The 144,179-nt window shown below is 34.1% G+C and overlaps 3 protein-coding genes and 22 non-coding genes across 25 annotated transcripts; 23 read left to right on the plus strand and 2 right to left on the minus strand.

Moving 5' to 3' along the window:
• Positions 1–3,770: 3,770 nt before the first annotated feature.
• Positions 3,771–33,944, minus strand: LOC133194269 (NACHT domain- and WD repeat-containing protein 1-like). Its single transcript, XM_061330259.1, is given in 29 exon segments — positions 3,771–3,922; positions 4,035–4,167; positions 4,949–5,115; positions 5,365–5,526; positions 8,531–8,765; positions 9,046–9,167; positions 10,151–10,319; positions 10,418–10,538; positions 10,802–11,063; positions 11,676–11,897; positions 14,886–15,236; positions 15,597–15,774; positions 18,067–18,223; positions 20,211–20,424; positions 20,771–20,920; positions 21,071–21,223; positions 22,095–22,422; positions 23,832–24,050; positions 25,042–25,073; positions 25,076–25,143; positions 25,562–25,704; positions 26,316–26,530; positions 27,802–27,927; positions 29,542–29,667; positions 30,074–30,285; positions 30,618–30,733; positions 31,187–31,389; positions 31,952–32,343; positions 33,883–33,944. Coding segments are annotated over 29 exon segments (5,190 nt in total).
• A 2,217-nt stretch (positions 33,945–36,161) lies between these two features.
• On the minus strand, positions 36,162–68,506 carry LOC133194270 (NACHT and WD repeat domain-containing protein 2-like). Its single transcript, XM_061330260.1, has 28 exons — positions 68,445–68,506; positions 67,276–67,706; positions 66,901–67,103; positions 66,427–66,542; positions 65,849–66,060; positions 61,901–62,026; positions 58,431–58,556; positions 56,760–56,974; positions 56,107–56,249; positions 55,561–55,663; positions 54,868–55,086; positions 53,896–54,223; positions 53,614–53,766; positions 53,299–53,448; positions 52,322–52,535; positions 51,122–51,278; positions 49,671–49,848; positions 46,835–47,188; positions 46,262–46,483; positions 44,059–44,320; positions 43,683–43,803; positions 41,965–42,133; positions 40,768–40,889; positions 40,241–40,478; positions 39,903–40,064; positions 39,064–39,230; positions 36,510–36,642; positions 36,162–36,316 (listed from the first exon to the last, which is right to left on the minus strand). Exons 1-28 carry the CDS (start codon positions 68,504–68,506, stop codon positions 36,189–36,191), a joined length of 5,214 nt encoding a protein of 1,737 aa, XP_061186244.1. The 3' UTR covers positions 36,162–36,188.
• A 1,788-nt stretch (positions 68,507–70,294) lies between these two features.
• LOC133195989 (U1 spliceosomal RNA) lies at positions 70,295–70,458 on the plus strand. Its single transcript, XR_009722261.1, has one exon. It is a non-coding gene; the product is annotated as a U1 spliceosomal RNA (small nuclear RNA).
• A 1,211-nt stretch (positions 70,459–71,669) lies between these two features.
• On the plus strand, positions 71,670–71,778 carry LOC133195997 (U6 spliceosomal RNA). Its single transcript, XR_009722268.1, has one exon. It is a non-coding gene; the product is annotated as a U6 spliceosomal RNA (small nuclear RNA).
• A 658-nt stretch (positions 71,779–72,436) lies between these two features.
• LOC133196001 (U1 spliceosomal RNA) lies at positions 72,437–72,600 on the plus strand. The gene has a single exon (XR_009722272.1). It is a non-coding gene; the product is annotated as a U1 spliceosomal RNA (small nuclear RNA).
• A 1,211-nt stretch (positions 72,601–73,811) lies between these two features.
• LOC133195998 (U6 spliceosomal RNA) lies at positions 73,812–73,920 on the plus strand. Its single transcript, XR_009722269.1, has one exon. It is a non-coding gene; the product is annotated as a U6 spliceosomal RNA (small nuclear RNA).
• A 658-nt stretch (positions 73,921–74,578) lies between these two features.
• LOC133196010 (U1 spliceosomal RNA) lies at positions 74,579–74,742 on the plus strand. Its single transcript, XR_009722280.1, has one exon. It is a non-coding gene; the product is annotated as a U1 spliceosomal RNA (small nuclear RNA).
• Positions 74,743–75,953: 1,211 nt separating this feature from the next.
• Positions 75,954–76,062, plus strand: LOC133195999 (U6 spliceosomal RNA). The gene has a single exon (XR_009722270.1). It is a non-coding gene; the product is annotated as a U6 spliceosomal RNA (small nuclear RNA).
• A 658-nt stretch (positions 76,063–76,720) lies between these two features.
• LOC133196011 (U1 spliceosomal RNA) lies at positions 76,721–76,884 on the plus strand. Its single transcript, XR_009722281.1, has one exon. It is a non-coding gene; the product is annotated as a U1 spliceosomal RNA (small nuclear RNA).
• Positions 76,885–78,095: 1,211 nt separating this feature from the next.
• LOC133196000 (U6 spliceosomal RNA) lies at positions 78,096–78,204 on the plus strand. The gene has a single exon (XR_009722271.1). It is a non-coding gene; the product is annotated as a U6 spliceosomal RNA (small nuclear RNA).
• A 658-nt stretch (positions 78,205–78,862) lies between these two features.
• Positions 78,863–79,026, plus strand: LOC133196012 (U1 spliceosomal RNA). Its single transcript, XR_009722282.1, has one exon. It is a non-coding gene; the product is annotated as a U1 spliceosomal RNA (small nuclear RNA).
• A 1,211-nt stretch (positions 79,027–80,237) lies between these two features.
• LOC133196002 (U6 spliceosomal RNA) lies at positions 80,238–80,346 on the plus strand. Its single transcript, XR_009722273.1, has one exon. It is a non-coding gene; the product is annotated as a U6 spliceosomal RNA (small nuclear RNA).
• Positions 80,347–81,004: 658 nt separating this feature from the next.
• Positions 81,005–81,168, plus strand: LOC133195991 (U1 spliceosomal RNA). Its single transcript, XR_009722262.1, has one exon. It is a non-coding gene; the product is annotated as a U1 spliceosomal RNA (small nuclear RNA).
• Positions 81,169–82,379: 1,211 nt separating this feature from the next.
• On the plus strand, positions 82,380–82,488 carry LOC133196003 (U6 spliceosomal RNA). Its single transcript, XR_009722274.1, has one exon. It is a non-coding gene; the product is annotated as a U6 spliceosomal RNA (small nuclear RNA).
• A 658-nt stretch (positions 82,489–83,146) lies between these two features.
• Positions 83,147–83,310, plus strand: LOC133195992 (U1 spliceosomal RNA). Its single transcript, XR_009722263.1, has one exon. It is a non-coding gene; the product is annotated as a U1 spliceosomal RNA (small nuclear RNA).
• A 1,211-nt stretch (positions 83,311–84,521) lies between these two features.
• LOC133196004 (U6 spliceosomal RNA) lies at positions 84,522–84,630 on the plus strand. Its single transcript, XR_009722275.1, has one exon. It is a non-coding gene; the product is annotated as a U6 spliceosomal RNA (small nuclear RNA).
• Positions 84,631–85,288: 658 nt separating this feature from the next.
• On the plus strand, positions 85,289–85,452 carry LOC133195993 (U1 spliceosomal RNA). The gene has a single exon (XR_009722264.1). It is a non-coding gene; the product is annotated as a U1 spliceosomal RNA (small nuclear RNA).
• Positions 85,453–86,663: 1,211 nt separating this feature from the next.
• LOC133196005 (U6 spliceosomal RNA) lies at positions 86,664–86,772 on the plus strand. Its single transcript, XR_009722276.1, has one exon. It is a non-coding gene; the product is annotated as a U6 spliceosomal RNA (small nuclear RNA).
• A 658-nt stretch (positions 86,773–87,430) lies between these two features.
• LOC133195994 (U1 spliceosomal RNA) lies at positions 87,431–87,594 on the plus strand. Its single transcript, XR_009722265.1, has one exon. It is a non-coding gene; the product is annotated as a U1 spliceosomal RNA (small nuclear RNA).
• A 1,211-nt stretch (positions 87,595–88,805) lies between these two features.
• LOC133196007 (U6 spliceosomal RNA) lies at positions 88,806–88,914 on the plus strand. Its single transcript, XR_009722277.1, has one exon. It is a non-coding gene; the product is annotated as a U6 spliceosomal RNA (small nuclear RNA).
• Positions 88,915–89,572: 658 nt separating this feature from the next.
• On the plus strand, positions 89,573–89,736 carry LOC133195995 (U1 spliceosomal RNA). Its single transcript, XR_009722266.1, has one exon. It is a non-coding gene; the product is annotated as a U1 spliceosomal RNA (small nuclear RNA).
• A 1,211-nt stretch (positions 89,737–90,947) lies between these two features.
• Positions 90,948–91,056, plus strand: LOC133196008 (U6 spliceosomal RNA). Its single transcript, XR_009722278.1, has one exon. It is a non-coding gene; the product is annotated as a U6 spliceosomal RNA (small nuclear RNA).
• A 658-nt stretch (positions 91,057–91,714) lies between these two features.
• LOC133195996 (U1 spliceosomal RNA) lies at positions 91,715–91,878 on the plus strand. Its single transcript, XR_009722267.1, has one exon. It is a non-coding gene; the product is annotated as a U1 spliceosomal RNA (small nuclear RNA).
• A 1,211-nt stretch (positions 91,879–93,089) lies between these two features.
• LOC133196009 (U6 spliceosomal RNA) lies at positions 93,090–93,200 on the plus strand. The gene has a single exon (XR_009722279.1). It is a non-coding gene; the product is annotated as a U6 spliceosomal RNA (small nuclear RNA).
• A 45,587-nt stretch (positions 93,201–138,787) lies between these two features.
• Positions 138,788–142,230, plus strand: LOC133194271 (ATP-dependent DNA helicase PIF1-like). Its single transcript, XM_061330261.1, has 2 exons — positions 138,788–139,813; positions 139,982–142,230. The coding sequence occupies exon 2, from the start codon at positions 140,695–140,697 to the stop codon at positions 142,228–142,230; it is 1,536 nt and encodes a 511-aa protein (XP_061186245.1). The 5' UTR covers positions 138,788–139,813; positions 139,982–140,694.
• Positions 142,231–144,179: the final 1,949 nt, after the last annotated feature.

The raw sequence follows: 144,179 nt of genomic DNA on the forward strand, positions 1-144,179 counted from the left end.
ACTGCGTTTCTTTCGAAATAATTGGCAAAAAGTGCATTCCTTCTTCGTAGCCGGACATTGTTATTCTGAAAATTGAATAATCAATCTCATATCTCATAGGAAAAAGCCCGTTAAGTTAATTAAAATTTAAATTATGACTTTGTTAACAACTTATAGTTCTTACTGCATAACGACTTATGGATTTATGCAATAGAAAAATGAGAGAACCACTTATATAGGGAATATATTCAGGCAATAAAAGGTTTCAAAGGACAAAACGCACGCACGTCCTTACTTTTCTCCTGCTAGAATTTGTCCATAAGTTTATATGTTTGGATTTCTTGACTTTTGGAAGAATAAAATATTGCATTATTATATATAGAAATATATTATGTATAATGTTTTCATTAAGAAGAAAATATAGATAAGAAAACTTAAACAAATCAAAAGTTAGCCTTTTCATTAATCACTGGCTTCACTATAAAAATTGGATATATTATTGAAAATATAAGGAATTTAGAACCGTGTACCACATGTCTTTCATAACATAAACTAGTTTACTTTAGAATACCTATCGATTCCTATAAAGTTCATACTAACTATTTCTTTTATATATATTTTTTTTTACTATGACAACGATATTTTACATCGAATTAATCTGAAAATTTGACTTTTTACTATCGGGGCACTTTGATATGCTACGAAACATTGATACATATCTGAAGTTACAGAACTAACAGAAAAAGATCGTTAAATATGCACAAAAATATTTCTCGATTGGAAAATAATACTTCAATATGCGACTGAAAATGCCTTTAAATATTAAATTAAAAATAAATTGAGAGTTTTATCTGAAACTTACTTGGAAATGCATTACTAATTCACAAAATTCTAAAAGTTATGGAAATCAGCACCCATTATTAACTTTTAAATTCAATAATTTTTGTTAGGGTGTAAATTTTCGTTGTTTTCGTGGTAGGAAGAGACTCACAAAGTCAAGTCCTTTTCTAAATATAATTTCAATTATGACAACTCAGCACTTCTTAACCCCAAAATCAAGTCCTCTTAAATTAATAATTTTCTTCAAACCACAACAATTTGAACCCATGAAAAAATGTAATATTTCGGTAATTTTGACATGATAATATAGATAATAAAGTATGAGTGCACTTTAGAGTGTCATTTGGAGCCTTTTCGGCCACCCATTTTAAGCCTTAAATTAGACTATATTGCTAAATTAATCTATGATTATTGTGCATACATATGCGTTTGATATTTATACTTCGAATTTTTTGTTAAACATATTGCTATAATTCCACACAACGTCATTGAAAAGAACATGTATAAGCCTTAAATTCCGGAAATTTGAACTGGACCACTTTCGAATTTAAGGTACCCGCAAATGGGCAGAGATATTTAAATCGCATGGAAGTGGAATGTAAACATTTGCACATTATTTCCAGATTGATTCTACAATATTAATTTAAATGGAGGAGATAAAGATTGTGTAGTTTCATGATTCACACAAATAATAAATGATTCAGGGCCATACATATTGATCATTTTCATGATTCGTAACCATATGTTTGATGCCTAGATCACCGAATTAGATCAATCTTAAGTTTTCGTACATGATAAAAATACCTCCTCTTTTTTCTTTAGCTTTATCATTTTTCGTTTTATATGCTGAATGCTTTTCAATTCAAAGAATGAATGTATGTTTTAAGAAAAATTCACATGTACATGGCTTCGATGTCATACTACATTTAATCGTAATTCACTGTACATGAAGTACGTAGAGTTATACAAACGTGTAGTGAAACAAATTATACATGTATGTAGTACTCACGGTGATACATATTTTATTATATGCCTGTATAGATAAATAACTTTCGGAAATGAAATATAAAATTTTAACTTCAGATTTGAGTCGCTAGGTTAACATGAAAACTCCAAGAAATACAAACTATCTGTAATTTAAATTAACATAAATTTATTGACGGAACAAGTATAAACATGGTCAACAAAAATTCTACAACGTTACTATATCGATAATCACTCGCTTATATCTTCAATATCTCTTTCATTTCGGCAATCCAAATATTGTCAGGTGTGATACTAGTGTTTAGGGATGTGTCTGTAGACCATAATACAGAGGCGACATGAGCTAACACAGCTACATACTAATCGTGCACTTGATTTGCACTGGCAATACCAGAATTTCCTTCAAAATACCAAACGAAAAAACACAATTTAGTGAAAGAAGACAAGGTAAACTTTAAGACCCTAATAAAATTTTCGCAAAATTCTTCATTATTTTGAAGTTGTTCAGGCCGGTATAAACGGTGAGATTTGTAGTTCCTGTATAATACAAGTATTATATTTGTATTGTAATACTTTCCTGTACACACGTTTACACAGTTTATTAGATTGTTAATAGACTTTAGGGATTTCTACGTGTTTCCCTCGCAATATTTCTCCCTCTCTCTCTCTCTCTATCTCTCTCTCAATAATGGAAAACGAGGTTCTGTTAGCAGTATCTGTTATCGTATTATGCATCGCATTAAAACTGAAAAAAAAAACCATCGTAATGGAAACAGCGGCGGAACACTCGTATATGTATGCATCGCTAGATGAGGTGCAAAGGGAAGACCCCAGTAGTTATAAAAACTTTTTTAGAATAGATAACGCTGCATTTGAGCAACTTTTACAATTACATGTAGGTATTCCTTTTGATCTTCTTCCCATAAAACAACGAGTTTTTCGATATTTTTACTGCTAAAGTCGACCATTATTTACCACGTGCTTTTTTTTTTTTGTTATGATAAAAATAGGATGACCACAATGTGAGTACTTTTGATTGTTTTAAAAATGAAAGGTAAGTTAAGACTTGTCTTAAGAAATAGAGCATTGTCCTATTCTTAATACAATTTTATAATATTCGAAAAAAAAATTGGATTCTCCGTATTAAAAGTCTATACATAGTCAGATTTTGTACTTAAATACATATCCGTGTGTACAGCCCTGAAGTCCATTGATAGACACAATGAAAGCATATCGAACAGTGGAATGTCACTTGAGTAAAGTGATTATAATATCAAACAGGTCAAAATAGGTTGACACTCGGTGACCTGTTAATTTAGTAGCTAACCCGTCCGTAGTTTGGAGAATTTTTAAAAAAAAATTACATATGAGCCGCAAATTGTCCAACATTGCTCTTTGGATATGTATAAGTTTAAATCAAAATACACATTCTGTGCAAATGAGAAGAATGGACAAGTTGCGGCTCGATGTAAACAAAGTCTTTGAAAACTGGTATGCATATGAATAACAATAGAAATGTGACAAAACTGCTAGACCCCTGTCGCAAAAACCAGTGTCGCTCGGCATTATTTAATATTTTTATGTGATATAATATATCAAACCCTGCTTTTAAGATATTGTTTAATAATTCTGTTTCAAAAAGTTTATAAATTTCGGAAATTTATTATTAGCAAAGCACCGGGATCCAACTCTCATAGCTTAAGTGCACTGATCCTTTTACTGAGAATTTTCCATTATTCATAAACGTCTTTGTCGATGTCGTCGATCTTTAAAGAAAATTCCTGCATCAGTTATGACGTTTATCCTTCTTGCAATATTATAGTGCTTTTATAGAGTGCCCCCATGCAAAAAGTAAATTTAAGAGTTTTTTTCTACAATTATCAACGTTAATGTAATTTATTAGATAGTAACTATCATACAACATTATTATTAACATTATTACTACATGTACATTTTGTATGTATTGTTTAGTCATCTTTGGATTCATCATTATTATCATCATCGTCGTCTTCAATATCATCGTCGTCGACATCGTCAGGTTCTTCATCCTCTTGATCTGGGTCATCAGGAGATATTATTTTGTCATTTTCACCCAACACTTGTAATTTAAAGTCAGTATCTACAAACAGGTTTCAAATTGTAATATATGAGAAACAACATCAGAGAACATTATTTGCAAAATTCATATCTTAAAAAAATATTAATTAGTCAAACAAAATCAAATTTCAAACCATCGCTTTGGATCTTCAATTCCTGTTTCTCAAGTTCTTTTTTATCGAAATCATTCAGAGTGAAGTGCACAATATTGTTGTCCAATTCAGCAAGAAAGCTTCTCCCATCGCTTACAGGCGCCATTCGACGGAACTACATTTATATAAAAAAAAAGTTCTTTTTTTTCTTAACAAATTGTCAAAGTGATATGGTTGAATTTTGCTGAATTTCAAGTATTTTGTTGGCCATTTGTTGTTGATAAAGAACCTTCTAGATATTTATGAAAATACATTGTATTTACCGATATTTTAATGTCTGTACATTTCTTTTCTCTAAAGATATTTTGTAATTTCATTCTGTGTGACAAAATGCCAGACCCGAAATATTTGAAGATTTTAAGCTGAATTCAGATTTTTTGGCTCACAAAATTTTTAAGAATATTACTACCTTAAGAGAGAATTCACTCTTTTTTTTCCTTAGAAACACAAAGAATCCAATTCCCGTTTATATAATGGATTCTCTTTGTTGAAGAAATATATCCGATATATCCAGAACGTATATTTATTGTCGCCTATTTAATTAATTTAAGTATTATAAGTATCAAACTGTAGGTATTGTATCGATCTTGATTTTAAGAATACATCACATTCTATATGTGCTTAAACAAAGAATTGAACAATTTTTATTAAAAACATATTGGAACCTACATATTTTTCAAGGAGGGATGATGAAATTTGCTGTTATGTAGCATGTATTAACTGAAAATAGCATAATTCACAATTAAAAATGAAAATTCTATTATTTTACTAATGTTTAAACTTTTGCATAATTATTTTTACCATCAATCTAGCAGATATAATCGATTATTATAGTTCAAGAATACGTATCCCAAGCTTTTATTGCATAAACGAAGATTTGCTTTAAAAGAACGTACAAAGGCTTCAGGTCTGTAGCTTGCCAGACATTCCCAGCTGTTGATATCCCATATTCTCATCAGATTAGTTTCTTCCATGTCACAGTATGACATCATGTACGGTCCATAGGGGTTTCCATAAATGTCCACTATGTCTGTGTGCCCACTTAACTTCATATGAACAGTTCCTGAATAGAAATGGTTATTTAAAATGTGTCTCAAATGCCTTCAATGCAACGATAAGGGAAACATTTAAAAAACTAACTTTTGATTTATATAAAGACAATCTGTCTTTTTTTTTTAATGATCGATAAATGTCAATATTGATGATTCATGATAATCTCAGATTATCCATGATCAATGTTCATTCCAAATCTTAGATATGTTTTTTATAATACATGTACAGAAATGACAGTTTCTGTTCAGCTGTCACTTGCCTTGTGCCACATCCCACAGTCTTATCACACCGTCTTGGTATCCTACTGCTAAGAGTTCATCTTTGACGAACACCAAGTTATTCATGTCAAGACCATTCAAATCTTTACCCTGATCTGTGTATGCTTTGAATTCTTTCTCATCAAAGAGTATCGTGAATTCATCTGTAAAATATGGTTATATTGTATTTGTGTGTGTTTTGAATTCCAACATTTTAATCCGCCGCTTTCAAGAAAGCGTAAACGTTAAATCTTATTTCTCTGTCCGTTCGTTTCTCTGTCACAAAGAAATTAAATTTTGTCAAAACTTTTGAATGAGAGAAGATGGGGCTTTCACATTTCAATTCAGCATTATTATAGCTATGACGAACCTTCAAAATGCACTATTAGGGAGCGGATATTTGAAGAAAAAAAATCACGAAGTGAGACAAGACTTGACACGAAGGTTCCTTGTTGAGTGCCTAAATAGGAAATATCGTTGGCCATTCATGTTTCGGCCATTTTTAAAATGGCCGCTAAAATTTATCAAATGGTTTTAGTTTTTATATTATATATCAGGTATTTTCAAATGTTATTTGCCTTACTTTAAAAATATTTGAAATATTTAATCAGAATTCGGTCAATCATACGGTCAGAGACGTCACATATATGTGCAATGAGCGTGCGCTAAAGTACAGGTTACTGTCGTTTTGCAGTACTCAAAAGGTAATTGTTACCTTACTCAAACAAGTACACAGATTTGTATATTATTCTCAAAAAGAACAGCTCTTGAGAGAAATGCCGCTAATTAGGGGAAAAGATACCATGACGAGCGATATTTATTAATAGTCCTGCTGGACCTGTCGTACATGACTTAATGGAATTTGTTCCTTGTGGAACATAGGGCTGCTTTCCTCTATCCGATCCTCTTTTTAGCTGTTTTCCTTACCTCGTTCCAATTTGTTCACATTTAATCTTAAGTATTTTTTCATCCTTGTTCTACAGCTATTTCATGGACGACCTCTTTTTTGGTGACCCTGGGGATTCATTTTTTTTATTTTTTGAAATGTTATTATTGACATGTTTTTAGAGTGTGAACTATCCCTTGCCATGTTCTTCTTTTAAGCTGTTTCACTGCTGGATCTTGGTTGGTTTCATTATATTTTTGGTCCTAGGCCACCAAATTCTGCATATGTATCGTAGGTACTTGTTCATGGTATACGAAGGTTTTCTTCCATAGGCTCTTAGTAACATGTAATCTCTGGGTGTCTACACAATAGAAATGACTTGTATCACGATAGTTTTGAATATTCAAATTTTGGTGTTCTGTGATAATGATGTTGACTTCTATGCTGGCCGTAGCTTTACAAAAGCCTGCATTGCCTTTTCTGGCTTAAATATTTTCGTCAGTACCCCTGTTTTGACTTCTTTATTGACTTCCTCTTCATCTTTGTCTTCAACTGTTATAGTTCTTCCATTTCTGGCATGACCCTTCATTTTCTTGGCATAGATCTTAAGTTTTTGTTTCATCTGTTTGTCTCGTCTCTCATGTCTTACAGTAAAATGTAGAAGTGCAAGGTTGTCTGCAATATTTTGATTGTGTATAAATCTTCTAACAAAGGACCACTGAATTCCTCTTGCACTTGTATCAAAAGTGATGATTGCCATTATACTTATTGCTCTATAATATTACTAGTACTTAGTGATCGATATAAATCAGGCTTGTTCGCTTATCAATACTTTGCCTGTTGGCTTTTTTCTTCTATCCTAGATGAAACTGTTTAGAAACTTGCTTGCAACACATAGCAGTGCCTCTTTATTTCTGCAAAGATTATCATCTTTCTTCTGTGGTACATGTAGTTTCCATTCAGTAATTTCTTCCACTCACTAGGATTTGTCTGTATCCTATTCATTTTCCGTGGTCTTCTGTGATATTTACAAACTTAAATTTCCATTCTCAACACTCAATGCTCGGTCTTCTCTTTCGTCTTTTTTTTTCAGTTTTAACAATCTTTTGTACAATATACCAATGAGAAGATGGTGGTTTGAGTTTATGTCTTCGTTTTACACTTTTACAACTGTTGTCTGAGCATTTGAATCGAACTTATCATAATCTGGTTTTTCGAAAACCCATCTGGTGACTACCAATGTTGTTAATAGATATTTTGTGTGTTAACGTGGAGCTTTTGATTACAAAGTGTGTTTCGTTTCTCAAATTTTAGCCTGAAGTTCTCCAAACAAGTTGCTTTCATGTCCCCAGATGCGCCATGTCTTCCCATTATTTTCTCTCTACTTTCGTTGACCAATCTTGCATTCTTATCACGCATTCATATTTTGATATGCGCTTTGGAATTCCTTCCCACTATTGTAATGCATGTAATCACACTTTATTGATTAACAATTAGATGAAGAAACATTGCGGAATTGAATTCCGTTAAAGGTAAGCTATTTGCTTTTAGTTTAAAGCAAACTGATTAAGATATCATGTACAAATTTAAAGCATAGTTTTGCCACAATACATCACAAACGCCCCAAAGATGGTTAACATAACAGTAAGTCGATCGTATATGAGGCCAAGTAATATAGAAATGTCACCATTTTATTCAACGGCAGCCATCTTGAAAATGGGGGAAATTACGATGATCAACGATGATTTGGAAACAGTATTATCTGATTTACATTGAAACCCAATTTTATGCTTGTATCCACAAGTATTTTGGTGAAACTATGCTAGCTGCTACAGTATATAATGTTTAAACTCATAAATAAAAAAAATTAATAAACTTTTCAATGAGAGAGAAAAGAGCTTTTATTTTTTTTTCACATATGCATAACCTTTCCGAATGTTCTAAAATGTTTAACTACATGACCAAGACCTGGAAGGTTGACCTTCAAATTTTTTTGATTTTGGTCTTTTGCACTTAAACATCTTAGTTAAAAAATACATAATTTTTTAGCATAAATACCCGACATGGGTTACAATACGCCATAGATCATTGCACTCTTACTAATTAATAAGATCCCAGTTCTCTAAATTTCCTTGTTATTTCAATTTTAAACATGCTGATTTTAAGTTTTTAGCAGGCAAAAAATATTGCAAGCAAAATTTAGAAAAAAGATATCATTCCTTTTACTTATAAATTATTATAGATAAAAGAAAATAATTGTTGGAGGAAACTTTTGAATTTACCATCTTCTTTTTTCCAGACAAATGGTGTAGTAAGCATCTCTTTTCTTTTATACTGCAGTGATCCAATGACGTAGTTTCCGCGACTAGAAACTGCAACATCTAGACCAGTTTCACTAGCGTGCGGTCCAAGGTCTTGTTTGGTTATTGTTTTTATCACCTTTTTCTTTTCTGCATCACAAATAAGAAATCTCTCATCTTCTGTTACACAAGTTATGATATGATCATCTCGGGAAGTCTGAAAAATTCAAACACAGTCCACTATATTACTTATTTTGTAATTTTTTTATCATGCTTGTTAAGTCCTAGGTACAATAAGATGGTCATTATATATATATATATATATATATATATATATATATATATATATATATATATATATATATATATATATATATATATATATTTAAAATGATTTTTCACTTGACTCTGCTGAGATTATTATAAAGAATGGTTTATCATAAAATACAACACAAGGTAGGAAAATTAAAATTAAACCAGATTAAGGATTTTTATACCTCTATAATATCAATAAGGCATGGGTTTTCTTCAGTTGAACAAGGGATGATTTTTGTAACTTTTCCAGATTTTACATCATAGCATTTCAAATTTTTCCTTCCTCGAGTTTGTACTACGAGTTCTAAAAAAACAAAAAGTCATGGTAATTCTTCTGAAATAAAGCAAACATTCTGAATGACACGGTGAAAGCGGACATCTATGGAAGTAAATTCCTACGTTTTTTCTAATATTTTCTTTCTTCAGTTTTGTATTTTGTTATTCAGGAAATTCAATATTTTACTTAAATTTTCATAGTGAATGGAGACTTTCAAACCAGATTTACGATATTATCCCAGAGCTTGTCGTATCCATGTTTATACTCGACTAAGCATATCTACATTCAAATAGTCAATATCGATCAGTTCACGATAACTAATTCAGATCTATACATCCCCAATATAGTGCTATAAAATAAAATGTTTCCGGTTCTGTTTATCGTAGATTATAGTACAACCAAATTAAAGCATTTTTCGTTTGCAAGCAAAGAAATTTAAGAAAATTAATGTTTTTAAGCCATCATAAAATACCATACACGATTTATGTATTATATAGCAGTTGATAAATATGTTTCCTCATTCATGTATATGCAAAACTAATATTTATACTTAAGCGGAAGGTTTATTAAACAAAATTCACAAAAACTTATTTAGCAAAATGTTTATATCGTTCACATCAATTAAATGTCAAAAATACAATTTATTTATAAATGTATAATGGACTTTTGAGCTTGAATACTGTTCGTTATCTCCATATATTTCATTTATAACTCTGTTTCCTCTCATATACTGTACCGTTACTGGTTTACTTTCAGTTAGGTGTATTATACTCATATAATACTTATTATAATTAGTGTTATACTCATGTGTGCTCATATATTAAATGGTGGAAATTAAAACTGATAAGACTCATTCTATAACTGAAATATCAGAATACCTCTTGTATAAGTAACAAAACAGGTATGAGAAAATTCAAAAGAAACTGAGTAGTGATTGAGGACTTTTGGCCAAACAAACAAGAGTGAATATAAATCATTTTAAAGTATACATATGTACACGTTTTCCTTACCTTTGCCACCATTAAAAAGGCGCAAGTCCATAATCCCTGCAGGAATTACTCCTTCAAATGCAGTAGAAACTGATTCTAGGTCAAGGGAAATCTTTATGATCTTATGATTTGAGTTGACCAGCAAGAGAGTACTGTCATCCAGCAGAATCATTTCTCTAATTGAGCAGTCCTGAGAGACAGTATAAAATAATTGAGCAATACATCCGGGGACTTTTACACTTAGTAAGTACAAGCATGCGCACAAAAAATAGCTACCATGCTACTTACCAGGGTAAAAGATTTTACGACCTTGTGTTTTTGAATGTCATAAATTTCCAGAAGGCTTGGTCCATCCTTAATATTGCGATGTACGACTGTGTAGCGCGTATTCTTCATTGGAATAATATGGCTGAAAAAAGTGTTTTACAAATTAAAGAAATATAAAAGGTACTTTGCAAATCTTTTATATATGTATGAGAACGTTCTACTTACACTTTTTTCATGAAATTACTAGAATAAACCATAATAAACTTCATTAATTGAAGTTTTGTCTCTAAAGTGGTGGTAATGTAAACGTACAATATATTGATATTTCGAGGCTAACTGAATCTTAAAAACATTGAATCCATTATTTACATAGCCAAACATTTAAAAAGAACATTTCAACAATACTTAAGCTTATTTGCTTGTTCTGGGAGTTTGATCTGCACGTCCTTCTTCTCTAAATCCCATACTCTGATTATGTTATCGGCCGTCATGGTGACAAATATCTTCATATCACATGTCTTCACGTCCTCTAGAGAAACTGTATGATGGAAATGCGATGATACATCACTTCCCGATTTGTCTGATATAAGCACGAATGAATTGTCACAGGTCAGAATGGTGTCATCATGCCAGTACATGGAATTCAATAAACCATAATCTTCGAACGCTGTAAAACATAGATAGACAGTGAACATTTTAAGCTGCTATACTGCTATTCATTTTTTTTTTCAATTTTGATAGAGCATCGATGTCACATCATTTATAAAATTTGTCTTAACACTACAATTAGAGGGCACTTTGTAACTCGATATTAACATGTATATATGATATCTACTGCATTAACATGTTTTATGTTCTTCTCCAAACACTTCATCAGTATAAGGTCTCAAAAAATACTACTGGTGACATTTTCATTTTGGTACAGAAATAATAAATAAGTAAATGCACATTACTACAAAACATTATATTCCTTTATTCCTTTAATTCATACCTTCATTTTTTTTCAGAATCACAGAACCAGTTTTAAATCTAAAAATTCATGAGTTGAAAACAAGTTCTTTCAAATCATGGACTGCACATGTGCCTCTTTTCCAAGCGAGATAATCATGAAATAGTATAAATTGGTAAGTCCATTGGGTATGACCTTTGTGTAATTTTTTTTCTTTAATTTTTTGTGGAAACTATGAGTATATAAAACAAGAAGGTTGAAATGCCCAATTATAACATCCTACTAATAAAAATACTATGTCCCCTTTTGCATTAATATAACACACCTTACCTTTACTTGTACGCAAAAGTTGAAGTGTGGAAATTTCGAAAATTGCCAATTCATTTATTCCTCTTCCGGTCACAATCTGGGTCTCATCAGAAGATATGGCCATTGTATTTATGTCTTTATCCTCCCCCATGTCGACAGCAGGGGAGAAGGAATCATCTTTAATGTTATAAACACTTAGTTTTTCCATCAGATTGCTGGTAAAAGCCAAATAATTTTCTGATCCTGAAGGAAGAAAAGCATTCTATAATAGTAAAATCAACTTTCAATTAATTTCCGTGATTACATTTACATTTAGGAATATATCTAGTAATAAACATGTAGTTTTGATCCATTGTTGAGGTCCTCATTTAAAAAGGTATGGTTTTAACAAATCTAATGTTAATTATTTTATTGATTGATAATGACTTTATAAATTTTAGATCTGGTGTTCATGAAAAAAGTCTATTTTATCTGTGTTAATCTTTTTATCCCTAGTATAGCAACAATCAGATTCCAGATGCTATCACTCACACAAAACTGTACCTACATAATATAAAAATGATTGAAATGAAATTGATAATCGAAGCTGACTTTTTTGTCTACATACCAACCTTATGCCACCCTGTCGGTTGGGGGAGGGGAGGGGCAGTTAAATGACTCAGATTTTGATTTTAACATGAAAGCATTAAATGGGATTTCAGTATGTGATGTGTTCACCTTTTAATACGTCTGTAGCAACCGCTAAATGATAAAACGTCACTTAATGATAAAAATATCATAGGTTTCTCCAGGTCGTTGAAATTCAGTCGGGTCCCTCCCAATTCCCTCTCCAAAGGCCAAGGTATGGTAACAACAGAATTTAGCCCCTTATTTGATATAAAAATGGAAACAGTTAAAATTGAGATAGTAGCAGTAAAGAATTTTAAATTTTGCTTGTTTCAAAACCAGTGCTTATTTTGATTCAAAGCGTACATGGGGATCCAAAAGATAAAAAGGCAAGTTTGTGCTATGTATTTTCTTTAACAAATTGCTGTAAAATTGATGAAAATTTACGTAAGAAGGAGAAAATTTGGACATTGTAATATTTTGTGATTTTCTTGTGACCTTTAGGAATCCCATAACCTAGAATTAATTCTCATTTTGTATCATTGTCATTTTGGTTTGACAACATGTTTTTAAAAATGAACTGTTGCATCATTCTTAGAGACATCTTAAACCAGGTGCCAAAACTGGTCCTACCATACCTTGTCCTTTGACATCGAATGATGACCAGAACAAATTTAGGCTCAATGAAAGCTTCTAATCCGATTTATTGTGAATTCCGCTCCTTATTTAATTTTTGTTTTACTGCGGTTTTTTTATTTTCTTTACACTGTGTATTCAAACAGCTTGTCTATTCCGACACAAATTTTGTCTCCCAGTGCATATCAGGTTGGACAGGTTTCATTATACTATTGTTAGATGGATGGAAGGCAAGGTTGATATGTGTTTCTCTTAAAGATAAGCAACAATTTTTAATTTTTAATCATTAAAGGGTGCAAATGCTACGCTTAATGATACATTACATGTAGTTTGTATCATTAGCTTTCGATCATGTAGATATTTTGCTTGTTTCATTAAGCGTTTGAGCTGTTCTGTATTTGTGACGCTTCTTGATATAAATCTATCATCAAGCGTCGATTTAGCACTAGCAGTTGAGAATGTTAACTATGAATGCAACAATTCATGGCATTAAGTGTTGCAATTGCAACGCTTAATGATATTTATATCATTAAGCGGCGTTTTATCATTAACGGTTGCTACATACGTCCCAAAACAAGTTAATTGCATTATTTCTGATATTTTTTCCCTGGCATATCAGATCATTTTAGATGAACACCAGACCTAAAATTGATTAAACTTAACGTTTTGGAAATTGTATGTGTGTAGAAATCGTCATCAAAATTTATATTGAAGCATTTTAATAAGTGTAGCTGAAAGTTTATAATAATCTTAGCCTACAGCGACTAGGAATGAAGAGACAAAGGGATTCCATGTGTCATGAAATAAAAAAATAAATAACTGTTTTTTCTTTTACTTCAGATATAAATTGATAAATTCTCAGTCAAATATTTTCGTGCAGTTCACATTTAAGGTCTGCTCATTTTATTGTCCTTTTGGGCAGCGCAAGAATTTTTAATCCGCTACTCTCCTCTCCATCCATTGGCATGCACATGCAGATGCTATTAATTCTCACGGAATCGTAATAAATATCAATGAGTGAAACAACAATATTACAATGTATGCTAATGAAAATACAATTCTTGTTTCGGGAGATAGTATTGTTGAAATCTTATATTAAATAATGTTTTCTTTACTTTGAAAAAAATAAAAAGATATATATTTACGTATAGTAACTTATAAGTATAGGGAAGACGATAGTTTTTACATAAATGAAGGGAAAAAATATCTAGGTATTATTAAATTCTTCAAAAATGCCCTGATCAATAGAATCGATAACCCCTAAAATATCTTTTCTTTAAGGATATCCGATCCTCAGCCAGAAAGGACAACTCTTTAATTTATTATTTAATACAAAATGTTTCAAAATGAAGCTTAAATATGAAATCTTTTCGTGCAACAATTTTCATTATATGCTCCTCAATGTGATTCAAGGTTCTTTGAAGTTTTAGAAACAGTCTTTTAAAACGTTGATTTTTTTTTACCCCATATAGGTATGTTAAAAACACAGATTGAAGAAATCGACTTTTCCTTTATTTTAGACTTAGATACCAATTATTATTAGCATGATATGAAATCAGAAATGATATATGGTGTTTTGCAATGATAGGAAACACTTTAAAAACTATGCATTATAAAATAATTGAAGTACACAGAAGAAAACTTATTAATAAGTACTGTATTAATATAAAAATCGTGCAATTTTCTTCAAATGCCTGGATACCTATAGTTTTTTTTTTATCCTAAAACGTTTTGATGATCAATTTCCAATTAGAAAATGCATAGTAGGTGTCTTTATTCGCATTTCCTGAATTTTTTTTTTTTTTTTTTTTTTTGATTTTTCCTATATAGTATGATTGACTTTAATGATGGAGTTTGAGCAATGAGCGATTGGGTAAACTCACATTACTTGGAGAATTCAGAGACATTTTTTGAGAGCACTTTCAATTATTCAATGGCTGACTTTCAGAACCTGAGGATCGGACTACCTTAACTCTAAAAAAATTCTACCTCGGAGATGTTCCATCAGATGACCTTCAATTTTAGATGGTATTGTTCTACGTCTAATTTCCTCCCCAGTCATAACGTCCCATAGGATAAGCTCGTTTGTGTCAATGGCAGCAATGGTATTTTTATTTTTTCCCACAAAAGTTACTCCTACGTTGTCTTTTATGTCAAGCGTGTACTTTAATTCCCAATGGGAGCTGCAGGATATAATCGCTTTTTTATACGTCTGCACAATAATTTGACCATCTGCTGCAAAAGCTGCACTGTATAAATCCTGCTTCATTGTTGACCTTGACTTTATTTCTTTTCCTGTGTGGACGTCCCAAGTTTTCAAGATATTGTCAGATGAACTCCCTGAAAATGGGTATTCCTAAGTATATTCTCTCAATTTGTGATTGAGGAATTGATGTTGTAACAAAATCTTACATAAATTGGTCCTTTTTACTGTATATTGGTATTATCATGTGGTTTTACTTTATAAACTTATTCATTATTTCTTCAGTAGTTATATATCCAAACTGAACAACACTAAATTAAATAAATGTAATATAAAATATCATTAATTACTTTCTCTTGTTTTGATAAAACAAACTTAATAGTTAAAAATCCTAAAAGAAACGACATTCAATAAAAAGATTTTTTCCATCGATTACCTTTTCAAAATGTCAAGTATTATATATTTTATTGCCCTCAGGAGTAGAAGAAAATCGTTACCACTAAGTGCTACAAGTTGTCCTGATGGATACAAATGTAGATCCAGGCTGGTCACTGCTGATGTATGTCCAGTAAGTGTTCTGACCAATTGACCCCCGGGCTTCTTGAGGAGAGAATGCGAGCACACAATGTAAGGGTATCTGCTTTGCTGGCATAGCGCTAGTAAGTCTTTATGGCACTATTAAATAAGAACCATAGTTTATTTTCTTATCATATCTATCAACAACCCTAAAACTGTTCTACGAGGAAGGTTTTATTAAAATTGCAGGTTTACTGGTTTGTATCCAAATTCCGTGGAGAAGGTTTTAAACAATTGTTCAAATAAACGGGAGCGAGAAATATAAAATAACGGCTGCCTAAATAGAATGATCGTCACATGAGAGCGATACCACCTCGTATATTATATCAGATGAAATAAGCGGGTCTATTGGGTTTCATGATGCAGAATTTAAGGAAGGATGGGATTTACTATAATTATAATGGTTTATATTGATCTTGTTAGCAAATAGAACCTATCATTGGGTCGTATTTTGGTTGACGCGTTTCATACCAATTGTTAAGCCTATGTTTTTATACATAATTTGACTACGGGATATTCTGTCTACCTCTGTCTGTCTACCTCTATAAAATTGTGCTTACGGCGGCTGTGACCGGTCAAAAGGGAATGCTTACTCATCCTAGGCATCTGATCCCATCCTGGAATTTGCGGGGTCCATGTTTTATGCCCTGTTTACGGATTTGTATTGTTTGTTTATTTTTTGAGATCGATCAGTGTTCGTTACCTTCTCCTTTTTCATATCCATAATCCATATTCTATGAAATGATTGAATTAATTTCTTTTATCTCTATTAAAAAAAAGTAAACAAACCAGCAAAAGTTTTGCTCTACAATTTATATTCCGATAAATATTGATAAAATGAGAATTGCAAGGTCTTTGCTGCACGATCAAGCACGATTAAAACCGCATACGACTGAACCCGATTCTCGCCAGATTTCTCACGTTACACGAACGATCACTCACGTTACGTGGACGATTCTACAGGATCGGTGTCAACAATAACATTGCGGCCACTGAACCCTGAAGTCCTTCCTCTCTAGCGGATTAAAATCTAAGTCCTCAAATACAATATTTCATTCTAAATAGATTGAAATTGTAAAAAAAAAAAAAAAAAAAAAAAAAAAAAAAAAAAAAAGCTGTGTTTTTAAGTATTTTACATGTATATACTTTTTTTTCTATCAGTGCCTAAGCAATACAAAGAATTATTGATATTTTTGAACATGGACTGAACTGTCTTCTCTTCTCATTAAACCAAAACACGATGAACACCATTTTTAAATAATTAAACAGATTATTCATTTTTAATTTCTATTCAACAGAATTACTTATACTAGGAATTAATTATACTAACTATAGCAAAAAGTATGATCTCCTGTTTTGGAAGTTATAAAGCGGATTTTAAAAGCACTGGCACCAAAAATTTGTTGAAAAGTATTGTGAAAACAAGATGTGTTTGTGAAACACTAATGCCCCCGTATGACAGCTTATGGCGAAAGTTAAAGTTTCTCAAATGCAAGTCAAAATCCAGGCCAAAAGATAAAAACTGTTAAATTTGAAAGCCCTACCTGCAACTGTTCAAAAGTTATGGCGAAGGTTAAAGTTTTTTAAATGTAAGTGAAACATCAAGGTCAAGGTCAAAGTTGTTGGTATCCAAAGGAAGGTCTTGTCACAAGGATTACATATGTGAAGTATGAAAGCACTAGCTCTTACCGTTCAAAAGTTATGGCCAGGGTTAAAGTTTTTCAAAAGTAGGTCAAACTCCTAGGTCAAGGTCAAAGGGTCAAAGAAGTTGATATCCAAAGGAAGGTCTTGTCACAAGGAATACACATGCGAGATTTGAAACCCCAGGCACCAACTGTTCAGAAGTTATGGCCAAGGTTAAAGTCTCATAAAATTTTGCAAAAGTAGGTCAAACGCCAAGGTCAAGGTCAAAAGGTCAAATATGATGGTACCCAAAGAAAGGTCTTGTCACAAGGAATACACATGTGAAATATGAAAGTCATAGCTCCAACCAATAAAAAGTTATGGGCAAGGTTAAAGTTGACAACAGACAGACAGACAAACAGATAAACAGACAAACAGACAGACAGGACAAAAACAATATACCCCCGGGATCTTTCGATCCGGACGCATAAAAATACAGACGAACAGTAAGAGAGGCAGATAGACGACATCAGCACTTACCAAATAATCAGTACGAATAAAACTTAATTTTATTTTACGACATACTATCAAAGCCTTTGCTTTCTTAAATCTCTATTTAAATAATTTTAAACTGGAACATTCGTATTTTAAATGTTTCAAGCAGAAGAATATTCATTAAGAGCAGTCAGGTTCATCACGCTAAACAATAGAAAGAGGGAATGAAATAACTGTATCTTGTGTAAACTTTTCGAAAGGTACATAACAAACCTCCGAGTTTTCAAGTCGGTCCAACAGATGTGATGGAAGCTGTCGGGGATCATGTGATAAAGCAGCAGACGACAAATTGATTGCCTGAGATAGCATTTCCAAATCTTTCTCAAATGGGAACAGGACACAAGCCAATGCAAAGTCGTCAAGTAAGTCTCTGTGTAAACATAACTTTGAAATCACACCTTATTGCCTCAGAGTAACCAAAAATACTTATATGAGTCTTTTGACATCACTCTGTAACTCATTAAATCGAGTAAATAAAATAAAGCTCTGAACAAATTACGATATACATATAAAACGGAATCAGATATACCTATCATGCTAGTTTTGAAATGTTTATAAGATGTTATGTTTTTACTCTATCACATCAAATTAATGTTAAATCTTTGTGTAATTTTAAGTCAGTACTATATAAGTATAAATCTATCAGAAATATCATATCTTGAATCATATCTAATAATTTCAGTTTAACTGAGATCACTAGATTTGATATATTTATATCATATCCTACAACTTCAGTATACTCATGAGTATTGATACATGTATCTTGCCCAATAACCTCACTATAATAGAAAACTAGTATTATTCTATGATATCATGTACTATTATTCAACTCAGTAAAACCAAGATTAAACACTAACTGTATAAGTATATAAACAGGCAAAAGAGTTTATAACGTTTAACCAAAGCTTCCATTTTCGTAGTAATAAATTCCATCAATGAAAATGTGTTCAGCATTTAACAGGCTTAATATTGATAAACTTTGTTCAGAGGCCATTCATATCTTATTATTTTTATACAAACTTCTTAGAAGCATTTGATAGAATTGTTAAGAAATCCTTATAATTCAAGATTTTCATGTTTGATCGAGATTTTTTATTAATTAAGCCTTGCATTAATCACGTAAAAGTAATAAATTAGTTATTGCCATTAATTACAAAAACAACTTAAATATTAAAAGCGTCGCATCCCTAATTTTGAGATTTTTTTCCTTTCTTTATTTATTTTTTTTTGGGGGGGGGGGGGGTTCTTGTTTGTTTACGTTTTTGGTTTTGTTTAGTATTTCCTCTGTCCCCCTTATTGAAGATCGCCTTGTTTATTGCTATGTTTATATAATGTTAGTCATTTTTTCTTTTATTAAGTTGTTTGTTTATGCTTACATCTCTCATTTTTAGCTTTGTTTCTGACTTTCTGTTTTAAAGTATGTCTCCACTGCCTCTGGTTATATTAAGGATTTTTTCAGAAATATAATTTTGGATATCTACTTATATCAAATGTGGAAAGAAAAGTGGGGGTCAGTGTGTATATTACTGAGCAATGCTCCAGTAAACTTGAATTTTTTGCACTTTTAATCACTTTAACCTCTGTCAAATTTTATCGGATGTAATCATGGCAATCTTATTTTATGTAAAATAGTTTATTTACAATAGATTATTGAAAAAAAATTGCCAATTAATGTCTGTATTTATTGTGTGACCTTTTTGCACTAACGAGATATATAATTTTGAGGTATTAAAAAATCTAAGCATGAAATAAAACACCATTTTCTATCAAGCTTTTTATGAATTTAGTTTAGATTAAATTAATTTAATCTAAAGTATTGGATAATTTAAAAAAAATAAAATAAAAAGCTGAAGCCAATGATGTAAATTTTGAAATAAAGGTTAATTTCAGCAAATTTCAGGCTAAAAAGCGAGATTAATTTTACCTTGACTATTTCAATATATCTGCAATTTTTGGCAAAGTGTGTTGAAAAAAACGTACGAAATTAGTTATAAAAACTATTATTCAACATTCCTAGCACATAATAACATGAAAATATATTAAATAAAACAAAGCTGTAGATTTAAAACATTTTTTTGAATATCTTTTAACCAGAAGAAATAGTCCCTTATTAACCTTATCTCTAGGCGATATTGTTAGCATTTTTTTTTTCACTAAACATCGTGCAATTTGCATTGTTTAACAGAAATATATATTATTGAAATGCGATTGTAATTGATATTTTTTATATTAGAGATTCTTACAACACTTTTCTCAAATAATCTAACGAGTGCTATACCTTGATCCCTTCATTTATTTATTGTTTTTGTCTTTTAAATACTGTAAATATAGTTTATTTTAGTTCACTTTGATCTTACTCAGTTGGAAGGCTTAGCAGTTTGTGAATAAGGAAGTCGAAGTTTAGAAGACAATGTTTCTTCAGATCTTTCAGGTTCTTTGATTTTGCTAGATGATAAGGAAGGTTTTTCATTTTTCTCTCGTTGATTTGATTCCCAAGTTGTATGGGCTGACTTGCAACATATCGAATTTCCTCTGCTTTTCCATTTCTATCATTAAATGGTTTGGGAGTGTCTGAAAAAGGAAATCTTGTGATTTCCAAAACTTTTCAAACTCTATATTTTTCAGCAAAGAAATATTCACACTTAAACCTTACAGACAATTAAAGAGAAACATTACAACATGAAAAGCACAGAGTCCATTATCTTTTCACCTTCGTTGTGTGGAAAACATTTTTTCTTTTCATAATAAATATTTTATTAGCATTAAAGATTATCAAACTTGGGTATTCCCAATCTAATTAAAATTAGATCTTCCATTCGCTCCCCGATTTTTTTTATTCCTCGCGACATATAAAAGATCGGGGAGCGAATGGGAGATCTAATTTTAATTAGATTAGGGTATTCCTATCATTACTTACTTCCAGCCCATCTTCCTAAGAAATAATCCGCTAGACCAGTGTGAAGCTGAAGCCTTGTTGATTCATCTTTGGTGTATCGATTTTCTGCTGCCTCCCAGAACTGACGGTGGTACCAACTTAAAATCTGGATTCCTGAATCTCCTCGATTCACTACAAAATCATTATAGAATTTAACTATGCTTTGGTTTTTAATAAATAGATAAAATGGGAAAACTGCAAAAAGAGCAAAGAAATTAAAGAAAAAATGTTAAAATTATTGTCATTTATTGATATATGGAGAGTAGTTTCTCTTTAACATACCAAGATACCGACGTAGATCATAGCGTAGGCGTACTATCAAGAGTGGCGGAAGCCTTCTGATTGGTGGAGTCCAAAATTGATACACGTCATTTAACACGTCATCATCACAGGATAAGATGTCTTCCAATTCAAATTCTGACAAACCGTGCTTTGCTTAGAAGAGAAAATGAATTCTTAAGTAAGAATTTCTGCTGATAAATTATAATGGTTTTCGAAGGAATAATTTTTGGAGACCAGGTCCTCCAACAATCTGTCGGAATTCCTAAGGGCACTATTTCTACCCTTTATTAGCAGACCTGTTTTCGTACTCTTATGAAGGAGAATTTATCAGGAAAAAAGAAGTCTCTTGCTGTGGCCTTCAATTGGACATTTAGATATATCGACGATGTTTTATCAATTAACAGTACTCAGTTTGGTTTCTATTCAATTTGATTAGATTGGTACTATTGAACTCGAGAAAAGTCACCACAATCTCTGTCAAATCTACATCATATTTTAATATTTTACAAGAGAAAGACATTGATCGCAAATCAACAGCTACACTTTATGATAAACGTTATGATTTAAACTTTTTTTCTAGTCAACTTTCCTTATTTAAGTAGCAATATACCATTATCACCTGCATATGGAGATTATATCTTCCTGTTGATCTGATACGCATTTTCTAAATACGAACAATTTCTAAAACGAGGCAGATTATTGACAAATAAGTTGATGATAGATTGAACCATCTTTCTTAAAATGAACTTTTTGCATATTTTATGGTCCATAAAATTACTTCAGTTTTGTTTGTAAATAAAATCTTTCATAGGTCGATTGCTGACTGAAGTCTTTTCTGAAAATTGTTAGGCCAGTATTTTCATCCTGTATTGCCTACGGATTTTTTTTTTGTTTAACGATCCTGACAAGAGACACAAGGAATAATTCTTCTTCGTTACCATCACATTTAATTCTCAAACTGAGCCTGTGAAGTCTATCAATAATTTTAGAAATATTGCTTTTGAAGTATTACATGTAAGCATACCTGCCGTGATGTATCCAAGAGCCCTAGAAACAAATATACGACCATGTTTTGTTTCCATTTTTTGAAATAACTGATCTATGCTTCCTCGAATAGTGTCCTGCAGACGGCACTCTTCAATAGGTCTAAATGATGTCCATTCAATTGCCTCCCGGAATGAAAGTTTGATGAACAGAGGGAGCGGACACTTCTCAAACATTTCTAAAACATACGTGCGTTGTGCATCAGTAAGAGTTCGGTTACTTGTCTGAAAAAAATGGTCCAGGATATCTTCCCGGTCTGATGATGTCAGCAAGGGGACGCGAAGAAAATTTTCCTCTGCAGTAAATGTCTGAAAAGATATGATCTCAAAATCATTCTACTCTTTTTGCTGCCCATATATATTTGGTCATATATTGATTATGCAGTGGCAATAAAATTGCGGAAAAATTCGAAGCAAGATTGTTGAAGAAGCTTCAAATATATACCTATTCCAAACTTGTCCAAAATATTCTTACAGGGTTACCTTTTTAATGGTTTTGAACTAAACAGAATCTAAACAAGGACACTTTTAATTTTTGAGTCTGTCTAAGGACTACATACCATAAACGCGTATGTTCTATGTCGTGTCTGTTCACTCTTGACGGTAGTCTCTACTCTATTTTAGAAATTTTTACCTTAAGTAGGGTTGAAATTTCTCAAGTGTGCATTTATACATTTTTTTTAAATTAATAATTTTCTTAGATCATTTCAGTTACATTAAAAATCAACTGAAAAGTTTGAGTTTTATTTTTAAGGCATTTGTTTTGACTATATACAACTTAAGTATCGACACAAGAGGTCTATGAATAAGCTCTGCGGTGATTATTTGTAAGGACATGAATTACTGCGTAGCCAGAAATTATTTTCACTAGATCTAATTAAAAAATATCATAGCTTGTAAGTTGCATTTCATGTCAATACACAAAGACACGTAAAAATAATAAAACAAGTAGCTCTATTTTATTTTCCAGTTGTTCCCAAGAAATACCAGTATGTCCCAAAGTTCTGAGAAATATTAGTAATTTCCGGCTTTTTGCTCAGCTTGTTGATAAAACAGTCAACCCTTCTTATCTCAAAATCTCTGAGGCTGATAAAAGACTTTAATATATCAGAATATTTGAGAATGAGACTAAAATATATACAGAAAAAGTTATGGAAATTTCAAATTCCTTAGACATAACTCTTTTATTTACCGGTACTAATCTTCTTCTTTTTGATCTCGGCCGCGACTGACCTAAGTCGATAAAAAAAAGGTTGCAACTGTTACTTCGCCATGCACTCGGCACTTCGAAGTGAAATTTGCTGGTCCTTCGGATGAGACCTTAAAAACCGAGACCCCGTTTCACGACAAGCGTTGGCACGATAAAGATCCCTCACTGCTCAATGGCCCTGAGTGCCGAGTAAAGCTCAAAATTTGAAGCCCTTCACCGGTATATGGTCACGTCTCTATATGAGTGAAAAATTCTCGAATGGGACGTAAAACAACATACAATCAATCAATCTTCTTTTTGCATTGTACATTTGTTGGTTGTACATCACGTGTTTACATGTGTATGTATATGTCATTCTGTTTGTGTTGAAGAGGACAATCTAAATTGGTATAACTTGTGTCCAATCTCATTGATTATGTTTCAATAAAATATGTTTAAATAAAATCAAATAAACTATTTTACTGGATATTTAAACTATAGAATTTTCACAATTTAATTATTATTTCACCTTTATGTCTGGGAAGACTCCAAACTCTGGTTGATCGAGGGTGGAGATAATAATCTTTGTATCTTTTATCAGATTCTTCGGAATCCAGGAACTGACCACTCGTCCATTATGAGCTGATTCAAGCTGGTCGATGGAGTCGATGAAGAGGATGACCTTTTTCTTTTTTAAAATGAAGAAATGCAAACAAGTCCGAAACTGCTTGATGAGAACTTGTAAATCCTTTGAAAAAAAAGAAAATTTCGATTCAGAATAAACTGTTGCTCCTATAATATGTCAAAATTGACAGAATTAAAAGGCATGCAAAGAAATTTAACTTTGAATTTATAGATAAGTCTACTTGTTTAAAAAGACATTCAAATGAAATGTCTTGAATTCTTTAGATTTAACAGGTTTTAATGCTTCAGTATTCTTGTAATTTAGTGCAAAAAATATTCCAAAAGTGAATGAAATCATTGTATTTTGCAAAACCCATCTGCTATAGATATTTTAGACCCATTTTGAATTATCAAACAGATATGACTGTTCACGGTAGCTCAGTCGGTAGAGCGCTCGCTCTGTGATCGGGAGGTCGTCAGTTCGAATCTGGACCGCGACTGACGTAAGTCGATAAAAAATGGGTAGCAACTGTTACTTCGCCATGCACTCGGCACTTTGAAGTGAAAGCGGGTCCTTCGGATGAGACCTTAAAAACCGAGGCCCCGTTTCACAACAGGCGTTGGCACGATAAAGATCCCTCACTGCTCAATGGTCCTGAGTGCCGAGTAAAGCTCAAAATTTGAAGCCCTATTTTTTGACTTTATAGTGCAATTTTTGGCCACGAAAACTTTTCCTCAAAAAGCACAATTTAGATTTGCCTCAGCTAAAATTTAGTCAAGATGTTTTTCTGTTGGAAGAATTTGACACTTCTTGAAAAATGACTTTGCCTAAGAGCGCATGGTGAGCTCAATTAAAGGACATTCCAGTACCTGCCTCAGGTAAAATTCATTGGTCCTCTGGTAAGAGGAATACTCTTACTGGGATTAAAAACTGTATTAATCCCTTCAAAATTATCAGAAGAGGATTCTTGACTTTTTCTGCACCGTTAGTTGTTGAAATGTCAGTTATTATGTATATAAGTGAAATGAAGAATGATGAGCTTTAAAACTTTTTTATCTTACCCATTTAGTTTAGCTACAAATGAGAAAAAAAATTATCGTGATATGTAGTGTACCTGGGACTTAACTTCCGGTAATTTGAAGTATGGTGAATCTGGGATATCATGGATTGAAGAAGAGTTAGGAGATTGGAGCTCTCCTGTGTCGATCCTAGAAATCTGTATAATAATAATATGATCAATTAAATAAAAAAAGAAAGCCACACCTCCTATTTGAATGTGAAGTTTTCCAAAACATTTAACAACAGACGAGTTACTTGGTAACAACAAAGGGAAAAATTGCGAAAGTTTTTACAAAAAACTCCATTTTGAGGAAGATTGTGACCTTAGATAAAGAAGAATGGATTGAATGAACATGTTGACAACAACATACAACATTAACAATAAAAGATATATCATTGACAAGCAGTCAGTCATGAAATTATACAAGTCATTCTGCAAGGGACTACTAGATGGAGGTACAATTTGTGATTGCAAATTTCATTTCTCTCTCTCTCTCTCTCTCTCTCATTTGCATAGTTAGAAGAAATAAATCTGGCACAAATAACCAAATTGTATAGAGTGTATTCAGCCGTACCTCATGAGTACCATCCCTTTGCCATGTATCCATTGGAATGCCTGCTTGGCAGCTAGTGCCATGATGGAGGTCTTCCCACATCCAGACTCGCCGTGAACAATAAGTGTTTCCTTACTGTTTCCAAGCACATAATCTTTGATTTTCTTAGAAAACATAAAAGAAAATGTTCTGTTTCAATTTCAAGTAAACTTGTGTTTAAACTTCATGTGAACTCTTCTTTTAAAATGCGTATACAGCAATTATGTGTATTTCGCTAATTATCCTCGTATCCGAATCTAGTCACTTTTTTCTTGTTTAGAGTCCACGGTTTTCTTTGCCTTTTATTCACAAAAGATCACTTATTTCACAACTGTAATTAATTATAAGTGCTTTTCTTAAGGTTTCATATTTTGGCCTTCACAAAGCGAAAACAAAGCTGTCAACAGTATATTTATTTTCAGAGAAAAAGAAGTTATAAAGCAGAGATATGCCTACATTGTTTAACTAAAACAAACGCTGCCTGGGTATTTTCTTTATGGTAGATATTTTTATTTTATATTTCTTTTGCTTTTTCTCTTTCATTTGATAAATAACAAACAAAGAGTGCTTGATGAATATTTCAATTCATATCTGCTGTATTATACATGAATATAATATGTACATGTATAAATTTCAGATTTTACTTTTCAGATAAACACATTTGAGATATGAGATACTTCTTTTCTTCGAAAAAATGTCTTGAAGTTGCTTAATTGCAACTCCTTTGACCTTTTACCTTAATAATTTCGTCACGACCTCTAATTCCCGAGGATTTTTCTTCAACGAGCGCAGCATGTCTCATAAACTCTTCATGTTCAGGTTTCAGTGACAATTTTTTGTTGCTTTCTCTCTCCTTAATTGCTTCGTCTATTGAGACTATCATCTGTGTCTGGAAGTCCTCGGTAATCTGTTCTAGATATTCAGCATGTTCTTTGTTGTTTGGGTCAATCCCTAAAAGACATAGTGGGCTTTTTTTCAAAATCCTTCCAAAAGGTAGAATTAACAAGAAATTTCTTATCGTCTCCATTTCAAGCCCAGAAAAACAATTAAAACAGCAGTGGGGAATACTTGGTAGTGGAAGTAAACTAATTTGATGACAAACATTTTGTGGACCTTATATTTACGGATACACTGTATGAGTTGAATTTTTAACGAGACGTAAATTTAGCGATAAAGCCCTAAAAATTGGTATATAATTTTAGCGAGAAGTAGTTTAAACTATTTGACAATATCTTACAAGATAGTCTGACCTCCTTAGTGCTGAATGAATTGCTAGCAATATCCAATTTTAGCGAATCTCAACACCCTCGCTTATAATAACAAAATTGAGTCCTCGGTTAAAAATTCTGATTATACGGTAACTCTTAAATTGCATGTAGCTTTTTGTGCATATACATGTAATAATAAACTCTTTTATTGCAAAAAATTGTAGCTTTTCGGACCTCCGTCCTAATATTTTCAGATCCCATTGACCTATGGACAGACAGCTATGTTACATGATGTTTCTAAAACAGAATGTTTCTTCGAAATAGGCTTTTTATTCTCAAACAATTCGATAATCCAAAAACATTAGAATTCTCTGCATATCATTCTTCTTAAAAATGTCCCTTTGTTTTTTGAACAGAAAGATGCATACCAGGTAGTCTGTTTTGAATGATTTTTTCACGCATATTTAGAATTTGTGAAGTTTATCGATAAAAATGACTTTTACATACGTACATTATGCACGGAAAACCCAAAGAGACAAAATGTTAAAAGTATTTTTGTCTTGCAACAATCAACATGTACAAATATTGTACACATTATTTCCTTTCATTTTGTTTACTTATAATACCTTTGGCTGTTTTATTTCTCTTATACACGTACATCTGGATGTCCCATTTAAGTTACATTCATATATCTATTGATCATAAGTCTTCGAATTTTTAAATCAAAATTTTAAGTTCATATTTTTCCGATTTATGATATTTTCAATGTTAATTTATAATATAATAAAAAGGTCTCTATTGGTATGATATAAAACGTCTCTACTGGTATGATATGACAATGTATCTATTGGTATGATATAAAACGTCTGTATTGAGATGATCCTCCCTCTATAACTTAATTACGGGGTCACATAAAAACATTAACTTTGACTTGTTCTGCAATACAGTACCTAAAAAATCAATTAAGTAAGTGGATCACTATATTCAAACTCTGCAGCCAACGTAAAGATGTACCTTTTTCTGTCCAGTTGAGTTCGTAAGTGTAAATATTATCTAGTTTTATCTTCTCCTCCATTTGTTTTTGTAGGGCTTTGTTCTTTTCCCTAGCTGTTTTCCATGCTTCTTCGTCTCCCAAACATTCTGTATTTGAGAAAACTGATTTTATACAATCAAGAATCCGAAATGATGATTTAACACATGATATTCACCTCGTACACTGCAAACATTAAACCAATTACGAGTTTTCTGAGTTCTAAAAAATGATTATCCTTAAAAATGTGACGTGACTTATTCATCTAGAAAACATTGCATTTATCAATAATGTGTATTTGAATCATATAAGACTGAGTGACATCACCCCTTTTTAACAGGTTATATGACGTATTAAAACTGTTGATATCATTCGATAACAATGAATGCTAAATCAATACCTAGTATACCCTTGACCTTAGATACATTATGCATAAAAACAATTATAATTAAATGTTATTGCTTAATTGATAAGTATTAGTATAACACTAACATTTCATTGATATTCCACAATTCACCATCGTGAAAGACAATCACGTCACTTGACTTGTCTTATTAGTATGTTCAATTTGTGTTAGCATGTAAATTTTTATCTGACTTAATGCAAAGTTACTTTCTGAGAACCGAACGACATCTTGAAATCTTAATGTGTCCTTCGGAGAAAAAAGGAACAGTCAAGATTTTATCCTAGTTAAAGGAAGCCTTGCAATCGTACCCATTATAAGCTTTAAGAGACTTTGTGTGCTTTTAAACAAGACTTAGTATTTATGTTTTAAATTCCTTCAGATAGAAGTCCTTTTAAAATAAAGTTATGCGTGTCATTTGTCTCAAAACATCACCCACCTACCAACTTTTAAAAGAAATAAAATGTTTAATAGTAAAACTTTGTTTCAAGAGAATTGACATATTTGAAAGATATTTACTTTTAAACAAGTATTTGTTTCATATTTTAAGTTGGTTTAGATAAAAGGCGTTTTAAATAAAGTTCTGCATGTCATTCGTCTTAAAAACCATCCACCTATAAAGGAATATTATCTTCTAGTGAAACATGTTTCAAGAGAATTGACATTTTTAAAAGTAAAACATATCCGGATAGAGTCAAGGGAACTGTCAGGGGTATTCTGATTGTAAAATATACATGTACACCTCTATGTATTTGGGTGGTGACGAGAAAAACCATGCAATGTATAAGACAGATATCTGCTTCATAGGAAAATACCATAATTTTATGGATACTAACAAAAAAAATTAATAAAGGTATATTACAACAGAACATAAACAGTCTAAATAGAATTGAAATATTACACTGGATAGTTTCAAGAGTAATCGATGTACGTACATAACGGACAGACACGCGTATACGAATGAGATGTGTAGAATGTCGAGAGATAAGAGAACATAGATACATTTGACAATGATACATATTTCAAAGTGTGTATACATTTTACATTCCAGAATAAGAGGTTTAATAAGTGAACATTCTATTGTGCATGCATACGTCTTTCTAAATTTAATTCGAAGGTATGATTTCTTTGAAAATTCTGATCGAGTTGAACTGTATTATCTTGAGGAAATGAGCTTTAAATGCGGTAAACTTTTGATGTACAGTCTATAGGTAGTCTATATCTGTACTGGATTTAGTTGGTATAATTAATGTCTAAGAACACATAAAAATCACATCATAAAGCATGAAATATACATAAATAACTCCTAGACAAATCTTACCGATGTATCTAGATAGTGTATAACTGGGTTCCTGATTCTCAATATTCCGGAACTTTTTCCGGAACCAGAAGCACTTTTTATTGACGACCCGTTCTTTTAACCCAGTTTCCGTTTCCATTTCTGTCACTAAAAATAACATTAAAATATATAAACCACAACATCTTTATTTGTCGTTTCTAATATATTTATTTTAATTGACATCAACAAAGAATGATGTGGTTGAATTATTTTTGATTAATGGATTAAACGGATTCTGTTGGTATTTAAAGCCATTTAATGCTATTACTACAAATACTGACATTCTAAATATTTTTTAAACATTAATAAGAAATAGCTAGCACATGTCTTTGCTATAGATTACAATTACGGCGTAATTGCCAATACACAGTACAATTGCTATTTAGAGAATGAACCTGATAAGAATAGAAAAAATAGTCAAGCTCAAATAGGTTTATCACTTAAAATATGATAACATGACAAAACGATCTGTTAAAATTCAATTTACAAGTGTTAAAACCAACATGATACAAACCTGACATTTTATACTTTGTTGCCTCTTTCTCGTCGAGGCCTAACGTGGCCCCACGGACAAAGATTTCCAGAAGCTTTTCGCTCTCGTTCCAGAATTGGGTTTTCGCAGCTTTCTGTTTTTCAAAGTCTTTTGACAAAAAATCTGGAATATTTCTGCTAATGGGTTTTAACACAAAAACTTCTGGAACCGCGTTCCTGTCCTTTTCATACCATCTATATAAGAATGCATAAGAATAACTCACTGAAGAATAAGGCGTGAATTCATGGTAATTTTTTACAAAGTGTTGGGAGGGAAAGTCTATTTAACCAGTCCCAAAGCCTCTGCAATCTTTCAGTGGGTTTTTTTTTCAATTAATATATAAATTACCATTTCCAAAGCAAAGAAATCCAAATTTTATACTATAGTTCTTAAAATATGATCATGAGATTCTTTTCTTTACTACGATGTGACATTCATGTACATGGACATATGAGTCTGTCTTTGTTTAAATGTCATGTATTTTTTAAAATATTTTTTTGTAAATTCAGTGCAATTAAATGCGAACCTTGTCATGAGTTCTAAATCTGCTGGATCTTTTATCTCTGAACGGATCTTCAAAAACTCCTCTGCATCAATAACCCTTGATAAGGTTCGGTAGCCATATTTGTGGGCAAAGAGAGACTGTCAAAGAGTTCATTTATAATATAAGCATTGTTTGTTTTCATAATAGATAGATTTGAATGCATTGTTTTAAAATAATACATGTATTAATCATTGAAAATTATTTTCTTTAAGTTTCATTTTTTTTACTGCTTGGTGTTAAAGTTTAAGCAGTTATTATGTATATGCATGTACGTTTGATTTATTCCTTTTACATACTAGAAATAAACTCTCCAGCAACTCCACTCACAAGTTATAAAAAAAAATGAAGCATGATTTTGTAGAAGCCATTAGATTTGGTTCTGAATTTCCAACTTCCATGAAAAAATTGGCATTTAAAATGTTTACATGTACAGCAGCAAGCAAAATTGCCTCTTTTTAAAATTTTTAGTCGAATGGGGAATGAGATACTACTTCAGAATGACCTGTTAAAATTGCAATAACTATGAAAGCTCAAAAATGTGCATTCCTTACTATAAAACTTGGTCCTTTTGAAATCTGCTGACATTGATGCAGTTCATGCATACAAAGTTCAGTGGTCATGTGATCATCTGTTGCTTGGTGACGGATGCCCCATCTCATGTCCACCACCTGAAACTCATAACCCTTCTTGAAACAGTGTTCCTTTATTTTCGGGTAGGCTCTGGCCATCCAGCAATTTCTTTCGTATTTTGTATCTGTTTGAAAAAAAATAAGCACTTCACACTTTTTTTTTATCTTTTAAAACAATACTGTATGAATTGTTAGGTCTTAGGATACCAAAATCCCGAGAAAGTGGGAATTTTATCATACCTTTTTTTGTTCTTGCCATTTTAGGACCAAGTTATTATGTTTCATGGTAAAATTAGAGTAAATTTGTATTTTTTTTAAGATTATGCAGTTTTTCATTATTTGGCTTTTCTTTTCAATAAAATAAGTAGATCCCGTGAGAATGAAAACATAAGACTCTTTTGATAAGGAAATTTCTTTCTAAATAATAATTAAGCCCAGACAAACTGTTTACAGACTTCTATAAGATATCTATTTGAGTATCCTACGTCCTTAAACAGAATTTGACTGTTTGATATTTTTTTTAAGTTTAAAAATGATTTTTTAAAAAAAATTGTTTGCTGCATACATGTACAAGTATACAAGAGCTATGTAAAAAAAACATATGCAAATAACCATTCCACCTTACAGAAGACTGTCAAGTAAAACAGAAAAACGCATTAAAACGCATGATTTATCGCCTAAATATACCTGTAAATGTGCTGCTTGTAAAAATACGTATGGTTTTCGTCGTGTTAGGAAATTTGGCAAAGAAATTTCCACAAATAATCGCGTCTTGAAACGGAAAGGCCTTGAAAATCATCATCTCAGTTTGGTTAGCCATTTCCAAAAGTTTATCTAATTCCCTCTTTTGACGTTCAATAAATTCCTTTCTTTTCGTCTCTTCCTCTGCAGTGAGCTGCTTTTTTGCTGGTGTAGCGGTGCTTGGACCCGGATTTTGTGCGTCATTTTGAGGTGGAGATGCACTCTGGGACACTAGATTGCCTTGATTTTCAGCTCTACTTTGGGCCTGAGATCCGGGGTTTCGAATGTTAGTATTTTGGGGAGAGTCAACATTTTCTGTTTCTTCGCTGGCAGGTGCACTATTATTAAGAGAAAAAATAATAATGTAAAAATGTTGAGTATGATTATAACTGGTTGATTTAAAAGGGACCTAGGGAACAACCTCTTAACAATATCAAAATTTATTAGGTTATAATTGGGGAGGGGGGGTTCATGATATTAAAAAAAGGTTATTAAAATACTCTGAAGTAAATAAATTCATTTAAAACAAGATTTGAACATCTTGCAAAATTCGAGTGGATTAACATAATTGCAAAAAAAAAAAAAAATAGTATCGAAATGGTTTCTTTAAAGTTGATTATCACAATACATACCGGCGCTCGCCTTCTAGTGACTAAAGCAAGAGATTTTATAACTAAAGATGCCCAATGTCTTAAAAAAAATTTTAAACTTCCAAATGACAATCAATAACTTCGAATTAAGACACTTTTAATTTGGTTATATAATGTTTTAGGTATTCTTTTACACTATAGTACATAATGTATCTCTTCCTAATTTTCAATTGCAATTTTTGGCCTAACATTTCCTTAAAATATTATCCATTGATATTTTTTTAGACATTTTCTATTGATTTTTACAAAAAATAAACAAGGCAGATGTCTTCACACAAAAAGTGAGAGGAGGGAGAATCAAAGCCAAGAAGTGCCATGGACAGGCTCAATTCACAAGTATTTTACGAGCAAAAAGCTTAACAAGCAAGAAGGAGATATAAGAATTTGAAAATTGATGTTAAAACCAATAGCACTTGTTTCTGTAAAATTTACCTCCGAGTTAAAATTATATCGTTATGTATCCAAGTACGATTGCATTGTCATTTTAACGAGGTTGGATCCTGATATTTAAAGTCTTAAACTTTTTTTGTCAAGTATATTTTTAGTTTCTACACACATAGCTTAATTGAAAATCAAAACAAAGAATGGGGGTCAATATGCTTCTTTTGGCGCTACAGTTCATTTAATATGACCTTTTTGCACTGAAATTTGTGTCTTAATCAGAAATCACATCTTCGACGTTTTCCCTCCAATGTTTTTATCCAAATAAATCATGGGACAAATTAAACTATTAGTCTATTTAAATAAAGGTCCAGACCAGAATCTGCTCGAAAGCTCAGGATCGAACCTTCTTAAGTGTGTACCATTTTAATTTCTTCTACAATAATTTATTTACAAAACCATTCTGACGCGCTTGATTTTGTTGTTTTCTTTCTGAGGAACACTGCTCTCCGACTTGAAAATTTGTTTTACACGATAATGCGCAAATTTATAGGCTAATCACCACTTAATCCAATCTTCAAACGCACAACTGAAACCGGTAAATAAACATTGCACGTAGATCCACAATGATTTCAGTAACTCCGTGATATACTATTTAATTATAGCTTTGGATCCTTTCATCAAAAAGTTCGTAGAAGTCATGTATATAATGAGCCATTATAAGAATAACTTCTTAATTAACCCTGTTGAATCCGCCACCTCTAGGGCAAATTCTTTGATCATACTTTGTTCATACATGAATAACACAGTGGGACAAAATGAAAATCTTTAATCCACAATATTTACCTGCTTTGCGATGCCAGTACATTCTCCCGATCTACGACTTCTTGCAGATATTTCCTATACATGGCGAGATCAGCTACTTAATAATAGAGTCCATGTTTTTAGTTAGACACCATGCTTTTTCGCCATATTTGTTTATATTCGTTATGGATACGGGTCAATTATTTACCCTCTCTGCATCGATGATCTTCAGCCTTGGACATTTAATATTTAAGTACGTCTTGTTACTGTTGATTTAAAATATCTCTTTTTAATTGCATTTGTTTAATTTTGTTATAGTTACGGTAAAATAAAATTATAACCTTATGGTAATTAATAATAAGTATTCTACATGTAAATTTTACTAGTACTTTGTTTCTCTATGAAACCCGGAGTCTGGAGTCTGGAGTAATAATACATACGATCCAGACAGCAAGAGCTATAACTCATTGAAAATCATGAATTAAATCTTGAGTTTTATTTGATAAAATTACAAAAACAATGACAAAATTAATTAGGTTTTTTTTTTACCTGTGAAAGGTATAGCATGTACCTTCGAATATGTATAACCTTAAATAATTTAAAATAATTTTGGTTCTAACGCGTCATTTGATTATATAAAAAATAGTTTATATCGTATAACCTGTGTTGCCTGCGTCACAATGACATGTCAGAAACGTATCAACCACTTGCCGTTACTTTTAAATTATGTTCAATTTGACGGCATTTTGAGGGAGACATTTTCTTATTTTGCACACTTCATGATGAAAAAATTAAGTTATCAAGAATAAATTTAATAGCTACCCAAGTTATACTAGTATAAACTAGGTTGGAACAGTTCACGCTTTTTTGATAAACCGCTTCACGGTTAATAAAATGTAAACGGCCCTATCCCAAGTTATACAGTATAACTTGTTCCTTAAGTAAAAAAAAGAAAGAATATCAAATAACATGCAATATTTATTAATTTACTCATTTATTTATTTTATTTTTATTTATTATCTTTTTTATTAGGTCATATGTATGCAAAAATTGGGAAGACCAAAGAACTTCTTCCCGACTGGTATTTTTAAGGGGGTCAAACTGGGATTTTCGTTGCGCAATACTTCGCGCAGCATATTAAAATCAAGCGTATTTATTCCTTTAACTATTGTCCCATATTTATCAAAATTAAGAAATCACAGGTTAAAAAATCTAATTCATTAAAGAACTTATTTTTAACCAATTTTTAACTGATAAGTAGATGGACGTCATAATTACGTGTTTGTGACGTTATGAATAACTGAAGTTCTTAAAGAGGGGACCATAAAAATGTTGTTAAAGAAAAAGAATGAAACATATGCTCTTGAAATTCTAAACACAAAAATTTGAAAATATCAAAATTATTTTCTGAGTTTTTTTTTATATACATGTAATCATTAGTACCTGTCATAATCTGTAGAACTCCATAAAAACAGGAAATTTTCGTAAATTTTTACATTTTGAGATGCCCCTCTGGAAACCAAACGATGCGATTTTGTGTGTTTTCATATATGTATATAAAGTACAACAAGTATTACTCATCATATATTATAATCTGAGCAAGAAGTCAACTGAAGTATTTGTAAAATTTGTTTTGAAGTGCGAAAAACTAGCACTTTCCCATATGACATATAATCCTATAGTTAATGTTTCTGTATTTTGAAGCGGCCCCTAAAACTAACCAAACGATAGCTTTTCCCTAAACTTGGCATGTACACATAAGTCAATGTAAGTTTCATATGATATAAATTTAAAGAGTTTTCTATTGTAGTTTTCACCCAATAAAATATATACATTTAATGGAATTGTATCGTGCAAAAACATTATGCAAACAAATTCTAAACAGATATTAAATATACAACTGTAGTACTCAAAAATGTGACCAAAATATATTGATTTTCCTATTCAAGAAATGGTCAAGGAAAAAGTTTACAAGAGGAAATTAACAGTTGGAATTTCTCAACAAATATATCCTTTAATATGGCACACTCTTCTGAACTCGACAGCCATTCCAACCTTTCTTCGAGTACCTCACAATATCAAATTTATGAAAATCTTTGTAAACGATTATCCTTCATATTTATATCGATGAATTCACCCTTTTTTGACCTTACAATATAGTCTACAAAGGCCAAATGTGCGTCTACAAAATGTTACAAATACTAGCATTACTGCTGAAAATGCATAAAGTAAACCGTAGTGTTAGTTGTATTTTTATAAACATTCAACATTAGTTAATTAACACTTTTACACTATTTATACATATATATTGCTAAGTCGTCTTTGGTTTCATCATCTTCATCGTTGTCTCAATTATCATCGTCGTCATCTTCATCATCACTGAATGTTTCTTCAGGTTCTTCATCCTCTTGATCTGGATCATCAGGAGATACAGTTTTGTCATTATCACCCAGTACTTGTAATCTAAATTCAGTATCTATAAAGAGGTTTCAAAAATTGTTACATGTAAATATGCAAAACAAAATCCTCATGTTCCAAAAAAAAAAAAATTTAAAAAATCATGAACTAATAAAACAATTTCAAGATTGCACATAAATTACATGAATGTTTAATGGCTTTTTATCGTGGGAAGACCGACAAAATATCCTCAATATTTTAAAGATACATACCATCGCTCTCGTTTATCAATTTCTGCATCTCAAGATCATTTTTGTCGAATTCGTTCAGTGTGAAATGCACAAGATTTTGGTCTAATTCAGCCAGGAAGCTTTTCCCATCGCTTGCTGGTGTCACTTTCCGGAACTTCATTAAAAAAAATTAAAGTTAAATTTCATCTTAACCACAATATTTATAAAACATATGTTGTAAATTGGCAAATTATTTAAGTGATATAATTCGTATTTTTACATAATCTTACTATGAGATGTTACCAAGCAACGTACGCTACGAACCATTTTACTGAAATCTATTTTAGTTTAATATATGATTTTTCCGAGAAAAAAAACTTTTAACAATTTGTGAACTAATAAAGGGAATAACTGAATGCCTATATCATTGTTTTTTGTTTGTTGTTTAACGTCCCTCTCGAGAATTTTTCACTCATATGGAGACGCCAATTGGTACATTGCAGTATAATTGTAATTTTCTAAGTTTTCTTGAAATAAGACGTAATGGATAACTCAAAGGTCTAAGAGCCACATCGCCCCCTGAGCACTTTGGCTACTGCTAGAAAAAAAAAACAGAAATTAATCAGTTTTGGAAAGACATATTTGGTTTAGTTCGACATATTTGGGTACTTGTGCGTATAGCTTTCTTTTGCGATCTTTAGAGGTCCGTATTTGCTCTGCTCCAAATCTGTATTATTCCAGTTGACCTTTGACCTTGATTACTGTTCGTTATCTTCCTATTTTATTCCATAAAAGGGCTCTCCAGAAGTTCGTGGATGGCGTTTTTGTCATTTTGTGACTGGTCAAAGATAGATATATTGTGTATAGAAATATTTGGTATGAAATGCAAAGTCAGTTTAGTTTCGTTTTGCTTGTTTGACCTTACATTTCATGTTAATTTTTCCATCTTAAAAGGTCGCAGATTGCGCACACCCCAGGGTCAAATGGAAGAAACTTTATACTATTTTTAGATTTAAATGATTAATGTATTTTTCATAAACCAAGTTAAAACTAATCAACATTTTAAATCGAAGTACTTCAATGACTTTCTTCATTTCTAATGCTGTGCTATTAGTTTCGGTTATCAAACAAATTAAGGAATCGTCAAAAAAGAAGGAAGAATATCTTTGAAAACGCCCCCCAAAAATAGACAGCAGCCTTCCAGATGAACCAGAGAGTATCCAAAAATTATTTGTTGGTTTAACGGAAACGATGTTAGAAACGATAAAATAACTGAATAAATCGGGAATCAGGATATTTCAGTTCATCGATTTACAAGTGGCATAAACGGTTCGCATACGGTATGTACTTATGTACTATTCGAGAGACGTTGCAAGATGTTACAATGTATGCGCTGAAATACGAAATCCGGTATACATGACGTTACATGACTTCAATGTTTTAACTCTCTTTTTCAACTTTTGAATTTCTTAATCAACTGAATACTGTACTGCTTGAAAAACTATTCTTTCCAGATATCAAAACCATATTTTTTATATGGACTCTTCAGTTTTTTTTTTTTGTATTTTTGTTTTTTTTGTTTTTTTTTTTGTAATAAGGCTGTTTCACATGCGCATTCATTTTCATCTCTTTGGCAGAGACCATTTTAAAATATTTTCAGCTCAGTGAGGTGACCAAGCAGTCGGTTTTCGTTGATTAGGCGTGTTTAAATAGAACTTTCTGACTGTCAACAAATGAAATTAACTGCTTTTGCGTATTACGAATCGGCAAACAGATTTCGGAACACAGTTCGAAAATTTGTAATTCAAAAGTGAATTGCATTGTAAAACACAATTCAAAATCTGAGACTATTTTTATCTGACTGTGTCTTAAATATAAAAAGTGTTTATGTTGATATCTTTAGTTAAATATTGTGTGTTGTTCTGTATATTTACTCAATTTTGGTCCTACAAAATTATCATATAAACAAAAATATAGCAAGTGTCAATGGATATTTGGACAAACCTGGTATATTGTTGATATATAGACAACAAGTATTGACATATATTGTCGTCAGCCAATTTTTTTTATTTATTTATATTTTTTTCTTTTTAGTAATTTACATATTTATTAAAAATATTATTGTATGTAATGTTTCAGACTCTAATCAGATGTCATACAATTTATGAGAATAATGCAGGATCTTTCCATCCGAATTTCCCTTCTTCCCTATATTAGGTAATTTAGCCTTGCTCTGTAAACGACTGTCTAAATTTGCACAAAAGTCGATTTAAAAAATACTATAAAATTGTGGATTTCTTCGGTGGTGAATATGGTTTGTTATTTACCAGAAAAATATCATTATTGACCGAAGGAAAGCCTTTTATTTATCTATTATTTAGATGAATTCTAATTTTTAATTCTGTTCAAAAATATATCGCTTTTTACATGTACCTGGACGATTAAAGAATAATGCTCTTTTAAAAGCACATTGAATCAATTACGTATACCTATATATTTCTTTTACTACAAACTAATATTAAACAATCAATGAACATAGTTTAAAAATCCCATTCTTGTTTTTTAATGTTAAGGAAAACGTGTTCATTAAACGTACAAAAGCTTCAGGTCTGTAGCTTGCCAGACATTCCCAGCTGTTGATATCCCATATTCTCATCAGATTTGTTTCTTCCATGTCACAATATGACATCATGTACGGTCCATAGGGGTTGCCATAAACTTCCACAATGTCTGTGTGCCCACTTAACTTCATGTGAACAGTTCCTGAAAAAATGGCAAATAAAACAATGTTATACAATGTTATACAAACTTTAACTGCATGAATAAAGAAACAACATATTTGATAAAAAATATTTTGTCAACTTTATAAGCAATTTAGTTTTTGATTGCGATCTCATTTAATGATCGGTAATGAGTAACTATATATAAATTCAAAAGAAAGATCTTTTGCCTAAACTAAATGCCACTATCTGATTCATGCCAATGGTTAACTATAAAACTATTATATCAAACATTTTTTCCACTGTTTTTTTTCCTGCTAGACACAACCGTGACATTCAGATTGCAATTTAGAAAAGTAACAAATATCTGATAATTAAAAATCAGAGCAAGAAACACAAACAGAAAAACGGAGAATAGAAAGTGAAACTGTATACAGAAGAATTGGAAAAGAAATTGCAGAATTTTGATTCGTTAACAACTCCCATAAATACCTCTATATACAGAATTATGTATAATTTTTATTCGCTTATTTTAACAGAATTTTTGGCGTTTTTGGCACAATCGTTTAAATTAAAATTTGAATACCACCAAAATGCAATTTTATATAAAAATACTATCAGCATAAATTCATGATTATACCAGATTGTTCAAGCTTCATTTTGAATATAGTTTATTATAAAATGAATTCAGAGCTTTTGTAGTGTTATAACTTGCCTTGTGCTACATCCCACAATCTGATTACACCGTCTTGGTACGCTACTGCTAAGAGCTCATCTTTGACAAAAACCATAGTATTCATCTCAAAACCATACACATCTTTACCTTGTTCTATGTATTGTTTTAAGTCATTGTCGTCAAAAAGTACTGTGATTTCATCTGTTAAATAAAGCAAAAGTACAAACAGCTGAAATTTTCTTTCAATTTTACAGCTTGGACTTTGTCCGATATTAAGCTGATATAAAGCATTGGAAGAAATATCACAAAAAGAAACTATTCACTTTACAAATCAGCGAACACAACAAATACTTGTTGATAGAAATTATTGCAAATACCATCTTCTTTTTTCCAAACAAATGGCGTAGTAAGTGTTTCTTTTGCTGCTGCCAACTGCAATGATCCAATGACGTAATTTCCGCGAGTAGAGACCGCAATATCTAAACCAGTTTCACGTGCTTTTGATCCGAGATCCTTCTTGGTGATTGTTTTTATAATCCTTTTCTTTTCTGCATCACAGACGAGAAATCTCTCATCTTCAGTTATACAAGTTACAATATGGCCATCTCGGGAAGCCTGAAAAATCCAAACACAGTTAACTATGAACCATTTCCAACTTTCCTTAATACTGAATATGTAGATTAATGTAAGTTGACCCTTACAATATATACAATATCATTATTAAATTACATGAGGCTTTTTTGTACGATATTTCACTTTTATCTCCGATGAGATTAAAATATTGCTGACGTTCAGGATGTTTATTAAATATTTTTTAAAGCTCCCGAACCACCGTATTGGATTATCTTTGATTTTAATACAATATGAGAAAAAAATAATACGAAATAGAAAGTATTTACTATACCGCTATCATATCAATAGGACTTGACTTTTCCTTAGTTGAACAAGGAATGATTTTTGTAACTTTTCCTGATTCCACATCATAGCATTTCAAGTTAATTCTTCCCCGAGTTTGCACTACGAGTTCTGAAACAAAGATATCGATATTATTCTGAAAATAAAGCAAACCTACTGTTCCATACACCCGTAATGTTTTAATTGTTTGATTTCTGTTTGTGCGTGTGTGCACATGTTTAATATTGTTTGTTGTTGGTGATGATTAAGGGGGTATTTTTATGTTCACTTTTAGGGTGGAATTTGTGAAATCACTTTATAATAATTGCACCCCGTGATCAAGGAAATTCGAGATTTTATTCAAATTTTTCTCAGCATGATGGATACAAGGCTTCAAAGTCCTCTCCAGATTTATTTCGTATTCTTATATATACCTTGCTTAAGCTTGAATAAAAATCTCAGTTCAAGATAACTAAAATTTACACTACTAAAGATCCTAAATTATGACATTCAAGTATTGATCAGAAAAGCAATTGATCAAAGAAAATTTACCTATTTACTCCGTTTATTGTTAATTAGAAAACAACAAAATAATAATCTGCAATCACATATATACATATAAAAAATAAATTAAAGATCTTTAAATGATATCACTAAATATGACATCTTATAATGATCGACGTTATTCCTTATAAATATTTAATAATGTTTAAAAATGTTTATCCCAATTCAAATGATTTTGTTAAAGAAAGATTACAAAAATTTAATTAAATTTTTAAAAAAAAAATCACGTTCAAAATAATTGAAATGTAAAAAAAAAAAAATACAAATTTGTAAGCCACATATTCTAGTATTATTGCTGTAACTGGTTGACTTCTAGTTTGATATATCGGGACTTCGATTCGGTACCAACCTCTTTGCTACATAGTCCAAATAATTAGTTCATTCTTAGAGAATTATCTTGGTAACATACCGTATGCGGAAATCAATTTGTCCACAGATTGCTCAGATACATTTTTCAAATTGTCGAAATTAAAAATCTAAAACTGACAGCCCTCTTTCAGTAAATGATAGAAAGCTCATAAGTGGCAAAACAGCTATGAGCAAAATAAAAATAAAAAAAAGTGGTTGATCAATGAGTGTTGGCAAAACAGAAAGAATTAATAATTGCCCACTTTACAGTTTATGTATATTATATTCTTATTACCTTTACCACCATTAAAAAGGCGCAAGTCGCTATTCGCTGCAGGAATAAGTCCTTCAAATTCAGTTGCTACTGATACTGTGTCCAGGGAAATCTTTATTATCTTATCATTTGAGTTAACCAAAAGGAGACTGCTGTCATCCAGTAGAGTTATGTCCCCTACTTTGCAGTCCTGAAACACAGTTTGAAAAAAAATAAGGAGGATTAAAGTGTCCCTTATAATTTACAATAAAAACTATGTGATCAAAAAGAAATTATCCCGAACTGTATTTTAAAATCATATGATCATGTTGACATTTGATACATAAATCATTTTCACTCTAGAAGCATAACAAAGAATCACAACCTCATAAGTCATTTCTTGTCCTCGATGTACGCTCTTAACTTATATTTTAAATTTGAAATCACAAAATCTTACCAAAATCAGTAGCATTAAAATGTACGGTTTTTAACAACACTTTACACAATCATTCCTCATGATAAATTTTTGACATCACAGAAAACAGTTTATTAGAGAAAATGGAAGAATGGTTAATTTGAACACATTGTCAGTGGTCATCTGCAAACTTATTTTGTTAACAAAAACATTCTGATTCTATGCACAAGTACTCCGAGATTGATACTTAAAAGATGCTCAAGTTTCTCATTGACAATATGTATGTAATCTTTGGAGATCAGCTCTTCCAAATATCTGTTGGAATTCCCTTGGGTAATAATTGTGCCCAGTTATTAGCACACCTGATTTTGTATTCTTAAGAAACATAATTTATTCATAAACTTCTATATGAAAAGTAGTCTTTAGCTATGGATTCAATTCTTCATTTAAATATTTCGATGACGTTTTATCAATTAACAATATTCATTTTCAAATTGTAAGGCCATTACTTTCACACTAAATAGTCTAAGGATAGAATTTTTTTCGTTTACCCAATTATGACGAGGGGAAGGCACTCGTCGGGTCAACAGGGATACTCAATTCTCCATGGTACCTGATCCCATCTCTATTTTCAGAGGTCCGTGTTTGCTCCGCTCACAATTTGTGTTGATTAATTGGACTTTCGAGCATGATTACTATAAGTTATCTTCACATTTCATTTACCCCCATCCTTCAACCTTTCTAACTGAAAAGCTATGGATTGGTTGTTCGACATCAAGGTCACATGAAGCAGCTATCAAGGATGTAACTTACCATTGTGTGAGCAAAATCACACGAATTGATGGTCAACTTAATGGTTTACCGATGTAAATATAGTTACGGATAGTAATGTCAGTCCAATGGCATGAATGGAAACGCTTAGATCAATAACATACCATTTTGTCATTAAATGAGGATTTCTTTATGATTGATCACGTACACGTACTTCACAAAGACAATATCAAATTATCATTAAAATGACTTTCCTAGAACGCCTAACAACTTCTGGCCACTAATTCATAAATATTCATTCATTTATATACAAAATATTACTGTGTAAAATGTGGTAATGAAATTTTAATTCAGTATACAACTAGACCCTTCTGGCCATGACAGCATACAATCAATCAAACAATAGAGGATTGGGTCGTAGACAGAAAAGTCCTGTTGATGGAGATTGTTCAGTCGTTAAAATAGGAACGAATTGCAGTGGCCAGAAAAATGTACTGTGATTCATAATTACCTTCTAAAACTCATTGCAAAGGGTATAAAAAAAACAGAAAGTGGAATACAAAAAATTACTTACCATAGTTATGGTTTTTACAACCTTGTCTCTTTGAAGGTCATAAACTTCGAAAAGGCTTGGTCCGTCCTTTAAAGTCCGATGTAAGATTGTGTAGCGCGTGTTCTTCATGGGAATTATTTCACTTTAAAAAATCATTTTTTTATCTTAGAAATATAAATCGTACATGTAAACAACTTCTTATCTTTGTTCCACTGTCTTTAAATATTAGCTATAGCAAATTTCATTTCTTTTGACCAATGAATATTTTGATTATATATTTTGATTCCAATAAATCATGGATTTCTTCCATGCAACCTTAATCTAGGAAATATATAGAAAATATTGAGGGAAGAATTTTTTACAATAGAGGATTCAAACGTCAACAATTCGTCAGTACCTGATCCTGTTTACTTGTTCTGGAAGTTTGTTCTGGACGTCCTTTTTCTCTAAATCCCAAACTCTAATTATTTTGTCCTGCGTCCTGGTGACAAATATCTTCATGTCACATGTTTTTACGTCCTCCAGAGAAACCGCATGATGGAAATGCGAAGATACGTCACTTCCCGTTTTGTCTAATATAAGTACGAAGTTTTGGTCGCAGGTAAGTATAGAGTCATTTTTCGAATGCATCGAATTCAGAAGATGAAAATTTTCCAAAGCTGTAAAACATTATAATAGAAGAGATATACTCTTAGATTGATTTTCCTTTTTCCTGTTCATTAAATATATTATATTAACTTGACGAATTGCACTTAATTATGCATTGAATTAATATCTTAGACATGCATTGTTTCATAACACGAACGGCTGTGCTGACAAATTGAATAACGTGCGTTAGAGCATTTTAAAATCTGCGTTATGAAACAAAGCATGCCAAAAATATTAATTAAATGCTTAATATATTTATATTCTCTGATAACATTTTTAATCGATAAAGTTTATCTTTACATGTCTTAAAACTAAAACTAACAGCGAAACTGCTTTGTAAGCAAACTGTATAGAACAGCTTGGAATAGTGTTGACCTGCTCAAGATAGAATATGTGAGGGCAATGCATGTTTAAGCTGGTGCAGGAGAAAATATAGTGCAAGTTTTAATTAAAAAAAAATGTTTAATTTTTTTTGTCATTTATAATTCCACGTTCACAATAGATATATAAGATAATAAAAACTAATTGGTATGATAGCCTGAAAATTAATGAAAAAGGACATAAATGTATTACGTCATTTTAAAGTTGTAATTCGGTTCTCATCCGTGTTATCGAAAATTGAATGCTTAAAGTTTTCTACACAGTTTGTAAGAAAAATACAAATCAAATGTACATGTAAAACATTATGTTTTTGTGCCATACATGTATGTTAAATAATTAAAGGTAATTTTCCTTTGTTTTAATTTGTTTAGATGTCTGTCTCCCATCCCTTAATTACAGCAGATATCTTTTGAACTGCAAGCCAGTGCAAGGTAAGAATTTGGTATTTAGAACCTGTTTTGTTTGATATAAGACCTTTGTAAATTTCAGATGATACCTCGACCTTCGATATCAAATATTTTAAAGAATGCACGCTGTATCATGTTAATTGTGATGAGAGGTAATATTCAGCATGTGTTTTATTTATGTTTATCACAATTTCTTTCTAAGCTTGTGAAGTTTGAAGTCTCTGTGATCTTGAACTTTACTTTTGAGGTACTAACAAAAATTCAATTTTGTTCTGTATCATTCAAACCATAACGTTTAAAAAAAATTATGTAAAGCGGGTAATTATATTTTAAAAATTTCAAAGGTTTCACATTTTTAGACATTTGGCCTTTAATTTGGCCTTTAAACTACGTTTAGGAGAATAACCCACATCTTTTAATCCAGATAAAAGGCATACTTTTATATTTAGCATGGCTATTTTTTATCAAGAACTTCACTTTGTGTCTGGACAATAATTTGGGAAAGGCATACGTCAAAATATATCAACAGCAACTCATTTTGATTTGATATACACCTGTATATGGGGTGTATATCTCTCAGTTGATTAGATACGCAAGAGTATGCTCTACATATGAACAATTTCTCAAACGAGGTAAGTTATTGACAAACAAGTTGACGAAACGAGAATATCAACAGTCTCGTTTAAAATCATCATTTCGTAAGTTCTCTGGTCGATACAATGACCTCGTCAGCAAATGCAAACTACCATTAAATCATATGCTGACTGCCGTTTTTCATACTAATTGTTAGGCCATTATTTACATATGTACATGTATCTTACAACACTAGTTTTCCTTTAGAAGGAATGTCTATTTACACATTTTGCCAAAAAGTTCATTTAAAATGAATTATTGTGGCCCAGCGTTAACCCTGGCTTTAGAATGTCATGTCAAAAAAGTTAATCTACAATGATCACTGTTTAATTACACCTTTTGTTGCTTCTGACCTTGTAGCAAAAACAACTAAACCTATTACAAATGTAGACTTTATTTGAATAAACTAGCTAAGTGACAATTAATGTAAGAATTTGAAACTGCAAGTTTGATAAAGAGGAGGGGTAATGTGCTATATAAGAAAACCGTCTAGGTTGACTAATGGTCCCCCTTGATATAAATACGCCTTACCTTTACTTGTACGCAATAGTTGAAGTGTGGAAATTTCGAAAATTGCCAATTCATTTATTCCTCTTGCGGTCACAATCTGAGTCTCGTCAGATGATATGGCCATTGTGATTATATCTTTATCTTCCCCCATGTTAACAACGGGGGAGAACAAATCATCTTTAATGTTGTAAACGCATAAGTTTTCCATTAGATTGCTTGTAAAAGCCACGTAATTTTCTGATCCTAAACACAAAACAGAATAAAAATCAGCAGCGTTTCAAATTGTGATACTCAAATGATATAAAAAAAAAACCTATGGGTCTGTAATTACTATTTATAGATCCCCGTATATAGGGATGATTTCATTCTCTGGATAAAATCGGCAGTGCTTTTATAGAAGAGTCATATAAACATTTAACACGAGAGAAACAAGAGTTCAGTTCGGTTCAAATAATTACTTGTGCAAATCAGATTCTGAAATTTAATTTAAAGCATATAAGCATTCAATCTTTCATTTAAAGAAAACTGAACTCATTTTAAAGTTAGACCAGCTATATTTCATCTTAACTCGTGAAAATTTCAAATTCTTGCTACCTCTGAGGAGTTCCATCCCATAACTTTTTTCAAACTTAGATGGTGTTGTTTTGCGTCTTATTTCCTCCCCGGTCAAAGCGTCCCATAGGATGAGCTCGTCTGTGTCTATGGCAGCAATGGTACTATTAGTTTTACCAGCAAACGTCACTCCGACATTTTGTTTTAGTTTAAGAGTGTACTTCAATTCCCATTGTGAGCTGCAGCAAATAATTGCGTTTTTAAATATCTGAACAATGATTTGACCATCTGCTGCAAAAGCTGCGTTGTACATATCCAGCTGCATTGTTGAACCTGACTTTATTTCTTTGCCTGTATGGACATCCCATGTTTTAATGATATTGTCAGAGGAGCTGCCTGGAAAGATTAATATATTTTATGCACACTTCAAAAGTCGGCGATAGAGAAATTGGTGTACAAAGATTGACAACGTTTAGCACGTATTGTTTTTATCTCAATAAACGCTTTCTAGTAGCATTTGTCCGCAGTTGTTTATAAAGTAGTACATTTTTATGTAGGCTTCAGTCTAAATTGTCTTGCTGAACAAAACTGATATTTCAAAAATAAGTAATGATTTTTAAACATTTATAGGGATGTAAGTACGGGTTAGCCATGTGATCGAATGAAGAATCACTTATGAGGTCACTGTGAATTTACGTCGTTCGTTTATGACTAAACAATGAATTTATGGTCATGTGACAAACCTGTTTATATAAAGACTTAGATAAGCCTTGTTCAAATATTGTTAAACAAACTTATCTTTTAAAAAGATTGGTGAGCTAGCGCTGTAGCATAATAAAATACAGAAGAAGATATCTGAACCATTTGTTAAATTTGCTGAATCGATTAATTATTAATAGGAAGGCAGATTGGTGCACTGGGGGTTGAGTTGGGGGTGGGGGGTGTCGCAATTTAGAATGGTGAATCTAAGAGTGTGCTTCACGTCGGCAATGGCATAACTCCTAACTGTGCTTTAAGCATTCTGTATTTTACTGTAATTTCAATTTCGATGTGAAAAATAAAAGGTCAGTAGAACCAATGGACACCTTCGGGCCTTTCCGGCAAGCTCGGAAAAACATATCCGAGGTTGCCGCGGTTTTCCGAGCATGACGGAAAGATCCATGAAGGTAGATTAGAAAAGCTATGTATTCATTACAACTTTAGAAATAATAGTCTTGGTTTTATAAGACCCGAGTTACTGTTACTTTTTGTTCATTTACGTGCAGGTTAGACAACAAAACACGAAACTTCAGATCATATGTATTTTCAGATGATAAACACTAAATTGACATGTCTTTCCGACATACTCTGAAAAAGATTGTTGTTGTTGTTGTTGTTGTTTTGTCCGAGCTTGCCGGAATTATCCACTAAGGTGGTAAAACTACATGTAAGGAAAGCTAAATGTCTAGAATCTTGGCATTATATGGCCAAATTTTTTATTGTACTTTTATGTCTAGGTTAGACAATAAATTAACGAAAATTCAGAATCCGGATCTAGACTGGTATTGACTGTCTCTAACCTACGAAATGTATTTCGCGCATTTCAGACAGGAAAGGCCAGTGTAAATTCGGATTATTTCTATTTTTGTATGACAAAACGAAATTGTTATCGTACAGTCTATCTCTATCTACAGTAGTTTTCCCAGAATCCCCGACCGTGAAGTCGAGCATGCGTATTTCAGAAATATAGACTAACGTAGTTGCTAGCGCTCGAGAGCGCTAGCAATAAGGGGAAAATAATTCAAACGTAAATATACGCATATAATGTCTTTTTTTTCTGTTTTCAACCAACGGTATTTTTTAAAATAATTTTGTCTATATATATATATATATATGGTGAGAGTGAATGAAAATTATGCAAGTTACTCTTCCAATGGTACAAAATCAAAATTTTAAGAACCTCTTATTTGCTTATTGGAATTTTTTTTTAATATTTTCAGATGAACTAAAAAATTAATTGTCCAATTGGCTTTAGAAACTTTTTAGGTTAAAGCTGTAAAAAAAAAATTCAAATATGAGATTTCTCATTGTCTGTTATTGGATACGATTTTTATCAAACGTTATGCGGTTTCTCTCCCCGTGGGTAAAATACACTTTATTTCTGTGATAATAATCCTTATATTTTATGAACGTTGAATTATTTTAGTTCCTTCTTACCACATTTACCACCGTTCACAGTAGCTTAGTCGGTAGAGCGCTCGCTCCATGATCGGGAGGTCGTGAGTTCGAATCTCGGCCGCGACTGACCTAAGTCGATAAAAAAATGGGTAGCAACTGTTCCTTCGCCATGCGCTCGGCACTTTGAAGTGAAAGTTGCGGGTCCTTCGGATGAGACCTTAAAAACCGAGGCCCCGTGTCACGGCAGGCGTTGGCACGATAAAGATCCCTCACTGCTCAATGGGCCTCAGTGCCGAGTTAAGGTCAAAATTTGAAGCCCTTCACCGATATATGGTGGCGTCTCTGTATGAGTGAAAAATTCTCGAATGGGACGTTAAACAACATACAATCAATCAATCAATACCACATTTACCTTTCTAACACATTTCCGAATCTTGGAAACTTTCAGGCTACAATCTCAAATTATGTGCAAAAGTCCAGAAAAACAAATTGTCTAAGAATCTGTGACAGAGAGTCAGACAGGTGGATAAGTGGGCGGTATGTCATTAGATAATTACACATTCGACCAAAGTTGGTATACTTTATTTTTTTTTTTAAAAAAATAGTAGTACATGTACGTAGAATCTCAGTAAACAACATCTAATTTTTAAACAACCTACTCTTCAAAATCTCATTTTTTTTTTAAATTTGATAATTGCTTAAACTTAGAATAAATCATTACCACTTAGTGCAACGAGTTGTCCAGACGGGTACAAATGTAGATCCAAACTGGTCACTGTTGTTGTATGCCCCGTAAGTGTCCTGATCAACTGACCCCCAGGCTTTTTGAGGAGAGAATGCGAGCACACAATGTAAGGGTACATGCTCTGTTGACATTGAGCTAGTAGGTCTTTATGGCACTGTTTAAAAAAAAGTAATAGCTCTGATTTAAATGATGCGCATGCTTCAAATCTCCCTAAAAATATCATGTTGGATTTACTCGTTTTAATAGAATAGCTAGTCAAAAAGAAAATTTGTACTTCAAGAAATTGTAAAACAAATTGGAAAGTGGATCAAACAAACCAACGGCTACATTAGAAGTATAACCTTTCCAAAATGATTGCTTCCAGCTCGTCCATAATGATAATATAGTGTAAGCCTCATCTTATCATAACCACGTTATTTTGGTCAGATTGGATACATACATATATAACATACAAACTTTTATTCAACCCAAACCCCTCTGAGAAGCAATTACAAATAATTACACAAATTGATCTTTTTTTCAACTCTCATGAAACGGAATTAAGAAACTTGAGTTCTACTGCGTTAATGAGTGAGAAGGTTAAAAGACCTTATACTGATAGCCAAGCTTCTAGCAACAGTGCGATGAATATTGAATATTAAAGTTTCAAAAATACATATAGGTGCAAAATACTTGAAAGGTCAAAGCATTGTAAACATAGATAAGAATATCAAAGAATTTTTAATCAATGCAAAGAAAACAGCTACTGTAATTAAATACGAAATCTATTTTGAATCAAACATGTTTTCAGTTGATGATCATTCAAAAAGAGCAATTCATTTAGATTATAGATTATACTAGGTTCCTTATTAGTCCCCTACCGGTGAAACCGGAGGGGACTATAGGTTTCCTCTGAGTCTGTCCGTCCGTCTGTCCGTCCGTCTGTCTGTCTGTCTGTCTGTCCGTCTGTCTGTCTGTCTGTCCCTCTGTCTGTCTGTCAGTCTGTCCCACTTCGTTTTCCGCACTTTTCTCCTAAACGCTTGCAGATATTGAGCTGATTTTTGGTATGTGAGTGTATCTTGATGAGTTACAGATCAAGTTTGCATTTCGTTCCGCTTCATTGATTTTTGACGGAATTACGGCCTTTTCAATTTTTAGGGGTTTTCCGCAATTTTCTTCTAAACGCTTTCAGATATTGAGCTGATTTTTGGTATGTGGCTTTACCTTGATCAGTTATAGATCAAGTTTTCATTTCGTCCTGCTTCATTAATTTTTGACGGAATTATGGCATTTTCAATTCTTAACAGGAACCAGATTACACTTGGCGGTAGGGGACTAGTATTGCTAATGCAATACTCTCAGAATGCTTGTTCATTCGACCTTTAAACCGGGGAAATGTAATAATTTTATGATGTGTGCTTTTTTTTCTGAGTTGATATGCCACAAACCTCTGAGTTTTCCAGTCGGTCCAACAAATGTGATGGAAGCTGTCGCGGGTCAAGTGACAGTGCAGCAGACGACAAATTGATTGCCTGCGATAGCATTTCGAGGTCTGTCTCAGCTGGAAACAGGGAACGAGCCAGTGCAAAATCGTCTAGCAGGTCTCTGTATATACACATATAACAATTAATGTAAATACGTGTAAAAAATAAATACTAGAATAAACATTTCAATAACAACCCATTAATTACTCAGAACTTAATGTTTCAAGAAATAAATGTGTGAACTCTAACCTCGATTTTACCTTGAAATTTGAATTAAGCGATTGATATCAAGCCAAAGTGAATATAAATGTTTCATAAAAATTACATGTAACAAAAAATGTGATGCTTCTATAAAACAATTAAACGTTTTTTTCAAATATTTTTGTCATTGTACAAAAATGTTGGAAGCAATGATTAAGATTGAACATTGTTTGGAAAATATTATAAATCTAGAGCAATAGGACTTGATCAAGATATACAAATAAGTTTTATAACGCTTTGCAGTCAGTTAGGTACAAAAAGGCATGTATTATTACAATTTTGAAATATAATTTTTGCACTATTAAACGTTTTATCTTTTTCTGAGTTTTAGTTTATTTTTTGTTTTGATTGAATGTATTTTTTTTCTTTTTACATTTTAGTTTATTTGAAAATAAAAGCTTTGTTCGCTTCTTTATTTATTGTATGCCATTTTTACTTTTGTTTTGTCATTTTTGTCCCTATTTCTTTCTGATATCAGTTTTGTGTTTCTCTTTCTGCTTTTTCCAGAATGTATATTATATTGGATCCCCCTTAATCTGTTGTTGAATATGATTTTTATCCAGTGAGTTATTTGTTTTTATCCCCGAGCCTTGGCGAGAGGATAAAAAACACACAACGAGTTGGATAAAAATCATCTCCAACCACAAATCATGGGAAATTCTTTTTATCACATGTTTTTACATCAGTATCAATGTTTTATACTGTTTTATATATGAATCCACATTATTTTACTTCATCACTTTCACGCAAATCTCATTATGACGTCACAACAGTGGGATATGAAAAAATATCTGATGAGTGATATCCACAGAGTAAAGGGGAACATTTGATAATTATATTTATTTGTTTATATAGGATTTGCCTTTTGAATACCGTGTCCAGTTTCGTTAAATTTCATCTTACTCAGTTTGGAGGCACAGCAGTTTGTGGATTAGGAAGTCGAAGTTTAGAAGACAATGTTTCTTCAGATCTTTCAGGTTCTTTGATTTTGCTAGATGATAAGGAAGGTTTTTCATTTTCCTCTCGTTGATTTGATTTCCAAGTTGTACTGGTTGACTGGCAACATAGCGAATTTCCTCTGCTTTTCCATTTTTATCCTGAAAAGGTTTGGGAGTGTCTGAAAAGAAGAAAATGTAATTTTCCAAAAACCTTTTTTTTATCAAACCATATTAAATTATAATGCACACATGTATCATATGAAAAAATAAACTAAAACAATGTAACAGTTGAAGGCTTTGATTCGAAGAATGATATTTGATTTCGTTCTTTATTAAAGAAATATTATCATATTCATAACTGATATAAAATACGCTCTTTTTCTTTGTTTTTTTCTTTTTATTTTGAAATATTTAGAAAGTTGAGATATTTAAAAGATTTGAGAAAAGAAGCAATAAAAAATAATTTTGAAAAAATTATAATGTTCTTTCTTGAAATAATCTCTTCTTTTTTGTTTGTTTTCTTTTTTATTTTGAAATATTTAGAAGGTTCATTTAAAAATTTAGGAAAAAGAAGAAGAAAAAATGTATTTGTGTAAGAGAGAGAGAGAAACAAATTCAAGTAGAATCAGCTGAAAAAAACTTTTTTTTGAAATATTTTTTTTATAATTATGTCATGTAAGGTTAAATAAATTAATGTCGCAGGAACCCCTTGCGCTTAATTATTATTAAAATATACATGTACCTTTTTGCTCGATGTGAAAATATCCTCTCCACGTAAGATAAAAGAATTTAATGAACAAGGAGAATAAAATAAGAATTTTACATACAAATTAGTTTTTTTTTGTTTTCACATTGTCTGCACAGTAATTTTTTTTCCATTACATAACAAATATTTTTTTTCATCAAAGATAATCAAACTTGGGTATTCCTATCATTACTTACTTCCAGCCCATCTCCCTAAGAAATAATCCGCTAGACCAGTGTGGAGCTGAAGCCTTGTTGATTCATCTTTGGTGTATCGATTTTCTGCTGCCTCCCAGAACTGACGATGATACCAACTTAAAATCTGGATTCCTGAATCTCCTCGACTCACTAGAAATTCATAAGCGAATTCAAATAATTTTATGTTTAGTTACCAGATCTAATTAGAGACAAGTATATAAATGGAAAGGGTAAACCTGAACAAACAAACAAAATATATATTATAAAGAAATATCCTAAAGTACTGTAAATTATTTGCATCAAGATTACACATACCAAGATACCAGCGCAGATCATAGCGCAAGCGTACTATCAAGAGTGGCGGAAGCCTTCTGATTGGTGGAGTCCAAAATTGATAAACGTCATTTAACACGTCATCATCACAGGACAAGATGTCTTCCAGTTCAAATTCTGACAAACCGTGCTTAGCTAAGATAAGAAGCGAAAGAAAATAAGTATTTAATTTCTTTAACAACACATAGCAGTTTTCTTATAACAAGATTCTGTGCTGATGAGGTGAATTATAAAGGAGAATATAATTTAAAGTAATTAGCATACCTGCCGTGATATATCCAAGTGTCCTTGAAACAAATATACGACCATATTTGGTTTCCATTTTTTGAAATAACTGATCTATGCATCCACGAATAGTGTCTTGCAGACAACATTCTTTAATTGAGCGGAATGACGTCCATTCCATTGCCTCACGGAATGACAGTTTGATAAACAGAGGAAGTGGACATTTCTCGAACATTTCTAAAACATACGTGCGTTGTGCGTCCGTTAATGTTCGGTTACTTGTCTGACAAAAATGGTCCAGGATATCTTCTCTGTCTGATGACGTCAGCAAAGGGACTTGAATAAAATTTTCCTCTGCAGAAAGAGTCTAAAACAAAATGATGCCAAAATCATTTAACTACTGTCAATTCTGTTTAGACATATTTAGTCCTCTACTGAATGTTAGTCTGTAGTGGAGATTATAATATGGACAAATCAAAGCAAAATTAGTAAAGTGATGTCATATATGTGCCCATTCCACACCTTAGCCAAAGACATCACTGCTTCAACAGGACTGACCATGTTGCTCTAATGAATGAATTTGGCCTGAAAAGAATCTAAGCAAATGTACTTTCAATATTTCCTGTCTTGATTCTTCAGAGGGTCTCGCATGAATAACACAATTGTCCAAACGACATCATCGTGTTCGTCTCTCCTTGAAAAATTTTTTTCTGTGACGCCATATTGGATAAAGTATCGTTAAAATTGCACTCTTTATTTCAACCAAAATAAATGAGCACAGGGTATTTTATTTAAGCATCTATAATTCAAGGGTTGTAAGGTCAGAGGTCAAAATTCCCCCGGAAGAAAAAATATTCACAGACAGAATGAATAATCCACCATTGATGGAAATCTCTATTATTCTACCCATACAGCTAAAATCTTGGTATCTTTCTATCATTAAAATAGAGATTTTGAAAGCCTTGCACAGCTTACAACCTGAAATAGCATTTTCACACTCTATTGTTTTACCTTAATGTCTGGGAAGACTCCAAACTCTGGTTGATCAAGGGTGGAGATAATAACTTTTGTATCTTTTATCAGATTCTTCGGAATCCACGAACTGACAACTCGTCCATTATGAGCTGATTCAAGCTGGTCAATGGAGTCGATGAAGAGGACAACCTTTTTCTTTTTTAAAATGAAGAATCGCAAAGAAGTCTGGAACTTCTTGACTAGAACTTGTAAATCCTTCAAGAAAAATAAAAACTTCTCATACAAAATTATTAAAGGTGAGCATAAAATATATAACATGTGATCTGAAAATATATATGAATTAACTTAGAAAATATCCAAAGGAGATGTCTTGAAAGATGTTAAATTGAGACAGGATTGTATGCAATAGTAACATTTCTTAAATGTGATTGAAAACTATCGGTGAAATAGTGAATCAATTGACTGCATTCTGTAAGGTCTATAGGCTATTAATATTTTTGTGACAAAAAAGATTATTTTTAAAAAATTCTGAAGAAATTTTTTCTGCCCACAGAATTGAAAACTTTATGCAATTTGCCTACTTTAATTACCTAAATATACATGAACAAATCTATGCACATACTAGATTTCAAGTCAGCACAGCACCTACGTTATCAAAACTTTTAACTGACACAACGTATTTATGCTACAAATGAGAATGATTTGATTTTATTATGATGTGTATGGTACCTGAGATTTAACTTCCGGTAATTTGAAATATTGGTGGATCTGAGATATCATGGACTGAAGAAGAGTTAAGAGATTGGAGCTCTCCTGTGTCGATCCTAGAAATCTGTATTAAAATAACATCATGGCTAACTAAATAGCAACACAATACATCTTTGGCCGACTGAAATCTTATTCCATTGGAAAACTTTAATAATATCCATTAGTAGCTTGATTATTACATTGTATTACAAAAAAATTGGAGATAGTCAGGGGTCTATGCGTCTCTGAATGTCATTCGAAAAAAAATGCAAGAATTTAAAAAAAAAAAATTCTTTTAATTTTGAGAAAGATTTGTGACCCTGAGTAAGAAAAGATAAATTGATTTTTTGTTGACAATTTATAGTAAATAGCTCAAGTAAACAGACATGAATATATTACTGTTGGGTAGACGGAGGTACAAGTCGGGATTTTAAATTTCATATTATTTCTTTTTCTCTCATTTACAGCAGAAAGGAATCTGCCACAAATTCATCAAGCTACATTTATATAGAGCTTATTCAATCTAACCTCACGAGTACCATGCCATTGCCACGTATCCATTGGAATGCCTGTTTTGCTGCCAGTGCCATTACGGAGGTCTTCCCACATCCAGATTCGCCATGAACAACAAGAACTTCCTTACTGTCTCCAAGCACGTAGTCTTTGATTTTCTTAGAAAACATAAAAGAAAAAAATGTTCAAAGTTCACTTGAACTTTTGTTTCAACGTCAGGAAAGCTCTTGTTTTACACTGTAAACACAGCAGTTATTTCTGTAATTATTATTTACAGCTATTTTTCCTTGACAAAGTTATATCATTTTTGCTCCTTTGTCTGATAAGGTTTTCGTTTTTTGTTTTGTTTTTTTTTTTGTTTTTTGTTTTTTTTTGTTTTTTTGTTTTTTTGTTTTTTTTTTTGTTTTTTTGGGTTTTTTTTTTTTTTTGGTTCTTTTATTTTTTCTCAATTTTCACTTATTTCACAACTGTTAAAGGATAAGGTTTTATATTTCATTCTAAAGCAGCCAAACTAAGGTTGTATATAATATATATTTATTTCGCATAGAAAAAGTTATGGCAAGCAGAAATATCTTTATCATTATCTAAAGTATTATAACTTGCATTCTAAAGCATTTAAACAGAAATCTTAAAGTTAACAATTGAAACTACTTTGCTCTACCATTTACCTTAACAATTTCATCACGACCCCTAATTCCCGAGGATTTTTCTTCAACGAGTGCAGCATGTCTCAAAAATTCTTCACGTTCAGGTTTCAACGACAACTTTTTGTTGCTTTCCTTTTCTTTAATTGCTTCGTCTATTGAGACTATCATCTGTGTCTGGAAGTCCTCAGTAATCTGTTCTAGATATTCAGCATGTTCTTTGTTGTTCGGGTCAATCCCTAAAAGACATAGTGAAGTTTTCTTCAAAAGCTCCCAAACAATTGCCGTATTTTTTATGTCTCAAATTGAAAATAAGAAGAACAATTAAAACAGTAGTGGGAAAGTTTTCTCGTAAAGTAAAAGAATGTGTTTGGAACACATAGCATTACATGTACTAAGTAACATTATGAGCAGCTTAAAATATAAAGATGGTAATTCTTGAATGATGTGCAGATATACATGTATGTATAAAGTGAATGCACAGATTTAATTCATGAAACTATCGTTCTCTGGATGTCCTTTCCTATTTTGTTTTAGACTAGTGAACTACAAGTCTGCAGGTATATTAAATTACGTGTCTAAAATATAACGTTCTATGAAACATGCCGTTGAAACTTCATGTAACACATCAGAATTTCACAAAATATTGCAATTTTTGGCATATCAATATTCATGAAAATGTTGCTAATTAATTTTGGACAGAAAGACGACAAAACCCGCATAGAATAAACTTTTCTCACAAAGTTACATTTCATGTAATTTGTAAAGTTCGTACAAGAGACTCTCTTTGCAAATTATCAATGGAAAAATCTGCAATTGTACTGAATATCCATAGAAATAGTACGTGTACGTTTTATTTCCTTGTATTTTATGCAGTTGTACTCAGTAATACCTCTGGGTTGATTTTTTTCTCTTATATACCTGGATGTCCTATGTATCCTACATTTATCATTCCTTACTTTTTATTGCATTTAAAAAGACGTTTTTTTTTCTTCAGATTTTATGGGGTCAAAAAATTGCTGACTCCGTTCTTCTTAATGGCTTTTAAGGACAGATGATACAAACAAAAAAATGGATGCCTGGATTGGTATATATTTTTGGGCTTATTTTTTTATGTAAATGATGCAAATAATAAATTTCTAAAATATAAAGAGAAAGTGTAAACCTTCTATGATGTTAAAATGTTAACTTTCTTCAACCATCCTTATTAATCTATACAAATTTTTGTCACTTCAAATCCCATTATTAATTGTGAAACTGTGCATGAAAAATTAAAAACTATGTGGTTAAACTTCTTCATTTTACTTAAATTAGCAGGACTCACGTTGTTAATTTCAAATTTTTTGATAAAAGTTTGTTTGGACATCTGTCCTTAATATGATTTACCATACACATACATTATTTTTTTTTAAATTTTGTTCAGTAAATTTATATAAACTGCAAAAAGAGGGTTACGGGAAAATTAAAATTCTTGAAACTCTTCGTACATGTAGATATTTATCATATCATACTTATTTCTTCTGAATATTAGTACAATCTCAATAATTAGAATAATAAGTTCATTTTAATTTTCCCTTTAAACGATCACTTTATTTTTCGTGGAAAGATTTTTAATCTCAGGCTAGTTCTCCAACTAGTACTATTTAATATAGTATAACTGGGAGTAATATTATAAAATTCCTGTAGGAAACATACCTTTTTCTGTCCAGTTAAGTTCGTACGTATAAATATTATCTGGGTTAATCTTTTCCTCCATTCGTTTTTGAAGAGCTTTGTTCCTTTCTCTGGCTGTTTTCCACACTTTTTCATCTCCCAAGCATTCTGCGAGTCAAATTTTAAATCACCTTTGTGATGTTTAACAATTGACAATTAAAATCGAAATTTGGAGACAACAAAACTTTGATGAAGCAATATATTTCACTATAACATAAAGATTTTGACTTAAACTCAAGAGGTTTAATGATTGTAAAATATAATTATTTATAAATCAATCTCGAAATTTCGAAAGTATATTCGTTTTTGACTGCAGGACTTTTACATCTTTTAAGTATAACATCAAGATTCTGACTTAAGCTCGACAGGTTTTAAGATCTTAAAATATCAAAGGATAGTGATAGAAGAAAATCACTATGGAAAACTGACAGTAAGACATAGTATACAATAGTGTTGAGAGAATAAAGATATCTGCTACTAAACCATTATGAAATAGGTGAAGATAACGAGCAGTAATCCATCTAAAAAACCAAACAGTACAAATCTACGAACAGAGCATTAAACATAGACCCCGGGATATTCAAGTTGTGGGATCAGGTGCCTAAAAGGAGTAATAATCTGTCGAACGGTTATTACATCTGTCATGAGCCCTATGTATCGATCAGGTAGACGGAGTAACCCGTAATAAAAATTATAAGAACAAAGGCCTGACAATTAGTATCAAATATGTCAGTCAAAATACGACCTAATGGTAGCTTGTATTTGCTATCATGGTCATTAAAACGACCATAGAATTTGCAAAATGCTATCTCTAAACGAGGCTGTTGAAATTCCTGTAACCTTAACATATTTCTCAGTAGCCTGTCTCGGTTTAAAAACTGATCATACCTTGAGCATGCTCTTGAGTATCGAATTATTTGGGAGACATAAACACCATATGCAGGTAAAGGTGGAATATTACTTCATAAATAAGGAAAGTTGACGATGAAGTAACCTCAATTGTAATACGGTTGTTAGTTTGCCCTTGTCGTTTATAGTCGGTAAAATATCCAAAAATGAAACAGATGAGGCAGACTCCGTGGTGTCTTCTTTTTTTGAGTTCATTGGGATATATCGAGTCAACATATAAATTTAAGTACTATTGCTAATTACTAAAATGTAGTCGATATATTTGAATGTCAGTTTAGGTGCTTTCTCCTTCCCATGTAGAATTTTGGAATAAATTCTGCTTCATATCAATATAAAACAGATCAGCTTATAAAGAAACATAGTTAGTGGTCATACGAATTCCAATAGATTGTTTGAAGAACTGGCCCCAAGACCATAAACTGAGAACAGACTTAAGTCAAAATTTTGATTTTCAATATCTTTAGTTTCATTTAACATATTAGCTTAAACATTTGCAATTGTGCAAAACGCTTCAATTCAAACATATAATGAAAATTTTATTTTATAATCAAAATTATTTCAAAAGTTATATCCATTTGAAATTTTGACTTAAGTCTGTTATCAGTTTATGGTCTTGGGGCCTGGCCCCAGGATCATCAGGCAGATTTAAGTCAACTTTTCAATCGCTTGTAATATGTTAATTAATTGTTAAATTCATTTCTTAATTTGCAGATAACAACACTTTTGTAAAGCAATATTGGAAATGTTTTAAATTTGGTCTGCTTGACTTCTACATTATTTTAGTACAACATAAGGAATTTGACTTAAGCTTCAGATGTTTCGTGATCCCGAGGCAGGTTTCCAAAGACTACATAGATGAGTAACTCCAGCATCCTTTTTAAATCAACCTCAGATCTAGAGTACTTATGTGTATAATCAGTGATATTTTACAAAGTTATTTTGTAAATGACTAATTTCAAGATAATATTATGAAAAATGACCAATTTTTTAATTGAAGAAACAGTTGTCTCTGAGATAAAAAAAAAGAAAAAAAGAGCAGTTTTAATTTATCGTGGTATATGGTTGTATAAAGTGTAGAAAAAAATCATACGTTTTGATGTCACTGACTTTTCCAAAATATTAAGATTTTTAATTTTCTGAAAGTTGTTTGTAATTTTTGAGAGTCCACATTTGATTACACCACTTTTTAAATATGCTGTAAAACAGTCTGAAGTTTCTCCTTTACAGCAGTTAATATTATTGTGAAGGGTAAAGATAGGCGCTTGGTGGAGCAGTTGTTGGACCCAATAACGTATCTTTGTATGAAGTTTAGGAATCTAGTATAGGTAGGGAAGATAGAACTCACTTTCGTTAATTGGAATATTACTGTAGTAAAATTTTTAAGACTGAAAACATGTGCTTTTGAAGAATTATATCCTTAGAAAGTGAACTGTGAGTTCTAAGATGCATTTCCAGATGTAGAATTAAAACTAAGTTCTTCTAAAATACAGTAATCTTAGAAACAAAGACGATAATGATACAAGCCAAGCCTGCTGGAACAATAACATATTGTTCATGTGGTCTTTTTAAATTCTTCTAGCGCTTAATTCCGGTTTAGTGAAAATGGAATGATATATGGTTCGCCTATTGCCTTTCAACTTCCTAATACGATTCTTCAATACATTTGAATTATATTGAACTTAAACACTTAATCTAATCCGACAAAGTGTTCAGGTCTTCCCCTTCACTTCTTGCCCATCGTCTTACATAATCCTTGACAGAATTCATAATTGAAATGAAGTTTCTTGCCAGTTGAAATATCGGGGCTCCATGTATTTAGAGCTTTTTAAAATGATTGTTTTATTTCGTCATTTTCAACTATACTTTACATCACCAGTAATGACATGTTCAGCTAGATTATAGTTGAAAGAAAAGGAAAAGCGAGAACACCTAGGAGAATTTTGTTTTAAATATTTAACATTTAGGCACTTTAAGTGTATTTTTTTTAATTGAAAAGTTTGGAAGCAACAGTTTGGGAATATCTGTAGGAAATTCAGAATGTAGAATTTAACTTGCAATATGGTTGAATGTAAGACGGAAATGTTTTTTATGATAAAGAATGCTAAAAATGTTCACAGCATCTTTTCCTTTATTGACAAACTTAAGTTTAAGGAACCCACGGGTTGAATCAGAAGTCTTATCTTCCAGCACACATGGTGGCTTAAAGAGCCTGTGCTGGGTATCATCAATAATTACAAACACTAGCTTGTATTCTTCAGTTGATAAATCCAAGTATGGACTTGATTTAGCTTCTTCAAATAGTCCATTCAAAAATTTCAAAGGAACCGAGTATTCTGTCAACAGAATTTAGATATCTGATACTCAAACATAATTATATGGATGGTGTCAACAGAATTGAGTTATCTCGTAGTAAAACATATTTGGATATTGTAGACATAATTTAATTATCTTAAAAATAAATGTATATGGATTGTGTTGGGAGGAATTAACGTAGGTAGTAAATTTATTTACAAATAAATAAATATCTCCAAAACTAATCTCACCAATGTATCTAGACAGTGTATAACTGGGTTCCTGATTCTCAATATCCCGGAACTTTTTTCTGAACCAGAAGCATTTCTTGTTGATGGCACGTTCTTTTAAACCAGTCTCAGTTTCCATTTCTGTCACTAAAATTTAAATAAAAATATTTAAAATCGGTAATTTTGTTTTACTTTTTCCGACACATTTTAATGTTCATCGACTGAAAGTGATGTTGTTGAAGAAGTTTTTGTAAATGTGTGGATGGATATAAGTGCTGTGACTTTATTCATAGTAATTGAATGGAATAACATATACTTGTTCAAGTTTGTGATATCATTACTGAATATGAATAGATAAAAAGGGGGGGGGGGAGAAAAAACGAACAGTGATCGATCTCATCAATCCTGTAAACAGTACAAATCGTGAACTGGGCGAAACCACGGTCCCCTGGAAGCAGCAGGTGTCATTTGTATAAAAATTCTTAAGTCCTTAAGCATAAACTAATACTTAAGTTTCAAGTGTTGCTTAGCAGTTTATTATTTAATTAGCGTATTTATTAGCATGATGTCAGGAGGAAAAGCATTTCTTGTCTACTGGCCACACCCGCTTTGAACCCAATTTATCGAGTAATCCGTAGCTAAAGCTTTTGTAAAAACAATGACCCACTAATTATTACAAAAAAAACTATTAGTCAAAAGACGACTCAATAATAGATTGGTTTTGCAAACAAGGTCATTATATCCGATACATAATTATTTCTTAATGCTGATTTCAAAACAAGATTGTTGAAAGGCTTGCAATGCAACCTCAATGTATTTGTCAGTAGCTTGCCTCAGTTTGAAAATTGGTCGTACTCAAACATGCTCTTGCTTACCAAAGTAATTGGAAGACACAAACATTGTATACAGGTAATACAGGAATATAACTGTATGAAAAGGGGAAGTTGAAGATTGAAAAAAGAACAGATTTGGCTGAGTTTGTGGAATCTTTTGTTTCGAGTTCACTTGGATATGTCGAGTCAACATATGATTGAAAATAACAATAGTTAATTGATAGAAGCACGATATTTCTAGAATAGAAAGCCAAATAAATTTTTCTTTCATGTTCAAGTAAAGGAATAAAATCTGCTTCAATATAAATAGAAAAACCGATCGGCTAACAAAAGAGCACAATTAGTTTCCATGGAAATTTAAACGGTTGTTGGGAGACATATTCTCCATTCATAGCATAAATAATGCCGATGAGGAACTCCATTATCCTTTTATGTTAACTTTGGAGTAATTTTGAGCAAAATCAGAAAGATTTTTAACACATAACTTTGTGAATGACCAAACACAACATAAAATGAAAATTTCTGAATTCCATTTTTATTAGAGAAGCAGTTGTCTTTAATGTCAAAAAGTGTGATCTTTAATTTATCGTGAGAATGGTAGTATAAATAGATGATTTCAGTTATTGATTACATGATGTCACCAAATTCAATGTGCTTTTCCCTACATTAACATGCGTATTCAACATGGATGACACTGAGTATTTGAGTATTCGACTATCCCTCGGTCATACCGACTATTGACTTCATATTTCAACTCGGTTTGTTATTAATGATTTGCTATTTAATATTAAAATTCAAGTTAATAAATCTAGTGGGTTTTTTCTTCAGTTGGTCTTTGGTGCCAAAACTTAGACAATCCTTCTGTGTGGATTATTTTTTACAAGAATATTATTATGCCCCCGTATCGAAGATTCGGGGGTATATAGTTTTTGCCCTGTCCGTCCGTCTATCTGTTTGTCCGCAAAAAACTTTAACCTTGCCAATAACTTTTGATTGGCTGGGATTATGGCTTTCATATTTCACACGAGTATTCTCAAGACCTTTTGTTGGTACCACCATCTTTGACCTTTTGACCTTGACCTTGGAGTTTGACCCAGTTTTTCAAAATTTTACCAAACTTTAACCTTGGCCATAACTTTTGAACGGTTGGTTCTAGGGCTTTCATACTTCACATGTGTAATTCTTGTGACAAGACCTTCCTTCGGATACCAACAACTTTGACCTTTTGACCTTGACCTAGGAGTTTGACCTACTTTTGAAAAACTTTAACCATGGCCATAACTTTTGAACGGTTGGTGATAGGTCTTTCATACTTCACATGTGTAATCCTTGTGACAAGACCTTTCTTTGGATACCAACAACTTTTATCTTTTGACCTTGACCTTGGAGTTTGACCTACTATTGGAAAACTTTAACCCTGGTCATAACTTTGAATGATTGGTGCTTCGGCTTTCATATTTCACCTGTGTATTTCTTGGAAGAAGGCCTTTCCTTGGGACCATTAATTTTGACCATTTGACCTTGACCTTCATTTGACATACTTTTGAGAACACTTTAACCTTTTCCATATCTATTCAATGGTTGCTGCTAAGGCTTTCATATTTCACAGGTTTATTTCTCGACACAAGACCTTACTTTGGGTACCAACATATCTGATTTGCATTTGAGGAATTTTAACCTTTGCTATAAGCTGCCATACGGGGGCATCATTGTTTCACAAACACATCTTGTTTTGTATACTGTAATTGGGGAGATACAAGTCAAATACATGTAGATTTGTACAGATATTTCTTTTGATGTCAAATGATTTTCAAACTGGATTTGCTGTTTGGCCTAGGTTGCATGATTGAGATTTATTGCAAGCTTTTCTTTAATTTGTTTCGATAATAGGTACACTTTATGGGTTCAATTATTTAGCTGTAAAAATACCCATGTGATAAATTAATTACAGGAATGAAAGTCTGGCGAAGAAAAGCAATTGATTTGATGAAGTGTATTTATAAATAATTCATTGTACAAAATGAATTTTAAGATACATGAAGTAGGGTAATTTCTACTAAGTAAATAATTGTATGGAGAAAAACGTGGTATGTGACAGTAGCATGATATAAACATTGACTGTACATATACACATGGTACTACACATGGTACAAGCAACCTGAAAAGAACTTGAAGTAAATTAAACTAACATTAAATCCATTTTCCCTAGCCAAACAAAAACCTACAGTAACCTTTAATTTAATGTAGTAAAGTAAAGTTTCGACTATAGTACCAATTTTTCTTACTTTAATACTAATTTAAATCCTTCTTTTTTTATAATAGTAAATCAAAGTTTTTATTGAAGTACATGTAGATCAAAGAATTTTTACTATGAATTTCAAAATTTTATATTTGATTTTCTCCAAACCTTAAATGGTATCTTTTGAAATTTAAGAGAAATATTATACATGTTTTATTTCTGAAAGTTACATCATTATTGAACTGGAATTTTAGTGATATAAAGGACCTAACTTTCGAAAAAAAGTTTTTAAGAAAAGTTCCATAGTAAATCAAAATCTCGAAGTATTTTTCAAAATAAACTATAGTTAACTTTGGTGATTAAATAGATAACTGTAGTAATTTTGTCAGGGTTAAAGTAACTGAGAACAACTGTTACCAGGAGTAATTTTGAGTGTGTAGAATGTACAATGTGATCAGGGGATTAAAATGAATATATAGCATCTCGTACAAATCCTGATTTCATATAACAGTTGAACTTCGTTATCTCAAACACCGATATCTCAAATAAAAGGGACAAGTCGAAGTTATTGGTAGTCCTAACCCCTTTTCGTTATGTTTTTACCATCGTTATCAGAAATCCTCGGATATATCAAAGTTTCTTGAAGACTTTGGTCCGATTGAGTTCGAGATAACGAGGTTTGACTGTATGTGGTATAAAGTTGCATTTAAAAAAAAAAGGTATTATAGGTTTGGGCAATCAAAATTTGCCAGCATAACAATAGTGCAATTATAATTTAATATGCTAAACGTGTGCTAGAAAAATTAGGCTTAAATAATATTATCGCTACAACAAGGACTATTTACCAAAATATGTGTAAATTCAGTTTGAAAGTGTTCAAATAAACATGATACAAACCCGACATTTTATACTTCGTTGCCTCTACCTCGTCTAGACCTAGTGTTGCTCCACGAGAAATGATCGCCATTAGTTTTTCACTCTCGTTCCAGAATTGGGTTTTTCCAGCTGACTGTTTGTCAAAGTCTTTTGACAGAAAATCTGGAATATTTCTGCTGATGGGCTTCAATACGAAAACTTCTGGTACCGCATTTTTGTCTTGCTCGTACCATCTGCAATAAATATGTCATTGAAAAGGTTCTAGATATTTTCAAAACTACAGACATTTGACGTTCATTTCACAGACTGAAGTCATAACATATTTTTCATTTTTTCATCGTTATGTATTTTGATTTTGAAAAGTGAGGAGAGGAGTCTCTTGATCCAATTTTTTGTCCCTGCATTTTACCAGCATCCTTCTCTCTCTCTCTCTCTCTCTCTCTCTCTCTCTCTCTCTCTCTCTCTCTCTCTCTCAAATGAAAGACAAGATTATTACTTTACTATGAGTAAATATTCAATAACGTCTACCTTGAATATTTATTTTATATATTTCTTATTTTTCTTCTTTTTAAATACAATCGGTGATCTAAGATTCGAACCTTGCCATGAGTTTCAGATCTTCTGGTTCCTTTATTTGTGACTGGATCTTCAGAAATTCATCTGCATTGATAACTCTTAATAAGGACCGATACCCATACTTGTGGGCAAATAGGGACTGTAATAAAGTTCATTTCTTGTGTAATTAATTTTCAATATTTCTTCAATTTGGATAAATTGCTTACGATTTTTAGTTTTATTTTCGACTTGTTATATTACAATTTAAGAGGAAAATATGTACAATTGTCTTGAACTTATCCTGTATTTAATTTTTGCCCAATCAGCAAAAAAAAAAAAAAGAATGAATCTTGATCATGACCTTGTACGAAATGAAACTGCTTTACGTCATTTTCGTATCTATTTTATCTTTATTTAATTGAGGAAGAAGATTTCACTTTGAAATGACCCATTGAAAAAAAAATGCATCTTTTTTTGGTCAAAATTATATGAAAGCTGAAAAAATGTGCATTACTTACTATGAAACTTGGTCCTTTTGAAATCTGTTGACATTGATGCAGTTCATGCATACAAAGCTCAGTGGTCATGTGATCATCTGTTGCTTGTTGACGGACGCCCCACCTCATGTCCACCACCTGAAACTCGTATCCCTTTTTGAAGCAGTGTTCCTTTATTTTCGGGTAAGCTTTGGCCATCCAACTATTTCTTTCATATTTCGTATCTGTTGGATAGTGCAAATCAAAGAGAACTTATTTTCAATAATTTTTCTAAATACAGATTTTTTTTAAAACATTTTATCGTGATTTATTTTATAGATGAAATAGTGATAATAAATTTAATATAAAAAAAAAAGCATTGAAACGCATAACGAGTGATTTGTCATCTAAAGATACCTGTAAATGTACTGCTTGTAAATATACGTATGGTTTTGGTTGTGTTAGGAAAATTAGCGTTGAAATTTCCACAAATTATCGCCTCTTGAAATGGAAAGGATTTGAAAATCATCATTTCAGTGTTCGTTGCCATTTCTAGCAGTTTATCTAATTCCCTCTTTTGATGTTCAATAAATTCTTTTCTTTTCTTCTCTTCCTCTGGAGTGAGCTGCTTTTTAGCCGGAGCAGCGGTGCTTGGACCTGGATTTTGTGTGTCATTTTGGGGCGGAGTTGCACCTTGGGACACTAAGTTGTCTGGATTTTGAGCTGTGCTTGGACCCGAAGTATGTCCCTCATTTTGAGAGGTATTCTGGATTTCTAGAGCTCCAGAATTTTGAATGGTGGTATTTTGGGGAGGGTCGGCATTTTCCGTCCTTAAACTTGCTGGTGCACTGATATAAGGAGGAAAAATATTGAAATGTTAATTATGAATATTTTATTTATATTAGGCCATCTTTAAAAAATGTTTGTTTTGAATTACCGCCTGGGGGGATTCAGACCCAGGGAGGGAAGGTGGGAGTGAGGGATTTTTTTAATTTCAAAATCGAAGTTAGATTAAAATTGTTTATATAAAAAGTTAAATAAACAGTGAAGATATTGGTTTGCTGACTTTCTGTAATTATGCTATCAACCAAGACCCCCGTTTTTGCTTAGACCCCACACTAATAGGGAGATTTAGTGGAACATGTGATCAGGCTAGGAATTGATTAATTAGAAAGAAAAATTCCAAGCTTTGGCTAATATTTTTTCAGGAGGAATTTAAATGAAGCGGGAGGCTATTCCATACACACAATAATTTTATTTTGGCCTTAAGCATATTTCTCTCTAGCTTAAACTAATGATCCGCCCCTTTATTCAACCTTTAGTTGTATATTTGATACTTATGTAAACCACGCCAACAGATCAATATTAAAGGCCATTACTCCTTGGTGTAGCATTTACATGTTAGGGTCATTCTAGAGAGATAGCTTTATTTAGCATTAAAGGCGTGAAAGAGGTCCTAAACTCTTTTACCACCCCTGTTGAATCCGCTAAGACGAGAACATTTTTTTAGCTCAGAATAAGTTAATACATGAATGAATATATATATTCCTTGTATTAAATCACGACCTTATATCTATTATAATTACCTGCACTGCGTTCCCATTACATTCTCCTTAGCTTCGATTTCTCGCAGATATTTTCTATACATGGCGAGATCAGCTATTCCATTACGCAGAGGAAACAGGGAAATTCCAGTTTTTGTTAGGCACCATGCTTCCTAGCCATATTTGTTTATATTCGTTATGGATACGGGTCAATTATTTACCCTCTCGAGTGCATCGACGAGCTTCTGCCTCGGACATTTAATTATTGAGCTCGTCTTCTTAATATTGATTTAAAACGTCTGTCGTTTTCTTTTATTCGGATTTGTTTATTTTGGTTATGGCTACGATAAAAAAAAGAACTTAATGATATATGAGCAAAGGCATGTATGTATGATTGTATTTTGAATTGTGTATTTTGAATTTTTTTTTTAGATTTTTTTATTGACACGAAAACGAATTATTTACTATCAATCTTTACATTTAATCATTATTCATTCTATTTATTGAAGCAATTGCAACATGAATGCAGAAATGGGGAAGACAAATATTTATTTATTTATTTATTTATTTATTGGGAGGTGGGCTTGTTTTGACTGAAAGAAAACGCCAATACTTCTCGAATCTCGAATGGCATGTTTAAATACGTATTGTAAACTTGACAATTTTTTTTCTTGGATGTACATCGAGATAAAGACACTGTACTCTAAAAACTATATGATAATTTATTCGTCAGTTCGACGTATGTAAAGGGAAAAAAAACAAATAATGTATGAAATATAATTTAATGCACCAAAGAATAACTTAAAAGGAAATCACTAATTTAAATGCAAAATCTTGCAACTTGAAGTACAGGCACGAACATTTTCCATTTATTGTCAACTTAAAATGTTGAACTTGCAATCCTACCAATAAAGACAATACATTGTAGCTCATCAAATCGAAACAGTTTCAGTTGATTGAATTTTCGAGTAGTAACGAACTGCAATTTCAAACCTGGCCATTGGAAAGGGAAGGGGGGCACGGGTTATAATTTTACTGATATATATAGTTTACTTATAGAATAGAAAACATAGCTACTTAATTTAATTCCTCTCAAACCCCCAACCCACCCATCCCCGCAAAATATTAATGTCTGATGACCAGGCCTTTTTTACAATTTTGTTTGTCAAGTAATTTTTGCTTGGTAGTGCCCTCCCCTTCCAATTGAAAAAAGTTTGATTATGCCCCTAACTTCCCCACCCCCCAACCCCACCCCAACTGAAATCACTTCATATGGGCCTGTCAAAAATACATGTAATAACTTCCTTGAGTCTTATAGAATCAGACTATCCCCACCTCCATCCGCACGATACAACTCGCATACAGTACGAATAAACTTGAAATGAGAAATTTCGTACGTAGAATTATTTTGAGAAACGGGTACATCCCTATCTATATTTAGAATCGGTAGGGGAAGAAAGTAGTCCACTTAATCAAATAGTTCCTGAATATACAAGCAGAATCACATCATAATGAACCTTAAAATTATGATAAATATTAAAAATATAAATATTCAACCCTGAAATCCATCCTCTATTTTGATATATCTTTGAAAAGAAAGGAATTGACTGGTTTGATGAATATTTAAACCGGATATTGGGAACTCCCTAGTTTTACTCGTCATACAAACCAGAAAACGGAGTATGTGTAGGAAAGATGTATGAGGATAGGTAAAATATGCGATTGCTACACAGAGGTCAAATTTAAAGGTGAGCGCGTGATTTGGGAGGGGGATGTTGCATTTTTAGGCCTATCCGTGCGACATTGATTCTATAAAACCGTCCCTGGTCTCTTAAACACAAATTTTCTGCGCAGCGCCATAGTTTTAAGTTTCTGTATCAACTACACTTTTCATACTTACCTGGTGCAGAGGGCACCCTGATCAAGTAGGGGGTCCCTCCAGGGCGAGGCCTTTCCATTGCACTCCGGATCGGCTGAACCCTGCGATCGCCCCAAATGCGGGCGACTCGGGCACGTAATTTTTAAGTGTGGGGGTCTGCGTTCGCGCTTACCCCTGGATAAATAAATGTAGAATAAGAGAAAAAACTATCCACACCCTATCACATATATAAAACTGCAATAGTAATTAATATTTTTACAATTTCAGTATCATTGTGCATGAATTTTATTTACTGCATGTAGATATTTAAGACGTTTATTCTATTCTTGTTATTGTTAATCAATTTTTATATGAATTAGTTTGTTATGATTCAATAGCTCAGTATAGCTATATTTGTTATTTTATTTCATTTTATTTTTATTGCTTTGTTTTTGGTTTGTTTGTGTGTATTTTCAATTATATTTAATAAAAAAAATCATGTTCTTCTATTTTTACACACGCGTACTTAGTGTCTTTACGTTATCCGGGGATCACGTGAAAAAATGTGCATACAAGTAAGATGGAGTTACGTCCCTTTGACCGTAGCCTTTGGTTCACGTAATGCCTACTGTGACGTCGTGTCCGTGACAACAAAAGTGTGGAGATTGTCATGCGGTCGTCAGAGAAGTTTAGAATCCAATTTTCTTGTGAATATTTCTTATTCAGTGTAAGGAAGTGAAAGGAAATTGTTCATATATCAAAGTGGATGTCAATTTCATACAGCAGCGATGTCATTTTTTTGGCTAAATGTGCATTGGATTACGTGTTGGAAATTAAATTCTATAAAAATTTATAAGGACTCGAAGAGCAAGTAATATAAGGTTAGTGAATTTTATTTTCCCTTTCAATTTACTTCAACTAGTTAGAATCGCGTTCACCATTCTCGATAATATCATTTAATCATTCTGCGCATTGACCAACCATATCTCAATAATATATGCGACAGTCATTTTTCTGGGCATCGGAGAAAATCGTGGTTGTAGCTTGATTATAAGAATTCAGAGCAAAACTTGATAGATATGAAATATGATAAAATTAGAATTATTTACTTTTATTTTCCTTTGTTTTTAGCTTTCTAAATAAAGCTATCGATTTTTTTCTTGCACAATGACCCCTCCCCCCACCCCCATTCACCCCCTCACTCCAGTTAATTTTTATTTCCTTCCTTTTATTCATTACACATGTGTGCACATGTGTAAGTCACATAGGCACATGTGTAGCAGTTACCTTTCCTGTTACGTAGTATTAACGTTTCTTCAGCTGTTTACAGTATGCAAATATTTAAAAGGGCTATTTCATATTACTCTCTGTTCCATAGTATTTATATGTTGCAAAAAGTAGTAGGTATTGTACTTGCTTTTCGGCAGTACATATATTAAAATTGGAACGATACAGAGAAGATTAGCATGGCCCCTGCGCAAGGATGACACGCAAATTCGTGAAGCGTTCCATATTTTTTTCATTTTTAAAAAAGTTTTTAAATTTTTTCTCTTTATATTTTCTGTATTTTGTGCCAATTTTCAATGTAGTGTCTATCCTATTTTTAAAATTGGAACGATACGCAAGTTTTGGAAGAATTCCATATATATATATTGATTATTACTAATTATTATTTCTTAAATAAATCAAAAGGAAGTCAACAAAATTAAATCAAACGGGAGGGGGGGGGGGGGGGAGTTGATAGACACTACTATTTATCATTTTCTTTATTTTTGTTCTTTCTTTTTCTTTTCTTTCTTTCTTTTTTTTCTTCATATTTTGCTTATTAATTGTCATTTCTATTTATCAATAGATTAATAATCTTTAAATTCTAGTGCACTATATATGGTATACAGGTGATAGTACTAAAACGCTGAGAGTACGAATGGAAAACGTTGACAGTACGTCGCATTTAGAAAAACGGAGTATGTGTAGGAAAGATGTATGAGGATAGGTAAAATATGCGATTGCTACACAGAGGTCAAATTTAAAGGTGAGCGCGTGATTTGGGAGGGGGATGTTGCATTTTTAGGCCTATCCGTGCGACATTGATTCTATAAAACCGTCCCTGGTCTCTTAAACACAAATTTTCTGCGCAGCGCCATAGTTTTAAGTTTCTGTATCAACTACACTTTTCATACTTACCTGGTGCAGAGGGCACCCTGATCAAGTAGGGGGTCCCTCCAGGGCGAGGCCTTTCCATTGCACTCCGGATCGGCTGAACCCTGCGATCGCCCCAAATGCGGGCGACTCGGGCACGTAATTTTTAAGTGTGGGGGTCTGCGTTCGCGCTTACCCCTGGATAAATAAATGTAGAATAAGAGAAAAAACTATCCACACCCTATCACATATATAAAACTGCAATAGTAATTAATATTTTTACAATTTCAGTATCATTGTGCATGAATTTTATTTACTGCATGTAGATATTTAAGACGTTTATTCTATTCTTGTTATTGTTAATCAATTTTTATATGAATTAGTTTGTTATGATTCAATAGCTCAGTATAGCTATATTTGTTATTTTATTTCATTTTATTTTTATTGCTTTGTTTTTGGTTTGTTTGTGTGTATTTTCAATTATATTTAATAAAAAAAATCATGTTCTTCTATTTTTACACACGCGTACTTAGTGTCTTTACGTTATCCGGGGATCACGTGAAAAAATGTGCATACAAGTAAGATGGAGTTACGTCCCTTTGACCGTAGCCTTTGGTTCACGTAATGCCTACTGTGACGTCGTGTCCGTGACAACAAAAGTGTGGAGATTGTCATGCGGTCGTCAGAGAAGTTTAGAATCCAATTTTCTTGTGAATATTTCTTATTCAGTGTAAGGAAGTGAAAGGAAATTGTTCATATATCAAAGTGGATGTCAATTTCATACAGCAGCGATGTCATTTTTTTGGCTAAATGTGCATTGGATTACGTGTTGGAAATTAAATTCTATAAAAATTTATAAGGACTCGAAGAGCAAGTAATATAAGGTTAGTGAATTTTATTTTCCCTTTCAATTTACTTCAACTAGTTAGAATCGCGTTCACCATTCTCGATAATATCATTTAATCATTCTGCGCATTGACCAACCATATCTCAATAATATATGCGACAGTCATTTTTCTGGGCATCGGAGAAAATCGTGGTTGTAGCTTGATTATAAGAATTCAGAGCAAAACTTGATAGATATGAAATATGATAAAATTAGAATTATTTACTTTTATTTTCCTTTGTTTTTAGCTTTCTAAATAAAGCTATCGATTTTTTTCTTGCACAATGACCCCTCCCCCCACCCCCATTCACCCCCTCACTCCAGTTAATTTTTATTTCCTTCCTTTTATTCATTACACATGTGTGCACATGTGTAAGTCACATAGGCACATGTGTAGCAGTTACCTTTCCTGTTACGTAGTATTAACGTTTCTTCAGCTGTTTACAGTATGCAAATATTTAAAAGGGCTATTTCATATTACTCTCTGTTCCATAGTATTTATATGTTGCAAAAAGTAGTAGGTATTGTACTTGCTTTTCGGCAGTACATATATTAAAATTGGAACGATACAGAGAAGATTAGCATGGCCCCTGCGCAAGGATGACACGCAAATTCGTGAAGCGTTCCATATTTTTTTCATTTTTAAAAAAGTTTTTAAATTTTTTCTCTTTATATTTTCTGTATTTTGTGCCAATTTTCAATGTAGTGTCTATCCTATTTTTAAAATTGGAACGATACGCAAGTTTTGGAAGAATTCCATATATATATATTGATTATTACTAATTATTATTTCTTAAATAAATCAAAAGGAAGTCAACAAAATTAAATCAAACGGGAGGGGGGGGGGGGGGGAGTTGATAGACACTACTATTTATCATTTTCTTTATTTTTGTTCTTTCTTTTTCTTTTCTTTCTTTCTTTTTTTTCTTCATATTTTGCTTATTAATTGTCATTTCTATTTATCAATAGATTAATAATCTTTAAATTCTAGTGCACTATATATGGTATACAGGTGATAGTACTAAAACGCTGAGAGTACGAATGGAAAACGTTGACAGTACGTCGCATTTAGAAAAACGGAGTATGTGTAGGAAAGATGTATGAGGATAGGTAAAATATGCGATTGCTACACAGAGGTCAAATTTAAAGGTGAGCGCGTGATTTGGGAGGGGGATGTTGCATTTTTAGGCCTATCCGTGCGACATTGATTCTATAAAACCGTCCCTGGTCTCTTAAACACAAATTTTCTGCGCAGCGCCATAGTTTTAAGTTTCTGTATCAACTACACTTTTCATACTTACCTGGTGCAGAGGGCACCCTGATCAAGTAGGGGGTCCCTCCAGGGCGAGGCCTTTCCATTGCACTCCGGATCGGCTGAACCCTGCGATCGCCCCAAATGCGGGCGACTCGGGCACGTAATTTTTAAGTGTGGGGGTCTGCGTTCGCGCTTACCCCTGGATAAATAAATGTAGAATAAGAGAAAAAACTATCCACACCCTATCACATATATAAAACTGCAATAGTAATTAATATTTTTACAATTTCAGTATCATTGTGCATGAATTTTATTTACTGCATGTAGATATTTAAGACGTTTATTCTATTCTTGTTATTGTTAATCAATTTTTATATGAATTAGTTTGTTATGATTCAATAGCTCAGTATAGCTATATTTGTTATTTTATTTCATTTTATTTTTATTGCTTTGTTTTTGGTTTGTTTGTGTGTATTTTCAATTATATTTAATAAAAAAAATCATGTTCTTCTATTTTTACACACGCGTACTTAGTGTCTTTACGTTATCCGGGGATCACGTGAAAAAATGTGCATACAAGTAAGATGGAGTTACGTCCCTTTGACCGTAGCCTTTGGTTCACGTAATGCCTACTGTGACGTCGTGTCCGTGACAACAAAAGTGTGGAGATTGTCATGCGGTCGTCAGAGAAGTTTAGAATCCAATTTTCTTGTGAATATTTCTTATTCAGTGTAAGGAAGTGAAAGGAAATTGTTCATATATCAAAGTGGATGTCAATTTCATACAGCAGCGATGTCATTTTTTTGGCTAAATGTGCATTGGATTACGTGTTGGAAATTAAATTCTATAAAAATTTATAAGGACTCGAAGAGCAAGTAATATAAGGTTAGTGAATTTTATTTTCCCTTTCAATTTACTTCAACTAGTTAGAATCGCGTTCACCATTCTCGATAATATCATTTAATCATTCTGCGCATTGACCAACCATATCTCAATAATATATGCGACAGTCATTTTTCTGGGCATCGGAGAAAATCGTGGTTGTAGCTTGATTATAAGAATTCAGAGCAAAACTTGATAGATATGAAATATGATAAAATTAGAATTATTTACTTTTATTTTCCTTTGTTTTTAGCTTTCTAAATAAAGCTATCGATTTTTTTCTTGCACAATGACCCCTCCCCCCACCCCCATTCACCCCCTCACTCCAGTTAATTTTTATTTCCTTCCTTTTATTCATTACACATGTGTGCACATGTGTAAGTCACATAGGCACATGTGTAGCAGTTACCTTTCCTGTTACGTAGTATTAACGTTTCTTCAGCTGTTTACAGTATGCAAATATTTAAAAGGGCTATTTCATATTACTCTCTGTTCCATAGTATTTATATGTTGCAAAAAGTAGTAGGTATTGTACTTGCTTTTCGGCAGTACATATATTAAAATTGGAACGATACAGAGAAGATTAGCATGGCCCCTGCGCAAGGATGACACGCAAATTCGTGAAGCGTTCCATATTTTTTTCATTTTTAAAAAAGTTTTTAAATTTTTTCTCTTTATATTTTCTGTATTTTGTGCCAATTTTCAATGTAGTGTCTATCCTATTTTTAAAATTGGAACGATACGCAAGTTTTGGAAGAATTCCATATATATATATTGATTATTACTAATTATTATTTCTTAAATAAATCAAAAGGAAGTCAACAAAATTAAATCAAACGGGAGGGGGGGGGGGGGGGAGTTGATAGACACTACTATTTATCATTTTCTTTATTTTTGTTCTTTCTTTTTCTTTTCTTTCTTTCTTTTTTTTCTTCATATTTTGCTTATTAATTGTCATTTCTATTTATCAATAGATTAATAATCTTTAAATTCTAGTGCACTATATATGGTATACAGGTGATAGTACTAAAACGCTGAGAGTACGAATGGAAAACGTTGACAGTACGTCGCATTTAGAAAAACGGAGTATGTGTAGGAAAGATGTATGAGGATAGGTAAAATATGCGATTGCTACACAGAGGTCAAATTTAAAGGTGAGCGCGTGATTTGGGAGGGGGATGTTGCATTTTTAGGCCTATCCGTGCGACATTGATTCTATAAAACCGTCCCTGGTCTCTTAAACACAAATTTTCTGCGCAGCGCCATAGTTTTAAGTTTCTGTATCAACTACACTTTTCATACTTACCTGGTGCAGAGGGCACCCTGATCAAGTAGGGGGTCCCTCCAGGGCGAGGCCTTTCCATTGCACTCCGGATCGGCTGAACCCTGCGATCGCCCCAAATGCGGGCGACTCGGGCACGTAATTTTTAAGTGTGGGGGTCTGCGTTCGCGCTTACCCCTGGATAAATAAATGTAGAATAAGAGAAAAAACTATCCACACCCTATCACATATATAAAACTGCAATAGTAATTAATATTTTTACAATTTCAGTATCATTGTGCATGAATTTTATTTACTGCATGTAGATATTTAAGACGTTTATTCTATTCTTGTTATTGTTAATCAATTTTTATATGAATTAGTTTGTTATGATTCAATAGCTCAGTATAGCTATATTTGTTATTTTATTTCATTTTATTTTTATTGCTTTGTTTTTGGTTTGTTTGTGTGTATTTTCAATTATATTTAATAAAAAAAATCATGTTCTTCTATTTTTACACACGCGTACTTAGTGTCTTTACGTTATCCGGGGATCACGTGAAAAAATGTGCATACAAGTAAGATGGAGTTACGTCCCTTTGACCGTAGCCTTTGGTTCACGTAATGCCTACTGTGACGTCGTGTCCGTGACAACAAAAGTGTGGAGATTGTCATGCGGTCGTCAGAGAAGTTTAGAATCCAATTTTCTTGTGAATATTTCTTATTCAGTGTAAGGAAGTGAAAGGAAATTGTTCATATATCAAAGTGGATGTCAATTTCATACAGCAGCGATGTCATTTTTTTGGCTAAATGTGCATTGGATTACGTGTTGGAAATTAAATTCTATAAAAATTTATAAGGACTCGAAGAGCAAGTAATATAAGGTTAGTGAATTTTATTTTCCCTTTCAATTTACTTCAACTAGTTAGAATCGCGTTCACCATTCTCGATAATATCATTTAATCATTCTGCGCATTGACCAACCATATCTCAATAATATATGCGACAGTCATTTTTCTGGGCATCGGAGAAAATCGTGGTTGTAGCTTGATTATAAGAATTCAGAGCAAAACTTGATAGATATGAAATATGATAAAATTAGAATTATTTACTTTTATTTTCCTTTGTTTTTAGCTTTCTAAATAAAGCTATCGATTTTTTTCTTGCACAATGACCCCTCCCCCCACCCCCATTCACCCCCTCACTCCAGTTAATTTTTATTTCCTTCCTTTTATTCATTACACATGTGTGCACATGTGTAAGTCACATAGGCACATGTGTAGCAGTTACCTTTCCTGTTACGTAGTATTAACGTTTCTTCAGCTGTTTACAGTATGCAAATATTTAAAAGGGCTATTTCATATTACTCTCTGTTCCATAGTATTTATATGTTGCAAAAAGTAGTAGGTATTGTACTTGCTTTTCGGCAGTACATATATTAAAATTGGAACGATACAGAGAAGATTAGCATGGCCCCTGCGCAAGGATGACACGCAAATTCGTGAAGCGTTCCATATTTTTTTCATTTTTAAAAAAGTTTTTAAATTTTTTCTCTTTATATTTTCTGTATTTTGTGCCAATTTTCAATGTAGTGTCTATCCTATTTTTAAAATTGGAACGATACGCAAGTTTTGGAAGAATTCCATATATATATATTGATTATTACTAATTATTATTTCTTAAATAAATCAAAAGGAAGTCAACAAAATTAAATCAAACGGGAGGGGGGGGGGGGGGGAGTTGATAGACACTACTATTTATCATTTTCTTTATTTTTGTTCTTTCTTTTTCTTTTCTTTCTTTCTTTTTTTTCTTCATATTTTGCTTATTAATTGTCATTTCTATTTATCAATAGATTAATAATCTTTAAATTCTAGTGCACTATATATGGTATACAGGTGATAGTACTAAAACGCTGAGAGTACGAATGGAAAACGTTGACAGTACGTCGCATTTAGAAAAACGGAGTATGTGTAGGAAAGATGTATGAGGATAGGTAAAATATGCGATTGCTACACAGAGGTCAAATTTAAAGGTGAGCGCGTGATTTGGGAGGGGGATGTTGCATTTTTAGGCCTATCCGTGCGACATTGATTCTATAAAACCGTCCCTGGTCTCTTAAACACAAATTTTCTGCGCAGCGCCATAGTTTTAAGTTTCTGTATCAACTACACTTTTCATACTTACCTGGTGCAGAGGGCACCCTGATCAAGTAGGGGGTCCCTCCAGGGCGAGGCCTTTCCATTGCACTCCGGATCGGCTGAACCCTGCGATCGCCCCAAATGCGGGCGACTCGGGCACGTAATTTTTAAGTGTGGGGGTCTGCGTTCGCGCTTACCCCTGGATAAATAAATGTAGAATAAGAGAAAAAACTATCCACACCCTATCACATATATAAAACTGCAATAGTAATTAATATTTTTACAATTTCAGTATCATTGTGCATGAATTTTATTTACTGCATGTAGATATTTAAGACGTTTATTCTATTCTTGTTATTGTTAATCAATTTTTATATGAATTAGTTTGTTATGATTCAATAGCTCAGTATAGCTATATTTGTTATTTTATTTCATTTTATTTTTATTGCTTTGTTTTTGGTTTGTTTGTGTGTATTTTCAATTATATTTAATAAAAAAAATCATGTTCTTCTATTTTTACACACGCGTACTTAGTGTCTTTACGTTATCCGGGGATCACGTGAAAAAATGTGCATACAAGTAAGATGGAGTTACGTCCCTTTGACCGTAGCCTTTGGTTCACGTAATGCCTACTGTGACGTCGTGTCCGTGACAACAAAAGTGTGGAGATTGTCATGCGGTCGTCAGAGAAGTTTAGAATCCAATTTTCTTGTGAATATTTCTTATTCAGTGTAAGGAAGTGAAAGGAAATTGTTCATATATCAAAGTGGATGTCAATTTCATACAGCAGCGATGTCATTTTTTTGGCTAAATGTGCATTGGATTACGTGTTGGAAATTAAATTCTATAAAAATTTATAAGGACTCGAAGAGCAAGTAATATAAGGTTAGTGAATTTTATTTTCCCTTTCAATTTACTTCAACTAGTTAGAATCGCGTTCACCATTCTCGATAATATCATTTAATCATTCTGCGCATTGACCAACCATATCTCAATAATATATGCGACAGTCATTTTTCTGGGCATCGGAGAAAATCGTGGTTGTAGCTTGATTATAAGAATTCAGAGCAAAACTTGATAGATATGAAATATGATAAAATTAGAATTATTTACTTTTATTTTCCTTTGTTTTTAGCTTTCTAAATAAAGCTATCGATTTTTTTCTTGCACAATGACCCCTCCCCCCACCCCCATTCACCCCCTCACTCCAGTTAATTTTTATTTCCTTCCTTTTATTCATTACACATGTGTGCACATGTGTAAGTCACATAGGCACATGTGTAGCAGTTACCTTTCCTGTTACGTAGTATTAACGTTTCTTCAGCTGTTTACAGTATGCAAATATTTAAAAGGGCTATTTCATATTACTCTCTGTTCCATAGTATTTATATGTTGCAAAAAGTAGTAGGTATTGTACTTGCTTTTCGGCAGTACATATATTAAAATTGGAACGATACAGAGAAGATTAGCATGGCCCCTGCGCAAGGATGACACGCAAATTCGTGAAGCGTTCCATATTTTTTTCATTTTTAAAAAAGTTTTTAAATTTTTTCTCTTTATATTTTCTGTATTTTGTGCCAATTTTCAATGTAGTGTCTATCCTATTTTTAAAATTGGAACGATACGCAAGTTTTGGAAGAATTCCATATATATATATTGATTATTACTAATTATTATTTCTTAAATAAATCAAAAGGAAGTCAACAAAATTAAATCAAACGGGAGGGGGGGGGGGGGGGAGTTGATAGACACTACTATTTATCATTTTCTTTATTTTTGTTCTTTCTTTTTCTTTTCTTTCTTTCTTTTTTTTCTTCATATTTTGCTTATTAATTGTCATTTCTATTTATCAATAGATTAATAATCTTTAAATTCTAGTGCACTATATATGGTATACAGGTGATAGTACTAAAACGCTGAGAGTACGAATGGAAAACGTTGACAGTACGTCGCATTTAGAAAAACGGAGTATGTGTAGGAAAGATGTATGAGGATAGGTAAAATATGCGATTGCTACACAGAGGTCAAATTTAAAGGTGAGCGCGTGATTTGGGAGGGGGATGTTGCATTTTTAGGCCTATCCGTGCGACATTGATTCTATAAAACCGTCCCTGGTCTCTTAAACACAAATTTTCTGCGCAGCGCCATAGTTTTAAGTTTCTGTATCAACTACACTTTTCATACTTACCTGGTGCAGAGGGCACCCTGATCAAGTAGGGGGTCCCTCCAGGGCGAGGCCTTTCCATTGCACTCCGGATCGGCTGAACCCTGCGATCGCCCCAAATGCGGGCGACTCGGGCACGTAATTTTTAAGTGTGGGGGTCTGCGTTCGCGCTTACCCCTGGATAAATAAATGTAGAATAAGAGAAAAAACTATCCACACCCTATCACATATATAAAACTGCAATAGTAATTAATATTTTTACAATTTCAGTATCATTGTGCATGAATTTTATTTACTGCATGTAGATATTTAAGACGTTTATTCTATTCTTGTTATTGTTAATCAATTTTTATATGAATTAGTTTGTTATGATTCAATAGCTCAGTATAGCTATATTTGTTATTTTATTTCATTTTATTTTTATTGCTTTGTTTTTGGTTTGTTTGTGTGTATTTTCAATTATATTTAATAAAAAAAATCATGTTCTTCTATTTTTACACACGCGTACTTAGTGTCTTTACGTTATCCGGGGATCACGTGAAAAAATGTGCATACAAGTAAGATGGAGTTACGTCCCTTTGACCGTAGCCTTTGGTTCACGTAATGCCTACTGTGACGTCGTGTCCGTGACAACAAAAGTGTGGAGATTGTCATGCGGTCGTCAGAGAAGTTTAGAATCCAATTTTCTTGTGAATATTTCTTATTCAGTGTAAGGAAGTGAAAGGAAATTGTTCATATATCAAAGTGGATGTCAATTTCATACAGCAGCGATGTCATTTTTTTGGCTAAATGTGCATTGGATTACGTGTTGGAAATTAAATTCTATAAAAATTTATAAGGACTCGAAGAGCAAGTAATATAAGGTTAGTGAATTTTATTTTCCCTTTCAATTTACTTCAACTAGTTAGAATCGCGTTCACCATTCTCGATAATATCATTTAATCATTCTGCGCATTGACCAACCATATCTCAATAATATATGCGACAGTCATTTTTCTGGGCATCGGAGAAAATCGTGGTTGTAGCTTGATTATAAGAATTCAGAGCAAAACTTGATAGATATGAAATATGATAAAATTAGAATTATTTACTTTTATTTTCCTTTGTTTTTAGCTTTCTAAATAAAGCTATCGATTTTTTTCTTGCACAATGACCCCTCCCCCCACCCCCATTCACCCCCTCACTCCAGTTAATTTTTATTTCCTTCCTTTTATTCATTACACATGTGTGCACATGTGTAAGTCACATAGGCACATGTGTAGCAGTTACCTTTCCTGTTACGTAGTATTAACGTTTCTTCAGCTGTTTACAGTATGCAAATATTTAAAAGGGCTATTTCATATTACTCTCTGTTCCATAGTATTTATATGTTGCAAAAAGTAGTAGGTATTGTACTTGCTTTTCGGCAGTACATATATTAAAATTGGAACGATACAGAGAAGATTAGCATGGCCCCTGCGCAAGGATGACACGCAAATTCGTGAAGCGTTCCATATTTTTTTCATTTTTAAAAAAGTTTTTAAATTTTTTCTCTTTATATTTTCTGTATTTTGTGCCAATTTTCAATGTAGTGTCTATCCTATTTTTAAAATTGGAACGATACGCAAGTTTTGGAAGAATTCCATATATATATATTGATTATTACTAATTATTATTTCTTAAATAAATCAAAAGGAAGTCAACAAAATTAAATCAAACGGGAGGGGGGGGGGGGGGGAGTTGATAGACACTACTATTTATCATTTTCTTTATTTTTGTTCTTTCTTTTTCTTTTCTTTCTTTCTTTTTTTTCTTCATATTTTGCTTATTAATTGTCATTTCTATTTATCAATAGATTAATAATCTTTAAATTCTAGTGCACTATATATGGTATACAGGTGATAGTACTAAAACGCTGAGAGTACGAATGGAAAACGTTGACAGTACGTCGCATTTAGAAAAACGGAGTATGTGTAGGAAAGATGTATGAGGATAGGTAAAATATGCGATTGCTACACAGAGGTCAAATTTAAAGGTGAGCGCGTGATTTGGGAGGGGGATGTTGCATTTTTAGGCCTATCCGTGCGACATTGATTCTATAAAACCGTCCCTGGTCTCTTAAACACAAATTTTCTGCGCAGCGCCATAGTTTTAAGTTTCTGTATCAACTACACTTTTCATACTTACCTGGTGCAGAGGGCACCCTGATCAAGTAGGGGGTCCCTCCAGGGCGAGGCCTTTCCATTGCACTCCGGATCGGCTGAACCCTGCGATCGCCCCAAATGCGGGCGACTCGGGCACGTAATTTTTAAGTGTGGGGGTCTGCGTTCGCGCTTACCCCTGGATAAATAAATGTAGAATAAGAGAAAAAACTATCCACACCCTATCACATATATAAAACTGCAATAGTAATTAATATTTTTACAATTTCAGTATCATTGTGCATGAATTTTATTTACTGCATGTAGATATTTAAGACGTTTATTCTATTCTTGTTATTGTTAATCAATTTTTATATGAATTAGTTTGTTATGATTCAATAGCTCAGTATAGCTATATTTGTTATTTTATTTCATTTTATTTTTATTGCTTTGTTTTTGGTTTGTTTGTGTGTATTTTCAATTATATTTAATAAAAAAAATCATGTTCTTCTATTTTTACACACGCGTACTTAGTGTCTTTACGTTATCCGGGGATCACGTGAAAAAATGTGCATACAAGTAAGATGGAGTTACGTCCCTTTGACCGTAGCCTTTGGTTCACGTAATGCCTACTGTGACGTCGTGTCCGTGACAACAAAAGTGTGGAGATTGTCATGCGGTCGTCAGAGAAGTTTAGAATCCAATTTTCTTGTGAATATTTCTTATTCAGTGTAAGGAAGTGAAAGGAAATTGTTCATATATCAAAGTGGATGTCAATTTCATACAGCAGCGATGTCATTTTTTTGGCTAAATGTGCATTGGATTACGTGTTGGAAATTAAATTCTATAAAAATTTATAAGGACTCGAAGAGCAAGTAATATAAGGTTAGTGAATTTTATTTTCCCTTTCAATTTACTTCAACTAGTTAGAATCGCGTTCACCATTCTCGATAATATCATTTAATCATTCTGCGCATTGACCAACCATATCTCAATAATATATGCGACAGTCATTTTTCTGGGCATCGGAGAAAATCGTGGTTGTAGCTTGATTATAAGAATTCAGAGCAAAACTTGATAGATATGAAATATGATAAAATTAGAATTATTTACTTTTATTTTCCTTTGTTTTTAGCTTTCTAAATAAAGCTATCGATTTTTTTCTTGCACAATGACCCCTCCCCCCACCCCCATTCACCCCCTCACTCCAGTTAATTTTTATTTCCTTCCTTTTATTCATTACACATGTGTGCACATGTGTAAGTCACATAGGCACATGTGTAGCAGTTACCTTTCCTGTTACGTAGTATTAACGTTTCTTCAGCTGTTTACAGTATGCAAATATTTAAAAGGGCTATTTCATATTACTCTCTGTTCCATAGTATTTATATGTTGCAAAAAGTAGTAGGTATTGTACTTGCTTTTCGGCAGTACATATATTAAAATTGGAACGATACAGAGAAGATTAGCATGGCCCCTGCGCAAGGATGACACGCAAATTCGTGAAGCGTTCCATATTTTTTTCATTTTTAAAAAAGTTTTTAAATTTTTTCTCTTTATATTTTCTGTATTTTGTGCCAATTTTCAATGTAGTGTCTATCCTATTTTTAAAATTGGAACGATACGCAAGTTTTGGAAGAATTCCATATATATATATTGATTATTACTAATTATTATTTCTTAAATAAATCAAAAGGAAGTCAACAAAATTAAATCAAACGGGAGGGGGGGGGGGGGGGAGTTGATAGACACTACTATTTATCATTTTCTTTATTTTTGTTCTTTCTTTTTCTTTTCTTTCTTTCTTTTTTTTCTTCATATTTTGCTTATTAATTGTCATTTCTATTTATCAATAGATTAATAATCTTTAAATTCTAGTGCACTATATATGGTATACAGGTGATAGTACTAAAACGCTGAGAGTACGAATGGAAAACGTTGACAGTACGTCGCATTTAGAAAAACGGAGTATGTGTAGGAAAGATGTATGAGGATAGGTAAAATATGCGATTGCTACACAGAGGTCAAATTTAAAGGTGAGCGCGTGATTTGGGAGGGGGATGTTGCATTTTTAGGCCTATCCGTGCGACATTGATTCTATAAAACCGTCCCTGGTCTCTTAAACACAAATTTTCTGCGCAGCGCCATAGTTTTAAGTTTCTGTATCAACTACACTTTTCATACTTACCTGGTGCAGAGGGCACCCTGATCAAGTAGGGGGTCCCTCCAGGGCGAGGCCTTTCCATTGCACTCCGGATCGGCTGAACCCTGCGATCGCCCCAAATGCGGGCGACTCGGGCACGTAATTTTTAAGTGTGGGGGTCTGCGTTCGCGCTTACCCCTGGATAAATAAATGTAGAATAAGAGAAAAAACTATCCACACCCTATCACATATATAAAACTGCAATAGTAATTAATATTTTTACAATTTCAGTATCATTGTGCATGAATTTTATTTACTGCATGTAGATATTTAAGACGTTTATTCTATTCTTGTTATTGTTAATCAATTTTTATATGAATTAGTTTGTTATGATTCAATAGCTCAGTATAGCTATATTTGTTATTTTATTTCATTTTATTTTTATTGCTTTGTTTTTGGTTTGTTTGTGTGTATTTTCAATTATATTTAATAAAAAAAATCATGTTCTTCTATTTTTACACACGCGTACTTAGTGTCTTTACGTTATCCGGGGATCACGTGAAAAAATGTGCATACAAGTAAGATGGAGTTACGTCCCTTTGACCGTAGCCTTTGGTTCACGTAATGCCTACTGTGACGTCGTGTCCGTGACAACAAAAGTGTGGAGATTGTCATGCGGTCGTCAGAGAAGTTTAGAATCCAATTTTCTTGTGAATATTTCTTATTCAGTGTAAGGAAGTGAAAGGAAATTGTTCATATATCAAAGTGGATGTCAATTTCATACAGCAGCGATGTCATTTTTTTGGCTAAATGTGCATTGGATTACGTGTTGGAAATTAAATTCTATAAAAATTTATAAGGACTCGAAGAGCAAGTAATATAAGGTTAGTGAATTTTATTTTCCCTTTCAATTTACTTCAACTAGTTAGAATCGCGTTCACCATTCTCGATAATATCATTTAATCATTCTGCGCATTGACCAACCATATCTCAATAATATATGCGACAGTCATTTTTCTGGGCATCGGAGAAAATCGTGGTTGTAGCTTGATTATAAGAATTCAGAGCAAAACTTGATAGATATGAAATATGATAAAATTAGAATTATTTACTTTTATTTTCCTTTGTTTTTAGCTTTCTAAATAAAGCTATCGATTTTTTTCTTGCACAATGACCCCTCCCCCCACCCCCATTCACCCCCTCACTCCAGTTAATTTTTATTTCCTTCCTTTTATTCATTACACATGTGTGCACATGTGTAAGTCACATAGGCACATGTGTAGCAGTTACCTTTCCTGTTACGTAGTATTAACGTTTCTTCAGCTGTTTACAGTATGCAAATATTTAAAAGGGCTATTTCATATTACTCTCTGTTCCATAGTATTTATATGTTGCAAAAAGTAGTAGGTATTGTACTTGCTTTTCGGCAGTACATATATTAAAATTGGAACGATACAGAGAAGATTAGCATGGCCCCTGCGCAAGGATGACACGCAAATTCGTGAAGCGTTCCATATTTTTTTCATTTTTAAAAAAGTTTTTAAATTTTTTCTCTTTATATTTTCTGTATTTTGTGCCAATTTTCAATGTAGTGTCTATCCTATTTTTAAAATTGGAACGATACGCAAGTTTTGGAAGAATTCCATATATATATATTGATTATTACTAATTATTATTTCTTAAATAAATCAAAAGGAAGTCAACAAAATTAAATCAAACGGGAGGGGGGGGGGGGGGGAGTTGATAGACACTACTATTTATCATTTTCTTTATTTTTGTTCTTTCTTTTTCTTTTCTTTCTTTCTTTTTTTTCTTCATATTTTGCTTATTAATTGTCATTTCTATTTATCAATAGATTAATAATCTTTAAATTCTAGTGCACTATATATGGTATACAGGTGATAGTACTAAAACGCTGAGAGTACGAATGGAAAACGTTGACAGTACGTCGCATTTAGAAAAACGGAGTATGTGTAGGAAAGATGTATGAGGATAGGTAAAATATGCGATTGCTACACAGAGGTCAAATTTAAAGGTGAGCGCGTGATTTGGGAGGGGGATGTTGCATTTTTAGGCCTATCCGTGCGACATTGATTCTATAAAACCGTCCCTGGTCTCTTAAACACAAATTTTCTGCGCAGCGCCATAGTTTTAAGTTTCTGTATCAACTACACTTTTCATACTTACCTGGTGCAGAGGGCACCCTGATCAAGTAGGGGGTCCCTCCAGGGCGAGGCCTTTCCATTGCACTCCGGATCGGCTGAACCCTGCGATCGCCCCAAATGCGGGCGACTCGGGCACGTAATTTTTAAGTGTGGGGGTCTGCGTTCGCGCTTACCCCTGGATAAATAAATGTAGAATAAGAGAAAAAACTATCCACACCCTATCACATATATAAAACTGCAATAGTAATTAATATTTTTACAATTTCAGTATCATTGTGCATGAATTTTATTTACTGCATGTAGATATTTAAGACGTTTATTCTATTCTTGTTATTGTTAATCAATTTTTATATGAATTAGTTTGTTATGATTCAATAGCTCAGTATAGCTATATTTGTTATTTTATTTCATTTTATTTTTATTGCTTTGTTTTTGGTTTGTTTGTGTGTATTTTCAATTATATTTAATAAAAAAAATCATGTTCTTCTATTTTTACACACGCGTACTTAGTGTCTTTACGTTATCCGGGGATCACGTGAAAAAATGTGCATACAAGTAAGATGGAGTTACGTCCCTTTGACCGTAGCCTTTGGTTCACGTAATGCCTACTGTGACGTCGTGTCCGTGACAACAAAAGTGTGGAGATTGTCATGCGGTCGTCAGAGAAGTTTAGAATCCAATTTTCTTGTGAATATTTCTTATTCAGTGTAAGGAAGTGAAAGGAAATTGTTCATATATCAAAGTGGATGTCAATTTCATACAGCAGCGATGTCATTTTTTTGGCTAAATGTGCATTGGATTACGTGTTGGAAATTAAATTCTATAAAAATTTATAAGGACTCGAAGAGCAAGTAATATAAGGTTAGTGAATTTTATTTTCCCTTTCAATTTACTTCAACTAGTTAGAATCGCGTTCACCATTCTCGATAATATCATTTAATCATTCTGCGCATTGACCAACCATATCTCAATAATATATGCGACAGTCATTTTTCTGGGCATCGGAGAAAATCGTGGTTGTAGCTTGATTATAAGAATTCAGAGCAAAACTTGATAGATATGAAATATGATAAAATTAGAATTATTTACTTTTATTTTCCTTTGTTTTTAGCTTTCTAAATAAAGCTATCGATTTTTTTCTTGCACAATGACCCCTCCCCCCACCCCCATTCACCCCCTCACTCCAGTTAATTTTTATTTCCTTCCTTTTATTCATTACACATGTGTGCACATGTGTAAGTCACATAGGCACATGTGTAGCAGTTACCTTTCCTGTTACGTAGTATTAACGTTTCTTCAGCTGTTTACAGTATGCAAATATTTAAAAGGGCTATTTCATATTACTCTCTGTTCCATAGTATTTATATGTTGCAAAAAGTAGTAGGTATTGTACTTGCTTTTCGGCAGTACATATATTAAAATTGGAACGATACAGAGAAGATTAGCATGGCCCCTGCGCAAGGATGACACGCAAATTCGTGAAGCGTTCCATATTTTTTTCATTTTTAAAAAAGTTTTTAAATTTTTTCTCTTTATATTTTCTGTATTTTGTGCCAATTTTCAATGTAGTGTCTATCCTATTTTTAAAATTGGAACGATACGCAAGTTTTGGAAGAATTCCATATATATATATTGATTATTACTAATTATTATTTCTTAAATAAATCAAAAGGAAGTCAACAAAATTAAATCAAACGGGAGGGGGGGGGGGGGGGAGTTGATAGACACTACTATTTATCATTTTCTTTATTTTTGTTCTTTCTTTTTCTTTTCTTTCTTTCTTTTTTTTCTTCATATTTTGCTTATTAATTGTCATTTCTATTTATCAATAGATTAATAATCTTTAAATTCTAGTGCACTATATATGGTATACAGGTGATAGTACTAAAACGCTGAGAGTACGAATGGAAAACGTTGACAGTACGTCGCATTTAGAAAAACGGAGTATGTGTAGGAAAGATGTATGAGGATAGGTAAAATATGCGATTGCTACACAGAGGTCAAATTTAAAGGTGAGCGCGTGATTTGGGAGGGGGATGTTGCATTTTTAGGCCTATCCGTGCGACATTGATTCTATAAAACCGTCCCTGGTCTCTTAAACACAAATTTTCTGCGCAGCGCCATAGTTTTAAGTTTCTGTATCAACTACACTTTTCATACTTACCTGGTGCAGAGGGCACCCTGATCAAGTAGGGGGTCCCTCCAGGGCGAGGCCTTTCCATTGCACTCCGGATCGGCTGAACCCTGCGATCGCCCCAAATGCGGGCGACTCGGGCACGTAATTTTTAAGTGTGGGGGTCTGCGTTCGCGCTTACCCCTGGATAAATAAATGTAGAATAAGAGAAAAAACTATCCACACCCTATCACATATATAAAACTGCAATAGTAATTAATATTTTTACAATTTCAGTATCATTGTGCATGAATTTTATTTACTGCATGTAGATATTTAAGACGTTTATTCTATTCTTGTTATTGTTAATCAATTTTTATATGAATTAGTTTGTTATGATTCAATAGCTCAGTATAGCTATATTTGTTATTTTATTTCATTTTATTTTTATTGCTTTGTTTTTGGTTTGTTTGTGTGTATTTTCAATTATATTTAATAAAAAAAATCATGTTCTTCTATTTTTACACACGCGTACTTAGTGTCTTTACGTTATCCGGGGATCACGTGAAAAAATGTGCATACAAGTAAGATGGAGTTACGTCCCTTTGACCGTAGCCTTTGGTTCACGTAATGCCTACTGTGACGTCGTGTCCGTGACAACAAAAGTGTGGAGATTGTCATGCGGTCGTCAGAGAAGTTTAGAATCCAATTTTCTTGTGAATATTTCTTATTCAGTGTAAGGAAGTGAAAGGAAATTGTTCATATATCAAAGTGGATGTCAATTTCATACAGCAGCGATGTCATTTTTTTGGCTAAATGTGCATTGGATTACGTGTTGGAAATTAAATTCTATAAAAATTTATAAGGACTCGAAGAGCAAGTAATATAAGGTTAGTGAATTTTATTTTCCCTTTCAATTTACTTCAACTAGTTAGAATCGCGTTCACCATTCTCGATAATATCATTTAATCATTCTGCGCATTGACCAACCATATCTCAATAATATATGCGACAGTCATTTTTCTGGGCATCGGAGAAAATCGTGGTTGTAGCTTGATTATAAGAATTCAGAGCAAAACTTGATAGATATGAAATATGATAAAATTAGAATTATTTACTTTTATTTTCCTTTGTTTTTAGCTTTCTAAATAAAGCTATCGATTTTTTTCTTGCACAATGACCCCTCCCCCCACCCCCATTCACCCCCTCACTCCAGTTAATTTTTATTTCCTTCCTTTTATTCATTACACATGTGTGCACATGTGTAAGTCACATAGGCACATGTGTAGCAGTTACCTTTCCTGTTACGTAGTATTAACGTTTCTTCAGCTGTTTACAGTATGCAAATATTTAAAAGGGCTATTTCATATTACTCTCTGTTCCATAGTATTTATATGTTGCAAAAAGTAGTAGGTATTGTACTTGCTTTTCGGCAGTACATATATTAAAATTGGAACGATACAGAGAAGATTAGCATGGCCCCTGCGCAAGGATGACACGCAAATTCGTGAAGCGTTCCATATTTTTTTCATTTTTAAAAAAGTTTTTAAATTTTTTCTCTTTATATTTTCTGTATTTTGTGCCAATTTTCAATGTAGTGTCTATCCTATTTTTAAAATTGGAACGATACGCAAGTTTTGGAAGAATTCCATATATATATATTGATTATTACTAATTATTATTTCTTAAATAAATCAAAAGGAAGTCAACAAAATTAAATCAAACGGGAGGGGGGGGGGGGGGGAGTTGATAGACACTACTATTTATCATTTTCTTTATTTTTGTTCTTTCTTTTTCTTTTCTTTCTTTCTTTTTTTTCTTCATATTTTGCTTATTAATTGTCATTTCTATTTATCAATAGATTAATAATCTTTAAATTCTAGTGCACTATATATGGTATACAGGTGATAGTACTAAAACGCTGAGAGTACGAATGGAAAACGTTGACAGTACGTCGCATTTAGAAAAACGGAGTATGTGTAGGAAAGATGTATGAGGATAGGTAAAATATGCGATTGCTACACAGAGGTCAAATTTAAAGGTGAGCGCGTGATTTGGGAGGGGGATGTTGCATTTTTAGGCCTATCCGTGCGACATTGATTCTATAAAACCGTCCCTGGTCTCTTAAACACAAATTTTCTGCGCAGCGCCATAGTTTTAAGTTTCTGTATCAACTACACTTTTCATACTTACCTGGTGCAGAGGGCACCCTGATCAAGTAGGGGGTCCCTCCAGGGCGAGGCCTTTCCATTGCACTCCGGATCGGCTGAACCCTGCGATCGCCCCAAATGCGGGCGACTCGGGCACGTAATTTTTAAGTGTGGGGGTCTGCGTTCGCGCTTACCCCTGGATAAATAAATGTAGAATAAGAGAAAAAACTATCCACACCCTATCACATATATAAAACTGCAATAGTAATTAATATTTTTACAATTTCAGTATCATTGTGCATGAATTTTATTTACTGCATGTAGATATTTAAGACGTTTATTCTATTCTTGTTATTGTTAATCAATTTTTATATGAATTAGTTTGTTATGATTCAATAGCTCAGTATAGCTATATTTGTTATTTTATTTCATTTTATTTTTATTGCTTTGTTTTTGGTTTGTTTGTGTGTATTTTCAATTATATTTAATAAAAAAAATCATGTTCTTCTATTTTTACACACGCGTACTTAGTGTCTTTACGTTATCCGGGGATCACGTGAAAAAATGTGCATACAAGTAAGATGGAGTTACGTCCCTTTGACCGTAGCCTTTGGTTCACGTAATGCCTACTGTGACGTCGTGTCCGTGACAACAAAAGTGTGGAGATTGTCATGCGGTCGTCAGAGAAGTTTAGAATCCAATTTTCTTGTGAATATTTCTTATTCAGTGTAAGGAAGTGAAAGGAAATTGTTCATATATCAAAGTGGATGTCAATTTCATACAGCAGCGATGTCATTTTTTTGGCTAAATGTGCATTGGATTACGTGTTGGAAATTAAATTCTATAAAAATTTATAAGGACTCGAAGAGCAAGTAATATAAGGTTAGTGAATTTTATTTTCCCTTTCAATTTACTTCAACTAGTTAGAATCGCGTTCACCATTCTCGATAATATCATTTAATCATTCTGCGCATTGACCAACCATATCTCAATAATATATGCGACAGTCATTTTTCTGGGCATCGGAGAAAATCGTGGTTGTAGCTTGATTATAAGAATTCAGAGCAAAACTTGATAGATATGAAATATGATAAAATTAGAATTATTTACTTTTATTTTCCTTTGTTTTTAGCTTTCTAAATAAAGCTATCGATTTTTTTCTTGCACAATGACCCCTCCCCCCACCCCCATTCACCCCCTCACTCCAGTTAATTTTTATTTCCTTCCTTTTATTCATTACACATGTGTGCACATGTGTAAGTCACATAGGCACATGTGTAGCAGTTACCTTTCCTGTTACGTAGTATTAACGTTTCTTCAGCTGTTTACAGTATGCAAATATTTAAAAGGGCTATTTCATATTACTCTCTGTTCCATAGTATTTATATGTTGCAAAAAGTAGTAGGTATTGTACTTGCTTTTCGGCAGTACATATATTAAAATTGGAACGATACAGAGAAGATTAGCATGGCCCCTGCGCAAAGGATCCCGCGCAATCTTCGTGGTATTGTCCCACATTTCCAGCGAAGGGGAAGGAGAGAAGGGGGAAGAAAAGGGAGAGAAAAAAGGAAAGAAAGGGGTATTTTGACATAATCAAAAATGATTTAATTATAGGAATGTGTTTTCTATTTTTGCACCAATTTGGAAGTGAATAAATATCCTTTTTTATTTTTGATTTTAGTGATTTAAAATGCATATTTTTGCTTATTAATTATGTATTAATTTCACTAATTTAAGGCAAAAAGGGAATTTTTTTCTTATTCTTGCCTGTTCATTTCTTACACTTAAACTGATTTCCAGACTCATTTGACTTCTGTTTTATTATTTTGAATATAAATTCTAAGCTCAAATCCTTGTATTTTTGTGTCTTTTTAAATTCCTATGGTGTAGTGGTAACACGCTTGCCTAATTTACTGGCAAGAGACCTGGGTTCGAATCCCAGTGGGTTTTTCATTCTAGACACATGATACAAGTATTTTGAACTTTAAATTTCAAGCAGAAACAACAAATTAATTGTTAAATTTTTTTCTTGAATTAAAAAAAACTTTCCCTCTGCTTTTCTAAGGGCTTGGGACCTTCTAGAATTGTACTGTAAAAACAGACAAGTCTAGGCAGCATTAAAAGTTTTTTTTTTAGTACAGTTAATACAGTTTTTTTGTTTTTTGTAATTTTTTTGGATTTTTTGTAAGTTTTGGTATCAGATCACTCAGCAGGAGAATCTGAATCTTCTGCTGGTCTTTTCTTGCTGGTGTATTTTCTTGCACTCATTCTCTGGCACCATTCTTCATAGCTTTCTTGTGCAGTAGCTGCACAGAACCAATTGCCATAGTGCTGTTTGTGCGTGGATGGAGTTTTAGGTTCACCACACATTCTGCATTTGGCAGGTCCTTTTCTGGGCTTGTAATCTCTTATTGTTTGGCCAGCTTCTTTCTTCCTCTGAACCTTTCTTCTGTAGGAAGCTGTAGATCTTGAAACTTTTGCTGATTTGATGACAGGTGGGAAAAGCTGGGTCAATTGCTCGGGGGTCAACTGAGATGTTGGTTGACTTGTCACCTGGGATGTTATCTGAGGCTGAGTCACGGACTGTTGAGGCATGACAAGAATATATTGTGTCTTGACCGGCTGTGGCTGGACAGGTAATGGCTCTTTTCCTAAAACCTTTGATGGTGAAGGAGGAAGCCTGGGGGGTGAGGGAAATCTGGGAGGTGACTGTGGAGGTGGTGTTCGAATTCTGACTGTAGATTGACCTGCTGTGTTAGGTGGTAGTACATACTGAAAGGCTGGGGAAGTCTGTGTCATTAGACTCTGAGGCTTGGTCAGGGCTGGCAGGAGAGGCTGAGGGGCTGTGACAGAGGGGTTGGAAACCTCTATTCCCTGGGACAAGACCTGTTCCTCTCTTTTCTTTTGCTTCCTTCTATCCCTGTAAAACAAGAAATATTTCAGTAATGTTTACAAAAGGAAATGACATAGGGCACTGACTGATTATTAAATAAAGAACATACTTACCATAGTATTAGAGTAGTGTTGTTTATGGCCAACAATTGAATTGCTGTCATACACATTACTCTGGCATTGTCTAGGACCACATCTCTGATTCTGTTGTACGATGTAAGTACTAGACTCCATCTCGAGATTGTGGGAGTATTAGGGCGCTTCTGGGGTGAAGGGTAAAATTCCATCAAACGTCGGACTACTGCCTCCATGTAACGGTTGGCATCGGGGAAAGTTGCTGGTCCAGACCCACTCCCAACAAAGGATCTGTAGATAAAAGATAGGGAAATTAAGTTTTTTGTTTACTGTTAATCATTAAAACTGTACATATTACATATTAAACAATTACCTCTTAGTCTTCTCCTCGTTGGCCTTTGGGGTCCCTTTGGCAGTCTTGGCAGCCATGAATCGACCCTTAGGGGGAGACTTGGTTCTTGGCTGAAAGACTGTGGGTCTTTGGTCCTGAGGTTTCAGCTTTTCCCAAAGGGCAATCACTCTGTCTTCCTGTATCTTAGTCAGAGTCCGACAGTTCCTAAACTGCACCAAACAGTCTGCTAGGTCTTCAACTTCCTGTAATCCTGATGTTGCTTCTGGTAACTCTGAATCCTAAGAGAAAAAGCCATGAAAATAAGATACTGATTAATACAGAACATAATATACAGCACTATGAAATGAGACTTACTGTTTCTTCCATATCCGATTCTAAGTATGTGGGGGGTGTCTTTGGTTCTTGATCACTTGTTTCCTGAGGCATAGGCTCTGGGGAAGGCAAAGGTGTTGGCCGAATGACTTGGCTCTCTGCTCTGGCAGGTGATCTAACATTTCTCCTCTTTGTAAACTTGATATCTACCTCCGGTATCGTCATGTCTTCCAAGGCCTCCTCCTCAGCAAACCCTTCATCTACTTCCTCCTCTTCCTCGTTCTCTGTCTCCTCCTCCTCCTTCACCTCTTGAAGGGCCTTGCCAGTCTGCGAGTACAAGTACTCTATGCCTATCATCTCACCTGTGTGAATTCTAGGGGGCTGGAAAGCTGGATCTAGGGGAGTTCCAAGGACAGTCTGTGCCAAATGGTTGACAGCGTGGCGTAGAAGTCCGCTGTACGTGTGGCACAGCGGAGCTTCCACCTCCACGGCCTGAGAAGCCCTGTCTTGGTTCCACCTGTACAGCCCCTCAAGCAGATAGGCTTGATAATGGACATCATTTGCACTGGTACCTTAAAATGTAGACAAGATAAAAATTAACACATAAATTAATAATATTATTAATTAAAACTAACAATTTTCAGGTAGATGATAAAACCCTTACCTGGTATGAATCTGTTGAGATGGAGGTGAAACGACTCTAGGGAAGTGGACCCTCGTGCACATCGGTACGTTGGCAAGGTTTTATCCCCCTTCTTGAGAGTTCCGGTCTGCGTGTACAAGGACACATTAGGTGGATCCTGCACACAGTCCACATGCCTCCTCTGGCTCTCCCACATGTCTTGTGCTTTGTCCTTGTCAATAAGGGGGGTTCCTACTAAATCTCTCCCCTGCTCCCCAGAGTACACCTCCAACAGATCCTCCACAAGCTCTCGAATCATGTTCGGACTCCTCGTAACTCTACGACAGTGCAAGGCAAGCTCCTTCTTGGAGATCCAGTCACTTTCACTACCCTGGATGGTAACGCCGTCTTTCCTGGCCTGACTCTCTTTCGCTTCTTTCAGGGCAGACAAGTCCTCTTCACTCCACTGGAAGAAGCACCCAGATAGGCGTCTCATGAACTGGGGGTACAGGGCATGAGATTCTGTAGTACAAGCACTAGATATTCTCCTCATGAAATGCCAGATGTCCAGCCTCACCAGAGTTGCACCCCAATTTTCAAACTTCTTACCAACAAAGTTGGGACCACAACAATCTCGGTCGACATAAATTACTTCGGGAGGACTGACTCCACTGTCCTTGTATCTGCTCTGGAGTCCCTGGAACATCTTGTCCAGACCCGCTCCTTCCCCAGCCGTAAGGACGGAGATGAGAACCTGGCCATGCTCATTCCCAACATTCGTGGCCCAAGCAGCAGTCTCCGCAGCTGTACCTTGTAGTTTCCTTACAACTTTCTTGGTGGAATCTACTTTCAGAATTCTCCCAAACACAGATGTGATGGCTGCCTTAACTTCCCCTAGCCGAGCGAGTACATCCTGGCAGTAGACAGAAAGAAGCCAATGGCAGGACGGAATCTTCTGAGGTGTCGGAGGTGGGGGAAACTTGAAATCAGCCAGGAGCCCCCTCTTCTGTGCATTGGTAAAGGTCTGGCAGTCACTGAGGTAGCGAGCTGCCCTCCTCAACATCTCCTCCCCATGGAGCTCGGCAAGATTCTGTCTCAGCCTGGCGACGCTGTTCCCAAGACCCCGCTGACGCATCATCTTGACAACCTCCAAGTCGCATGCCATCAGACGAGTCAGAATACATGGGAACTGCAGTCGATGACCCACATCCAGTTGACTGAGAAGTTCCTCGCTCCAGCTACTTAGCTTCTTGTGGCACTTGGGACACTCGAGGTACTCGGCTGCCAGGTAATAATACGAAGACATGGCCAGGACTTTGCGCAAAGTTCGATATATTCCGGACGATATCATTTCCTGTCCCTTGCAGCTGGCATCTGGGCAAGTCAGTTTTACACGCCAGAGTTTCTTGGGCATCCATAGGAATATTGGTCTGGAAAAGTATCTGAAAGAGATAATAAAGTGATGTGTGTTGTTTTATTGCTTTAATGTAACAAATAAATTTACCTAAGGAAAATAAAAGTGATAAAAACCTGTCTATGACTGGTGGCTGAGTACACACTAAAGGGGGAGTAGGAGGCATGTACCACATCCGGTCAATTGTATCGAAACACATTTCTGGCTTCCCCTGCTTGTTGATGCGAAACAGCGTTCTAGAAATCCACTTCTGGTCGTAACTGTCTAAAACCTGCTTCCAAGCACTGTACACAACATCTACAATTTTTTTGTACATAAAATAAGTACATTTTAATGAATTTTTTTTAACAAATTACGACACAACAAATAAGCTTTGTATAAATGATAATATTCTGTAAACCACACACCAGTGAGAAAACAAAGTTACAAGTGACATAAGTTCTACATAAAAGTTGTACATGTATATATAAATATAATGTTTATAATGTATATATATATATATGTACAGGTGCAATTGTTACAAAAAAAGCTACACACTCTAAGAACCTACACCATTAACTCACCATAGGAACTCTGCGTATAAAAGCTGTAAAAAATCAATGTTTTAGTATCGTCAACAAATCAATTCATCTAAGAAAGAAGAACATTTTGTTTAAAGTAAATACATTATCATCATCGCTTACGATTTGAGAGGACCTCCATAGCTTCAATATCGCGGACGGCTTCTACCAAGTCAACATCCTGCATGCAGGTAGGGTCGACAACTTCTACAGGTGGTTGACTCGTGGTGGCAGTTTCCTCCGGTGGGTGGCTCACAGTGGCAGAGGGCTCCTTCGATGCTTTCTCCTGCTCTGTTCTCTTACGTCGTGCTATGGCCTCCTTGTCTTTCGCTATCTTGAATGCTTCCGGGAAGAACTTGAGATACTGGAGGAGTCTGTGTTTGTTATACGAAAGGGGATGGTCTGTCTCTGTGTCCTTGTCCTCAGACATGACGAGGCCCATCACACCAGTCACGTACCCCAAGTCATTCTCCAGAAGCCACTTAAACGTTTGACCCCGGTATTTCCCAAACTGTAAAACAAGCTGGGACAACACGTACCTGCTAGATCTTGCAGCACCAGGACCTCCGAGTACTGACGCTCTCTCCTTTGCGTTCTTCATAGATGTCGCACCATCCACAAGAGGCTTGGAGACAGGCGTATAATTCGCTGCAGCCTCTGTTCGCATAAGTCTGAGCTCTCCAGTGATGGTGCGCTCAAACTTGGGCTCAAGTGCACTTGCACTTCTTGGATTTTTCCTTTGCATGACTCTGAGTGTGTGTGAGATTTCCTTTATATTTCACTATTTCATTAAACTAAAACATTTGAGACAAAGAACTGTTTTGGCGCGACGTCCACTAAACACACAAAAATGCGCCTAAATGGAGATGCCTAGCTGGTAAGTTTCACATCATTTTTTTGATATTTATCCCAGATTTATGATGAACTAGGTTAAAATTTATGTATGTCTTAAAAATTCAGATCCGTCTCGACTGTTTTCACATTAAAATCAACTCTGTTTTATACAAACTTACAGAAATCGGCGTTTTCAAAAAATCTACACAATGTAAACATGTCGCTGATAAACAATACATATTTACGAAAGTTTTGTATGGTATTAAGTAAGACCGTGTGTACGTAAGGGAAATCTAGACTAAAATCAATTGTTTAAACATGAACATCAGTTTACTTTCATTCAAAAATCAATCGATCGGCGTTTTCAATCAATGTACACAATGTAAAATTTGTGCAGAAAAAACGCGGTACAGTGCGAGGTCATTTTGCACACAAAAAACATATAAAACCCTAATCAATATGGATGTGCATTTACAGAACAATTAAATGTGAATAAATAAATTGAATCTTACCTGATTTTTGACTGCAAATCCGTTATTTTTGTATTTTTTAAAAGTTGTACAAGTCGGCGTCACTTCCGAATTTCCTCTATTTACAACCTCTCAATATCTATAACTAAGCCACTTACCCTTAAGTAACACGCTTCAATATTACTAAACTTTTGTAGCTGAATCGATTAATACCAAATTTGAACTTCAACTCCCGTTTATAATGAAGAAATTAAACTTTCTAATTTTCACTATATAACATGCTATTTATCAAACATGGCGGCTGTCCCAATTCTTACTTGAAGACTTGCTCTGATTGGTCGGCTGATTAGAAAGTTGGACAGAAGTGGAACAGAAGTGGGACAAAAGTGGGACAAATCCAACTCTCTGATTGGATAAAAAAGTGGAACTCCACCACGAAGATTGCACAGCTAGTAGCGCAAGGATGACACGCAAATTCGTGAAGCGTTCCATATTTTTTTCATTTTTAAAAAAGTTTTTAAATTTTTTCTCTTTATATTTTCTGTATTTTGTGCCAATTTTCAATGTAGTGTCTATCCTATTTTTAAAATTGGAACGATACGCAAGTTTTGGAAGAATTCCATATATATATATATTGATTATTACTAATTATTATTTCTTAAATAAATCAAAAGGAAGTCAACAAAATTAAATCAAACGGGAGGGGGGGGGGGGAGTTGATAGACACTACTATTTATCATTTTCTTTATTTTTGTTCTTTCTTTTTCTTTTCTTTCTTTCTTTTTTTTCTTCATATTTTGCTTATTAATTGTCATTTCTATTTATCAATAGATTAATAATCTTTAAATTCTAGTGCACTATATATGGTATACAGGTGATAGTACTAAAACGCTGAGAGTACGAATGGAAAACGTTGACAGTACGTCGCATTTAGAAAAACGGAGTATGTGTAGGAAAGATGTATGAGGATAGGTAAAATATGCGATTGCTACACAGAGGTCAAATTTAAAGGTGAGCGCGTGATTTGGGAGGGGGATGTTGCATTTTTAGGCCTATCCGTGCGACATTGATTCTATAAAACCGTCCCTGGTCTCTTAAACACAAATTTTCTGCGCAGCGCCATAGTTTTAAGTTTCTGTATCAACTACACTTTTCATACTTACCTGGTGCAGAGGGCACCCTGATCAAGTAGGGGGTCCCTTACCATGATGAATGTCCTAGATCTTTCTAGCAGTATTATTATGGAACAGACACTTAAGCTTACTCAGAGAACATCCAAGAAGATGACCAGAAGAGATGTAACAGCCTTTGTCACCGAAGTCCTGGAGGAGAGCAGTGTAATCGCCATATGGCAGATGGAGCGTCAAGATACGTGGTTTTTGACGTTTGAAGAGAAGGAAATCGTGGACCGTTATGACGGAGAAGAATTCTTCTTTGAGGGACGAGATCTACGAGTAAGACTGGAGGCATGCGACAGGATAAGGGTTGCTTTGAAAATACACTGGCTCCCAATATGGGTAACTAACGAAGAAATAAGACAGGTGCTAGAGAAGTATGGAGAAATCAGTAAAATTGAATATGTCAAAGATGGGAACATCCTGACTGGAGTTAGAAGCGTGACCCTGACCATGCGGGAGGGAGATCAGGACCACATACCGTATCTGACATCAATATACGGGCATAAATGTCTATATGTGGTACCGGGTCGACCTCCCGTATGTTTCAGATGTGGCGAGGTGGGTCACCTCAGGGGAGAATGCTCCCATAGTACCAGAATGATGACTGGACCCCGGAGCTATGCTTCGGCGGTCCAGTCTCAGGCTGTTGGAAAGCCTGAGAAAGGAAATGGGGCTGTTGGTAAGCCCGGACACCCTGAACCTGTTGGTAAGGACAAGGGTGGGGACAAACAGGTTGTCGCGAATGGGGAACAGGAGTGTCCCCAGGACAGTGGGGCTGTCGGTAAGCCCCAGGAGAAGCAGCCCTCAGACTCCCCTACTCAAATAGGGGATAACAGCAATCCCCAGGAGGAGTCAACACCGGTTGACACCTCACAGGCAGCTGAGGAGGACCACGGGAGTCTCTCCGCTGAGGGGGAGTCAGAGGGCAGCTCTCTGGTAAAGGAACTCTTGAACGGGACCCAGGTCTCTGTTCGAGGGGACACTGAGGTGCCCCCTACCAACTGGGGAGATACGGAGATGGAGGCAGATGATGATGATTTCACTATTGTAACCGGCAAGAGGAGGAAGGTGGTGGCCTTCTCGGACGAACCACTTAGCCCCCTCTCGTCAGAGCCCAGCCGAGCCAACAGGATGTAAGACTTTTTGATTACGAACTCGCGATTAATAAAGACAATGAAAATGTATTACTCCTCCGATTTTGACCCGGACCGTCCCTGGACTTCCGTAAATAATTTAAGGAGATATTCTCCTGGTTTTTTGTTTAAAATCATTCATTTCATATATTTGTTTCCTTTATTACTAGTTATAATTTCAATTTTCTTTATTACTAGATATAATTTCCATTTTCATTATTTTAGCTATTTATGTTTATATTTAATAATTTAAGGAGATTTTCTCCTGGTTTCTTGTTCTTATTTATTTATTTCACATGTTTAATTTCTTCAGCTATTATTTATATTTCCTTGATTATTCTTCATTTTTCCTATTTTCATGTATTTTCAGTTATTTACTTTTGTTTCTGTGCATGCATTATGTTTTACGTTAACTATATCTGTATTTCAGTTAGAATTTTTTCTCTGTATTTCATTCTTAGTTTCCCTATTTTCGTTCATACTTTCCATGATTTTTTCCTTTTGTTAAGCAAACACAACTCACGGCCCATTATCTATTTTTCACTCAACCGTCCCTAGATTCAACCCTCACTTTAGCCATGACCTTAAGAATCGCCTCGCTTAATATTCAAGGCCTTTTAAACGCCCAGTCTAAACATGAATTGCTTTCACTGTGCGCGGATCATAAATTATCGCTAATATTAATACAAGAAACCCATTTTACTAATATGAATAATGTCTTAAGTATAAATTCAATGTTTAATACAGAAAAATGTTATTTTAGTTTTGGTACAAAAAGTAGTAGAGGGGTAGGAATTATTGTAATTAATCAAGATATTAAAATCAGTAAATTTCATTTTGATATGGATGGAAGATTAGTTTACATAGATATAGCTTATGATGAAATACAATATAGAATAGTTAACATATACGCGCCGACTATTGATTCCGAAAGGTCAACATTTTTCGAAGATTTATATCCCATACTTACCTGTAATAAACATTTAATTTTAGGGGGAGACTTTAACTGTGTCTTAAATACAAAATTAGATAAGATGGGGGTAACCCACAAGCTGGTACAAGTGGTAGTTTGATTTTAAAAAATGTAATTTCAGATTTTCATCTTATTGATTGTTATAGATTTTTATACCCTGATGTTATTAACACTACATGGAGTTCTTCTTCTGTAGCATGTAGACTAGATAGATTTTACATGTCAAAAATATTATCAAAAAGTATTGTCCATATTAAGAATATTCCGTTTGGTCATAGCGACCATGATGTTGTATTTTTAGAAATTAAGGTATCTGAGAAAATTAATTTTGGTAAAGGGTATTGGAAATTTAATAATTCACTGTTACAAGATAAAACTTTTGTTAAGCAATTTACCAAGTATTGGACAGAATTGGTTGATGGTTTCGATTTTTATTTAGAATTATGGGATCATTTGAAAGAACAGATTAAAAATTTTACTATTCATTATTGTAAAAAGAAATCTAATGTAAAGCGTGATATTTTACGACAAATGGAAAAGTCATACTATCAGCTACAATTTTTCGAAAGTAAAAATCCTGGTCAGTTTATTGATAGATTAAAGGAAATCAAAAGTCAAATTAGAGAATTTCAGCTTCAAAATTATACAGGCTCAAAAATTCGGTCTAAAGCTGAAAGTTTAGATAATGATGAAAAACCTTCCAAATTCTTTTTTCAACAGGAAATTTCTAGAGCCAGGAAAAAAACTGTTACAAAAATTATAAGTGAATCTTCCCAAGAATATACAAATTCCGGCGACATTTTGGCAGCCTTTAAAGATTTTTATTCTAAATTATACACGGACGAAGGCATTGATCAGTGTTTAGCGGACGATTTTCTTAAAAGTGTACCAAAATTACATAACGACTATTCGAACACCTGTGAAGGTCCTATTACAAAAGAAGAACTGTTAGCAGCGCTGCGCGACATGGAAAATAATAAATCACCCGGCCCTGACGGCCTAACAAAAGAATTTTATTCTGCATTTAGTGACATACTTTTAGATCCTTTTGTTATTGTTGCAAATGAAGCTTTTAAAGAAGGGCATTTGTCCGATTCTCAAAAACTTTCGTACATTACTTTAATTTGTAAAGATCCAGAGAACGCGGAAAATGTTAAGAATTATAGACCCATTTCATTGTTAAATTATGATTACAAATTAATTTCTAAAGTTATAACAAATAGAGTCAAAAAGGTTGTAGAACATATTGTACACACTGATCAAACCTGCGCCGTGCCAGGGCGCACCATTTTTGATAATTTACATCTAATGAGGAACATCATAGATTATTGTGAACAAAAACAGCTCCCAGTGGCTTTTATTTCTTTAGATCAAGAGAAGGCCTTTGATAGAGTTAATTATGATTTTCTTTTTCAAACACTTTCGGCATATAATTTTGGGCCTTCTCTTATTCGGTGGATAAAAACTTTATATAATGAAGTATGTTCCTCAGTTATTGTCAATAACCATATTTCGGAACCTATTACTTTAAGTAGGGGGGTGCGCCAAGGGTGTAGCCTGAGCCCATTGTTATATATTTTAGTTTTAGAACCGTTCGCCATTAAAATTCGGGAAGATGAAAAAATTTCAGGTATTAAACTACCAGGTACTTCAAAAACGGCTAAATTATCTTTATTCGCTGACGATAGTCTGGCTATTTGCACCTGTGACGCCTCCATAGAGCGTGTACTGTATTGGTGCACGCTGTATGGACGCGCCTCAGGTGCAAAACTCAATCTACAAAAGACAAAAGGTATTTGGCTTGGTAAATGGAAAAGTAGATCAGATCATCCTTTTGGCATTTCATGGGTAGAAAATTGTAAATTATTAGGGGTTAAATTTGGTAATAATGTTACATATGATGATACTTGGCAACCTATTCTTAATAAATTTGTTAAAACGTTAAATATTTGGAAACAACGGTATTTGTCTTTTGTAGAAAAATCCATGGTTGTAAAGGTATTAGCTTGTGCCAAATTGTGGTATGTTGGTTCTGTTTGTATATTACCAAAATATTATTTGAAACAGTTCGAAAGAGCAATTTTTAACTTTTTATGGCCTAGTAAATATGAACCTCTTAAACGAACTGATTGTTACAATTATAAGAAAAATGGTGGTTTAGAAGTGGTTAATATTGATTTAAAACTTCAATCCTTAAGATTAAAACATCTACAGAATATTCTTTATAATAAGGATTCAAAATATACTTTTTTGTCTGTTTATTGGATGGGCATAAGCCTGAGAGAATTTGAACCATGTTATGCAAGGAATGACAGACCTCATTCAGAAACTATGCCTGTTTTTTATCAAAAATGTTTAAATGATTTAAAAATGTTCTTAGAAATCAAAAATGAAAATTATGATTATTCTTTCGGTAGTATGACAACTAAACTGTATTATACTATTTTATTAGAAGATATTGTAACTGTACCGAGAATCATGAGAATTTTTCCAAGTGTTAAATTCAAAGAGGTTTTCAGGCGTTTACATAATGACTTTATTGATAAAAGTAGCAGAGATACAATGTTTAGAATTATTCACGACATAATACCTGTCAGCTATTATCTATGTAGAATTAAAATTCGCAAAGGAAAAATATGTACATTATGTAAAACCGACATTGAAACTGTTTGTCATCTATTCTATGAATGTACTTTTGTAAAGCCACTTGTTATGCTTGTTAAAAATTGGTTAAATGTAATGACACATGATAAATTTTCACGCTTTAATATTGCACATATCCGTTTTCATACTTTTCCTATAGATATTTTTAGCAAAGAAACTGAATCTGTGTGTTTGTATTTAATAGCTTTAATGTGCTCCACAATTTGGCAAGTTAGATGTTTAGTTAAATTCCAAAACCAAAATATTAATTCTAATAGACTAATTTTGATGTACATCAATAAGTTGATTTTAAGAATAAAAGCTGATTTCTGTAGATTCGATGAAACTAAATTTTACACATACTTGGTTACGTACTTCTCTGTTTTGCTCTGTTAACAATGATGACCTTGACTTTAACATTGGAATTTAATGTTTACTACCTGACACTTGTATAACCGGTTTTGTTCCATTCATAAATTGCTAGCGTAAATTCTTTCGTAACAAATACAATGTCCATCAGTTTAAATATTTCTCATGCAATGTCCATTGATATCATTTGTGTCCATTTAGTAAAGTCTTTCAATATTTAAATATAAATAAAATATTATGTACATCAATTTAATTCATTCTCAGCAATAATTTTGTACATCCAATAAAATCAGTTTAAATGCAATATACATTGTCCATCGTCTCATGATAATCTCATTCATGTTTTAACTTATACTTTGTTTGTAAAGTAACACTGTTATTGTTTATATAATTGTTTTAAAATGTACATATTATGTAATATGTATTTGATTTCCTCAATAAATTATTTTAAACCAAAAAAAAAAAAAAGTAGGGGGTCCCTTTTCGTCACTATGCAGGTGTTAGACTGTTCGCAGGGTGTCGTTATGGAGAATACCTTAAAGTTGACCCAGAGAACCACTCAGAAGAAGCTGACAAGGCGGGATGTGACCTCGTTTATTACGGAATTCCTGAACCTGAGATCCATCATCGGAATATGGCAAATGGAGAGGCAGGACACCTGGTACCTGACTTTTGACTCTACAGAGCCAGTAGACAAGTACGATGGGGAGGACTTTGTATTCCCGGACCGGAACCTAAGAATCCGGCTTGAGGCCACAGACAGAATCTGAGTCAACTTTAAGATCCACTGGCTGCCGATCTGGGTATCCAATGAGGATATAAGTAAAGTCCTGGAAAAGTATGGAGAAGTGGACAGAGTAGAATTCGTCAAAGACGGCGAAATCCTTACGGAGGTAAGGGCAGTACAAGTAACAATGCGGGAGGGAGAGCAGGGACACATTCCGTACCTGACATCCATATACGGTAACAAATGTTTGTTTGTCGTCCCTGGTCGACCTCCCGTATGCTTCAAATGCGGTGAGGTGGGTCACCTGAGGGGTGAGTCACCCATGGGCTCAGGATGATGGCTGGGCACCGAAGCTATGCTTCGGCGGCAGCCCAGCCACAGGCTGTTAGTAGGCCACAGACCCAGAACACAGACAGGGCTGTTGGTAGGCCTGAGTATGAGAAAAGTGACAGGGCTGTTAGTAGGCCTGAGAATAATTTTAATGTATTTTTACATAAACAAAAATGATTTAATTATAGGAATGTTTTTTCTATTTTTGCACCAATTTGGAAGTGAATAAATCCATTTTTTATTTTTTATCTTTGATTTAAATGATTTAAATGCATATTTTTGCTTATTAATTATGTATTAATTTCACTAATTGAAGGCAAAATGGAAATTTTTTTCTTATTCTTGCCAGTTCATTTCTAACACTTATATTCATTTCCAGGCTCATTTGGCCTTTATTTTATTATTTTGAATATAAATTCTAAGCTCAACTCCTTGCATTTTTGTGTCTTTTTAAATTCCTATGGTGTAGTGGTAACACGCTTGCCTAATTTACTGGCAAGAGATCTGGGTTCGAATCCCGGTGGGTTTTTCATTCTAGACACATTATACAAGTGGTTTCATACAAAATTCAAAGAAAAAATCATCAAATTGAATGTATATTATTTTATTCAGAATAAGACAAAAAAAAAATCCCACCAAATTTTTTTGTTTTGTTTAATATATCTCTCTTTTGGCATATTCTATTAATCATCATGCAGGTTAATTTCGTTGTCGTCAGGTTTTATTAATTTCACTTTGCAACAGTCAGTAAAATGTTAATTTTAATCTCACTGTCTTGAAATTGTAATTCTCCTTCTTATGGTATCACTTCTGTATTTTTGACCAATCAGAATTAATTTCAAGTCTCACTTACGCCTCCTTTCAAGGATGACCGACAAAGGAGAATGAACTTAGTCGATCGTAGTTCCATATTATAAATAGATTTTTTTTCTTTCTGTTAGAATGTTTGAATCCCCCACCCCTCATCTCCTAGCGAAGATGTCCACCCCTGGACTCCTTTTGTGTTTTAAGCAATTTCAGTATCTACCATCAACTTATTTTCTCAATTTTTTTTTGTATATTAAGCATGGCTTTTAAGGAACTATTTTTTCTGGGTATGGGAAGCCATTTTAGGAGGTGCACACAGGATGTTTACGTGGAAAGTATGAATTTCATTTCGAAAGTACTTGATGTTATGTATTTTTCATACCACACACACACAAATACTAATAAAAAAAAAATAAACATCCATACCAAATAAGTCACAAGCTTAGTGTTTTATTAAGTAGAAGTTTTTGTTTGTGAAGAGAAAAATATTAAACGTCATGTGTCAGTGGTTTTTAAAGGTAGAATTGTAGGCTAACCACGGATGGTCATCCTAGAATAGGGGCTATACGAAATCTAGGAAATGTTGTTTTGTTTTCATGTGTACGCTACGATGTGAAAGGTAATATGTAACAATTCCTATTATAAAAATTATATACTCTCCAAAATTTTAGAGAATTTTTCTTCTACAGTGGACAACAGGTTGTACACGTAATATTCCAAGGGTTTTTCTTTTAAAAATAATTTGTACCCTTTTTACAAAATTTCACTCAACTGAAAGCTAATTTAACTTTATTCTTCACATCATATTTCAAATGTCAGATCTTTTTGTAATTTGAGTCTTTTTAAAATCTAATGGTGTAGTTGTAACATGATTTTCTATTGTATTGGCAAGAGACCTGGGTTCGAATCCCAGTGGGTTTTATTCCTGACACTTTATGCATGTGGTTTTATGCAATATTTTAAAGAAAAGCAACCAAATGATTTGATATTTTTTTATTTTGGATCAGAAACTTTCCCTCTGCTTTATAAGGGCTTGGGACCTTCTAGAATTATGCTGTAAAAACAGATAATACTAGGCAGCATTAAAAGTTTCTTTCCAAAGTCTTTTTTTTTTTATACAAAGTTAACATAGTTTGTAATGCCCAACACTTCTTAGACGTGGTTGTTACACTTTCTCTACAAATTTCACTAGTTTTTTTTTCTGTACAAGTCTTAGTGAAATTTTCTTAGTACAACTAAGGACCTTGGTATGTGAGAGGCATTTTAAGGTACAACAAGGGGAGTAAATGACACATGTTAGCTGTAAGTGACCGTCCAGGTTATTATGACTGCAGATTGGGGTTGTCGAGTGCACCTCTTCACATTAAACTGGTTCGCAGTCTTGGGTACAAGCCGCACACAAACACTGAGGTGTCAGTGCCCTTAAGGTCTCTTGTCAGGGCTGGCAGCACAGATTAACTCGTTGTCACTTAGAGACTTGATGCTTAAATTCCTCAATTATGATTATTGAACATGCTCCTACATCTACTTTTGCCTCCTGTCCCTGTCAAACAGTGTTATTACTGAGCTGCACCTGTATTTCATATGTTTATAATACATTGTTTTAATCAGTAATGCAATCACATTCAGTTACATTTTCTTTTTAAATTTACACATATATGAAGCTATATCAATGTTTTTATCATTATTTTACATAGCCGTGTAGATATAATCTGTTTATACTCTTCAAACATCAAAGGTATTTTTGTAACATGTAATATCTAATGCTACTTACTGTTTCCACTGTCTGCGATGAAGGTTCGTACAACCGAGACTTGCTCGAGATTCTTGTCTGTCTTCAAGTGAAGGTATTTCATCCCATTCAGCTTACCGGTGTGGCCCCAGGGGTACTGGAGGATGGGGTCTACAAGGTGTTCCAAAGGGCATTATGTACCAACTTGTTACTGGTATGGCGTACAAGTCTGTTTACTAACCAGGCACTCTGTATGGCTGAAAATGCAAGATTTCTAATTATTCTTTATCATTTTATCAAAACTAAGACTAAAAACATTCTTGGCCCTATGCCTTGTATACATACAAGAAGGTGTCAAATGGAGGAAACTGGCAGGTAGGTATACTACTTTGTTGTATATACCTTTAACACTTTCCCACTGTGCTTACTAGTACTGTGTGTATACAGCATGAAATTAGACTAGAATCAATTGTTTTAACATATAAATCAGCTCAGTTTTCCTCAAGTTTCATTTATTCGGCGTTTTTAACAAATGTACACAATGAAAACAGGTCAACAACAAAATCATGCTGTAAATCATAGTTTCATATTATACCAAGTGAGACCGTGTGTACATAGGAAGAAATCAGATTTATATCAAGTGATTTAACATAAAAATCAGTGTAGTTTCATACAAAAATCAATCAATCGGCGCTTTCAATCAATGCACAACAATGTAAACATGTTGCCAGAAATCTTCGGTATGGTGCGAGGTCAATTCGCACATAAAAAACACATTGAATCGTCATCTACTACGATATGCATTTACGAGTGTAACATTTTTTGTCCTGTGTGTGTAGATTTGACTAGTGTAGGTACCTATGAGGCATGTTACAATAATGGGTTCGAAGGTACCTGCACGCTTAAATAAATTTAAATAAAATAAGTGTAATCAAATAAATACATTCATTAAATCAATAAATAGTTCAATATACAGATTGTTATATATAACGTCCTCAATCCACAGAGTAATGTACAATAATAATAATCACATTCAAATGTCACAGTTGCGCGTTATACTCGGTGAAAGGTGCTACCGTCTTAAGGTGCTAGTTGCTACCGATGATATTAGAGCAACTGGTTCTAGGTGTCCGGTGTTCAGGTGCTAGGTGCTACTGATATAAGCTATTTGGTTCTAAGTTCCTTCTTTACTGGACTGGTGCTAACCTTACTCGGTGTTAGGTACTAGGTTTCTGCTATAATATACTTGGTTTAATCTCCGAATATAAATTCTCAAAGTGTCTCGGTGTAAAGTGCAAGCGCACCGACTATCTAAACATAATTCCGTACATGCTCAAACTAAAGTCCACCACCCTAAATCTGTAACTACTAGTCCCCTACCGGCAAGTGTAATCTGGCTCCCGTTAAGAATTGAAAATGCCATAATTCCGTCAAAAATCAATGAACCGGGGCGAAATGCAAACTTGATCTATAGCTAATCAAGGTAAAGTCACATACCAAAAATCAGCTCAATATCTGAAAGCGTTTAGAAGAAAATTGCGGAAAACCCCTAAAAATTGAAATGACCGTAATTTCGTCAAAAATCAATGAAGCGAAACGAAATGCAACTTGATCTGTAACTCGTCAAGATACACTCACATACCAAAAATCAGCTCAATATCTGCAAGCGTTTAGGAAAAAAGTGCGGAAAACCAAGTGGGACAGACTGACAGACAGACAGAGGGACAGACAGACAGACGGACAGACAGACGGACGGGCAGACTCAGAGGAAACCTATAGTCCCCTCCGGTTTCACCGGTAGGGGACTAATAAAGTAATCTATGTCATTAAAATGAAAAGTATGCCATGCAATATTACCATCACCTGATATACATTCATGCAAAAGACACAATTAATTCAAGTACGGTGCACTGTCGTAATTCAGTCAAAGGGTGCAACTTCACACCGAACTATAAGAATTGGCTAAGTTTTACTTGCCAATTAAAATAGAACAAGTATTCTGAGAGTATTGCTTTAGCAATACTAGTCCCCTACCGGCATGTGTAATCTGGTTCCCGTTAAAAATTGAAAATGCCATAATTCCGTCAAAAAATAATTGAAGCGGAATGAAATGCAAACTTGATCTTTAACTATTCAAGGTAAAGTTACATACCAAAAATCAGCTCAATATCTGAAAGCGAAAAGAAAAAAAATGCGGAAAACCCTTAGAAATTTAAGAGGTCGTAATTCCGTCAAAAATTAATGAAGCGGAACGAAATGCAAACTTGATCTGTAACTCATCAAGATACACTCACTTACCAAAAATCAGCTCAATATCTTTAAGCGTTTAGGAGAAAAGTGTGGAAAACAAAGTGGGACAGACTGACAGAGGGACAGACAGACAGACGGACGGACAGACTCAGATGAAATCTATAGTCCCCTCCGGGTCAGAACCCCGAGTGCACCGACTATCTAACTATCGCTGAATTTAAACATTAAATAAATCTAAGTTTCTATTTAAATATTCAATATTACTTTTAAACTTAATGAATGCTTCTTACTGTGCTATAACTTATATTTAAACTATTTTAAAATATCTTTACTTTAAAATGCTCACTTATATAAAACAAGCATTCTGAGAGTATTGCATTAGCAATACTAGTCCCCTACCGGCAAGTGTAATCTGGCTCCCGTTAAGAATTGAAAATGTCATAATTCCGTCAAAAATCAATGAAGCGGGGCAAAATGCAAACTTGATCTATAACTAATCAAGGAAAAGTTACATACCCGAAATCAGCTCAATATCTGAAAGCGTTTAGAAGAAAATTGCGGAAAACCCTGAAAAAATTGAAAAAGCCATTTATTCCGTCAAAATCAATGAAGCGGAACGAAACGCAAACTTGATCTGTAACCTATCAAGATACACTCACATACTCAAAATCAGCTCAATATCCGCAAGCGTTTAGGGAAAAAGTGCGGAAAACCAAGTGGGACAGACTGACAGACAGAGGGACAGCTAGACAGGCGGACGGACAGACTCAGAGGAAACCTATAGTCCCCTCCGGTTTCACCGGTTGGGGACTAATAATACCTCAGATCAAGGTGCAAGGTGCAGTTCAGTTGTTGATCGTCTTTTCCAGGCGGGATTCTGACAACGCTCTCTCAGAATCTTGTCTTTTATACCATGACGCAATGATGCATTGTCTACGTCATATGTGATTCGTAAAACTTCAAAAGCTATTCTTTAATCAAGTACTTGAATTACTTTATTCATTAATAAAACATCATAAAACTCATTAATTAATCTATAATTTTTAATCTAGTCCAGACGTCTTATTTATAAAGTTTTGTATAGAAAGTGTACGGGTATGTCGGCGTATGTAGCAACTTATCCGGAGATCCGTATTTTATACCATACTGGTTCTATAATTAGTGTGTAAAAGCCATTCCCAGTAAGCATCCAACAAAATTACGGTAATAATTCACAAGAGAATTTCTTTTACTTTACCATATCGTAAGACTTTAGAAACATTATGATAATTCTAAGGACACTCTTAAGTTCATATAGACAACAGTAACTCGTAAAATCAGCATAACAACGGACAACCACCGCACAAAATGTAAACAATCATTCTAAGTTCTCTGTAGAGAAATATATATAACTAAGAAATTTATTTTAAAACAAAATATCAGTTGGCAATGCAGGCACAGCACTCAGGATTTGGTCTCCAAACTTAGGCGTAAAAAGAAAGTTTGATTTGTTCTTAGCTTATCATAGTTACTATCTAAAATTCTCTTGCACTTATTATTATATTTCTTCAAATCTGCAAGTGAAATAAAAAATGAATTGGGATCAAGTACTTTTATTGCAATAAAATTTTTAGCTTTGCATAACTTATTTAATTACAAAACTTCCTTCAGTTTAGCCACATCTAGAAATAGAGTCAGCCCCGACATTAGTTCAAACCTTTTCACTGAAGAGGACTGCAATAGAATAGAAACAAAGGGTTGCACTGAAATAGAAACAGAGGGCATCTCCTCAGCTGATGGATCCTGCTTAGGACTAGTACCTCCACTGCTGCTGCTGCTAGAGGTACTGGAGCTGGTCAATCTGCTATGTCGCCTGACTTCTGGTGAGGGACTCCTTCTACGTTTCCTCGTGGAAGGAGAGGTTCGTCCCGAGGGATATAGGCTTAACACCCGCTCAGGCGACGCAGCTCTGGAAAGGGATCTAGAAGAACCTCTGCACTGTTCTAGATCTGCCCTCAACATACTCTATGTGACCCTCCATGTTGCGTTTATAGGCCTCAAGCGCCTCCTCTGCTGCTTATCTCGTAAGACCATCACTTCTTCGTATCACCTCCATCCGTCTTGTGCTGCTGTACTTTCCTAGTACAACTAGAGTGATTGTCCTGCCTTGGGAAAATCATCTGGCAGCCCGAGCACATAAAGGCAAAACCAGAGTGCTGCTCTAAAATGTGTCTGCGAACTAAAAACTTCCTATCAAAAACCTGCGATGATCTGCATACTTCGCATTTAAACATTGTCTGATCATCTACTCTTGACATTCTGAAAATGAATAACGAAATAAAATAGTACATGACAATTCACAAAGTGTCTGTAATCCTGGTGAGGCAAACCTGCATGACATAAGTGAATAACTAAAAAAGTGTTAAATTTTCCTTTAAGCAAGTTTATTATTTATGAATCAAGGGGTTAATCTGCATCGTCACTGCTTCCATTTAACCATGGTTTAAAAATTTCTAGAGAACTGTTTCTGACTGAGGAGGATTTCCAACTATAAATACATGTTTTAATTTCTATACAGCATTCCACACTCACTCACAACTCTACTCAACTCCTCAAATAAAATTAAACTCTACATCAAGTAGATAAAATGCTTCATGAAAGCGACTAACAGTAGGTTTATAAGAAAATCTAAATCGAAGCACAAACTCCACAAATCCTTACAAAGATACATAGCGGGTTCCAGTAAATGTTCAACCAAACCTCTTTCATTACTCCTCACTAAGATATTAACAGTAGTGAAGGAGAAACTTCAAGAGTACTGTGCGACAATATATTCGAGAAGTGGTGTAAATCAGATGTGGATACTTAAAAATTCCAAGGAACTTTTGGAAAATTTGAAATTACAGGATTTTACCAAAATCAACAGCTTAAAAACTTACGACTTTTCAACATTATACACAACCATTCCTCACGATAAATTAAAGTCCAGGCTTTTTGATGTAATCGACAGCTGCTTTTTCAATAAAAATGGTACTCGCCCGCGTGGCGCAGTGGTTAGAGCGTCTGCTCCAGAGTCGCGGAGTAAGGAGTTGATCCTTACGTCGCGGGTTCGAATCCCACTGTGGGACGTGGAGACCGGTCCTTCGGATGAGACCGCATAAACCGAGGTCCCGTGTCGCAGTAGGTGTTGGCACGAAAAAGATCCCTCACTGCTCAATGGCTGTAAGTGCAGAGTATAGGACAAATTTTGCAGCTCTCCACCGGCAAGTGGTGGCGTCTCCATATGAGTGAAAAATTCTCGAGAGGGACGTTAACATACAAACAAAAAAAACCTTGTCATTGGTCATTTGCAAAATTATTTTGTTAAAAAACATTCTGACTGTACACACAAGTACTCTGAAGTTGACATTAAAAAGATGCTTGAATTTCTGATTTACAACATCTATGTGGTTTTTGGAGACCAGGTCTTCCAACAATCTATTGGAATTTCCATGGGTACCAATTCCGCCCCGTTGTTAGCAGACCTTTTTTTGTATTCATATGAAGCAGAATTTGTCCAGAATCTTGTACGTGAAAAGAAGAAAACACTTGCTGTGGCCTTCAACTCGACATTTAGATATATCGACTACGTATTGTCAATTAATAATGACTATTTCCATTCTTATGTCGATACAATATATCCTGGTGAGCTTGAGATAAAAGATACTACAGAGTCTGACACATCTGTTTCATATTTGGATATTTTACTTGAAAAAGATGTTAATGGTAATCTAACAACCAAGCTTTATGATAAACGTGATGACTTTAACTTTTCAATCGTCAACTTCCCTTACTTATGCAGTAATATACCTTCATCACCTGCATACGGGGTATATATATCTCTCAGTTGATTCGATACGGAAGAGCACGCTCTACGTATGTACAATTTCTAAAACGAGGTAAATTATTTACAAACAAGTTGATGAAACAAGAATATCAGCGGTCTCGTTTAAAGTCATCATTTCGTAAGTTCTATAGTCGATACAATGACCTTGTCAGCAAATACAATTTATCATTGAGTCAAATGCTGACTGACGTTTTTCATACTAATTGTTAGGCCATTATTTACACACTGAATTGTCCACGGATTTTTCCGTTATTTCCCGATCATGACAAGGAGCACACGGCGGGTGTGACCGGTCGACAGGGGGATGCTCACTCCTCCATGGCACCTGATCCCACCTCTGATGTTTGGAGGTCCGTGTTTGCTCTGCTCCTATTTTGTATTGTTTGATGGACTTTTGAGCCTGAATACTGTTCGTTATCTCCATATATTTCACATTGCTATAAAAGGCATGGCTATGCAAAACTACACCGCAAAAGTTCTTGGGCGGCCCATCCAAATATGTGAACTCCGCCAATCTAACTTATCGTCATATTCCAGTAAATTATTGGAGGCCATAGGATCAGAGGGGATACACCCAGGGCTAATGTACCTTTACTGGAATCTATTATAATAAACTAAAACTATCCTTGAAACACTGAACTTCTCACGGAATCCATTGAATCAGAGGGGATGCACCCAGGGTTATGAAATTCTGTAACATCTGCTCATAATAAGTTTCATACAATCTAAGGCTTTCAATTTGAACTCTGCAACCTGCAGCAGACATGTATTAAATGTCGACACTACTTACAATTCATTATATTAACTGTGATCCACATCTTATCCTCCTCAAAATTATCTAGTTCTATGTATTTAAGTATTTTACTTTCTGCTCTGATACCATGTGGGAGGATTATCTCCTTTGTATTGAGCTAATTTTTTATAATTGACTACTCTGGATTTCTTTCCAGTCTTTTCTTGTATTCTATACAATATATCATTTAATTTCTCTGTGACTACAAAGGGACCTTGCCATTATGCTAGTAGTTTTCTACTAAGACCTGGTTTGGCTTGTGGGCAGTGATACCACACAGCATCTCCCTCTTGGAAGGTACTCAAGGTCGTATTTCTGTCATGATAATTTTTCATGCTATTGGCAGAAATTGCTAGCTTTTCTCTTGCTATGGAATGTATCTTCTCCATTTGTTCTTGTAGTTGATAAGCATACTCTGACATGTCAATTTCATTATTTTTTGAATCACATGGTCTACCTAAAACTAAGTCTATAGGCAATCTAATTTCTCTCCCTAACATCAACAGACTAGGGGAAACACCAGTAGCTTCATGGACAGAACTTCTGTAGGCCATCATCAAGAGAGGAATATGTTTATCCCAATCTTTCTGGTTTTTAGAAACAAAAGATGTCAACATGTTTTTGATTGTACGATTCATACGTTCTATCATTCCATCTGATTGTGGATAGTAAGGGGATGTTCTTGTCTTGCTAATACCTAATAAATTGCACATATCTTTAAATACTGAAGACTCAAAACTAGTTCCTTGATCACTATGAATCTCCCTGGGTACTCCAAAATTGAGAAACAAATCTTTCTTCTAAAACTTGAGCTACTGTAGTGGCTTCCATGTCTCTAATGGGGTAGGCATCGACCCATTTAGTAAAGTAATCGCCTATGACTAAAAGATGTTTATTCTTAGAACTGCTACGTGGTAAACCAGACATTATAATTTTATCTAAAGTTATACGTCCATGGGATTTCCCACAGTGTACACCATTCATCTTCCCTGGTCCTTTACTTTTAGCACAGGTATCACAGACTCTAACTAAATGTTCAACATCTGCTTTCATTTTGAACCAGAAAAATCTCTTTATTTTGTCAAAAGTTTTCTTCATTCCTAAATGTCCTGCTGTAACTGAGCAATGTAATTGTTCAAATACTAATGGTTAAAATTTTGGGAAGGAATAAATGCCTTTTGAGCTGTCATTTTCCTATTTTCTGTACAACACTGAATTTTCTGTACAACACTGAATTTCGCAAACAAAGAGTATCCCAAATATGATAATAACATTTTACTGCTCAAGTACAAGGTGACACTTCAGACCAATCTGGCTTTTCTCCTGCTATCTTTCATTGCAGAAGTAACTTAATATCTGGGTCAGACATTTGTAAATCAACTAATTGTTTCTGATTCCCTAATAGTTCTTCAATATTTGTATTCATTGATGTTACTTTTTGAACAGGAATTGTAATTGTATTTGAACACTTATTTTCATTCTTACAAATGTTTACAGAAGCTAAAGAGGAGCAGCTTTTATGAAGGACTTCACAATCAGTATTGTTCTCTAAATGCCTGTTTGACTGGTCATCTATCGGATAGGAACAGGAATGCTGTGAAGAGGAAGGTCTAGATAGCACTAAATCTAAGAACTTGGTTGTATATAGTCTTCAACAGTACAAACATTTCTAGTTTTCGAATTGAATTCTTTAATTTCATTCTTACTAAAATGGCTACATTTATCTAAGCAAGGGCGTCTTGACAATGCGTCTGTATTAGAATGCAGTCTACCAGCGCTATGTTCAATACTGACCATGGCATTGCATAGCAATCCGGATATTTAACTGTGCAAGTTTGTATTGTATAATTTTGAGACAGGAGAGTTCCGAAAATAAAATGAAGTGAAAAACACGTGCTGGACTCAAGTCAGTTTATCAAGGAAATTGTGTATCTAATTTATATGTAGCCAAGCGAGTATCCATACATATAACAGTCATGTCATAAGTGGATAATATTTCAAGCCACCTAGCTATTTGTCCTTCAGGGTTGTTAAATCTCATGAGCCAAGTAAGGGCTCCATGATCTGTTCGTATCTTAAACTTTTGTCCATACAAATATGAGTGAAAATGTTTCACAGCTAGAATAATGGCAAGAAGCTCTCTTCTTGTAACAAAGTACTTACGCTCTGACTTAGTAAAAGACTTGGAAAAAACTAACTACTCTTTCTTCCCCATTCTGTATTTGAGAAAGCACTGCTCCGGCTCCATAGTTGGAGGCATCAGTGTCTAACACAAAGTCACCTTCGTTCGAAGGGCAAGCCAGTACTGGAGATGTAATAAAGAAATGCTTTAATCTTTCAAATGCTTCTTGATGGTAGTTTGTCCAACTAAACTTAACATTCTTTTCTGTTAATTTGTGTAAACATTTAGCTATGCTGCTGAACCCCTTAACAAATCTTTGGTAGTAAGAGCAAAGCCCTAAAAAGCACCTAAGTGCTTTTACATTCTTTGGGACTGGCCATTCTTTTATACATGCCACTTTGTTAGGGTCAGTAGCTATTCCATCAGGACTAATAATGTGACCTAGAAATGAGACTTGTCTCTGGAAAATTACACACTTCTTTGGGGACAATTTCAATTTAGATTCTCTTAATCTCTGAAATACTTGTTTCAAATTTTCTAATTGGTCATTGAAGGACTTTGGAAATACTATGATGTCATCGAGATAAACCATGCATATTTTCCATGATAATCCTGATAAAATTTTCTCCATCAATCTCTCAAAGGTGGCAGAGGCATTTGTGAGACCAAATGGCATCACCCTAAACTGCCACATGCCCCCCACCTAAGATAGAAAAAGCCGTTTTATTTCTGTCTTCTTTTTTCTTTTTTCTTTTTTTTTTTTTTTTTTTTTTTTTGCTTTTGGGACCTGCCAGTATCCTGACTTTAAATCAAGGGTACTAAACCACTGAGAACCACTCAACAAATCTTAAGTTTCGTCAGTTCTAGGCAATGCATGGCTATCCTTAATAGTAACCTCATTAATTCTTCTATAGTCTAAACAAAATCTTGGATCTTTTCCAGGCCTAGTAACTAGAACAATGTTTGCATTCCACGGACTACTAGCTGGTTCGATAATATTGTGATCTAACATTTTCTTGATTTCAGCATCCGCAATTTCTCGCTTTGCAAAAGGCAATCTTCTTAGTGGCTGTTTAACAGGTGCAGCTGAATCTGTATTTATCTCATGGTTGACCAAATCAGTACAACCTATGTCACTAGAACTTTTGAAGATATGTCTAAATATTCATTTAACTGTGCTTTGATCTTATTCATTTGAAATTCATCCAAGTGCACTGAACACTTCTCTACAATAAGTTTCATATGTTCAGGTAGTTTGCAATTCTTATCTGCGTTTCCCTTTTCAGATTCTACAAGATCGAGCTCATTTATATTTGCTAGTTCTAGTGGTTCACAAGTAGCTACCACAGTATTCTTGTGTAAAGTATATGCTTCTGAGCTAAAATTAGCTACGCAAACTGGAATGACAGATTTGCCAAGTGAAACCAAAGATTTAGCAACAAGGATTTCCTTCTTGTCTAGCAATTGTTCATTCATTTCTATCATAGCTACAGAACTTTCAGGAAGATGTTTATCAATGACAACTCCATGTACTATCATTTCTGTTTCAGGGGGAATAACTACGTTTTGACTAACGGATATTCTACAACATGATATCCCAGTTTCATATCCTCTGTTGAAGGGGACGTGTAAATCGTTCATTTCTAGACTTGGAGGTTCTAAATTTACCAAACATTTATTTTCTAAGAGAAAATCTAATCCAAGTATGCCTTTATTCTGAATATTTTCTGTTAGAAATCTCTGTACAAACTGTTGGTTTTCAATTGTAATGGAAAGCGTAAGACCACCAAAACAAGGAGAAGATTCTCCTGAAGCTGTTATGATATTGATATTTCTCAAAGATTGGATACTTGTATCAGACAACTGTAATTTGTCAGCTAGACTTTTCGAAAGAATACTAAGATTGGCTCCTGTATCTACTAACATTCTAACAGAAACATTTTCTTTATCCAAGTCGAGAAATAAACCTTCACTATGAGGCAAGTTGTTTATTGTGATAGATTGGGGCTGTTGATTTTAGGTCGAGTTATATATGCCCCTTGAACCCGACGGAAATTCGTTTTCCGAACGATTCCCTTGCGTTACTATTCGGTTGGGTCTAGAGTCATGCCTCTGAAAATTCTGAGTTTGTCTATATATTTTGAGAAACACTAGTATTTCTATATCTTGTCTGGTTATTTCGTCTAGAACTAAAATTTTGCTGGCGAATGAAACTGCCAACAGGCCTACTACGGTATGAACTCTGAACAGATTTGTGATTTTTTTCTATGGAGGTTGCTAATGAGCTAAGCTCTTGCTTAATATTATTCATGTCACTATCTGTAGTATTTGAATCTGAATTTGTATTGGTCGTATGAATGGTTCTACCACGCTGACGCTCGGCCTCACGATACGACTCTAATCTTACTGCGAGAGACTCTGCAGCATTCAAATCTTTCCGTCTCGCTTCTCGAAATCTAAGTTTAATATCAGCATCTGGGATCGCATCGATAAAATGATCGAGCGAAAGCGCATCTAGTAAAATTTGAGAAGCACCAGGATATGCTTTTCTAGTTAGTTTTCTCACTGACTGTGCTAGCTCTGCGATTGATTCAGTTTTGCCCTTAACTTTTGTCTGAAGTCTAGATCTAAAAACTTCGGCCTTATTGTCTGACCCGAATCTGTCTTTCAAAGATCTAGCTAAAATATTGAAGTCTGTTCTTTCCCCTGACCGTAACTCGCTTAAAACTGAAAATGTTGTGCCAGACAAACTTCCGACTAAGTACAAAGCTCTCTTGCTATAATTCCAATCGTTTATATCAGCCACAATTTCGAATTGTGCTAAGTATTCCTCTTAATCTCCCGTTCCATCAAATAACAGAGATTTCATTTTGATTCTACTATGATTTTGATAATCTGGACTAATGTGACGTGCGCGACTAGGCGAAAAACCTGAGATTCTGCTAAAATGCCTATTTTCGTTTCTATCCTCATCGCTGTGGTCGCTAGAACTCTCGTGAAAATTAGCTCTTCTGAGAGGAGAAATATTCACTCTGTGTCGTAAAAATTTGTTAGTCGACCTTGAATTTCGAGATCTGTATTCTTACTTTTTGTCTAAATCTGAAAATTTCTCTGTCATATACTGCTCAAGCCGCGACATTCGTCTCTCAAACGCGTTTATCATCAAGTGATATTTCTCACTGAAATCTTAATTCAAATCTCTATCATTCCCATCAGTTGATCTATAATCATCATTTTCTGTGTCTACATTCCTGTCCGTATGCTCGTCATTACGAAGATTTAAAATTACTGTATTAGAATCGTCTTCAGCCATTTTGTGTCTATAGATCTACATCCACCCTAGATATCGTAAACAGTTCAGTTTTCTTCTACACTGTACACAATATTTTTTTTTACACATGGAAACAATTTGTTTTTGTAATCAGAAATTCTAAAGACAACAACTCAACTTCCAGGACTTGTACATCTATTTTCTAAAATCTACGTATTGCGATTCATTCTTCTTTCTATTCTCTATACTATTTTTTTTTTAAATCAGTATTTCTTGGTTGTACTCTACTACTATTGACTAGAATGCGTAACTACAAGGTATCTCCAAGACTATTCAATGCAATCTAATGCAATCCAAAACTATTCAATGCGATCTAATGCTATCCCACCGCTGCCACCAATTGTAACGTTTTTGTCTTGTGTGTGTAGATTTGACTAGTAGGTACTTATGAGGCACGTTACAATAATGGGTTCGAAGGTATCTGCACGCTCAAATAAATTTAAATAAAACAAGTGTAATCAATTAAAATACATTTAATTACTGCACTGGTACTAACCTTACATGGTGTTAGGTGCTAGGTTTCTGCTAAAATATAATTGGTTTAATCTCCGAACATAAATTCTCAAAGTGACTCGGTGTAAAGTGCAAGCGCACCGACTATCTAAACATAATTCCGTACATGCTCAAACTAAAGTCCGCCACCCTAAATCTATAACTTCTGCTTATAGAATAAAGTAATCTATGTCATTAAAATGAAAAGTATGCCATGCAAATTTACCATCACCTCATTTACATTCATACAAAAGACACAATTAATTCAAGTACGGTGCACTGTCGTAATTCAGTCAAACGGTGCAACTTCACACCGAACTATAAGAATTGAAGTTTTTACTTGCCAATTAAAATAGAATAAAATACGAATTCAAACTGCTAACAAATTACAAATATTAAATAACAACTATAAATTTACTGGGAGAGACAATTTTCAGTGTCTCCCAGGGTCAGAACCCCGAGTGCATCAACTATCTAACTATCAATGAATATAAACATTAAATGAATTTAAGTTTCGAAATATTCAATATTACTTTTAAGCTTGATGAATGTTTCTTACTGCGCTTTAACTTATAATTACTATTTTAAAATATCTTTACTTTAAAATGCTCATTTATAGAAAATAATACCTCAGATTAAGGTGCAGTTCAGTTGTTGATCGTCTTCACCAGGCGGGATTCTGACAACGCTCTCTCAGATTCTTGTCTTTTATACCATGACGCAATGATACATCGTCTACGTCATATGTAATTCGTAAAACTTCAAAAACTATTCTTAAATCAATGTACTTGAAATACTTTATTTACTATTAAAACATCTATAAAACTCGTCAATTAATCTATAATTTTTAATCTAGTCCAGACGTCTTATTTATAAAGTTTTGTATAGAAAGTGTACAGGTATGTCGGCGTATGTAGCAGCTTATCCGGAGATCCGTATTTCTACCATACTGGTTCTACAATTAGTGTGTAAACGCCATTTCCAGTAATTTCTTTTACTTTACTATATTGTAAGACTTTAGAAACATTATGATGATTCTAAGGACACTCTTAAAGTTCATATAGACAACAGTAACTCGTAAAATCAGCATAACAACGGACAACCACTGCACAAAATGTAAACAATCATTCTAAGTTCTCCGTAGAGAATATCAAATGTGGCGGCTGTCCCAATTCTGACTTGTAGGCTTACTCTGATTGGTCGGTTGATGAGAAGTTGGACAAAAGTGGAACAGAAGTGGGACAAAAGTAGGACAAATCCAATCCTCTGATTGGTCTAAAAAGTGGAATTTCACCACGAAGATTGCACAGCAGTAGCGCGCAACTAGTAGCGCAAAGATGACACACAAATTCGTAAAGCGTTCCATATTTTTAATTTTTTTTAATTACTATAGTATTTTTTAATTTTTTTTCTCTTCATATTTTCTGTATTTTGTGCGATTTTTCAGTTTTTTCAATTGGAACCAAACGCTCTGATTGGTTGAGGCAACAGAAATTGGAATGGAATTGGAATTAAATTGGAATAAATTGGAATAAAGGAAAATATGATTGGTCGAAAAATTGGTACTCACCATAAAGATTGCATGGCAGGAATGGGAAGAAATGATACGCAAGTTTGAGAAGCATTTCATATATATATTTATTATTACTACTATTATTTCTTATAAATAAATCAAAAGGAAGTCAACAAAATTAATTCAAACGGGTAGGGAGGGGGGGGGGGGGTTAGACACTACTATTTATATATTTTTCTTTGTAAAAATATTGCTTATTAATTGTCATTTGTATTTATCAATATATCAATAATCTTTAAATTCTAATGCACTTTACATAGTATACAGGTGATAGTATTAAAACGCTGACAATACGTCGCATTTAGAAAACGGTGTATGTGTAAAAAAGATGTTTGAGGATAGGTGTAATGTGCGATTGCTACACAGAAGTCAAATTTAAAGGTGGGTGTGTGATCTGGGAGGGGGGTATTGCATTTTTAGGCCTATCCGTGCGACATTGATGCTATAAAACCGTCCTCGGGTCTCTTAAACACTAACTTTGTGCGCAGCGCCATAAATTTAAGTTTCTGTATCAACTGTACTTTTCATATTTACCTGGTGCAGAGGGCACCCTGATCAAGTGACCAAGATGAATACCCTAGATTTATCTTTTAGTATGGACCAGACACTGAAGCTGATCCAGAGAGCAGCCAAGAAGTTGAACAGGAAAGAGGTCACCGCCTTTGTTACCGAGGTCCTGGAGCTTACCAACGTAATTGCTATTAGGTAAATTGAACGCCAGGATACCTGGTTCTTAACATTTGAGGACAAGGAGACTTTAGATCGGTATGACGGGGAGGAGTTCTTCTTTGAGGGGAGAAACATCCGTATCAGACTGGAGGCCTGTGACAGGATTAGAGTGGCACTCAAAATCCATTGGTTGCCACTCTGGGTCACCAATCAGGAGATCAGAGGGGTGTTAGAGAGATATGGTGAAGTGACACGGATTGAGTTCGTTAAGGATGGAAACATCCTTAAGGGAGTCCGGAGTGTAACCTTAACCATGCGGGAGCGAGATCAGGAACACATCCCGTACCTGACGTCGATATACGGGCATAAATGTCTGTACGTTGTTCCAGGTCGACCTCTTGATTGCTTTAAGTGTGGCCAAGTGGGTCACCTTAGGAAAGAATGATCCCACAGTATTAGATGACTGACTGGGGAGTTATGCTTCGGCGGTCCAGTCACAGGCCGTTAGCAAGCCTGAGAACGCAAACAGGGCTGTTAGTAAGCCCAGGCAGACTGAGCCTGTTAGTAAGGCCCAGGGGGAGGAAAAGGACAAACAAGGGGAACAGGAGTGTCCCCAGGACAGTGGAGCTATTGGCATGTCCCAGGAGGAGCCCTCAGACTCCCCTACTCAGACAGGGGATTTCGGTAATCCTCAGGAGGGGTTAACATTGGTTGACCCCTCACAGACAGATAAGTAGGACCACGGGGGTCCCTTATCTGAGGGGAGTCAGGGGGCGACTCATTAGTCAAGGAACTACTGAGCGGGACCCAGATCTCGACTCAAGGGGACACTGAAGTGCCCCCTCCCACCTGGGGGGACACTGAGATGGCTGACGAGGATGACACTGACTTTACCCTGGTGCCCGGCAAGAGGAGGAAAGTGGTGGCCTTCCAGGACGAGCCACTCAGTCCCCTCTCGGCTGAGCCGAGCGTGTGTAAGACTTTTTGATTTTAAAAACTCGCGATGTTAAAAGGACAATGAAAATGTGTTATCCCCCGAATTTTGACCTGGACCGTTCCTGGACTTGCTTTAATATTTTAAGGAGATATTCTCCTGTTTTTTTTGTTTAAAATTATTAATTTCATATATTTGTTTGCTTTATTGTTGGTTATAATTTTCATTTTCTTTACTACTGGTTATAATTTCTATTTGCATGCATTATTGTTATTTATATTTGTGATTCATTGTATTTTTACGGTAGAATTTTTCTACAGCAATTTGTTCTCAGCAAATTCCCTTTCTCTTTTTCATAACATTTCACGTTTTTTCATACGAAGAATTACTCACGATTTCAAAAGCCCATTGTCTATTTTCTGTCGCAGACCGTCCTTGCATTTAAACTCTATTCATCATGACTCTTAAGTTTGCTAAAATATCCAAAGCATGAATTATTCTCACTGTGCGCTGAACATAAGTTATCTATAATTGTGTTTATAAATTAAATTCTCTCTCAATTTGTACATCAAGTAAATTCTTTCTCAATTGAAATATAATTACAACACTGTACTATATCAATTAAAATCTTTCTCAATTGAAATATAAACAAAATACTCTGTGTACATCAATTAAATTCTATCTCAATTGAAAAATAAATACAATACTATGTACATCAATTAAATTTTTTCACAAAATTCAAATATAAATGCAATACTCGGTGTACATCAATTTAATTCAAGTGCAATACTCAATGTCCATCGTTTCATATTGAATTTTATGCATCTTTAATTTAAACTTTGTTATAATGTAATTGTTATATATAATTGTTTGAATTGTACATAATTGTAATATGTATTTGATGAATAAATTACTTTAAACCAAAAAAAAGTAGGGGGTCCTTCCTCCAAAATGGATCTATTAGACTTCTCATCAAGTATAATTATGGAACACACCCTGAAGTTAACACAGAGGGCCGTGAAGAAGATGACTCGCAGAGAAGCAACGGCGTTTGTCACAGAGTTTCTCGACCTTAAGAACGTGATTGGCATTTGGCAAATGAAAAGACAGGATACATTTCACCTGACGTTCGATGACAAAGAAACAACACATAAATATAATGGAGATGAGTTCTTTTCTGAAAGCAGAGAATTGAGGCCTGCGACTGAATCCTAGTGGCCCTAAAAATACACTGGCTGCCCCTACGGGTCTCTAATAAAGATGTGGGAAAAGTGCTGGAGAGATCTGGTGAGGTCGGCAGAGTGGAATTCGTTAAGGGTGGGAACTCCTTACCGGTGTGTTAGGAGTGTTACGTTGACCATGCGGGAGGGAGACCAGGAGCACCTCCCGTAATTAACATCTATATACGGGCACAAATGTCTGTACGTTGTTCCTGGTAGATTTACCGTGTGTTTCAAGTGTGATCAGGTTGGCCACTTTACGGGAGACTGTTCTCATAGTGCTCTTATGATGGCTGGGCCGTGAAGCTATGCTTTGGCAGCCCAATCTCAGGCTGTTCGTAAGCCGAATTAAGAAAACAGGGCGGTTGGCAAGCCCGCAGAGAATTAGCCTGTTGGCAAGGCTCAGACTGAAAATCAGGCACAGGTTGTTGGCAAACCTGCAGACGGGGAACAGGAATGTCACCGAGACGAGGCCAGGAGGAGCCCTCAGACTCCCCTACCCAGAGAGAGTATAACGGTTGTCCTCAGGAGGAGTCAACATCGGTTGACCCCTCACAGAGGACACAGGAGAATCAAGGGTGTCTCTCCTCGGGGGGGGGGGGGGGTAAAGTCGGAGGACGACTCACTAGTGAAAGAACTTTTGAACGGGACTCGAGGCTCACTTCAAAGGGACACTGAGGTACCCCCTCACAGCTGGGGGATATGATTGATTGATAGATTGTATGTTGTTTTACGTCCCATTCGAGAATTTTTCACTCATATAGAGACGTCACCATATACCGGTGAAGGGCTTCAAATTTTGACCTTTACTCGGCACTCGGGGCCATTGAGCAGTAAGGGATCTTTATCGTGCCATCGCATGCCGTGACACGGGGCCTCAGTTTTTAAGGTCTCATCCGAAGGACTCGCAACTTCAACTTCAAAGTGCCGAGCGCATGGCGAAGGAACAGTTGCTACCCATTTTTTATCGACTTAGGTCAGTCGCGGCCGAGATTCGAACTCACGACCTCCCGATCACGGAGCGAGCGCTCTACCGACTGAGCTACCGTGAACGGTCTGGGGGATATGAAGATGGCAGACAAAGACGGATTCACCTTAGTTACCTGAAAGAGGAGGAAGGTGGTGGCCTTCCTGGACGAGCCGCTCAGCCCCTTCTCGTCTGAGCCGAGATATTGAGACAAAGATATTGAGACAACGGGAACTGTGTTGACAGACTCCGTCAGAACCTTGCGGAACTGCACGGAGAGGAGAACCTGAAGAGGACGGCCACACTACCTGAGCGACTGCCAGACATTCAGCGCCGCCCAGAAGAGAGTTGTCTCCCCCCCCACCCACGCCACCCAGGATGCCGTCCTGTCAGTGGTTTACTTCCGTCTATTGTCAAGACGTGCTGTCTAGGCTGGAAGAAGTCAAGGCTGGAATCACCTGTCTACGGGCGTATCCTGAAGGTAGACTCCACCAAGAAGGTAGTGAGGAAGCTCCAGGGGTCTGCCTCGGACACTGCGGCGTTGGCCACCAACGTGGGGAACGAGCACGGCCAGCATTCAGCTGCTACAACTCAACCAGTCAACTCTGATACTCTGGCAAGAATCTCTAATTCAACTGCAAATATGTACTGCTTATAGTATACCTACACTGTATTCATTATTTGTTAGTATATGTGTTCTTAATACAACTCTCTGCTTTACAGGGACAGCAGAAGGCAATAAACGAGAGGAACGGGTCTTGTCACAGGAAATTTCGAGATCTCGGATCCCCTCTGACAGCCCCTACCGCCACCGCTGTCCAAGACCGCCACTCGAGCGACCTCCATAGCCCCGGCCCACAGGTACCACCTTTCACCCTACACAGCAGGCCAGTCGCGCGTTCGCACCAGGTCCCCGCCTAGGATGAACTCGCCCTCTAGGATGCCATCCCCTGCCAGGATACATGCTCAGCCAGTTTACAACCAGCACCTGTCTCTATGCGTTACATCTTCGCCATGCCACCCCAGGTGCCTGGAACCCAGCTAACTATTCCCTCATACCAGGGGACTGAGTTCAACGCCATGCCATTGCCGAAGCTGGTACCTGACTCCACGGCCTGTTACAGGCGCAAGGTACAAAAAGAAAGAGGATGGGGGAGTATATGCGCGAGTATGCCACCCGCCGTAGACCAAACAAGCGCAGCAAGTGTCATCAGCCAAAGACTGCACCCAGCCACCAAAAGTACTTTGGCAAATGGTTCTGCGAGGCCACTGCGGGGGAGAGATATGAGGACTTGGCTAAGAGGATGCGACTCTGGAGGTACACCAGTAGGAAGAGAAGGAATCCCCCACTAGACGACAATGAACTAGAACCAGACCCAGACCCCACTTGATAATAAAACAACCCCCCCCCCCCCAAAAAAAATCCCAAAACTTTTTTTAAATACCAAAAAATCAAAGCAAAACAAAAACTTTAAAATACCAAGAAAAAAGACTTAATGCTGCCTAGTTATATTTTACTTTGTATTTTGTGTAAATCAGTTTACTTTGTAGTATGTACCTAGAAGGTCCCAAGCCCTTGTTAAAAGCAGAGGGAGAGTTAATAAAATCATTAAATAATAATTCCCTGTCTTATTCTTTCAATTTTAAACAGTTAATCACTTGCAACATGTGTCAAAAGTTAAGAACCCACCGGGATTTGATTCCAGATCTCTTGCCAGTGACTTATGCAAGTGTGTTACCATTACACCACAGGAATTGGAAAATGAGAAAGGTCTTGTTTTGATTGAATGAAGGTAAAATTAGCCTGAATGGACTAGAAAATGCACCTAAAATGTCCAACTGGGATGAAAAAAGCCCTTAAGTTTACTGAAATAAAGCCCTAATGATGTAGCAACATAGCAGCAAAAATAAGCTGTTTAAAATTGAATGAAACTGATATTAATTAAGTAAAGCCGAAATATGTCTAAAATACACTATATAAAGCTAATCCAGGTCAAATTGGGGTGCAAAAACAACCCTTAGGTTTGCTGAGATGAAGCCCTCATGATGCAGTAAATAGCAGCAAAAATTAACTGTTTTTAAATTAAAAGACACTTATTTTAATTCAATAAAGACGAAATAAGTCTAAAATACACTTCTTAAAAACCCATCCAGTAAAGTTTCTAAGGAAACAAGCCAATTCAGAGAATTTGTGTCCCCCGCTTAGGAAAAAAAGAAGAGCATACGCAGTTCGGGGGGAGGGGGGTCACACTGCCCCTCTGGATTTGTAGAATTATTAAATGTATACATGTATATTGAAGCAAATTTTTTTTAAAAAATGCCAATATGGATATAAAGATTTGATTGCTTATTCTTTAATAGGTATATAGAAGATTCTTTTTTAATATATAGAATATTTATCACACTGTAATAATGATTTTATGAGTTTGTACACGCCAGACGTCATAACTTTTTCCATTTCACGTGTTGAATAGTACCATTTAGTGAATCCAAAAAAAAAAATGAGAAGAATCGTCCGGGGATTGAACCCGGGCCTCTCGCTTGCTAAGCGAGCAACATACCACTAGACCACGGAGGCTCTTGATTATACAGAAAAGTAAATGTTAAATGCAAGCATTAGGTCACTTATAATGTTTATATTCACGTTCGATATTGTCAAAAATTTACATAACAAGATGTGTTTGTGAAACACTGATGCCCCCGTATGGCAATTTATGGCGAAGGTTAAAGTTTACTATATAATCAAGAGCCTCCGTGGTCTAGTGGTATGTTGATAAAAAATGTTGGTCCCCAAAGAAAGGTCTTGTCTCGAGGAATATACCTTTGAAATTTGAAAGCCCTAGCTGCAACTGTTCAAAAGTTACGGCGAAGGTAAAAGCTTTTTAAAAGTGAGTAAATCGTCAAGGTCAAGGTCAAAGTTATTGGTATCCAAAGGAAGGTGATGTTACAAGGATTACATATGTGAAGTATGAAAGCCTTAGATCCAACCATTCAAAAGTTATGGCCAAGGTTAAAGTTTTTCAAAAGTAGGTCAAACTCCTAGGTCAAGGTCAAAGAGGTTGATATCCAGAGGAAGGTCTTGTCACAAGGAATACACATGCGAAGTTTGAAACCCCAAGCACAAACTGTTCAAAAGTTATGGCCAAGGTTAAAGTTTTTCAAAAGTAGGTCAAACTCCAAGGTCAAAAGGTCAAAGTTGTTGGTATCCAAAGGAAGAATACACATGTGAAGTTTGAAACCCCAAGCACAGGGGCTTGTGTAGAGAAAATAAATCAGAAAATTAGTACCCCGGAGAAAAAAACACAAGGGAGGACGCCATTTTGGATACCACCTCGCTCCATCGGCTATTTTCTCGCTTAAATTGTTAAACTAGACATACAAGCCAGTTCATATTCCTCAATAAATGTTTTTTCTTGAAGGTCTTACTTGCGGTTTTAATCTTTGTTCGTCTACATTTACAGTCTTAGTCAATTTCGCGTAAACATCCAAAATCGACAGCTCCTTGGCTTCTGCACAAAACGAAAGTATGTCACGTGACGTAGTGTCGCTCGGTTTGTCTCAGAGCTTTACATTTACCAAGAATGAAATGCGAGAGTTTCGAATTTTGAAAAGAAGAAAAAGCGCTAGACACTACTTTGTCATTTTCTTACCAAGAAGTGCTACTACTATCTCTTTTCATATTTGGCGCTTTTTCTTCTTTTCAAAATTCGACACTCTTGCATTTCATTCTTGGTAAATGTAAAGCTCTGAGACAAACCGAGCGACACTACGTCACGTGACATACTTTCGTTTTCTGCAGAAGCCAAGGAGTTGTCGATTTTGGATGTTTACGCGAGAAATTGACTAAGACTGTAAATGTAGACGAACAAAGATTAAAACCGCAAGTAAGACCTTCAAGAAAAAACATTTATTAAGGGATATGAACTGGCTTGTATGTCTAGTTTAACAATTTCAGCGAGAAAATAGCCGATGAAGCGAGGTGGTATCCAAAATGGCGTCCTCCCTTGTGTTTTTTTCTCCGAGGTACTATTTTTCTAACTGATTTATTTTCTCTACACAAGCCCCTGTGCCCCAAGCACCAACTGTTCAGATGTTATGGCCAAGGTTAAAGTCTCATAAAATTTGCAAAAGTGAGTCAAACTCCAAGGTCAAGGTCAAAAGGTCAATATGATGGTACCCAAAGAAAGATTTTGTCACAAAGAATACACATATGAAATATGAAAGTGATAGCTCCAACCAATCAAAAGTTATGGGCAGGGTTAAAGTTCACAACAGACAGACAGACAAACAGACAGACAAGACAAAAACAATACACCATCGGGATCTTTCGATCCTGGGGCATAATAAAATTAATGTTGTCTTATTTAGCCTTTACTAAACAGTTCTAATAGACGTAATTAGAATATAAAGTCCGCCGACAACCTGTATTATACGAAATAACTCTCGACATGCCCCTGTGCTAAAAAAAGTGCCAAGCGACTTTTACTACAATAAATATTAATTAAAAAACAAACGGGGCGGGACACTTTGAGAGTGGCAAGAGAGGCCATAGGGAGTTATGGTATAAAATTTCATTGCAAAAGCTCAAAAGATTCTTGAGATATCGCCCGGAAACGAAAATGTTACACAAAGACGGAATTTATGAATTTACGACCCTGAACTTTGACCTTTTGACCTCAAAATCAATACGGGTCTTCCTTAGGCTACAGGGAGTTGGTATGCAAAATCTATACTTATAAATTAATAAATTTTGCAAATAAACTCCGAAACGCCTGAACTAGAGTTCATACATAGTCCACTTATGTTACACTAGATATGAGATGATGTCCGTAAACTATAATTGAATTTCGTCTGATTTGCAATTATTGCGAATTTAATTTAAAACCTACTTTCATTTTCGATCGACAACTCCGAATTAGTAAAAACGAGAGAAAAGTGGTGGACACGCTTTGGCGGATCGAAATCATATGGAGTTTTAGCAATAAGATAACTTACAGTAATATAATATGAAATAAATCCATTAAAAGTAAATACATTTATCAGAATTTGATTAAAAGTATACACAGAAATTAGGATGTGATAAGTATTGGATAAATAAAATGCACAAGATCGTTTCTTTAATCTGCGATTTTAGTTTTTATGGAAATTTCCAGAAGATCTTCAGGGATGCTCAAAACGAGGTCACATCTCGACATCATGGCGGAGAGAAGCATTGAACAAGTTGAACACGTTGAATGTGCACATCAAGTTTTTGTAGGTATTCATAGATATCCAAATACATTTAACAAGGACTTTTATTACACAATGATAGCGAAGAGTGTCGTATATAGAATACAACGATATGTTGCTACAATAATGATCTGCTACACACACGAAACACTGAAAAGCATGCGGTCAACGTGACTTGGTCAACTCAAGGTCTACGGGTCTAGGGAACTTTTCCTTCCTCAGAATGTATTTAAATGCTTGACTAAAACCGACCAGTCAGCAGAATAAGCTGAGTTTCAACTTTGCACTATAGGTTAACTATAAAAACTATACGGAAATTTCAAGGTTGGAAAAGTCTTAAGTTTTTTCTGGTTATTTCATAATACAATGTAATCCGAGATTCCTCTGACTCTAACCCTTGCTTTTTATAATGTGACGTGCACATGTCACAATATAAGAAGCAGAGGTTAGAGTCAGAGGAATCTCGGATTAAAACAGTGTAATATTATTATGTAATATGTTCAATGGTGAAACCGTTAGGGAGAGCACAGTTCATTTATGTACAAGTACTCTACACACCTTCTCAAATGTCGTTTTACATTCTGCTTTATAGCCTAACATTTTTAGGTCAAATGTCATTTTACATTCTGCTTTATAGCCCAACATTTTTAGGTAAACTCCTTTCACATGCGTTCACTGGGTATCGTACATGAAAGTTCATCTTTATGAAACCAATATTGAAATATATATTCTCTAACCGACTAACAATGCAGACTCCCCATGCATCGGGATCGAGATTCCAAACTGACAGAAAGATGACGCCACATACAAAGTCATGTTTACTGAGGACGCAAACATAGTTTTGTGGGCAATTGTGGCATGGAAACTGCATAAAATCTCTGTTTGTAATTTTTTTTTTCAAGTAAGTAAGTTGTTATGCTTATATAGGCCACCATGTTGTTATGTACTGCAAAGAATTATTGGGAGTTTAGAATTTTTTCACATTGACTCATAAAAATTTCTGTGCAATGTGCAGATTTCAACCCGAAATTCCTCCATTTATACACATTGTCTATGAAGCTCACTAGGTGAGCGGCGCATTGCGCCGCCTCACTGCAATTGCTTTAATTGGAGATTCCTCTAATTCTAACCAGCCTTTTATATTGTGACTGTGTGTTGGAGAGACTCAGTTTTATATAATGTGCTCTTTTCCTGACAAATTTTGTCAAATGAATTTATTCTGCATGCAAGGTTTAAAAATATATTGTTGCGATATTTTACGTAACTGTACATTGTAAACATAATTGCTCCAAATGAGTAATGGGTATTGTTTACATTACATTGCTCCACGCAAGCAATGAGCAATGGGTATTTGTTTACAATACATTGCTCCACACATGCAATCTGGCCTGAATAGGTTTATGCATAAATATATAAGCAATTTTAGATGGGGGGTCAGTCAGTTTTCATGTGTTATACGATCAGTTCAGACAAATTTTACATGGATTATTATACTTACTGTGTTTGTCCTCTTGGATTTTAAGCTATGAAGAAACCATTAAACAGTAAACTTTATTCCTGTGTATTATCATTGGAAGAAATGAAAAACACTGAGAGTTATCCCTCTTAATTTAAAACAGTAAAACGTTACAATACTTTTTTACAATCTGAACATTTTATAAGTCAAGGTACTACAGTACTCAAAGACGGGATCAACTTACAAAAGTTCATGATTTTATAAACTTCACAACTGTTGCAGATATTCAGGGGATTATGATACTAACTATACTTTTTTTGTTGGCAGTTAAAAAATCCTTAGTAGACTTATTATACTTAAAAATTATTTGTGGCAGTCTATGCAAAATATGTTAGATCTGACTGAATGTATAGTGCCTCTGATCAGGTCTAATGCCACATTTTTTTCACCAAACCGGAGTGTCAGGTTTTTAGTTTTACCATATAACAGGAAGGCATAAACACATCTGTTTTAAGAAAAAATATTTCACAATTCTAAATACATAAATGAGTCTGATTAAAATTGTATGGATCTTAAGATTTCCTTGGTTTTGCATTTTCACATTTTTCACATAACTTTCTCACATCAATGTGCTATGACTTAAATTATTTTGATGGCACCACTTGACAGATATTATGGTAAGTCTTGCATGCAACCTACTGAAAGATTGGGATTATAGTCCTTGCACACTATTCAACTGATTATGCTTAGTATCAGACCAGCCTGAGAAATAAGCTTAGAATGTTAAGTGCTTGCACACTATTCAACTAATGAGCATTACATTTGCACCTATGCAAAACATTAAAAGTTAGTCCTTACACACTGACCAAATAAGTTTGTCCCCTCGACTGATTGCGTAAAACCGAAATAATTTTTCACTTATGGTCAAATACTGCATATGAGACATATTCTGACTGTGGTGAATCCAACTTAATTCTTGGTTTACTGTTGCCAACCTGTAATTTTTAATGTGGGTAGGTGTATATATTGGAATAATGTTTTTTTAAAAAATGAAGTTTTCTTAATGTTTTTTTAGATAACAAATTGAGGGGATTTTCATAGTATTACTAAAGTAAATTCACTTATTTTAAGCCATTTACTACATTTGTAATTGATGAAACCAAAAATCAAACTAACAAAATGAAATTTTAAATGTCAGTATCCTGAAAATTTCAAACTTACCCCCCAAATACCACTTTAGAAAATAGCTCAAAACATTTTTAGGTGTGGTACATGTTAAGTGGGTCAGTAGGCAAATTCAAACATTTTTTTAAATTTAAGACTTGAAGGTCTGTTTTTCTAGACACTGTGTAATAATGCATGCTCATGCACATTTATGTACATGTAAACAAGGGGTTTATAAATGCATAGGGCGAGTGGTGGCCAATTGCTCTATTTCTGTGGATTTTCTGAGGAGGAAGAGTTGACATCATACAAATATGGTTTAAGTACCATGAAAAATAAATTGCTTATATCAATTCATCATTTATTGATACCTATTACTGACTTTGTACTTGAAAAATTAAATATGCATCATGGCACAAGTAACTGATGAGGCATGCAATTTCTTTTTTATATTTAATCTACCGGTATTTACTTTTCCAATCCATTTAAGCTTTTAATATTGGGTAGGTAGGAAATTTTTTTTTTTCCATCTAAAGATATACAGATACATCTTCATGCAAAATAGAATGTCTTACATCACAAAGCAGCCTGTAAATTCACTATTCCCTGTTAAAGGTAAAAAATTCAAATTTTTATTAATCTTAATAACCAACACATTTATGTCCCTGAAGAAGCATATTGAATGGTATCAAATGAGTTATCTTGAAAACAAAAAATACTAGATTAAAAGGAAATAATTGAAGTCGGAAAAAGAAATATAATGTCCATGGGTCAGTTGGAAAAGGGCAACAAACAATATTTTTATTAGGCCAATGCAACTATGCAGATATAGTATATACTAATTTTGCATACATTATATGCTATATTTAATATACATTTACTGAAAGAAATGTACATCACAAAAATGCTATATTAATGGAATATCATAAAGCAAATAACTGTCCAAATGTTAAATAATGTTGATGGTGCTATAGTAATGACAATTGTAGTTGTATTTATTTCCAGATGCCATCAAATATTTTTGTATGCATATCTAAGTTAGATCTGCTTCTTCAAAATCATTACATTGGCAGGTTAAAAGTCACATTCACCTATGGTACAGTACATATAAACTATAACATGTAATTGTTGCACTTTCATTTAATTTTTGTTTGTTGTTTAATGTCCCTCTCAAGAATTTTTCACTCCTATGGATATGCCACCACTTGCCATTGGAGAGCTGCAAAATTTGACTTATGCTTGGCACTTAGGGGCCATTGAGCAGTGAGGGATCTTTTTCGTGTCAACACCTACTGCGGCAAGGGACCTCAATTTATATGGTCTCATCCAAAGGACCGGTCTCCATGTCCCACAGTGGGATTTGAACACATGATGTAAGGATCAACTCCTTACTCTGCAACTCTATAGGAGATGCTCTTACCACTGCGCCATGTGGGTGACCACCTTCATTTGTAATGGAGACTTGATAGTTCAAATTTTTAACAAAAGGCATCAAATTTGATATATTAGGCCAAGCTTTAAAAATTCTTTGTTTGCAGTTGACAACCTATAATTTTTAGAGTTGGTAGGTACGTAGGCATTCTTTTTTTTTTTTTTGGAAAAAAATTCAGTTTTCAGGTTTTTGTTAGATAACAAATAATAGAACTTTTTATAGGTCTGCTAAACATGAATAAACTCCACTCTTATCATAAACTACTGATTGATAAAAATAAAAATAAAAATGAAACAGTTTCAATATCCTGGAAAATTGAAAAAAAAAATAATGTTACAAAATGGCTTAATAAAAGTTTGGGTTAGGTATATTTTCAGTGTGTCGGTAGGCAACTGCAAACAAACAAATTCTTATTTTAGGCCTTATGAAGAGAATTTTTTTTCCTTTTAAGCTCTCTGCAAGAACTAAATCTTGATCACCTACATGTTTTCTCCATGGTGAAAGGAATTCTGGGATATTTCTAAATAAAATGGCACACGAGTAGATCACACTAAGATACATAATTCTGTTTATCGATTTTTGATTTCCATGAATGGTGTTGCCATGGTTACTTAAAATAGAAATTTCTGTGAAATACATTCAAAACATTACTCCTCATACAGGTTTAGTCTGATTTCAATATAATTTAGCGCTCAAGTAGACTACACTAATATGCATAATTCTGTTTATCGGTTTTTGAGTCTGATAAATGGTGTTGCTGTGCTTACTAAAAATAGAAATTTCTGTGAAATACTTTCAAAACACTACTCCTACTACAGTGTTGGTCTGATTTCAATATAATTTGACAATCAAGTAGACTACACTAAGATGCATAATTCTATCTATCAGTTTTTGATTTTGATGAATGGTGTTACTGTGGTCACTAAAAATATAAATTTTTGTGAAATACTTTCAAATTGCAACTCCTCCTACATTTTGCTCTTCAATATAATTTAATTCTGTTTATAACGATGTTTCTGATTGAATAAAAAATTTACTTTATGTCGTATAAATTGGGTTGTCTTCGTCACAATGACTTACGTCAAAAACGTAGCGATTTGCCTGACGTTCCATTTAAAATTAGTTTTTGTTTTTGTTTTCGAAAATGTTACAGGATTTTTGGGGGGTCTTATTTGATATCTGGTATTTAATCACAGACCTTTTTTTATTTTTTGTAAAATACCAGGTTGATATTGACAACAGATACAGAATAAAAATTAAATACTGTACCTCTCATATATATTTAATATTTACTTTCTTTTTCTTTTTTTTTTCAGAATATTCCAAATCACTGCCAGATCCAAAGGTTGTACCTGAAGTTTCAAAGACTGCAACATGAACTGATTAAAAGTACCATGGGGATAACATTCTGGATAGAACATTCCTCCTTGCCTGATATTCTTATGGAAGTGAGAGAAATGCAAAACAAAATTGAACTAGAATTTAAAAATTATTTGACTGAACTAGAAAAGATTAAAAGAGATGTTTGTACCCATGAAAGTGAACTGAAAAAGTTAAGAAATGATCATCAGAAATTACTAGAAGAACTGAATGAAAAAGAAAAGATGTTGTTTAGAAGGAAAAATTCTATTGCCAACAATCAGTGACCCACCTTTATTACTGCAACATTTATTGACAGGTGAAGATGACGAGGGAAAAGAATTTCGTCATAACATAAGAGCTTATAATTCAAGTTTAGCTTTTGCATCCCTAGGAGTTAATGAAGATGTTCTGCCATCAAAAGGTCCATATACATTTCGGATCCATGGTTCAGTTTACCATAGAATAGGACATATTTTCCCAGAACTAGGAGAACGCCCGAAATTCTCACAAATATACATATATGATACAGAAAATGAAACAAACAACAGAATTTGCTGGAACACTGATTTAAATAAAAACATTCTTGAACAGTTACAAAGTATGTTGCATCAGTACAATCCATTTGCAAAATGCTTCAAACATACAACTGAAATATTTACAAAACAGAACAAAACTCTAAATATGAAGCTTATTTTGAAGGCGGACACCTCTAAAGACCCAAGACGTTACAATTTGCCAACAGTTTCTGAATTGTCAGTTATAATTCCAGGCTCATCAGAATATCAACCAACCAACAGAGACATTGTATTGTATGAGCGTGCAACATATCACCCTAATGGTCAAAAAATTCTTCATATCAATGAGACGAATCAACATTATGATCCATTACACTATGTTCTTTTATTCCCTTATGGTGATGCAGGGTGGACAATTGGAATTCAGCACAAAAACACTGTTAAACAAACTTCAGTAATGAATTTTTATGCTTATCACATGATGCAAAGAAATAATTTCAACACTATTTTGAGAGGTGGAAGACTCTTTCATCAATATGTTGTAGATCAGTATGCAAAATTAGAGCAACAGCGATTAAACTATTGTTTATTTCATCAGAACGAACTACGTTCCGAACTATACCAAGGACTTGCTGATGCTGTACAATCAGGTGACACTGACGGTAAACATACTGGGAAGAAGATTATATTACCATCATCCTTTATTGGCAGTCCGAGACACATGCATCAAATGTATCAAGATGCAATGGCTATTGTAAGACGTTACGGGAAACCAGACCTCTTTATAACTTTTACATGTAATCCAAAGTGGCCAGATATTGAAAGAAACGTATTGTCAGGCCAGACAAGTACTGATCGACCAGACTTAGTTGCACGTGTATTTCATTTGAAGCTAAAAGATCTTTTAAAAGACATTACACTGAAAAACATATTTGGCAAAGTTATCGCATTTGTCTACACCATTGAATTTCAGAAAAGAGGTTTACCCCATGCGCATATACTTTTAATATTGCATCCAACATGTAAACCTAAGTCTTCTGATGATTACAATATGTATGTTACAGCAGAAATTCCTTCCCAAACAACAACACCAGAATTGTACAAAATTGTTACCCAACATATGATTCATGGTCCCTGTGGACTTGCCAACCCCAAATCTCCATGCATGCAGGATGGAAAATGTTCTAAAAAATATCCAAAAGAGTTTTGTGAACAGACTGTACAGTTACCAGATGGATATCCTATGTACAAAAGACGTAACAATGGTTCATCAGTTCAGAAGAATGGTGTTATACTTGATAATCGTTGGATTGTTCCATATAATCCTTACCTTTGCTGTAAGTACTCTGCTCATATAAATGTTGAGATATGTTCAAGTGTAACTGCTGTGAAATATTTGTACAAATATGTTTATAAAGGACACGATAGAGTTATGGCTAGCATTCAATCTGATGAACACAATGAAATACAAAATTATGTTGATGCAAGATATGTTTCTGCTTCAGAATCATGCTGGCGAATTTTTCATTATGATCTTCATGACAGATCGCCTGCAGTTCAACGACTTGCAGTACACCTTCCTGGACAACATACTGTGCTCTATAAAGAAGGAAAAGCAGAGGAAGCTCTTCAAAGTTCAAAAGACACAACTTTGACAGCTTGGTTTAAAGCAAATGAGGAAATTCCAGAAGCAAGAAATATTCCTTATCATTTATTTCCAGAGCACTTCACATGGAATGCTTCAGCATGCACCTGGAAAAAAAGAAAATCAGGGAACACTATTGGACGATTGTATCTTGCCAGTCCTATTGAAGGAGAAAGATTTTTTCTTCGACTTTTACTTCATCACAGTCCTGGCTGCAAATCTTTCCTGGATTTATTAACTTTAGATGATGGTACAGTTTGTAACACATATAAAGAGACAGCATTGAAAAGGGGATTCCTTCAAAATGATGAGGAATGGATTGAATGTCTGAGTGAAGCAGCATTATCAGGATCTCCCAGTCAGTTACGTTTACTTTTTGCAACAATTTTACTGTTTTGTGAACCAGCTGAACCTGTGAAATTGTGGAATGAGTTCTACGTCCAACTTTCCGATGACTTAAGAAGATGTAAAGATAATTTTTACCACTCTGATGAAGTTACACTTTACAAAACATTGCTTCTTATTAATGATCAGTTAAAAGCACATGGAAAGACATTGCATAATTTTCCAGGGATGTCTGAATTGTTTGCTACAGTTCCAACCAACATACACATACCAAATATCATAGAGGAGGAATTATCTTACAGTACACAGGAGTTATGTGCTGTCGTTTTGGATCATGAACGTAAAATGAATAAGGATCAGATTCAAGTTTACAATAAAGTAATTGAAGCTGTCTTCTCACCCGCACCCAAATCCACTCTTTTTTTTCTGGATGGACCAGGAGGTACTGGAAAAACGTTTGTTTACAACACAATTTTAGCAAAAATAAGATCTATTGGTAATATCGCATTAGCAGTAGCTTCCTCAGGAATATCTGCAGAGCTCTTAGATGGTGGTCGTACAGCACATTCACGATTTAAAATACCAATACCTATACTTGATACAAGTACATGCAATATACCAATACAGAGTTCTCTAGCAGAATTAGTCCGAAATGCCTCAATAATTATATGGGATGAGGCTCCAATGATGCACAGATACGTGTTTGAATGTGTGCATAGGACACTATGTGACATTATGAAAAGTGAAAATCCATTTGGAGGAAAAATTGTTCTCCTTGGAGGAGACTTCAGACAAGTTTTACCAGTTATCCATCATGGCTCACAAGCAGATGTGATATTCAGCAGCCTTCAACACTCATTTCTATGGACTCACGTATGTAAACTACAGTTGACCATAAATATGAGAGTGCACACGTTTAATACCAGAAAAGGTGTTTCGAATGTCGATACTTCTTTTGAAAAATTCCTTCTTAAGATAGGAAATGGTACTGAGGAGTATTACTCACACCTAGGAATTTCAAAAATTAGACTCCCTGCTCAAATTTGTATTGCACCTGATGAATGCGGTTTAGACAATTTGATAAAAAGAGTGTACCCAGATCTTGGTAAAAAGGCCTTCGATCAAGAAATATGCAACAGAGCTATTTTGTCAGCAACTAATGAAAGAGTAGACTTTATCAACCAGAAAATTATGGAAGCATTTAAATCAGACAGTTGTGAAGTTTACTTAAGTGCAGACAGTGTTCACGACCCTTCAGAAACATACATATATCCAACAGAATTTCTTAATTCTTTGACACCTTCAGGTTTGCCACTCCATTCTTTGTTCTTGAAAAAGTATTCTCCGATTATACTCATACGAAACTTAAACCCCAAAGAAGGTCTTTTAAATGGAACCAAGCTAGCTGTAATTAATCTTGGTCGCCGCATCATTGAGGCAAAAATTATGACAGGAAAACATTCTGGGAAAATGGTGTTCTTACCACGGATTACGTTGACGCCATCAGATTCAGGTTTACCATTTCAACTTCAACGCCGTCAATTTCCAGTTAGACCAGCATTTGCAATGACAATCAACAAATGTCAGGGACAGACTTTAGATTATGTTGGAATAGACTTAACTCAACCAATTTTTACCCATGGACAACTTTATGTAGCTTTATCTCGAGTGAGATCTTTTGACTCAGTGTCGATACTACCTAATCTACAATGTCTTGATTGCTATTACACTGACAATGTAGTATACAAAGATGTACTTCTTTAGATGTTTATTTGTTTTAAAAAATACCAAAAATTTTTTTTTCTCTGTTCTTTTCTTGAGACATGAAATTTTAAATATTTCCTTAGGGTTGATTGAATTAGAGTATTGATTCCTATCGTTGAAGTTAAATATACCATTAGGTGTGCAGTTTTTTTTAATACATGCTTAATACATACTCATTATATTTCCTGTATCATAGGTGCATGTGGTATATATATGCCTCTCAGTATTCAAGATGCAAGTTGAATCAATCGTCCAGAGTATATAGGAGTTCTGATAAGAAATGCTGAATATTAAGTAAATTCATCAATACATGTACAGTTATGTCCAGAAATCTGATTATTCAGGAATATTAGCCCTCTCTAAGTTACTCACTGCAGTGTTTTGATAGGAAGAGCTGAATTATGAAAGATAACAAACTTCATTATTTTTATATCTTTCTATTGAGGAATGCTGGTCTAATCAACATTTTGCCAAAAAAATTTCCTTTCTCAGGTCAACCAAATCCTCAAGAAGAAAATGTTTCTCTTAACATGACAAACATAGTGCATACTTCTAAAATTCTATTGTTTTTTGTTGTTTGTTTTTTTTTTCAGTGTATAGTAGCCCTATCCTTGGATCAAAATACAAGCCACATATTACTGTTATTTTCAAGTTACACACCTCAAAGTGTGATAAAGGCCACTGTGGGATCCCCCCCCCCCCCCCCAAATTTTTGGCTTTCAAGGGACATAACTTTTATAAAGTGTGGGCTTAATTAATGCTGTATCAAAAATATGCCATTTTTATTCTTACATATTTTACGTTTGCATTGTAAAAAAGATTGTGACCTATACATTTCTGCAATTATTGATTATTTTAAACTAAATTAAAATGGAAATAAATGTATAGTTTTCTTTCTATTTTAAACCCACAAATTTGAAGATGAAAGTACCTTAAGACGTTTCCAACCTCAAAGTTTTATAGTAGTATTTAAGAGTAGAAAAACAACAAATTTCCATTGAATATAGTTTAACATACTGAATAATCACAGAAATTTATAGGTCACTACCCATAACATCAGAAAAAAGTAAAAAGACATACATGTGAACATTAGGAAGTTGCATATGTTCAGCAAACTGCGCGATTAAAAACGAGCCAAAAATGGATCAAACAACATATTTTTAATGTCTAAAGTTTCAATTTATTGTTACTTTATACATATTTAACATTTGAATATCAGACAAACCATTATACACAAGATGTTTATTAGAGAAATTGCATGAGTTAAAGGAATTTTCCAATGCAACATTTAAGAAAATTAAGGCCCATAACCAAAATTGCTCACCTGAGTTAAAAAGGATTAAATAATATATTACTTATAGTTTCTTTGTAATTCTTCTACTAAATCATATTTTATATCAAAACTACAAAGTAAACACACTATGTCAGATATACATCTCTTTTGGGCACAAGGGTTTAAGTAGTTAAACATTTATGAAAAACGTTGACATTGCATTAGATTGCAAATTCTTCAGTTAAGTTTTGCACTCTGTAAATGATAATTCATGTGAAGAACCGATAATTTTATCAATCATGTACATTCATAAACCTCTTCACACAATTTTTTTTTCACAACAGCAAGTAATGCTGATATTAATTACATGTATCTAGAATAAATCAATTATTTAAACATTTTAGTGTATGTACTGATAACATAGTTTTCCCTTCATTTTTCTCCCGCGCTTGCGCGGGTATTCATCTAGTTTCATTGTAAAAGATCAAAGAATTCGCGAGATATCGCGCGGAAACGAAAGTGTTAAAACAGACAGAATTTATGACGTTGACCTTTGACCTCAAAATAAATAGGGTTCTTTTTTTAGGCCATAGGGAGTTGTTATGCAAAATTTCATTGCGAAAGCTCAAACGGTTCTCGAGATATCGCGCGGAAACGAAAGTGTTACAGACACACA

The sequence above is a fragment of the Saccostrea echinata genome, unplaced genomic scaffold (genome assembly GCF_033153115.1).
Source record: "Saccostrea echinata isolate AGI-Se365-2 ecotype Australia unplaced genomic scaffold, CSIRO_AGI_Sech_v1 ptg000029l, whole genome shotgun sequence".
NCBI lineage: Eukaryota > Metazoa > Mollusca > Bivalvia > Ostreida > Ostreidae > Saccostrea > Saccostrea echinata.

Excerpts from the sequence above, each read along its gene's own strand:
- LOC133194270 (XM_061330260.1), bottom strand. The coding sequence starts at position 68,506 with ATGTATAGAAAATATCTGCGAGAAATCGAAGCTAAGGAGAATGTAATG. Across the intron at positions 54,224-54,867 it reads GAGTCTTCCCAGACATTAAG|ACTCTTTCTGCAGAGGAAAA; the intron begins GTAAAACAATAG and ends ATTTTGTTTTAG. Across the intron at positions 53,449-53,613 it reads TGATCTGCGCTGGTATCTTG|TGAGTCGAGGAGATTCAGGA; the intron begins GTATGTGTAATC and ends ATGAATTTCTAG.
- LOC133194271 (XM_061330261.1), top strand. The coding sequence starts at position 140,695 with ATGTCTGAATTGTTTGCTACAGTTCCAACCAACATACACATACCAAAT.